Here is a 144179-nt window from a genome sequence, read left to right as displayed (position 1 = left end):
AAACACATACAGTGCTCACACAAACACATAGACAGCACTCACATGCAGTCACAGTCACAGATACGCACACACACACACACACATCTTTAATCTAAGATACCAGATGTTTTACCTGACCATTATTCAGTGTTTTTGTTGTTGTACATAATGTCTCCAACATCATTTCCTATGACTGAAAACCACTTCTGGAGATCAGAACAGCGATCACTAACCTTGATTTGGACTTCAATGAGTCTGCAGCCCTGGACATTGTGCTTACTCCGGCCCTAATGCCCAGGACTCGAAAGACTGAGTATACCAAACATTAAGAACACTTTCCTCAATTCATCAGGACATGGACTATACAAGGTGTCGAAAGAGTTCCACAGGGATGCTGGTCCATGTTGACTCCAATGTTTCCCACAGTTGTATCAAGTTGGCTGGATGTCCTTTGGGTGGTGAACCATTCATCATATGGGAAACTGTTGAGCATGAAAAACCCAGCAGCGTTGCAGTTCTTGACACAAACCGGTGCGCCTGGCACCTACTGTACTACCATACCCCGTTCAAAGGCACTAAAATCTTTTGTCTTGCCCATTCAACCTCTGAATGCCACACATACACAATCCATGTCTCAATTGTCTCAAGGCATAAAAATCCTTCTTTAACCTGTATCCTCCCCTTCATCTACACTGATTGAAGTGGATTTAACAAGTGACATCAATAAGGGATCAAATCTTTCTCCTTGATTCACCTGGTCAGTCGATGTCAAAAAATGAAGCCGGAGAGGATGGCTGCCGTTTTATTGGCTCTTAACCAACCGTGCTATTTTGTAGGTTTTTTCGCATTGTTTGTAACTCATTTTGTACATAATGTTGCTGCTACCGTCTCTTATGACTGAAAATAGCTTCTGGACATCAGAACAGCGATTACACACCTCGAATTGGACAACAAATTTTCTTGAATGAGTCGGACGGGAAGGATATACTCCAAACACCCAAACAGGCCCTCATCCCCGTCATTCACTGGAGAAAGAAACTGAGATTTTGCAGAAAGAGATCGGGGTGCCTTGTGAGGATCAGGTGATGAGTGGCTAATCTGACTTTGCCATCTGTACTGTTAGCCAACGTTCAATCGCTGGAAAATAAATGGAACGAACTGAAAGCAAGTATAGCCTACCAACAGGACATTAAAAACTGTAATGCTGGTGGGTTATACGCTCTATCGGCAGGGTAGAACAGCAGCCTCTGGTAAGAGACGGGGCAGAAGCCAATGTATAGTTGTAAACAACAGCTGGTGCATGATATCTAAGGAAGTCTCAAGGTTTTGCTCGCCTGAGGTAGAGTATCTCCTGATATGCTGTAGACCACACTATCTACCTAGAGAGTTTCCATCTGTATTTTCCGTAGCTGTCTACATACAACCACAGACCGATGCTGGCACTAAAACAGCACACAATGAGCTGTATTCCGCCATAAGCAAACAGGAAAACGCTCATCCAGAGGTGGAGCTCCAAGTGGCAGTGACTTTAATGCAGGGGAACATAAATCAGTTTTGCCTCATTTCTATCAGCATGTTAAATGTGCAAACAGAGGGGGAAAAAACTCTAGACCACCTTTACTCCACACACAGAGAACAGCGAGTATAAAGTTCTCCCTCGCCCTTCATTTGGAAAATCTTACCATAATGCTATCCTCCTGATTCCTGCTTGCAAGCCAAAATTAAAGCAAGTAGCACAAGTGACACGGTCTATAAAAAGTGGTCAGATGAAGCGGATAATAAACTACAGGATTGTTTTGCTATCACAGACTGGAACATGTTCCGGGATTCTTCCGATGGCATTGAGGAGTACACCACATCAGTCACTGGCTTTATCAATAAGTCCATTGATGACGTTGTCCCCACAGTGACTGTACGTACACACCCCAACCAGAAGCCATGGATTACAGGCAACATTTGCACAGAGCTAAAGGGTAGAGCTGCTGCTTTCAAAGAGCGGGACTCTAACCGGAAGCTTATAAGAAATCGCGCTATGCCCTCCAGTGAAACATCAAACAGGCAAAGCGTCAATACAGGACTACTTGGACGTGTACTCCGAGCATGCGCTGACCAACAGGCAAGTGTCTTAACTGACATTTTCAACCTCTCCCTGTCTGTGTCTGTAATACCAATGTGTTTCAAGCAGACCACCATGGTCCCTGTGCCCAAGAACACTAAGGTAACCTGCCTAAATAACCACCGACCTGTAGCACTCACGTCTGTAGCCAAAAAGTGCTTTGAAAGGCTGGTCATAGGTCACATCAACACCATTATCCCAGAAACCTCAGAGCCACTTCAATTTGCATACCGCCCCAACAGATCCACAGATGATGCAATCTCTATTGCACTCCACACTGCCCTTTCACACCTGGACAAAAGGAACACCTATGTGAGAATGCTATTCATTGACTACAGCTCAGCGTTCAACATCATAGTGCCCTCAAAGCTCATCACTAAGCTAAGGACCCTAGGACTAAACACCTCCCTCTGCAACTGGATCCTGGACTTCCTGACAGGCCGCCCCCAGGTGGTAAGGGTAGGTAACAACACATCCCCCATGCTGACCCTCAACACGGGGCCCCTCAGGTGTGTGTGCTTAGTCCCCTCCTGTACTCCCTTCACCCACGACTGTGTGGCAGCGCATGACTCCAACACCATCATTAAGTTTGCTAACGACACAACAGTGGTAGGCCTGACCACCGACATAGGGAGGAGGTCAGAGACCTGGCAGTGTGGTACCAGGACAACAACCTCTCCCTCAACGTGATCAAGACAAAGGAGCTGATTGTGGACTACAGGAAACGGAGGGCCGAGCATTCCCCCATCCACATCGACGGGGCTGTAGTAAAGCAGGTCGAGAGCTTCAAGATCCTTGTGTCCACATAACTAAAAAATGAACATGACTTGGACTCGAGTCAGACTTGAGTCACAAATATGATGACTTGCAACTCGAGTTTGACTTTAACACCAATGACTTATGACTTGACTTGGTCTTGAGCCTTATGACTTGACCTGACTTGATACCCTCCCCAAGCCCAAATATTGGTGCTATTAAAAAAAGTGTGCAGCGCATCAACTCTTCATATAATGGATTACAGTTTGAATCGGACAGCAGCTAATCAAATTGTGCCAGCTGAGAAAAAGTTGTGCGTTTCAGTGCAGAAGAACGTGAATTCAGGTGGAGCCCTTGGAATGATACCCAAAATTATTATTTTCGGATATAAAGACTACGCTGTATCAACAAAAAACGGATTGCAACTTGCAAAACATGTGGAAAGAAAATTACAGACGGAGGCGCAACAATTTCCAACTTTGTTTGGCATTTGAAGCTGCACAAAGAACGGTAAGTCGTGGCTAATATAGCCAAAAGCTATATATTTTATTACTTTACTAGTGTATAGTGTAGGCTAACGTAACGTTAAATCAATGAGCTTCCACACAGTCAGTCAGTGCGGGAACGTAATCATTGCACCCAAGATTGAGCTACAACTGGCTAGGCAGTCCTCTATAGTCATCACTATTGGGGGGGGGGGGGGGGGGGTGTCTTTCTCATGGCTACCCATGTATTTATTTGGAAAGTAATAAATATAGAGATATTATTAAAATCATTCATGATTTGCGTAAATGTAATATACTAACTATTAATCTTGTTAAAAATATGAAATGGAATTACATTTGGTGAAGAGCACATTATGACTTCTTTAGGACTCAAAACTCAAAGTTTAGGACTTGAGACTTGATGGTCTTGACTTGAGACTTGACTCGGACTTCAGTGCTAAGACTTGAGACTTACTTGTGACTTGTAAAACAATGACTTGGTCCCACCTCTGGTCCACACACACCAACACAGTCGTGAAGAAGGCACAACAATGCCTCTTCCCCCTCAGCTGCACCATTGAGAGCATCTTGAATGGCTGCATCACCGCTTGGTATGGCAACTGTTTGGCATCCGAACAGAAGGTGCTACAGAGGGTAGTGCGTACGGCCCAGTGCATCACTGCTCTCAATGGTGCAGCTGTAGAACTTTTGGAGGAGCTGAGGGTCCATGCAAAATCCAGTACCTCTATACCAGGTGGTGTCAGAGGAAGGCCCTAAAATTGTCAAACACTCCAGCCACCCAAGTCATCGACTGTTCTCTATGCTACCACACGCCAAATGGTACCGATACAAGTCTTGAATCAACAGGACCCTGAACAGCTTCTACCCCCAAGCCATTATACTGCTAAATAGTTAACCAAATAGCTACTATCTGCATTGATCCGTTTGGCACTAACTCTTTTGACACGTCGCATATGCTGCTGCTGCTGTTTATTGTCTATCCTGTTGCCTAGTCACTTTACCCTTACCTACAGTGCCTTCCGAAAGTATTCATACCCCTTGACTTATTCCACATTTTGTTGTTACCGACTGAATTGAAAATCATACCCCATACTGACAAAGTAAAAACATGTTTTTTGAAATGTTTGCAAATGTATTGAAAATGAAATACAGAAATATTTAATTCATTTAATTCATCTATTTAAGATTTTCACAACCCTGAGTCAATGTTAGAATCCCTTTTAGCAACGATTACAGCTGTGAGTCTCTAAGAGCTTTGCACACCTGGATTGTACAATCGTTGCACATTATTCTTTCAAAAATCCTTCAAGGTCTGTCAAGTTGGTTGTTGATCATTATTAGACAGCCATTTTCATGCCGATTTAAATCAAAACTGTAACTAGGCCACTCAGGAATGTCGTTTTGCTTGGTAAGCAACTCCAGTGTATATTTGGCCTTGTATTTTAGGTTATTGTACTGCTGAAAGGTGAATTTGTCTTCCAGTGTCTATTGGAAAGCAGACTGAACAAGGTTTCCTCTAGGATTTTGCCTGTGCTTAGCTCTAAATCATGTTAACACTATTGTTAAACTATTGTTTAACACTATTATTGAGTCCATGCAACTTATGTGACTTGTTAAGCAAAGTGTTAGTCCTGAACTTATTTAGGGTTGCCATAAAGGGGTTGAATACTTATTGACTAAAGACATTTCAGCTTTAATTTTTAAAGGGAATTTCACCCTGGCTTTGCCACGGCATATAGTCATTTCTATATTAACAACATTACATTTTTGTCACAGACATCAACATTATCCAAACCACAAGCTAAAACAAGCGCATTTTCATTTCACTGGTAGAATCAGGAAGTTTGGACTTCCTGTGTATTCGTCTGCTCATAGTGAACCACAAAGTCCAGCATTCATAGCGAATACAGATACTGCACAGCTAGGTAGATGGGGCATGCCCACAGACTTGGTTCATGGCATTGTTTACTTCAAAAGTCCAACACACAGTAATCTCAGAACTTCTCAATTCAGCTTTTTTTGAATAAGTTTGTGTTTCACTAACATTTGTCATCATGCCCATGTGGTGTTCTGTCTTGCTGTGCGAATTACAAATTACAAACAAGCCTTCCAGTTCTACCTTTCTGCCAGTGTTTTCTAGCTATCAATAGTGATGCTTACGGCGACCAAAGATGATCAGAGGGACTTTCAAGCTGAATCCATTTAGGCGACAGCTTATTTAAATTTTATTAGGATTTTATTAGGATCTCTTTTAGTCCCCATTTGGACTAATCTTCCAAGAGCCTTAAACATTAAAATACAATTTATAATACGAACACATTTTCACATATAGCACACTGTTACAAACAGACAGACCAGATACATACTCTAGCAGTCTGAAAAGATAAATTGAGTCCTTCATCTACCATAGTCCTGCACAACCTTCCAATTTATTTGTATTTATTCATTTTTATTTAAAATTTATTTTATTAAAAAAATAATAATAATGTTACCCCATTTTCTCCCCAATTTCATGGTATACAATTGTTAGTAGCTACTATCTTGATTCATCGCCCGTACGGGCTCGGGAGAGACGAAGGTTGAAAGTCATGCGTCCTCCAATACACAACCCAACCAAGCCACACTGCTTCTTAACACAGCGCGCATCCAACCCGGAAGCCATCCGCACCAATGTGTCGGAGGAAACACCCTGCACCTGGCAACCTTGGTTAGCATGCACTGCCCCCGGCCCGCCACAGGAGTCGCTGGTGCACGATGAGACAAGGATATCCCTACCGGCCAAACCTTCCCTAACCCGGATGACGCTAGGCCAATTGTGCGTCGCCCCACGGACCTCCCGGTCGCGGCCGGCTGCGACAGAGTGATGGCTACCAGATTGAGTTACTCTTAGCTAGCTTACATTAGTCAAAGAACGAATACAAAAACATGTTTACTCTGCTGAAGTAGCTACCAGTCTAGCAGTGACTACCATGGCATAAGCTAAATTGAATGACAGTGTGTAGCCAAAATATATCTATCTATATGATTTAGCTGATGGCTTTCAAAGTTCAATACAGGACTGTAACGTCAGCTAACTTAGCAAATATAGCTAGTCCAGCTAACGTTACGTTATCTCTAATCGAGAACCTTCCGTTTTGTTGTGAAGAGAGAAAACAATGGTATCACATCACTTCTCATGAGCATTAATTGATGAACAGAATTATTGAACACTACGTGTCACGAATCCCGCCGAAGATGGTGCCTCTTCCTGTTCGTGCGGCGCTCGGTGTTCGGCGTCGCCGGCCTAATAGCTGCCATCGATTCCCTTTTTTGTTTCTGTTAGTTTGGTCTGATTGGTTACACCTGTTTTGAGTTTAGTTTTGTTTGTGGGCTATTTAAGGGCACTAGGCCCGCCGGCTTTTGTGCGGGCTTGTTTTCTGTTCATGGTGTTGGATTATTTGTGGATTCTATTTTTCCAGACAGTTTAGTCCTGTTTGTTTGGACTGGGTATTTTATGCGCCCTTGTGTTTGGCATGTCCGTTTTCACTGTCTTTGAAATAAAGATCCACGTTCTGAACTAACCTGCTCCCTGCGCCTGACTCCTCCACCCACTACACCTAGAAGCCGTAACACTACGTAATTATGCAGTTAAATTAAATCGCAATAAAATAAACTTTATTTTACTAAAATGATTTATTGATTGTAAAAATGATTTAAAAAAGGTATGGAATACAGTTAAGGGCTTACTTGGTACATCTATCTCATCATGCCCATCTAGTGTGGAGGTTGACGGGAGAACAATAACAAAACCTGCAAATCATTTATAGATATTTTTTTACAAAGAAAACAAATTAATTGAGAGATAATGTAAACACTCATTCATCCCAACAAGTAATTGTCCAATGGATTGATGATCAAATTATGAGCAAAAGAAACTGCTCTTTTAGTCTACCATTGGTACGGGTGGAGAAGCTGTTAAACCTATTGAAGTCATTACCCAATAGTAAATCTGCAGGTTATGATATTATGAACTATTTTTTACTTTGCTATGGTGCTCCCCAGATTGCAACTCTACTGAAATACGTATTTAATTGGTCACTGGAAAAGGGGAAATGTATGGAAGCATGCTAAACTGTGCCCATTCCCAAAAGACAGCAAAGAACCCATTACTCTTGCCAAAAGTTGACCAATCAGTCTACTCCATTCACTCAGTAAGATATTGGAGGGTATTGGGAGTAGACAAATATGGGAATATATGGAAAAGCATGATCTGATCACAGACAATCATCATGCTTATCACAAAAACATTCCACTACCACTGCATTGGTTGACATGACAGACCAGTGGCTCAATGCTATGGATAATGGCAGGTTTGTGGGTGTAATATTTTAAAATTTTAGTGCAGCATTCGATTTAGTGGATCATGAAATAATGTTGATAAATTATTGCATTATTAAAGAGGCAAAATTGAATTTGGTACAGTCATATCTAACTAACAGGAAAAAGTCTGCCTATATCAATGGGTTTTCTTCCCCTCCCCTTAAACTGTGGAATACCCCAGGGCAGCTGCCTTGGGCCACTTCTTTACTTAATATATACCAGCGACCTTCCTTATGCCTCATCTGACACTCAAGCTACTGTATTTGCAGATGATACTACAATTTATACAGCAAGACAATCGGTTCAACAAGTACAGCAAGCTCTACAAGTAGATCTGGGAAATATCAGGGAGTGGGTTTGCCAGAACAAACTAGTTTTGAACGCCAAGAAAACCAAGGTTATCTTGGTCTGTTCCACCAGGAAAAGGCCAACACAATATGGGATGCAATTAAGTATTGAGGAAGTACAAATTGAGGAAGTGGCAGAAACCAAACTACTAAGGATGCAGCTAGACAACTGCTTGTCATAGTTGTCTCAAATAACTGATCTATGTAAATATATATATATATATATATATATAATAATAATAATAACTGCATGCATGATCAGAATATTTACAGGGAAAGATTCTTAAACAAACAACCCAAGCATTAATTGGAAGTCAGGTGAACTACTGTTCTATGGTCTGGGGAGATGCATCAGCAAGTCAAATTAGGAGGCTGCATGTGTGTAAATGTGTGTAAATTGTCTATGGTTGGTTAGTTGGTTCTCAGCTGGATAGAAATGTTGTGACGCTAATTAGCCATCAGCAAGCTGATAATATTAAAATGTCCATGTTAGGTCTGCTAAGCTAGCCAGTCTATCAGAGATCAATACAATTAGTGGGGTGGTAAAATTGTGTATTGTTGTGTGTTTTGTTATAGGTGGTACATACTCTGATTCCACTAGGTGTTTCCAACCCCAAGCTCTGCACAAAATGTGTCTGCCTTTATGGATTCACAGAATATATACAGGGCTCTGTAGCATCAAACAGATGTTAGATATTCTGATACTGTACATCCAAATAATGTTTATTTGTCTAAACATAAAATACAGTGGACTGTATAATATTTAATGCTAATTCAAAAATAACCGAATATTTAACAAGAATGTTATATGGTAAAAATACACAGTGTGTCTCAGGTGTCGTAAAGTGTGGAGAACTGTCGCTACAGATTGTTAAACAGATCATGTGATTTAAACAAAGATTTTTGGTATCCTTTACTGGAATTTACAGGATACTATTGTTTGGTGTAGCACAGAGAATTTTTGACCAACTTTAGCTCGGCGATCCTGCCTTGATTCATGGAAACGGGAGTCTCAATGTCCGTGTCCAGTTGCAGGGTGTCCGTTTACATTTCGAAAATGCTCCATTATTAAAATAAATACTTTATTTCTCCATGAAGTAATCCAACAGAGTACGCCGCCATCTTGTCTATTTAAAGTCTTCTCTCATTGATCGAGACAGGTGAGTGTCCACCCCAAAGGGCTGCATGCCATGATGACAGACACCTGTCTCGATCAACGAGAGAAGACTTGAAATAGACAAGATGGCAGCGTACACATTGGTGAATTACTTCATGGAGCAAAATAATGTGTATTTACTCAATTAAAACTGACCACCTGAAACTGTACACCAACATTTTATGAGACTCCTGTTTCCACGAATCGAGTCCAAACGCAGCATTGCCAAGGTAAGGTTGGTCAATCTTCGAATTTGCATTGATTAGAGGAATCACTTGAAGCCACTGTGGCCTGGTCAGTTCTTTCAGTTTTGCGCTAAGTGTCTGCCTCCCTTTCAAAAAAGCCTTAGGGAAAGCACGGTGCCAGAGCACAAAGCAACAGCCCAAACGAGTTGTCTTTCAGCAATGAATCCGCTGATAGGAACATCGCTGAAAGATGTCCAATGACTCTATCGAACAAGGACAACCTTTATCTACACAGACAAAAACATATAGTGCGCTCAGTATAACATAGAGCCTTTGCGAAATGTCACAAAGCAGTACTACATTTATTTTCAGCCCCCCCCCACCACCACCACCCTCCTACTGACCTTGAGATGCCTCAGACATGATGACAACAAGACCAGATTCCCCCAGGGTGAAATTCCCCTTTAATTCATTTGTAAACATTTCTCAAAACTTAATTACACTTTGACATTATGGGGTATTGTGTGTAGGCCAGTGCAACTAAATCTATTTAATCAATTTTAAATTCAGGCTGTAACAACAAAATGTGGAAAAAGTTAAGAGGTTTGAATACTTTCTGAAAGGGGAAAAGGGGATACCTAGTCAGTTGTAAAACTGAATGCCTTCAACTGAACATTTGACCCAACCCCTCTGTATCGGAGAGGTGCGGGGGGGGGGGGGTTGCCTTAATCGACATCCACATCTTCGGCGCCCGGGGAACAGTGGGTTAACTGCCTTGCTCATTGGCAGAACTACAGATGTTTACCTTGTCAGCTCAGGGATTCGATCCAGCTAACTTTCGGTTACTGGCCCAACGCTAACCACAAGGCACTCTGTATGTATATATCTACTTCAATTACTTCGGAAAGCTGTACATCGACTCGGTACTGTTACCCTGTGTATATAGCCAAGTTATCGTTAGTCATTGTGTATTTATTCAGTGTGTTATAATTTGTTTATATTATTTTTCTATTTTTCTCTCTGCGTTGTTTGGAAGGGCCCGTAACTAAGCATTTCACTGTTAGTCTACACCTGTTGTTTACAAAGCATGTGACAAATGCAACTGGATTTGATTGATTTTATAGTAGCTCCATGAACGGTGGTGCAATTAGCACAAGCTTGACTGCACAAATGTAATCAGCTGACAAGATTGTGCTAATGCAACGAGGCCAGTTAACCAGTCAAGGCATTCAAGAGAGACAAATAGTTGCATGAACATGATTCTCCAGTCCAGCCTGACCAGCTCTGGGAGGGCCATGTTGTCACAAACAGTTTGATAGTCTAGCAGTTAGGAGAAACACACCATCCTCATCACATTGCAAACATCTGGCAATGGTAAAATTGTAAAAAATCTAAACACATCCGTCTGGAACCACACCACCACCCAAAAACAAAAACAGGTCCTTGTGTTTCAAACTAAAATGTAGATTTTCCATGAGAGGACGGTTATGCAATTCTGACAACAAGCAGAAGACTACATTAATCGTGGTCTTGTCCTCGGCGAATAAAGGCACTATGTAGAGCCACATTCATATCAGTGAGCCTTGACTTGGGTTGCGTCCCAAATGGAATCTTATTACCCATATAGTGCACTACTTTCGACCAGGGCCCATGAGGCTCTGGTAAAAAGTAATGCACTATAGTGAATAGGGTGTCAATTGGGACACACCCTTGATGTACTGGGTAACCATAGGAAGCTGAAGAAATGGCACTCTAGAATAACCTGCAGATCAAGTGTTTATCTTTGTGCAACATATGCACTTTTGACATCTTCCAGGTGATCTGGCATGTGCGTGCAATTCAATAGGGTGTCCAAACAAAATCACGTAATTTGACCAATGGTTAAAACAATATGTTAATTGTGTAGATACTCCTCTAAGAAATGTACGATCATAATCTGTTCAAAAGTATCTGGAGTTTTTACCCTTGTAGGATGGTCAAAATTAGGGTGACTAAATCGATGTAGGCCAGAAAAAAAAAGTGGTCAAAAATCTGGAAAATAGCATTACGCCAGCTAGGCTGGATGCTGTGCGAGAATTAAGACGGTCATCTTTCGTCTCGATTCCTGAGGACACAAAACAATATAGAGGTAAGATAGATATTTATTTTGAGACATGGCATGTAGTATTTTCCTATTTTAGTATACGCTTTTCATTTTAATGCGAAATTCCTGTTATTTTTAGAAGATTTATCACAAAAACAAGCGTATTTCTGTGAAATTTCTCACAAAAACAAGCATATCTCTGTGAAATTTCACACAAAACCAAGCGTATCTCTGTGAAATCTCTCACAAAAACATGCAAATCTCTGTGAAATTACCTAAATTACCCTCTTTATGCCTTCTTTTGTTGTTGCCCATAACAGAAGGGACATAACCGCAAACAAGAATTACATCAGCTATTACATATGCATTATTCCAAACCACAGCTATAAGGGGAAGATAAATCATTCCACAAATGCAATAAACCACTGAGGAATTGGCACATTAACACGTATAGAATGAAGCAATGAAAGAAGGAGAAAGAGAATGACAGAATAAACAGAGTGAAAATATTAACGGAGAAAAAAATAAAAGGGGGAAAGGAGTGAGGAGGAGGAGGAGGAGGAGGACTTAATCGGCTGTGATTATTTGAAATGTCACTAAAAGGCCACCATTAATGTTACAAGGGAAATACAACCATTGGTGACCTTGTCCTATGTGTGTAAACTGTGTTATTGCCATCTATACATGTCTTTTAAACTCATTACCAAAGGGACAAGGAGGATCATTTTATTCCATTTGGACACCAAACGGAACAAGGAACATGGAATGCTTCTTTAACTTGATCTGTGTTGGAACACTCTTACTAACCGCACCAACTGTTCTACTTGTGACATGAATTGAGTATATAGTATGCTTGTTGGTCATAGTATGGATATAGTTAGTGTGACAAAGGTTCACGGGTGTCGTACTAAATTCGCCAACATACGAAGTACACACGCAGAGGACAATATTTCTGTGCTTTTAGGGCACTTAATGCAATTCTTCAAAAAATGGGAGTGGCTTCAAGGTTTTCAGATTTGAAGAAAATAGCGGAAAATAATGAGCCGAGGCCCGATGAGAGCGAATAACAAATTCATTTAACTACTGTAGCTAATGACAAATGTTAAGAAAATGTTGAGCAATGTAATAAAGTAATGACTTTTCAAATAAGTTGCGTTACACTTGATGTTGGCTGCCAATTTGTTAGCTACGCTATCCTTACGAACCGCATAGCATTACAGCAGTATGTACTGGTATGTTAGCTAGTTACCTAACTAAGATGGCTACTTATACATCGAACTTGCCAGACAGTATATTAACTATCTGCTATCTAACTAACTACCCAATGTTTATTGACTTGATTATTCACATCCTTATTAGCTAAGTGGTATAGTCATTGTGCTTTTCAATGGACATTGTTAATTCTGGCTATCTACTCCGATTTCAGAGCACTCTCGTCTGATCGAATTTACGAACACACCCGAAATTGTAAAATGTCTAGCTAGACATGTGTTATGCTAACAAGCTAGCAAGAGGTTGCATAGCAACAGCATCAACTTCCGGTAGACAGACAGGTGAAGCTCTAGTATGCTCAACTGAAATGATACCGTTTGTTTACAGTATAATACAACTAATAGAACTAATACAACTAATAGTATATAGTACGTAGTATATACTCATTAAGTATGTAGTATACAGTACGTTAGTATGGGTATTCGAACACAGCTTATGTCTTTGTATTTTTCTAATAAATTCTCTACAGACCCGAAAATCCATTGAGCAAAACACAGCTAAACTCAAGGATACTAGCTAGACTCCAGGGTGCATCCCAAATGCCACTCTATTCCCTATATAGTGCACTACTTTTGACCAGTGCCCATTGCGCTTTGGTCAAAAGTAGTGCACTATATAGGGGATAGGGTGGCATTTGGTAGGCACACTAGCTGCTAGAGCAACCTTCCCAGCCAGCCTCTGAAGAACCCAATAACACAATGTGCCCTTTTTCAGCGATCATTAGGTTGTCAAGTTTTATTACACTCAAGCACCCGAAGGCCGGTCAATTTGCTGTGACCATTACCTGTACTGGTTAAGTGTTTGTTGAATGGTACACCAGAGGACTGCATGTGACATATGAGATAGAATACAGATGGAAGGCCTGTGGTGCTTGGCAATGGTATCCTTCATTCAACACAACTCATGCGTCTCCTCAGTCCTCGCTCCGGCAGATCACATCTCCTCCGCTCTTTCTCTCTTCCGACTTCCTCTGGTTCTGTTTTGTCATAATCCCATGTCTCCTCGGGGACATCCATCCCATATTAAAAGTGGAAATGTATCCGCTTCCATTGTAATTAGAAAACCACTGGAGGCGCAGGCGCTTGATCTCGGCTGGATCTGAGCGCCTCTCGTTATTTACTTGCCTCGCTCATCCGAGGGGACAGAGAGAGAGGCAGAGGTATCGGTTCTGTTTTTCATCGACTTCAACAAAAAAAAACGTTTTTGCATGTAATTTGCTTAAAAACACAATGGCTGGGAAGGGGGGGGGGGGGGGTTAGGATATGAGTCAACGAAAGTGCATGTTTTAAATGAAAGACCATGAGAAAATACACAAACCTTGAAGGATGGACGGATGAAGGCATGCTTTGTTTGCTAGGATCTGTCTGGCATAAACAATTCTAGGCGTTGCGAAACCTCCAATGGGTCCAAAGTGGTGACTTGTCTTGTAGATGCATGGCGGGGGAGGGACAAAAAACTAACAACCAGTAAGAAAACATCCGGCCTGGTTTCCCGTAAAAACAGCCCAGTAAAAGTGTGTGTCTGCGTGGTGTGGGAGTTGGGTCGAGGACAAGCCAGCCTTTGATGTATCCAGGGCTCAGATGGAGCTGAAACAGGTTAGCGGGAGACTGAGATCCACCAGCAGGGTGTGTCCAAGCATCCTACACAAACACTGAGGTCCACATGACGACCAGATGAGTCTAGGGTGTGTCCGTTTCTTTGTGAATCAGGTCCAGAGTTGTATTTACCAGATTCAGACACAGACAGTCACCACCCCTAGCCAGGTTCCAGAACTGTTTGTCCTGTCTTGCCAACTTCTATGGTTATTGTCGACAAGACGGCACAAACAGATCTGGGACCAGGCTAAATGACCCCTGCTCTAGTCAATAGGAGACATTCCTCAGGGATATGGCTGGGGAACATGCTGTACTGTACCAACGCTGCCACTCCTCACATAAACACAACTGACATGACCACAACCATAGTCAAAACCATGTTCATTTAAAAAAAAAAAAAAAACATTTATAGACGGGCTGGCTGACAACGTCACGAAAATGATGAGCGTGCATTGATGTGGCCAGAAGCCGGGCTTTGCTATGATTTTGAACGGTCAGATAGCTAGTTGTATCTTGTTCTTGATACCATGTGTTGTTTTGAGGTGTTTCAAATTATTTCACGTCAATGCTAATATGGCTGAAATTCGCTAGCTAGCTAACCAACAACAGGAAGGATATATTTGGGAGACAGTACTACAGTCATACTGTGCAGCAGCATGTGTTGTTGTTGTTAATAACACACTGAACTAAATCTAAGGTTCATTGAGCCAGCATTTTATCAACACAGTGGTAACATCAGAGAATGGTGTGCAACATGAAACAAAATGGAGACTGATGGTTATCACCTACTACGCTACAGTATGTTCAATCAGTCCTTCACACGCAAGTACTTCAGGGGGGTCTCTCCATGTTTGTGAATACAGGGGATCTGAGAGACGCATGGAAGGTGAGGGGGGTTTCAGAATGTTTGTTCGCGTTGGTGGGATCAGCCACATGTGTTGCCCACTACACACTGTATGTCAGTGTGAGAACAGATAAACATTCATTTCCCATTGAAGGGAGAGGGGGATAGAGTAGAAAGTAAAGAGAATAAGAGTGAGAGGCAGGAGTCTGACAGAGTGGGAAAGTGGGAGAGAGTGTGGAGAGTGTGGAGAGAGGGAGACGTGAGAGGGCGATGGAGAGTGCAAAGTGAGCATAGCTGTACAGTATATGTTTGAGAGTACTCACTGCTGGCTGTCCCTGGGAGTAAGCGTAGCTGGTGTGGTGATGGAGGTGGGCCGGGTACTGCAGGCTGGAGCGGGGGTAGGAGACGGAGTGGCCACTACAGGCCCCCTGTACACTGCTGTTCCATTGGGAGCTAAAGCTTGCAGGGCTCATGGCCGTCTTACTGCTGTGGTATCCTCTCACTGCTGCACTGGGCTGAGGGAGGAGGGGGGGGGGCAAATGTTAATATAATAATAATAATATAACATAATATATTTAGCAGACGCTTCTGTCCAAAGGGAGTTACAATAGCGTGTGCATACATTTTCGTATGGGTGGCCACAGCGGGAGTTAAACCCACGATCATGGCATTGCAAGGGTCATGATCTACCAACTGAGCCTCACAGGGCCAATGCATCACTACAAGTTGCCCTCTCTCTCCATGCAAACCCTCACAACCGGGAGCCCAAACATTTACCTGAAACCATCGCAGGAGGGGGGAGGAGGGGGCTGTTGATGAAAATTCTCCATTCTGGGGATTCTGGAACGTTCTCACGTTCTATTTTCCCGCTCCCATTTGCTGCTGAGCAGCTGTTGACAAACACCCCTCCCAACCCACACCAGTCACGGTCTAGATGTGTTCTTGCTAGAAATGTGCCGATGGGTTTGATAAGATGCTTGGATTAGAGTCTGGCAACGTGCAGCCCGTTTGGCATGATGTGTGTGGGTATTAGCAGGGCACAGGAGCCACTGCGGTAAAACCTGCTGACAGGCAAAGTTCACACTGCTCTAAGAGGGATGCCTGTAGCCAACTATGACTACTGGAGCAAAGAGGACTCTGGAACTACAGAGGCTGGTCTTTGACTAACACACTGAAAGAGATGAAATGACAAAAGGAGAGATGGAAAAAGTGATACATAAAATAAAAGACTGACAGAGAGTTGTGTGAGTTAGGAAGACGCACCACAACTAATCTATCAATTTTACTACAGGCATTTTTATCCAAATTCCACTCTGCTGTAGTGTCTGCAGATTATGTTTATGACAAAGGGAATTATTATTTGTGAAATAAGAGGATCAAACATGAAGAGCCATATTTTAGTTTAGTGTATCTGTGAGGCATGCGAAGTAAAAACCCTCAGATGAACTGCAGCTACAGTATACAGTCTGTGCCTACGGAAAGTATTCAGACCCCTTGACCACATTTTGTTACCTTACGGCCTTATTCTAAAAATAGATTAAATAAAAAACAAATCCTAATCAATCTACACACAATACCCCATAATGACAATGTGAAAACAGGTTTTTAGAAACAATCAGGCCTTTACGCTAGAGTGGCAAGACGGAAGCCACTCCTCAGTAAAAGACACATGACAGCCCGCTTGGAATTTGCCAAAAGGCACCTGAAGACTCTCAAACCATGAGGAACAAGAGTCCGTGGTCTGATGAAATCAAGATTGAACTCTTTGACCTGAATGCCAAGCGTCCTATCTGGAGGAAACCTGGCACCATCACTAGGGTGAAGCATGGTGGTGGCAGCATCATGCTGTGAGGATGTTTTTCAGTAGCAGGAACTGGGAGACTAGTCAGGATCAAGGCAAAGATGAATGGAGCAAAGCACAGAGAGATCCTTGATGAAAACCTGCTCCAGAGCGCTCAGGACCTCAGACTGGGGCGATGGTTCACCTTCCAACTGGACAACAACCCATAGCACACAGCCAAGACAAGGCAGGAGTGGCCCAGCCTCTGAATGTCCTTGAGTGGCCCAGCCGGATTTAGACCCGATCAAACATCTCTAGAGACACCTGAAAATAGCTGTGCAGCAACGCTCCTCATCCAACCTGACAGGGTTTGAGAGGATCTGCAGAGAAGAATGCGAGAAACTCCCCAAATACAGCTGTGCCATGTTTGTAGCGTCACACCCAAGAAGACTCAATGCTGTAATCGCTGCCAAAGGTGTTTAAGAAAAGTACTGATTAATGGGTCTGAATACTTATGCAAATGTGATATTTCAGTTTTTAATTTGTAATAAATTAGCAAAAAATTATTTTTCATTATGAGTATTGGGTGTAGATTGATGAGGAATGAGGAAACAGGATAAATGCATTTCTACTGTGTTAGTCTATGAAGTGACCTTATTGCTTTATGAAAACACATAGAAATACTGTAGAGGGGGTTCGTCAATGAGTCAATGAGTCAATACTAGCTGTGTGGGCAAGAGATAGCATTGAACACACATTTATTGCTGCAGTGAAGTATGCATCAATGGCGAGAACTAAAGTGCAGTATCAAGAGCAGCCATGACTATTATATAGACATTCCAACAGCCATAATCAGAAGAGTAGCATTCGTACATTAATCGCAATGGCCGACACTTTAAGGGCAGTATTCACTAGTTTGTAGAGTTTATGTTCTGCCTAGAGCTAAGCAGCCATGTTCATTAGGCATGTAAATGAGGACAATTGAGGCAGAGCTCATGTTCCAATGCAGAGGTATTTGTCCAGGCCTATAACTCTCTGGGGAGAGATATGTTTATATATACTGAACAAAAATATAAACGCAACATGTAAAGTCCCATGTTTCATGAGCTGAAATAAAAGATCCCAGCAATGTTCCATACGCACAAAAAATGTATTTCTTTCAAATTTTGTTTACATCCCTGTTAGTGAGCATTTCCCCTTTGCCAAGACAATCCATCCACCTGACAGTTGTGGCAAATCAAGAAGTTGATTAAACAGCATGATCATTATACAGGTGCACCTTGTGCTGGGGACAATAAAAGACCACTCTAAAATGTGCAGTTTTGTTACATAACATAATGCCACAGATGTCTCAAGTTTCGAGGGAGAGTGCAATTGGCATGCTGACTGCAGGAATGTCCACCAGAGCTGTTGCCAGAGAATTTGAATGTTCATTTCTCTACCAATGTCCTTTTAGAGAATTTGGCAGCACGTCCAACTGGCCTCACAACCGCAGACCACCTGGGCCTCCACATCAAGCTTCTTCACCATCGTCTGAGACCAGCCACCTGGACAGCGGATGAAACTGAGGAATGCTTCTGTCTGTAATAAAGCCCTTTTGTGGGGAAATGCCCTCCCAAGCCCACCAATGCTGAGCCCTGCCCGAGCCCCTGCCGAGTCATTTGAAATCCATTCAGTATATGTTTTATTCACGCGTTATACAAGACTACAGAATCATTGACATGCGGCTAAAGCTCCTACGGGCACAGAGATATTCAGCCACATCATACGGGGAAGGGGGCTGTTTCTTAAACAAGAAGGGGAGATCTGAGGGTCTTGACACTCCGAGACTAGAATGTGTGTTTGTTCCCCAGACTCTGGCTTCGTGTCACAGGCTTTCAGCAGCTCATCAGAGCCTTACACGCTGCTCATATTTCTTCATTTTATATCAGGGCCATCGGCTCTGTTCTGTCCTGTTCTGATGGGCATGTTATACATGCGGATGAACAGATGTGCATGCACTCAGATATGTAAACGTGCACTTTAAACACAATACTTCCACTGTAATACAATAGAAGGTCTATATAAATGGAGCTTGGATTAATATTTGTTCCAGAAAGTCCCCCTTTATATCATAATGTGTTCCACAAACAGAGGTACGTGTGTTATCTTCTTGGTATAATATGTTTATTCAGTCTGAGGAAAAAGGATAATGTAATGATTCAAATTCAGCTTACAGTGTTATCTGTACCATTTGTTCCAACCAAAATACACGTCCCATAAATTAGGGGGGATAAATGCCTCACTTTCAATGATGAGGAAGTGAGTAGGAGGTTGTTACTACATGCATATGTTTAGGAGGAGTTAAGGAACCAGAACACAGTGTCTGCATCCCAAATGGCACCATATTCCCTTTAGGGCTTTAGCACCTAGGGCTCTGGTCAAAAGTAATGCATTATAGGGAAGAGGGTGCCATTTGGGACAGATCCAGTGTCTCTCAGGCTACCATTTAGTTTTTTTTCACCATCCCCATCAATGAAACTGTGTGAGGAAGGAAGGGTGCCCCAGGACAGACGTATGGAATACAGAGCTCATTTGTCCTCCCTCTCGCATGAAAAATGCCTCTTTATATAGTATGTAGTTGATAGGCCTATGGACCATAAAAATACCAAATGTCTTTTGAGAGTAGTGGGAGTCCACTGAAGACCAAATTGAAAATATGAAAAGAAACTGCAAAACTTTTGGGATAATCTCACCATGTGGTTCCCCCTCAGAAGAATACGATCTGACAAAATGATTCCTTGTGTTCGAGGAAATATATTGGAACATGAAATCCCCGACACAAACCGAAAACAGTGGTGTGAAAACCAACTACATCAAATCATAGACACGTCCGATTGCTTTTATATTGGGGTGATTTAACAGAAATACAACTCTGTGAAATCCTCAAGTTGCACGGTATCCCTGTGCAATATCGACTTTCTCGTAGGATGAGTCTAATAGGCTGAAGCTACAGCCTTTTTTCCCCACACGTTATCTAAGATCATGTTTCATTTTCTCCACAAGTTATCTAAGATCATGTTTCTTTTTTCCACAAGTTATCTAAGATCATGTTTCTTTTTTTCCACAAGTTATCTAAGATCATGTTTCTTTTTCCCCACAAGTTATCTAAGATCATGTTTATTTTTTTCCACAAGTTATCTAAGATCATGTTTCTTTTTTCCCCACAAGTTATCTAAGATCATGTTTCTTTTTCCCCCACAAGTTATCTAAGATCATGTTTCTTTTTTTCCACAAGTTATCTAAGATCATGTTTATTTTCCCCCTCAAGTAATCTAAGATCATGTTTAGGGTTTGAGTAGGGTTTGTGACTTCTAGATCGCAGACAATAATGCCCGAGCTAAGCTTCCTTTTGGTCTTGCTTTGCCCGTGCTAAGCTTCCTGTTGGCCTCGCTTTGCTCGGGCTAAGCTTCCCGTTGGCCTCGCTTTGCTCGGGCTAAGCTTCCTGTTGGCCTCGCTTTCCTCGGGCTAAGCTTCCTGTTGGTCTTGCTTTGCTCGTGCTAAGCCCTCCATCGAAGGAGCAGGGGTCCCACCTCAAAGAATTGTTCCCTCCCCTTCTCCATTGTGCTGTCTCCTGTACAGTCGAGACTCAAGACAACGGTTATCGAAAATGACAGAGAAACCACCATTACACGGATGTAAACATTACATCACTTGTGGGGTCTCATTTGAAACCCCTAAGGTGCCGATGGAAATTTGGCTCCTCATGCTGAAAGTTCCAAAACTCGATCCCCAATGAGTAAATAACAGATGCCATAGTACTTTCATTAAGGGAGAAATGAGCGGTTTCAGGGTGAAAGACCAACTGACACAAAAGTCACCCCAGATGGTATTAGCTAGGATATTGTCTTCCAGAGCGATCGCCACACCTCGTTGCCCCATTTGGCTGTGTATGAAAGAGATACAGCCTCACTGGCATCCCCCTGATAACTGGCTTCCTGAAACTTGCGTTGCGTGAAATAGGCCCCTCTGTCCCAGATGTTCTCCATCGCGTACCATCCCTACACAGTCACCTTGCAAGACGCCGCCTTGTCTTTCTTTCCATATCTCTGTCAGAACTCAGGTGGGAAGGGAAATGCTACTGGTTCCATGAGTCACTGCCCCCCCCCCCCCCCCCCCCCAACCGAGGCAGAGGATTGCATGGGTTCAAGTGTAACCAAGGCAACAGGGTTGGGAAGAGTGTGGGAAGTCTGACAGGTTCACACTTCTCTCTGGATTGTTTCTCTACGGAGGATTGAGAGTGAGAACTTAACCAATGGCTTTCTACGGTAGCTATAGCTATCGCAGGGGGCTGAAGAGGGCCAGCATTCTCTCTCTCTCTCTCTTTCCCTGCTTCGTTTCATGCTCCAAACACTTGAAGATCTGAGACGGTGGCTGGTGGAGGGGTGTAACCAAGGCAACCGGGTCAGAATGCAACATTATACATGGGGTAGCTGCCTGACAACATCTCAAACAGGCTGCATAACCTTGGACTTGGGGCAGCAGCTTTGAGTATAGAGGCAGACTGCTGCCCAACTGTTCTCAAAATCCCTACTGACCCATATTCACCACAAACATTACACAACTATAAACCTACCTGTTTTGCAGTGTGCCGCTACCTTCAAGAATTTGACAGAGACACATATTTGACAGATAGAACACCATTCATGTTTTATTTCAGTTCGAAGAGACAACAATAACGTCTTCTGCAAACAGAGCTCTGATGCTGGACAGTGGTGTGAAGCCCTCTGAGGTGTTGATAAGGGGATTTACTGGGTTGTCTCTAACCTGAGAAACTCCCTGTTGAACCAAGATGTCCATTCTACAAAGTAGCCCCTGAACCCCATGTCTGAGTCTTATCCATCCTCTCCAAATGTTATTCCTGGCCCTGACACATGTTTATGCACTGATGAACCTGGGGCCAGGGGGTTGGATACTGCTGTGAAGCCAGAGTGTTGAGTACCGCTGTGAAGCCGGAGTGTTGGGTACCGCTGTGAAGCCGGAGTGTTGAGTACCGCTGTGAAGCCGGAGTGTTGAGTACCACTGTGAAGCCGGAGTGTTGGGTACCGCTGTGAAGCCGGAGTGTTGGGTACCGCTGTGAAGCCGGAGTGTTGAGTACCGCTGTGAAGCCGGAGTGTTGAGTACCGCTGTGAAGCCGGAGTGTTGGGTACCGCTGTGAAGCCGGAGTGTTGAGTACCGCTGTGAAGCCGGAGTGTTGAGTACCGCTGTGAAGCCGGAGTGTTGAGTACCGCTGTGAAGCCGGAGTGTTGGGTTCCGCTGTGAAGCCGGAGTGTTGAGTACCGCTGTAAAGCCGGAGTGTTGAGTACCGCTGTGAAGCCGGAGTGTTGAGTACCGCTGTAAAGCCGGAGTGATGAGTACCGCTGTGAAGCCGGAGTGTTGAGTACCGCTGTGAAGCTGGAGTGTTGAGTACCGCTGTGAAGCCGGAGTGTTGAGTACCGCTGTAAAGCCGGAGTGATGAGTACCGCTGTGAAGCCGGAGTGTTGAGTACCGCTGTGAAGGCAGAGTGTTGAGTACCGCTGTGAAGCCGGAGTGTTGAGTACCGCTGCGACGTTGGATGTGAAGCCGCCTGCATACTGGAGCTCTTCTTTTCTGGGAGGTGACTGACTGACTCGTCTACAGTCGTTAACGCAGCCTCCTAGGCGGTGTCCCCAATGACACCCCATGCCCCATATAGTGCACTACTATGGGTCCTGGTCAAAAGAAAGACACTATATAGGGAATAGGGTGCCATTTGGGACACATCTCAAGTATCAAGGGCTGCTCTTGTCATGTACTGTCATGTTGTGTCTTGTCTCTGTCCTTTCCCTTCACCCTGTCTCCCTCTGCTGGTCGTTGTTAGGTTACCTTTTCTCCCCCTCTTTCCCCCAGCTGTTCCTTGTCTCCTCTAACTACCCATTCACCCCGTTTCCCACCTGTTCCCTTTTTCCCTCTGATTAGGTCCCTATATCTCTCTCTGTTTCTGTTCCTGTCCTTGTCGGATTCTTGTTTGTTGTGTTTCATGCCTGAGCCAGACTATCGTCATGTTTGCTGTAACCTTGTCCTGTCCTGTCGGAATCTGCCGGTCTATCTGAGCCTACCTATGTTTGGTTATTAAAGAAGCTCTGTTTAAGTTAGTTCGCTTTTGGGTCCTCATTCACTCACCATAACAGAAGAATCCGACCAAGAATGGACCCAGCGACTTCGGATCCTCTCCACTCAGCCGTCGGGATCCAGGGAGCGATGCTAGGCAGACACGAGCAGGAAGTGTCTGCTGCTCGACATGCCGTTGAGACCCTGGCCACCCAAGTCTCCAACCTCACAGAACAGGTTCACCATCTCCGCCTCGATCCACCGGCCACTTCCAGGGCTTTCGAATCTCCGGAGCCCAGAATCAATAACCCGCCGTGTTACTCTGGGGAGCCCACTGAATGCCGCTCGTTCCTCACCCAGTGTGATATTGTGTTTTCTCTCCAGCCCAACACTTACTCCAGGAGCACTGCTCGTGTCGCCTACGTCATATCTCTCCTTATTGGACGGGCTCGTGAGTGGGGCACGGCAATCTGGGAGGCAAGGGCTGAGTGTACTAACCAGTATCAAGACTTTAAGGAGGAGATGATACGGGTTTTTGATCGATCTGTTTTTGGGGAGGAGGCTTCCAGGGCCCTGTCTTCCCTATGTCAAGGCAATCGATCCATAACAGACTACTCTATTGAGTTTCGCACTCTTGCTGTCTCCAGTGGCTGGAACGAGCCGGCCTTGCTCGCTCGTCTTCTGGAGGGTCTCCACGCAGAGGTAAAGGATGAGATTCTCTCCCGGGAGGTTCCTTCCAGCGTGGATTCCTTGATTGAACTCGCTATTCGCATTGAGCGACGGGTTGATCTTCGTCACCGAGCTCGTGGAAAGGAGCTCGCGCTCTCCGTCGCCCCCCTCTCCGCATCACTACCATCTTCCTCTGCCGGCTCGGGTGCTGAGCCCATGCAGCTGGGAGGTATCCGCATCTCGACTAAGGAGAGGGAACGGAGAATCACCAACCGCCTCTGTCTCTATTGCGGTTCCGCTGGTCATTTTGTCACTTCATGTCCAGTAAAAGGCCAGAGCTCGTCAGTAAGCGGAGGGCTACTGGTGAGCGCTACTACTCCTGTCTCTCCTTCAAGATCCTGCACTACCTTGTCGGTCCATCTACGCTGGACCGGTTCGTCAGCTTCCTGCAGTGCCTTAATAGACTCTGGGGAAGAGGGCTGTTTTATGGACGAGACCTGGGCTCGGGAACATGACATTCCTCTCAGACAGTTAAAGGAGCCCACGGCCTTGTTCGCCCTGGATGGTAGTCCTCTCCCCAGGATTCAGCGTGAGACGCTACCTTTAACCCTCACTGTTTCTGGTAATCATAGTGAAACCATTTCTTTTTTAATTTTTCGTTCACCTTTTACACCTGTTGTTTTGGGCCATCCCTGGCTAGTTTGTCATAATCCTTCCATTAATTGGTCTAGTAATTCTATCCTCTCCTGGAACGTCTCTTGTCGTGTGAAATGTTTAATGTCTGCTATCCCTCCTGTTTCCTCTGTCTCTTCTTCACAGGAGGAGCCTGGTGATTTGACAGGGGTGCCGGAGGAATATCACGATCTGCGCACGGTGTTCAGTCGGTCCAGGGCCACCTCTCTTCCTCCACACCGGTCGTATGATTGTAGTATTGATCTCCTTCCGGGAACCACCCCCCCCCCGGGGTAGACTATACTCTCTGTCGGCTCCCGAACGTAAGGCTCTCGAAGATTATTTGTCTGTAGCTCTTGACGCCGGTACCATAGTCCCCTCCTCCTCTCCCGCCGGAGCGGGGGTTTTTTTTGTCAAGAAGAAGGACGGGTCTCTGCGCCCCTGCATAGATTATCGAGGGCTGAATGACATAACAGTGAAGAATCGTTATCCGCTTCCTCTTATGTCTTCAGCCTTCGAGATCCTGCAGGGAGCCAGGTTTTTCACTAAGTTGGACCTTCGTAACGCTTACCATCTCGTGCGCATCAGGGAGGGGGACGAGTGGAAGACGGCGTTTAACACTCCGTTAGGGCACTTTGAATACCGGGTTCTTCCTTTCGGCCTCGCTAACGCTCCAGCTGTCTTTCAGGCATTAGTCAATGATGTCCTGAGAGACATGCTGAACATCTTTGTTTTCGTTTACCTTGACGATATCCTGATTTTTTCACCGTCACTCCAGATTCATGTTCAGCACGTTCGACGTGTCCTCCAGCGCCTTTTAGAGAATTGTCTTTTTGTGAAGGCTGAGAAGTGCACTTTTCATGCCTCCTCCGTCACATTTCTCGGTTCTGTTATTTCCGCTGAAGGCATTAAGATGGATCCCGCTAAGGTCCAAGCTGTCATTGATTGGCCCGTCCCTAAGTCACGCGTCGAGCTGCAGCGCTTTCTCGGCTTCGCGAACTTCTATCGTCGTTTCATCCGTAATTTCGGTCAGGTGGCAGCTCCTCTCACAGCCCTTACTTCTGTCAAGACGTGCTTTAAGTGGTCCGTTTCCGCCCAGGGAGCTTTTGATCTCCTCAAGAATCGTTTTACATCCGCTCCTATCCTTGTTACACCTGACGTCTCTAGACAGTTCGTTGTCGAGGTTGACGCGTCAGAGGTGGGCGTGGGAGCCATCCTTTCTCAGCGCTCCCTCTCTGACGACAAGGTCCACCCATGCGCGTATTTTTCTCATCGCCTGTCGCCGTCGGAACGTAACTATGATGTGGGTAACCGCGAACTGCTCGCCATCCGGTTAGCCCTAGGCGAATGGCGACAGTGGTTGGAGGGGGCGACCGTTCCTTTTGTCGTTTGGACTGACCATAGGAACCTTGAGTACATCCGTTCTGCCAAACGACTTAATGCGCGTCAGGCGCGTTGGGCGCTGTTTTTCGCTCGTTTCGAGTTCGTGATTTCTTATCGTCCGGGCTCTAAGAACACCAAGCCTGATGCTTTGTCTCGTCTCTTCAGTTCTTCAGTAGCCTCCACTGACCCCGAGGGGATTCTCCCTGAGGGGCGTGTTGTCGGGTTGACTGTCTGGGGAATTGAGAGGCAGGTAAAACAAGCGCTCACTCACACTCCGTCGCCGCGCGCTTGTCCTAGGAACCTTCTTTTCGTTCCCGTTCCTACTCGTCTGGCCGTTCTTCAGTGGGCTCACTCTGCCAAGTTAGCCGGCCACCCTGGCGTTCGGGGTACGCTTGCTTCCATTCGCCAGCGTTTTTGGTGGCCCACCCGGGAGCATGACACGCGTCGTTTCGTGGCTGCTTGTTCGGTCTGCGCGCAGACTAAGTCCGGTAACTCTCCTCCTGCCGGCCGTCTCAGGCCGCTTCCTATTCCCTCTCGACCGTGGTCTCACATCGCCTTAGATTTTGTCACCGGACTGCCTTCGTCAGCGGGGAAGACTGTTATTCTTACGGTTGTCGATAGGTTCTCTAAGGCGGCTCATTTCATTCCCCTTGCTAAGCTTCCTTCTGCTAAAGAGACGGCACAAATCATCATCGAGAATGTTTTCAGAATTCATGGCCTTCCGTCAGACGTCGTTTGGGACAGAGGTCCGCAATTCACGTCTCAATTTTGGAGGGAGTTTTGCCGTTTGATTGGGGCTTCCGTCAGTCTCTCTTCCGGCTTTCACCCCCAGTCTAACGGTCAAGCAGAACGGGCCAATCAGACTATTGGTCGCATCTTACGCAGTCTTTCTTTTCGTAACCCTGCGTCTTGGTCAGAACAGCTCCCCTGGGCAGAATACGCCCACAACTCGCTTCCTTCGTCTGCGACCGGGCTATCTCCTTTTCAGAGTAGCCTCGGGTACCAGCCTCCGCTGTTCTCATCTCAGTTCGCCGAGTCCAGCGTCCCCTCCACTCAGGCTTTTGTCCAACGTTGCGAGCGCACCTGGAAGAGGGTCAGGTCTGCACTTTGCCGTTATAGGACGCAGACTGTGAGGGCTGCTAATAAGCGTAGAACTAAGAGTCCTAGATATTGTCGCGGTCAGAGAGTTTGGCTCTCCACTCAGAACCTTCCCCTTAAGACGGCTTCTCGCAAGTTGACCCCGCGGTTCATTGGTCCGTTCCGTATTTCTCGGGTCATTAATCCTGTCGCAGTTCGACTTCTTCTTCCGCGATACCTTCGTCGCGTCCACCCGGTCTTCCATGTCTCCTGCATCAAGCCCGTCCTTCGCGCCCCCGCTCGTCTTCCCCCCCCCCCCCCATCCTTGTCGAGGGCGCACCCATCTACAGGGTCCGTAGAATTTTGGACATGCGTCCTCGGGGCCGTGGTCACCAGTACCTCGTAGATTGGGAGGGGTACGGTCCTGAGGAGAGGAGTTGGGTTCCCTCTCGGGACGTGCTGGACCGTGCGCTGATCGAGGATTTCCTCCGTTGCCGCCAGGTTTCCTCCTCGAGTGCGCCAGGAGGCGCTCGGTGAGTGGGGGGGTACTGTCATGTACTGTCATGTTGTGTCTTGTCTCTGTCCTTTCCCTTCACCCTGTCTCCCTCTGCTGGTCGTTGTTAGGTTACCTTTTCTCCCCCTCTTTCCCCCAGCTGTTCCTTGTCTCCTCTAACTACCCATTCACCCCGTTTCCCACCTGTTCCCTTTTTCCCTCTGATTAGGTCCCTATATCTCTCTCTGTTTCTGTTCCTGTCCTTGTCGGATTCTTGTTTGTTGTGTTTCATGCCTGAGCCAGACTATCGTCATGTTTGCTGTAACCTTGTCCTGTCCTGTCGGAATCTGCCGGTCTATCTGAGCCTACCTATGTTTGGTTATTAAAGAAGCTCTGTTTAAGTTAGTTCACTTTTGGGTCCTCATTCACTCACCATAACAGCTCTGCTCCGCCTTCTGATACCTAACCCTCTCCAGAAATCCGAGAGCTCTCTTCAATGACCCATGTTTGGATACGTTGAGAAAAGAAGCAGTGGTTCGCCCCCCCAAAGGAGAAAAGACTAAAACATTTACAAGAAGGTACTTCAGCAAAAGGGTAGACTGAGGCCATGACCATATACAGTCATTGGATGAGGAACGGGAGCAGCAAAATAACTGACTGCTTTCTCACTGTACAGTATGTGAAACCAATGCAAGAACGCAAAAGTATGCAAATCTACCCAGCGACAAGGTTCATTATGACATACTGTAAGTACACCCCTCAGACACTTCACATCAGAGAACAGGAAGCCCTGTCTGAAAGCCGAAATGCCACGCACAGTAATGCACTGTGCTGTAACCTGAATGCTGTATAGAGTGCCTGCTAATGCTTACAGCAGTTATCCACAATGATTACAGCAGTTAACCACTGTTTCACCCACACGGTGTCTAAGTGACTCACACCTACACAGGAATGTTCTGTCTCTGACATCAGACCCAGCTCTCTCTCTTTCCCTCTGTGTCTCTCTCTTTCCTCTCTTTGTCTATCAATCTCTCCTTCTCTCGAGCTCCCTCTCGCTCTCTCCCTCTCTTTTTATTCTCTCTCCTTCTCCGTCTCTTACTATGTCCCCCCTCTCTCTCTCTCTTCATCTCCCTGTCTCCCTCTCCTTCCCTCCCTCCCATCCCCCTTTCTCCCCCCTTCTCTCTCTCTCTCTCTCAGTCAGGAGATGATGGATGCCTGTGAAATGCCCCTCAGTAGAGGAGAGTAAATCCCTGGTGACTCACAGAGGGGCATCCCATTAGAACAACACCTGTGCACTGGCAGGTACAGTGTCATGGGTCCACTAAGTGAGGCAGCATGCTCAGTAGTCTGTACTCATAGTGCTGGGGATGGGGACCATATAGACTGGTTTGAATTACATGGAAGGAATTACACCTGTGCCTATAACCTGTGGAAATGAACCTGTCAATCTGTAGGGTTAGCTTTGATTCCAAAAGTACCTCAATGAATGCATCATGGCCTGCTTGGTGGAAACATTAACATACAATAACTATATAGCAAATATTCCAGTAAGTCTTCTGTTTGATTACAAACAATGATCAATATATATATAACTTTTGGGTGGAATTAAAAGTCCCTGTAGTGCGGCAGTGGAATCTCGCGTCTGTTAGTACATGCGTGAAACAGCTGTCCCTCTCCCAGTGTGGTGAGGTGGCGTAGTGTGTTCCATGGCAGCGTCTGTCAGAGCCTGTTTAAATTTGAGAAGGTTGAGTCACAAATGGCCCCTTATTCTCTCTATAGTGCACTACTTTTGACTAGAGCCCTATGGGCCCTGGTCAAACGTAGGGTGTTATATAGGGAACAGGGTTTGGGATGCACTTTGAGAGAGTGAGCCGGTCGCCCTGCAGTGTCCTTGGGTCTGTTGCCTGCATTCCCTAGCTCCAGATGGGCCGGGGTGCAGCGGGTGCTGCAGCACGTCTCTGAATGACAGGCACTCGGACTCCAGATGCCTTGCTGCTCTTTCTGGGGCCAGATACCCTGCACTGTACCTTTGAAACGCACACATCTGTGTGCATCAGGGCACATACCATACTATGCATCGGGGTACAACCTATGTATGAGAAAACACACACATGGTTTCCTACAAATGTGACAGTGATGGCATTATTTTAGTATATAGGTTTTGACCATCCAAATATGTGTGCACATAAGCTCTCTCTCTCTCTCTCTCTCTCTCTCTCTCTCTCTCTCTCTCTCTCTCTCTCTCTCTCTCTCTCTCTCTCTCTCTCTCTCTCTCTCTCTCTCTCTCTCTCTCTCTCTCTCTCTCTCTCTCTCTCTCTCTCTCTCTCTCTCTCTCTCTCTCTCTCTCTCTCTCTCTCTCTCTCTCTCTCTCTCTCTCTCTCTCTCTCTCTCTCTCTCTCTCTCTCTCTCTCTCTCTCTCTCTCTCTCTCTCTCTCTCTCTCTCTCTCTCTCTCTCTCTCTCTCTCTCTCTCAAGAATGACAGAACAAAGTTTGAGAAATACCGCAGTCCTCGATAAAAGTATATTTTCTCAACACTTTGTCTCTACAGAATATGATAATTTTCCTTTCAATTCAATAATATTTTTGTCTTTCATAGACGTTAGCCTTGTCTGAATATAAGCCTTTTACGTGTTTGACCATGCTTGCATTATTTCTCATTCTACTGAAGGTGTTGTAAATTTTTTTGCTAAACAACTATTCACAATTTCACTTCACTGAATTAAGAAACAACTAAAAGAGTTGTAGAGCCCGACCGATATGGGATTTTTGGATACGATAACGATTCCGATTTTAGTGGAAATATAAAAAATATATACACCGACTTAACCATGGCAAGGTGACCATAGTTATTCCCCCGTAAGGCAATCAAACAGGCAAAATGAGCGGTACAGAGACAAAGTGGAGTCGCAATTCAACGGCTCAGAAATGAGACGTATGTGGCATGGTCTACAGACAATCATGGAATACAAAGGGAAAACCAGCCACGTCAGCCACGCCTTGCTCCCAGATAAGCTAAACACCTTCTTCGCCCACTGTGAGCATAACACAGTGCTACTGTACCAATGCGGCCCGTTCCAATGGACTCCGTGGCCCACGTGAGAAAGACAATGAAACATGTTAACCCTCGCAGGGATGACAACAGTAGTAGGCCTGGTTGCCAACAATGACAAGACAGCCTACAGGGAGGAGGTGAGGACCCTGGCAGAGTGGTGCCAGGAAAATAACCTCTCCCTCAATTGACGTCAACAAAACGAAGGAACTGATCGTGGACTTCAGGAAATAGCAGCGGGAGCACCCCCCTATCCACATCGACGAGACCGGAGAAGGTGGAACGTTTCAAGTTCCTCGGCGCACACATCACTGACAACTTGAAATGGTCCACCACACAGACTGTGTGGTGAAGAAGGCGCAACAGCACCTCTTCAACCTCAGGAGACTGAAGAAATTTGGCATGGCCCCTAAGACCCTCAGAAACTTTTTTGTACCACCTGGTACAGCAACTGCACCGCCCACAACCGCAGGGCTCTCCAGAGGGTGGTGCATCCTGCCCAACGCATCACTGGGGGTGCCCTGCCTGCCCTCCAGGACACATACAGCACCCAATGTCACAGGAAGGCCAAAAATATCATCAAGGACATCAACCACCGGAGCCACGGCCTGTTCACCCCGTTATCATCCAGAAGGCGAGTTCAGTACAGGTGCATCACAGCTGGGACCAAGAGACTGAAAAACAGCTTCTATCTCAAGGCAATCAGATGCTCTCAATCTGTAAAAGTTAGCCATCACTAGCCGGCTACCACCCGGTCACTCAACCCTACACCTTAGAGATTGCTACCCTATATACATAGACATGGAATCACTCTCCACTTTAATAATGGAACACTAGTCACTTTAATAATGTTTACATTCTGCTTTACTCATCTCATATGTATATACTGTATTCTATTCTACTGTATTTGAATCTATGCCACTCAGACATTGCTCGTCCTAATATTTAGATATTTCTTAATTCCATTCTTTTACTTTTAGATGTGTATATTGTTGTGAATTGCTAGATACTACTGCACGGTTGGATGTAGGAACACAAGCATTTCGTTACACCCGCAATAACATCTGCTAAATATGCGTATGTGACCAATTACATTTGATTTGATTAACCGATATATCGGCCAATATTTTCATTATTATAGCTGGAATTAATTAATTAATTAATTAATTTATAAAACAGCCCTACAAAGACACTCAGAAAGTTGATTTCTTCCATTTGCGGAAAGAACATTAATGTAACTGCCACAGAGACTTCAGGAGAACCAGAAAGACTAGATTTTTTTGTTTTGTTTGTCACATCGGTATGAATGATTTGGGAGACAGGCGCAGGAATACGTAATAGTTTTTTCTTTCTTACCCAAATTACGGCGTGCCATGTAAAGGCACGGGGACGATGAACAAACAAACACTATACAAAACATAGGGTAGATACCCAAAACAAAAGAGCGAGGAATACCTCGAATAAATAATACAGTGCCTTGCGAAAGTATTCGGCCCCCTTGAACTTTGCGACCTTTTGCCACATTTCAGGCTTCAAACATAAAGATATAAAACTGTATTTTTTTGTGAAGAATCAACAACAAGTGGGACAACTTTTTTAACAAATTAAAAACTGAAAAATTGGGCGTGCAAAATTATTCAGCCCCCTTAAGTTAATACTTTGTAGCGCCACCTTTTGCTGCGATTACAGCTGTAAGTCGCTTGGGGTATGTCTATCAGTTTTGCACATCGAGAGACTGAAATGTTTTCCCATTCCTCCTTGCAAAACAGCTCGAGCTCAGTGAGGTTGGATGGAGAGCATTTGTGAACAGCAGTTTTCAGTTCTTTCCACAGATTCTCGATTGGATTCAGGTCTGGACTTTGACTTAGCCATTCTAACACCTGGATATGTTTATTTTTGAACCATTCCATTGTAGATTTTGCTTTATGTTTTGGATCATTGTCTTGTTGGAAGACAAATCTCCGTCCCAGTCTCAGGTCTTTTGCAGACTTCATCAGGTTTTCTTCCAGAATGGTCCTGTATTTGGCTCCATCCATCTTCCCATCAATTTTAACCATCTTCCCTGTCCCTGCTGAAGAAAAGCAGGCCCAAACCATGATGCTGCCACGAACATGTTTGACAGTGGGGATGGTGTGTTCAGGGTGATGCGCTGTGTTGCTTTTACGCCAAACATAACGTTTTGCATTGTTGCCAAAAAGTTCAATTTTGGTTTCATCTGACCAGAGCACCTTCTTCCACATGTTTGGTGTGTCTCCCAGGTGGCTTGTGGCAAACTTTAAACAACACTTTTTATGGATATCTTTAAGAAATGGCTTTCTTCTTGCCACTCTTCCATAAAGGCCAGATTTGTGCAATATATGACTGATTGTTGTCCTATGGACACAGTCTCCCACCTCAGCTGTAGATCTCTGCAGTTCATCCAGAGTGATCATGGGCCTCTTGGCTGCATCTCTGATCAGTCTTCTCCTTGTATGAGCTGAAAGTTTAGAGGGACGGCCAGGTCTTGGTAGATTTGCAGTGGTCTGAAACTCCTTCCATTTCAATATTATCGCTTGCACAGTGCTCCTTGGGATGTTTAAAGCCTGGCAAATATTTTTGTATCCAAATCCGGCTTTAAACTTCTTCACAACAGTATCTCGGACCTGCCTGGTGTGTTCCTTGTTCTTCATGATGCTCTCTGCGCTTTTAACGGACCTCTGAGACTATCACAGTGCAGGTGCATTTATACGGAGACTTGATTACACACAGGTGGATTGTATTTATCATCATTAGTCATTTAGGTCAACATTGGATCATTCAGAGATCCTCACTGAACTTCTGGAGAGAGTTTGCTGCACTGAAAGTAAAGGGGCTGAATAATTTTGCACGCCCAATTTTTCAGTGTTTGATTTGTTAAAAAAGTTTGAAATATCCAATAAATGTCGTTCCACTTCATGATTGTGTCCCACTTGTTGTTGATTCTTCACAAAAAAAATACAGTTTTATATCTTTATGTTTGAAGCCTGAAATGTGGCAAAAGGTCGCAAAGTTCAAGGGGGCCGAATACTTTCGCAAGGCACTGTACAAGCCCCCAATGATTAACCCACGGGACGAGACCCGTAATCATCTGTGCAATCCACAATGGCATGAAAGCCAAAACACACAGCACAGGTACTCACGCGCACCAACGGACATTGTAACAATAATTGACAGCACCATGGTGAACAACAGGCACATACAGTGCCTTGCGAAAGTATTCGGCCCCCTTGAACTTTGCGACCTTTTGCCACATTTCAGGCTTCAAACATAAAGATATAAAACTGTATTTTTTTGTGAAGAATCAACAACAAGTGGGACACAATCATGAAGTGGAACGACATTTATTGGATATTTCAAACTTTTTTAACAAATCAAAAACTGAAAAATTGGGCGTGCAAAATGATTCAGCCCCCTTAAGTTAATACTTTGTAGCGCCTTTTGCTGTGATTACAGCTGTAAGTCGCTTGGGGTATGTCTCTATCAGTTTTGCACATCGAGAGACTGACATTTTTTCCCATTCCTCCTTGCAAAACAGCTCGAGCTCAGTGAGGTTGGATGGAGAGCATTTGTGAACAGCAGTTTTCTTTATGTTTGAAGCCTGAAATGTGGCAAAAGATCGCAAAGTTCAAGGGGGCCGAATACTTTCGCAAGCTACTGTATATACAAATACAATCAGTGGGAATAGAGGCCAGGTGTACGCAAGGAAAGTTCCAGAGGGATCCGTGACATTGTTACTCTAGTTAAGTAAAAGTAAACTGCTTTGCTTCCAGCCCAAAATTGGCCTAGATTCTGAAGAATGAGCTCCCTCATGCTAGACATAGGACACATTTTCAATGTATTACTATTTAGGTAAGGGCTGTAGCCACTGATTTCTGGCAGTTGTCACTTAATTTGCTGCTAGCAAAGTGCTGCTTCTCGCACCAAGCTGAAAACATTTGAATGAAAGAGTTTCAGGAATACGCATCGCAAAGAACAATAACACACCAGATTTCATTGGCTTCACTTCAAAGGGCTGTAACGTTAATGTTACCACTGAGTTGAACGTTTTTAGCAAGGCACTTACTTTACATTTGGACAAAACATTAATTGTTTGTCCTGACACCCTACCATGAAACTTCACATAACAGTATATGCCCAGTGCGCATTTTTGGCACTTCATTGAGCTGGCAAGCTTCCATCTACTCAGCACTCACCATAGAAGTAGTAAACTAAGAGTTTGTTCACAGTAGTTCACTCTCCTCTCCAACGGGTGTAGTTGCGTTGGCCCAGTGGTAGTGTCCAGTGTCTTAGTGTAGCGCCACAATGCAAGATAGGCTTATAGCCATTTTCTCTACATCTTAAATTGGTCCGTTTCAATTGATTAATCGCCAATACAAATACATCGGTCAAAGGTTAATATCGGCTGATAACATCAGTCAACCGATATATCGGTCGGGCTCTAAACAGTTGTCCTTTACTCCATGAGGATGACAAAGATGGTGCCGACGGAGAAGGGTGACATCTTACGAGTTCCAACAAAACTTTGCTGTATAGTGACTTTTATTGTGTTTATCTTTACTTTTTTGTAGAGAAAGTTCATACTATTATCGCATATGACCACCAAGCACTTCTGGACATCAGATCGACAGTAACTAACCTCGATTTCGACATCAATGCTGACTTAGCTGTTCCACTGTTCATACCGAACCCTATTCCTTTGTTCCATATGCTACCAAAATGCCGTAGAGGTAGACGAGGTGGAGTCCTGGTGAAATTGAGGCGAAGAGAAAACCGAACAGCACTTGTCCAGTCACTCGAGAATAAGATGGATGAGCTTTGTTCAAGAGTCTCCTTTCAGAGAGACTTGAAAAGCTGCACTAGTATATCTCTTACTGAAACGTGGCTGGATGATGATGCACGTAGTACTCGGTGGATTCTCCATGCAGTGGCAGGATCATACAGTGGTTTCGAGAAGTCGAAAGGATGTGGAGTGTGTTTTTTAATAAATAACAACTGGTGTGCTGCTTCAAGTCTGAAAGAAATCTTGAGCTTTTGTTCACCTGACATAGTAAGCTGCAGACCCTTTAATCTACCAAGAGAATTCTCATCCGTATTTATCACAGCTGTCTACATCCCACCCCAAGCCAACACCACTCTGGCACTCAACAAACTGTATGGGGCCATAAACAAACAAGAAACCGCTCACCCAGAGGCAGTGTTTCTGGTGGGCGGCGAATTTAACGCGGGGAGACTTAAACACTTCTACCAACACTCCTGCGCCACTGGGGGAGCTACAACTATAGACCACTTTTATTCTACCCGCAGAAACGCATACAAGTCCTCCCTTCGGCAAATCTGATCATGACTCCAATCACCTGCATGCGCAGACCAGCTGGCAATTGTCTTCACCGACATTTGGAATCTATCCATGTCCCAGTCTGTTATCCCAAAATGTTTCAATGTGACCACCATTGTCCTTATTCCCAAGAGCTCCAAGGTAATCTGCCTAAATGACTCTCGACCTGTAGCACTCACATCTATAATAATGAAGTGGTTTGAAAGGCTGTATGTCAAGACACATATCAACACCATCATCCCAGACACCCTAGACCCACTCCGATTCACATACCGCCCCAACAGATCCACAAATGACACAATCTCATTTGCACTTCTCACATCCCTCTCCCAACTGGACAAGAAGAGAAATAACTATGTGAGAATGCTGTTCATAGACTACAGCTCAGAGTTCAACAACATAGTCCACTCCAAACTCTTCACCAAGCTAGGGACCCTGGAACTGAACCCCTCCCTCTGCAGCTGGATCCTTGACTTCCTGATGTGCCGGCCCCAGGTGGTGAGGGTTGGCAACAACACCATCTCGCTGACCCTCAACACGATGGGCCCTTCAGGGGTGTGTGCTTAGTCCCCTCATGTAGTCTCTGTTCAACCCATGACTGCGTGACCATGCAAAATTCCAACACCATCATCAAGTTTTCCGACAACACGACAGTGGTTGGCCTGATAACTGATGGCGATGAGTCAGCCTATTGTACATGATTTGGAAATGCACACACCTGTCTATATAAGGTCCCACAGCTGACAGTGCATATCAGAGCAAAAACCAAGCCATGAGGTCGAAGGAATTGTCCGTAGAGCTCCGAGACAGGATTGTGCAGAGGCACAGATCTGGAGATGGGTATCAAAATAATTCAGCATTCAGCAGCATTGAAGATCTCCAAGAACACAGTAGCTTCCATCATTCTTAAATGGAAGACGTCCTAGAGCTGGCTGCACGGCCATACTGAGCAATTGGGGGAGAAGGGTCTTGGTCAGGGAGGTGACCAAGAACCTGGTGGTCACTCTGACAGAGCTCTAGAGTTTCTCTGTGGAGATGGGAGAACCATCCAGAAGGACAACCATCTCTGCAGCACTCCACCACTCAGGCCTTTATAGTAGAGTGGCCGGATGAAAGCCACTCCCCAGTAAAAGGCACAGGACAGCCCACTTGGAGTTTGCGAAAAGGCACCTTAAAGACTCTCAGACCATGAGAAGCAAGATTCTCTGGTCTGATGAAACCAAGATTGAACTCTTTGGACTAAATTCCAAGCTTCACATCTGGAGGAAACATGGCATCATCCCAACGGTGAAGCGTGGTGGTGCCAGCATTCTGTGGGGATGTTTTTCAGCGGCAGGGACTGAGACACGAGTCAGGATCGAGGAAAAGATGAACGGAGCAAAGTACAGAGAGATCCTTGATGAAAATATGCTCCAGAGCGCTCAGGACCTCAGACTGGGGCAAAGGTTCACCTTCCAACAGGACCATGACCCTAAGCACACAGCCAAGACAATGCAGGAGTGGCTTTGGGACAAGTCCCTGAATGTCCTTGAGTGGCCCTGCCAGAGCCCGGATTTGAACCCGATCAAACATCTCTGGAGAGACCTGAAAATAGCTGAGCAGCAACGCTCCCAATCCAACATGACAGAGCTTGAGAGGATCTGCACAGAAGAATGAAAGAAACTCCCCAAATACAGGTTTCCCTAGCTTGTAGAGTCAAGAAGACTCAATGCAGTAATCGCTGCCAAAGGTGCTTCAACAAAGTACTGAATAAAGGGTCTGAATACTTATGTACATTTGATATATATAAATATATTTTTTTGTAATAAATGTGCACAAATTTCAAAAAATATATTTTTGCTTTGTCATTATGGGGTATTGTGTGTAGCTTGATGAAGGGGAAAAAACAATTGAATAAATTTTATAATAAGGCTGTAACGTAACAAAATGTGGAAAAAGTCAAGGGGTCTGAATACTTTCCGAAGGCACTGTATATAGAAAGTGAATTCAAAATGGATTAAATATTTTTTTTTCTCATCCATCTACACACAGTATTCCATAATGACAAAGGGAAAATATGTTTTTAGAAATGTTTGCACATTTATTGAAAGAGAACTACAGAAATACTGTATCTCATTTACATAATTATTCACACCCGTGAGTCAACACTTTGTAGAAGCACCTTTGTAGGGCAGCCCAGACCCAGAAGTGACTCTTCTTATCAACTGTATGCAATAATTTGCAATGTGTTGTCTAGGTATTCAACATTCTCTGTGTTGGTCTCACCAACCCCCTTCGTCACACCTCTGAAAAGCAGCGGTTACATCATGTAGGTCTGATATCTGATTGGGTTAACTTTACAGTAATTCCCAGAGCCGTTTGCTGTTCTAGTTAGAGCCTAATGTTAGCTAGCTAACATTGAACATGCTTAGTTAACTCCCAGCACTGTGGCGTTGTTGGCACGGTTCATTGTTGTTCAACTAGCTAATGTTAGCTGGCTGGCTCGTTACCTAGCTAGGTACATTGTTTACCTAGCTAGCAAGCTAGATGTCTTAAGCTAAAGTGTACTGTTAGCTAGCTAGCTAAAGTTAGCTGGCTGGCTCCCTAGCTGATGTTATTGTTTCCCAGAGCTGTGTGCTGTTCTAGTTAGAACCTAATTTTAGCTAGCTAACATTGAACATGGTTGGTTAACTCCCAGTACTGTGGCATTGTTGGCACTGTTCATTGTTGTTTAACTAGCTAACGTTGGCTGGCTGGCTTGTTAGCTAACGCTACGTGACGTGTGTACAACACCCGTTGAATATGGCTGGTGTCAGTAAACGTCTGCAAAAAAAGCAGAATTAAATTGTTGCCAGCGGAGCTGGTTAGGCTGTTTTCATGTTATTCAAAGTAAACAAATCATTGGCCAGAGTGTCAAGAGTGCACTTTGAGAGCGAATTGAGATGGGTGGGGAAAAAGCTTAGGGTGAGGGTGTGAACTATGCTGAATGGGTTTAGACAAAGAGCTCTTCACTAAATAGCAAAACATTCAAAGCCGATCTTCTCAAAAGTGAGTTTAAAGCTGATCAACTTTCCCATTGTTCCTCAAATTCTCTACTTTTAAATCATGTAAAAAACACAATTAAACATTTCGCTACATAAGACCAAATCCAGGTGGTGAGTCACATTTGGCATTTGGTGTTTTAGGTTATTGTCCTGCTGAAAGGTAAATGAATCTCCCAGTGTCTGGTGGAAAGCAGACTCAAACAGGTTTTCCTCTAGGATTTTGCCTATCCTGAAAAACTCCCCAGTCATTAACGATCACAAGCATACCCATAACATGATGCAGCCACCACTATGCTTGAAAGTATGGAGAGTTGTCATGTCTACCCCTGCTCCTCCCCTCCAGGGTTCGACGTCACCGGTTTACTAACCACCGGTCCTGGGAAACATCATTACCATCATTACATTTTCTCGTGTTACTATTTTATATTCATCTTTAAACTCTGCATTGTTGGGAGGGGCTCGTAAGGAAGCATTTCACAGTAAAGTCTACACCAGTTATGTTCGGTACGTGACAAATACGATTTGATTTGAGTACCTTCAAAAGCTTTTGTAGCTTGTTGAAAGACACAGCTGACCATTAAACATCTTCTTTTTTTTTAAACATCTTTGTTTGTACTGTAGGGTTCACTCTATGGGTTCACTCACTATGTCAGGGACAGCTCATTTAGTCCTGCACTAGATTTACCATGGATCTTGATAGCTTAGAAATGTTACACAGGATTGAACCTTTAACAAATGCACCTATTATGTAAATAATTTATCACTATAGCGGAGCAAGCCACTTAAACATGCTCTTGATTGCCCCCATTGTAACGATTGTCCTCTTCTTCTGACGAGGAGTAAGAGATGTCGGACCAATGTGCAGCGTTTAATATATAAAACTGAACACTACAAAAATACAAAATAACAACGTGAATGAACAAACGAAAATCGAAACAGTCCCGTATGGTACAGACACAGGAAACAATCACCCACCACTCAAAAGTGAAACCAGGCTACCTAAGTATGGTTCTCAATCAGGGACAACGAATGACAGCTGCCTCTGATTGAGAACCTTACCAGGCCAAACACAGAAATCGCAAATCATAGAAAAAGGAACATAGACAACCCACTCAACTCACGCCCTGACCATACTAAAACAAAGACATAACAAAAGAACTAAGGTCAGAACGTGACACCCATTACATTCAGTCACTGGACTGCTTGTCCATTGTGATTGAAAATCTCTACATTCAATTCTCTGCTTATCTAATTCTTATAAGGCAGGGAGCAGCACATTCACAGAACACACTGTTCTATCCACCTCTCTCTTCCTCCCCACCTCTCTCTCTCTCTCTCTCTTACTCCCCCATTTTCTCTCCATCTCACCCTCTCTCGTTCCCCCGTTCCGTGAGAGACAGGGAGTGGGGGTTGCCAAGGGATGGGAACAGAGTGATCTTGTTTTGGCCAGTATATTTTCGACAGCCTCTCTTCACCCTAGTGGAGCAGAACAAGCCATACATGCACAGTCATGAACACATTGACAATAGTGTAAAATCTGAAAATACTGACTGATTCCCAAATGGCACCCTATTCTCTACATAGTGCCTTTGGGCCATGGTAATGCATTATGTAGGGAATTGAGTGTCATTTGGGAAGCAGTCACTGGAGAGAGACTGCAGTGGTATCGCCATCATCATCAAAGCACCACCTGAGGGTGTTGACTTGACCTGACCATGATCTCAATGGGGAACGAAACGTTGCATTTTGGTGTGTCTTCATAGATCACAGTGGGAGCATATCAGAGTTTTATGCACTCCAGATATCCTTCATTTCTTTACATTTGTTTTTCTGTCCAACAGCTGTGGGAATTGTGTCCTTACCTTTTTCATACCACAGAGTCTCTGCTGTATTTCATGAACGGTACATTGTATGTGACCTGTAAGAGCACCAGGGATATGTGAGGAATTTATATTTCATGTCAAAAGCTATGGATGGGTTTGTTTGCTTTGACGGAGAGAGACTATCAATTGATCTGATCTGGCTAATTCTGAGGAGACACTTAAAAGCCCAATGAAGTTTGAGCGTAAAATTGATATTTACCACATCTAATGTGTTGACACATTCTTCAGCATTTGTCATCTAAGAGCTTTGATTTAAGTCCCCTCTTGCCACATGCACGGCAAACTACAGATAAACGAGGACAAACTCGCATGCTTCAGATGAAAGCACACTGAGTGGATCGGAACAGTCAGAGAAGTAGAAGTCACAGGAAATGGATAAATGAGAAGCAAATGTCAAGAGACCTCACAACAATGTACAATATTTTGAGTGGAATGCAATCAGATTTCAGGTGAAGCCGCAGCACTGTTACAGCAACATTGAAGGTTTTGAATGATATTCACTATGCTCTGGTTAAAACGTTGTGTTCATAGATTTGTCAAAGTGATTTGAAACTGTGTTGAGATTACTGGTAATGCCCTAGAGTGGTTTGTGAACTACCTGTCAAATTGAACTCCATGTGTTAAGGCAATTAAGGCCGATGGTTGTCTGACATCATAAAGCTGCACTCAAGTGTGCCTCAAGGGTCCATTTTAGGTCCACTGTTGTTTATTATGTAGATCAACAACATTGGGAGACAGATTGAGAAAGCTGATGTATATTTTTGTATTTGACACTGTTCTCTATTCAAGTGGCAGCAGATTGATTTTGACCTTTGAAAAAGCTTAAATAGCTATTATTACTATTATTATTATTACATTATTCAACAGAATCTGTACTATTTGAAGCTTGTTCTGAATTCCTCCAAAACAAAATACATGGTTTTTTCCAATACTAAACTCCGAAAACCAGGCACATGCCCTTCCGGTCTCCAAAGTGCCCTTTTGGGTGGTGGTATAATTCCTCCCGCCAAAAATGTTTTTGTATACCTTTTTTGTGGTTGTTCTGAACCCACTTGCTGCAAGTCGTCATTAAATTGACATAAGATAATGAATGTAGCTGGCTACTGACATTTGTAATCCATTTGCCCATTCATAATTTGTCATCAAACCATCCATATGATGTATTCTTCACCATCATTTTTGACTTAGCCAAAATAACTTTAATATTGTGGTGAATATTTGTTGGTTCATGATGATGTCACTGAATATGCATCCAAAGTCATGGCAAAGGCATACAGTTAAGTGCGTATGAAACTGCCCTTCTATCCTGGCTTTCACAACAGATAGCAAAGGAGGAGGTCTTCTAGCATCACAAGAGGAGGACTGAGTTAGGCAAACAGCAATGACTGTAATAGAGCTGTGCTACATGACAATATAGTTATTATGAAATGTGAAATTACTTTGACATGACATAATAAAATCGTACAATGAAGTTAGAAGATGTATGGTTATTAGATTATGAAGTTATTATTTAAGAGCATTGATGCTTAATCACAATCTGTATTAAAAAAATCTAGTCACCTCTAGCTGGCTAGCCATTTTGTTAACTGTAGCATATGAGCCTATGTAGCCTAATGAGTCTGCTTGCAAACAACATTATCAATCATATAGTAAAGCAATATTTTCTCACGGGGGGGGGGTTGAGCACATGCCCCTCAAAAGGTATGGCCCTGCTGCTAGAGGCAAGCACTCAGGAACTAGAAAAGATGCGGAAAACAAAGGAGAGTTATCGTTATGCGGCGAAAATAAACAGACAAATGCATTTTAGGTCACAATCAGAGGAGAAACTAGACGGAGAGATAGATACAAGCCAAACCATTACATGGGTACCTAAAGTACTGTATGTTGAACTTTGTTTTGAACCTGTCATGCAGCGTATGAAGTGACGTGTCCACTGAGCATTCATGGTTCTCAAGACCTTCCTGATTTGCTATCAGCAGTCCAGTGGTTTGTGTGCACTGAGGATGATGGCTATGGGTCATAACAATCGCTCATCATTTGAAGGCATCTAGCCTTTGCACTGTATTTTGGGCACAGTGGTGCTTGTGCTCTGTAATCTGCCTCTGAAATCAAATGGTGCACAACAAATCGACCACGGTGTCAGAGTGTGAGCTTCGGCTGCACTCCTCCTAACATCATTTCTCATGGGGCTGATGATTTGGTGCACAACGAAGCGTTCCGGAACGTTCTGAAAATGCCCAAACTGCTTATAAATCAGAGATGAGGCCAACGCCCAAGACTACGTAGTTCAAACGCAGGGCAAGAAATTGAACAATTTACTATATTTACTATATTACACTGCCCAAAGATTTAAAAAAAAATCTCTAATCAAAAATGCTCAGACTATGTGTTCATCAAGGTAATGGGGTCCAATGAAACCATCATGTGTGATGGCTATTTTATGTTTGGTACAGTAGATATAGGTTCTACGGTGCAGTAATTTTCATTGCACAGCACAGATATTCCCATTAATTCAATGGATCGTCGTCCCTCAATGCTGCATGTCTCTCTTGGCTGATCAGCGGTAGCAGCCGACTGCGGCCTGACTGGCTGAGTTTCACAGTTTCCACACATTCCACACCCTCTTTTATACTGCCTCTCAGGCTGGGAGAGGAGGGAGCAGGGCGATGCCAGAGTCAAATTGATTACTCACAGCGCACACACCTGACAAAGCCACAGGTTGTGTGTGTGTGTGTGTATATATATATAATTTACATGAAATGTTTGTCACTTACTGGAGCAATTAGGGTTAAGTGCCTTGCTCAAGGGTTACTGGCCCAACGCTCTTAACCGATAGGCTACCTGCCACCTGCTGTGTGTGTATTAGAGAGAAAGATAAATAAAGAGTGTGTGTGTGTGTGTGTCAGGGTTTCCGCCAGGAAAATTTGGCACCGGACAACGTGACCGGACAGATTTTTAATTTACTGGACATTTGAGAAATATACTGGACATCCATATGCATTGGCTTTGTAACCCATTAGGATGTCTACCCACGGTGCTCAAAATCACATTTAGATTATTGTCATTCATTTTAACAGAATAGAAATTAGCTTGTAAAGTTGTAAACAAATAAAGTAGAATGATGTTCTTATACCAACATGACAGGTTTTATTTGATAAGCAAAGCATTGCCTGTTGCGTCTTCATCCTTGCTATAAATCACAAATGATTATCATGAAACATAATAATAACAATAATTAGCCTATAAGAACAAGTCGCCTACTTCAAAATATAGATTTTGTATAAAATTATTTGCGAACGACCTGTCCTAAAGGCTATTTGTATGCACATTTTAATGAATAAATAACAAAACAGCTGATTTCAAATACAATCTAGGCCTCTAATTTAATTTAGCCTAGGAATGAACATTTTAACTAATAAATAACAAAACATGGCTGTCTACAAACACCAGGGCTGGCCGGTCATGGCTTGAAGGGATCCAGTTTTTGTAAACATCAGATTTGACTTTTCGTAGCAGGTTAGGAGAATTTACACAGCAGGTTTAGAGAATTAATTTAGCAGGTTAATCCGGTGCCAAATTTTCCTGGCGGAAACCCTGACACACACACACATGCACACTCTTTATTTCTCTCTCTCTCTCTCACACACTCACACACACACAGCGGGCGGCAGGTAGCCTATCGGTTAAGAGCGTTGGGCCAGTAACCCTTGAGCAAGGCACTTAACCCTGATTGCTCCTGTAAGTGACAAACATTTAATGTAAATGATACACACACACACAACCTGTGGCTCTGGCAGGTGTGTGCTCTGTGAGTAATCAATTTTACTCTGATATCACCCAGCTCCCCCCTCTCCCAGCCTGAGAGGCAGTATAAAAGAGGGTGTTGAAAATTAGGTTTAGGTTAGGAAAAGAGTTAGGGTTAGCTAAAATAAATAAAAATCTATATTTGACATTAATTTGACAAAAGCTAGATCCCTTCTAGCAATGACTGGGCTGTCCCACCCTACTCCTCATTCCCATTGCGATTCAGCACCACAGCAGTGGCAAGAGGACACTCTAGGTGGCCACAAAATGAAGAAATTCCAAAACTGATGTTGAACAATCAAATTCGATATGTAAATAAAACACATTTGGCTAATCATTGAGAGAAAGCTTATTTTATTTATTAGTCTATGAAGTATATTTGCCTTTGAAGATGGAGCACATCGACTGGTATTTCCATCAATGAATAAAACGCATTATTTTGCAATGGTTTTTTATTTCTCTACAATTTGAGCGGCAATAATTTTACTTATCTGCTTTTCTTTTTTCTTTTTTTTAATCGGCCAAAGCCAGCATTTACCGGCTAATGGAAACCCTGGTGTGTGTCACATAAAAATTACATGAAGGCTTTTGACTCTGAAGTCTGAACCCTTCTGAGTTTCCATCTCTATTGTTTATTGTTTGTGTCAGAATACACTGTACACGGAGAACCTTTTTCTACATGCTGTCTTTCAGCCCAGGAAAATTTGTGGGATTTTTTTTTGACAGCCTGAGTATGAAAATAGAGGCAAAAAGCTAGTTGTAGTAGGGCTGGGCAATATATCGATTTAATTCGATGAATTCCAATTTTATGTTTTTGCACGATATTCCAAATGCCTGTATTGCAAGAATCCCGTTTTTAAGTCGTTTTTGAGTTTATGAACGTTTGTCCACTTGTTCTCATGTTTTCTCGTCTCCTTCGCTCCTGTGCTGTGTGCACCTTTCCATTTACACCAGAGATCTGTATAAAATGAGGAAATGCACGACTCCGCCCTAACAATGGGAGTCGTTGTCCCAAAGGAGGGAATGCAGGAGACAAGTTAGGTCCAAAACAAGCCCATAGCAACGCATTGGGCTTATTTGGGACGGAATTTAGTGAGAGTGAAACTTCTTACTTCTTCTCTTCCTCTGGTTTACACACACACCAAGCCCCTCTCACTAACAACAACAAAGATAAGAGATCACTTCTTCATCTCCCAGGTAGCACAAATGTCTGGCCCACATCTGGCCTGATTCTGACATGCCAGATCTAAAACTGCTGGCCTGGGTCTGGCAGCTGGATTTCGCCCGAGTCCGAAATGAATGACGGCAGACTAGGCCAGAGTAATTCGGCCCAGATCTGGCAGCCTGAACTAAGCCAAAGCTGCCATTTTTGGGACAGAATTGGCCCAGATCCACTCGATTCAACCCTCCACCCCCGCCACACACACACACTAAAAAAATAATAATGATGTTAAATTGAGGAAGTAATATTGCAGCTATCAACCGAACTATGAACAGCATAAGCATAAAAAAAGACATGACATTTTCTAATTTTACCTTTTTTATTTAAATATATGAAATTTACTTTTGTGTGCGTGTCATCCCTCAACAAGTACTACATATGTACAGTAGCATGGACATATCCAAATAAATGTCACTAGAAAACAGCTTAAAAAAAACGCAAAATGCAGCTACTTTGATGTTATTCTGTGCATAGTTGAAGCGACTGGGTTAGCCATAGTTGGCCAACTAGCAAGTAAGGGATAAGAACATTGCCAGCCTGCATAGCAATCAAATTAATAGAATGAACAACAAGTCCGCTTCTCTATCAACTGAACCGATAGCACAACTGGAAGGATGAAATAGCATGAATTTACTTATCAAAATTCTAATCTCAAAGAAAACATGTACATTTTTACCAGTAAATGTGGTCTTGTTTTCTTTGGCAACCGTGGAATAAGCGGGATAAACGCCTCTGCTCTGTACATTACTTGGAACTAATAAACTCGGGCAGTACCAAGTCGTCCATTATTTCCAGATAATGTACAAAGAGTCAGTGTTCCTCCCTTTATCCCATGTATGTCTGCGTGTATGTCAATGTATCTATTTCTCTCTGGGTCTATCTGCCCTTTCCTTGCTGTGTTCGGTCCTCTCCTTCCTGCGTCCGTCTCTGTCTGGTGCAAGCTGCAGCCACCTTATGACGAACTTCTCCCGTCTCTCCATCTGTAGCCTTGGATGTGAAACTGTTTCTCCTGACAGCCCCTTTGAATAACAGAAAAAAAATTGCAAAAGAACTATGTGTAGTTAGAACAATTTGTTGGATTTTGACACCACACAAAAATCTTAGGAATCACAATCCAGACCTCAAATGGGAAGCACATCAACTGCAGAAGTTTTCCATTTCAACAGTGAGTCAAACAGATCAAGAGATATGAATATGTGCCTGTTGTAGCCCCGTCGTGTGGTCAATCTGAATGTGGAGTCTTGACAGGGTTTGGAACAAGTTTACCAAGTTTGGTTACAATACAAATATCCGTGTCTGATTTTATGCATGTACAGTGCCTTGCGAAAGTATTCGGCCCCCTTGAACTTTGCGACCTTTTGCCACATTTCAGGCTTCAAACATAAAGATATAAAACTGTTTTTTTTTGTGAAGAATCAACAACAAGTGGGACACAATCATGAAGTGGAACGACATTTATTGGATATTTCAAACTTTTTGAACAAATCGAAAACTGAAAAATTGGGCATGCAAAATGTTTATCTTATCTTGCCCAGTATTCATGGATACAGCTCTCAGATGATAAACATATGGTCCATGCTATTCAGCATCCTTTGGATGTCGCTACCCCATTGAAGTTGACATATAAAATGGTCAAGGTTAGGTAAGGGATTTGGTTATGTGTAATGTTAGGGTAAGGTTTAAGATTAGGGTTATGGTTTAGGATTCCAAATAGCACTGACCATATAGGAGCTATGGATGCAAGGACTGGCCATCCATTATATAGAAACTATAGTTTTGAGGCTATACAGTGTTTGTTTTCAGTTAATCCTATGTTTGGTTCTGATGGGGAAGAACAGTTGACCTAAGCTCAACAAGCATTAAAATATTTTCTTCGAGAAGCAATAGGTATACAGTGACTAGTGAAAGTCGACACACCCTTGAACAGTTTTCACATTTGAGATTTACTCTTTTACTGTTCAGATTTACATTTTGAGTATTTGTTGCACGGTGGTGGAGACAGTCCATCAGAGAGGCTGAGGGTGGAGAAACAGAGTCTGCTGGTAGGGAGACAAACAAGAAGTCATGTGTTGTAGAGCACATCACTTTACATGGGGTTCAAGTGAAGAATGGGGTCCGCTGGAAATACTCATCATTCAACCTATAGAATGTTGTTTTACATTATACTTCTATTATTAGCGGAAAGTTCAAATGTATTGTAAACCAAAATGGATGTACTGTAATTGTTGTTCAACAAATAATATGTTATTGTGAGTGATAACTGTTTTGTCACACATTCGTCTCTCGCTGTGAGACGAGAGTATTTGATGCATGGAGGTGGAACGAGGAGACAGTCCGTCAGAGAGGCTGAGGGGGGAGAGACAAGAGTCTGCTGGCAGGAAGACAAACAAGAATACTATTGTCGAGCACATCCCTTTACATGGGGTTCAAGTGAGGAATGGGATCAGTTGGGAACACTAATAATTCAACCAATAGAATGTTTAAGATTATACTTAGTTTTTTTTTATAGATTTGCTTCTTAATGAAAGAAGCAGCTGATTGACCCATTGACTGTATAGGGTGTATAGGGTCAACCATGACTAGTTTCACAAAACTATTTATTGTTTTGGATCTAGCTAACGTTAGCTAGATCCAAATTATTCAAGTAGCTAACGTTAAATAGCCACTGGGACTATATAATAAATATACAGTGGGGCAAAAAAGTATTTAGTCAGCCACCAATTGTGCAAGTTTTCCCACTTAAAAAGATTAGAGAGGCCTGTCATTTTCATCATAGGTACACTGCAACTATGACAGACAAAATGAGAAGAAAAAAAAATCCAGAAAATCACATTGTAGGATTATTAATCAATATATGCTTTTTTTTAATGCTTTTCCTGGACAGTCTGTGGTGCAATGTGGCGTTGGTGGATGGAGCGAGACATGATGTCCCAGATGTGCTCAACTGGATTCAGGTCTGGAGAACGGGCGGGCCTGTCCATAGCATCAATGCCTTCCTCTTGCAGGAACTGCTGACACACTCCAGCCACATGAGGTCTAGCATTGTCTTGCATTAGGAGGAACCCAGGGCCAACCGCACCAGCATATGGTCTCACAAGGGGTCTGAGGATCTCATCTCGGTACCTATTGGCAGTCAGGCTACCTCTGGCGAGCACAGGAGGAAAGAAATGCCACCCCACACCATGACTGACCCACCGACAAACTGGTCATGCTGGAGGATGTTGCAGGCAGCAGAACGTTCTCCACGGCGTCTCCAGACTCTGTCACGTCTGTCACATGTGCTCAGTGTGAACCTGCTTTCATCTGTGAAGAGCATAGGGCGCCAATCTTGGTGTTCTCTGGCAAATGCCAAACGTCCTGCACGGTGTTGGGCTGTAAGCACAACCCCCACCTGTGGATGTCGGGCCCTCATACCACCCTCATGGAGTCTGTTTCTGACCGTTTGAGCAGACACGTGCACATTTTTGGCCTGCCGGAGGTCATTTTGCAGGGCTCTGGCAGTGCTCCTCCTGCTCCTCCTTGCACAAAGGCGGAGGTAGCGGTCCTGCTGCTGGGTTGTTGCCCTCCTACGGCCTCCTCCACATCTCCTGATGTACTGGCCTGTCTCCTGGTAGCGCCTCCATGTTCTGGACACTACACTGACAGACACAGCAAACCTTCTTGCCACAGCTCGCATTGATGTCCCATCCTGGATGAGCTGCACTACCTGAGCCACTTGTGTGGGTTGTAGACTCCGTCTCATGCTACCACTAGAGTGAAAGCACCGCCAGCATTCAAAAGTGACCAAAACATCAGCCAGGAAGCATAGGAACTGAGAAGTGGTCTGTGGTCACCACCTGCAGAACCACTCCTTTATTGGGGGTGTCTTGCTAATTGCCTATAATTTCCACCTGTTGTCTATTCCATTTGCACAACAGCATGTGACATTTATTGTCAATCAGTGTTGCTTCCTAGGTGGACAGTTTGATTTCACAGAAGTGTGATTGACTTGGAGTTACATTGTGTTGTTTAAGTGTTCCCTTTATTTTTTGAACAGTGTATTATGTATACGTGTGTTACTATAATTCAGCGTTTAGCTGCCATAGTACACATGAAGCTAAATAAACCATTATTATCATCACTATGAATCTTGGAGCGCTCTTTGCCATCTCCACTCGAGACCAGTTGGGGTTGCGCGAGTCCTTTGTGACTCACTGGACATAGCTAGCTTGCTAACTGTTAGCTACGTTAGCTATGTTAACCGGGTGCTTTCTTGCCTAGTCTTAGCTAGACTACCTCAATATCACATAGGCTAGACCCTAAACGTATTGACTAAGCTAGCTACCTCTACTCTAACAGTTAGCTAAGATAGCGAGCTAACATTAACGTTAGCTGACGTTAATGAGAAACTTTGACAAACATGACCAGTCCAAAATGAAGCTAGCCACAATGTCACAAACGACTTAGCGACTGCGACAAAATAAATGACTACAAACACAAAACCTACAATTCCCTTTTTTAAAAAACTTTTTTGTATCTTCTACTGCTGGTTTCGACTGTTAACCAACTGACTGACTCTCACAACGACCGCTAGAAAGTCAGACACCGAGGCCGGCTCTAGCTGCAAGGCAGACGGCTCAAACAGCAGAGGCCACCGCTGCTGGATCGTGTGTTTTTTGGTTCCTTTAGAGGTAATGCTAGCTCCCTATTAAGGATACTTAAGCAAGCATTGATGATACATGTATGCTGCGTTTTGCTATGTTGAACATTTGAATCACAGATTTGTAAAACAGACAGGAAATAGTTTGTTTTATTTAACTAAGCAAGTCAGTTAAGAACAAATTCTTATTTACAATGACAGCCTAGGAACAGTGCCTTGTTCAGGGGCAAAACGTCAGATTTTTACCTTGTCAGCTCAGGGATTCGATCTAGCAACCTTTCGGTTGCTGGCCCAACACTCTAACCACTAGGCTACCTGCCACCCCATTGTTGACTTAAACTTTGTCTATAGAAACACTATGGCAAAGTTACACAGTAGGTGACACAATTCATAACTTACCTGGTTAAGAAAATAGGTTTTATTTTCTTCTGGCTTTTCTTCTGGCAACCCATAGCTACTGTCAAAAATGATGTGACATTAAGCAGAAGCTTTTATCCAAAGTGACAGTATATATGCATACATTTATTTTCTGTTCGTGGCCCTGGGAATCGAACCCACAATCATGATATTTTGAGCGCCAGGATTTTTTCCATTGACTGTCATGGTCGTTATTTATTTATCTATTTTAATAGACTACATTTGGTAACAGCTATTGCAATAATTCACCATGCATGGCTGTATCAATCCTTCCAGCCTAGTCCGCCGAGTCTCAAACGGAATAGGCCCGAACTCACCGTGTTGACTGGGCTCTGACAAGCGGTTTTAATTAACTTGCTATTTGACGTTCTTGTCCAACAGACACCAAAACACATTGAGAAATTATTTTACAGTAATAGAGAAGTTCACCTTTCTAATGATGCCCTTTTTATGTCTCGACTACTCAAATAGCACGCAGAGCATACACTACTAAAACAAGAGTATCAATGAACATTGATTGTGGAAAATGAATGCTCACTTTTGTCACACGCAGCATTTCGGTAGTAAGTACCATTACAGCATTTTAGCCAAAGACTGTTATACTAGCTGTCTTGTCTGTCTTTTATAAATGTGCAATAAGCATAAGATATAAAGAACTGGAAACTCATTCTCATTCTGAGAAATAAAAGGTAGGCCATTTGATTTTAACATCTGAACAAAGTGGACAGGCTGACATGCTGTTCAAACCGTAGGAGACGGACAGAATAGTGTGTTCATAACAATTCAACTGTTCTACCTTGTCAGCCGGCAAATAGATCCAAGTTGGCTAAACTTGAAATACAAAGATTAGCTGGCTACTCACTAGTACATGGGCTTGTGCTTGAGAGATCGTTCATGAGACATGTGTTAATTGTCTATAGCATAATGCCGGCTACAAGAGGTTAGTCATTATTAGTGAATATGCATTATGCATGGTTATGGTTAAATTTGTAACAAAAAAAAGGGCATTTTCATAGACAGTCTTGTTCAGTAACTTGTTCAGCCAGTTCAGTGATTATTGCAAACTGTTTTGATAAAATAAGACAATTATTAGTGGACTTGGTTGTGGAAGGCTTATATTTTGCCTAGGTATAACTTCACAAGCCCTGAATTCATTTGATTATTGCTGACTGTTTGAACTGCAGTGTATATGACCGTTAATTGTACATTAAAGCTCATGGAGAGAAAACATTGTGATAACTGTAGATATACTGTATATCTTGAATCGCACATAAGTTTGAAAAAATGTAGGTTCGATTTTTTTTGCCATATAGCCCAGCCCTAAATTATAGTTCGCCTGATGAATCACACTAAATTCTTCCCGGTGCTCTGTTGTTCGCTACATACTTTAGTCTGAGACTGCCATCATTTAAGTAGTTTGTGGTGATGAGGGGCACCACAAAGTAATAAGACTGAGACTGCCACCACAAAGTAATAAGACCGAGACTGCCACCACAAAGAAATAAGACCGAGACTGCCACCACAAAGAAATAAGACTGAGTGCCACCACAAAGTAATAAGACTGAGACTGCCACCAAAAAGTAATAAGACGGAGAATGCCACCACAAAGTAATAGGACGGAGAATGCCACCAAAGTAATAAGACTGAGACTGCCACCACAAAGTAATAAGACTGAGACTGCCACCACACAGTAATAAGATTGAGACTGCCACCACAAAGTAATAAGCGATTGGATCGTCTCTAATCAATCAGAGTATCAAACTGCTGCTTTACCAACGTGTGTTCTGGCTCAACCCATTGGTTTCTGGACCAATCAAGCGGCCCGGAATGTTTTTGCATTTGGTGAAGGGTCGGGGATGTACTCAGATCCAGACTCATTGCAGTGAAGAAACTAAGCAGGGAGTCTGGATAGCCAGGCAAAGTTGTAGGGATATACCATTTGAAACAGACAACATACTTGAACCCAAAGTGGACAAAAAGATATTCAACATAAGAGTCATATGGGCTATGTGAATCTGTCACATGTCTGAAATGAAGAGGACACACACACTTCTGAAGTCAAAGTACTGTATGTGTCATCATATGCCCTTGATGAGGATAACTGAGGGACAGTGGAGAATGACCCTAAATACATGACACATACTTTTACTGTGAGACCATTCGTCAAACCAAAGATGTAAAAATTAGGCAACATAAGCGTTCCTTGCAGGAGATCATGCAGTATTGGACTCCTCTTGGTCTTTTCACACCAGCTAGAGATCAAAGGTCTGAGAGACCACAGGCCTGGCTGGGAGTAGGGTGCGTCCCAAATGAAACACTATTACCCATTTGGTGCACTACTTCTGACCAGAGTCCCTGGTCAAAACGAGTGGACTAAATGGAAAACAGGGTGCCATTTGGGGCGCAGGCTAGAGTGGTGTTGAGACACTATCACGGGTCACAGTGTGAGGAAATCTAACACATCCATCTCGTTTGGTATGACCCAGGCTTGGAGAGACTGCTGTGACCTCCTTATAACATATCCCTCTGAGGGGAAGGGAACAGCCAAAACATTATGAATCATTAAGAACGATTGCATTCAAAGGGTCGGGGGTGAGGAGGTGATTCAACCATCAACCGTCACCATGTTGCAAAATAATCAAACAGAAATGAGTACAATGTGTTATTCAAACAAAATGAATGAACAGTAGTCAATGTGCTGAATGCACCATTCCACAGAATTGACTGTATTTACACCGCACCACATCACAATTCCAATTCCCTTGACCAAAGGGAGTTTTATCCACAACAGATATACAGTAGCTGAGCATGAATTTTCTAAATAACAAGAGACGTTCTCCTTTTCAATACCCATATTTACTGAGAGGGAGCTGAGAGAGCAACCTCCAGCTGCCTTAGAATGGAAGAGGGGAACATCCCTGCAAGATATGGCTAAGAACATTAACCCACCCCCCAGCACAGCTATGAAAACCGCTACTGAATGGCTGAGGCTAATGTGACTTTCATTAGCGCTATGCTAGCAGCCAAAGGCTGAGGCAGGCCAAACCCAAATAGAAAAGAGCTACAGCATAACTGTGTCGGATGCCCAACCTTCTACTACCCCGAGCCCAACTGATTGAATTCCTGCCTCGCCCAATGGAATAATTCCTAAGCTCCAGTTGCTCCCATATTAAGCATTGGGTTTCGTTCGGTTGGGTTCTTAACTAACCCGACGGGTTACCAGAGCAATTGTTTGAATATCTAAAGTCAAAGGATGCCAACCCATGGGAACAAGATATGACAAAAACATTAAGATTCAACATACCCAAAAACACTAGCTGAAGCGTTTCTCGAACACTACCTATAAAAAAATCCATGAAATTACCACATGGTAAACAAACTAAAAGTTTAGGAGACATTCCTCCGTACTTTCTACTCAGCTACCTGGAGAAGTTGCCATGCCAAAGTCAATGGGGAACTTTTGTCCCCCGTTATTTTATTCTGGCAACAGTGTGGTACACCCAGCTTCTCACTCCTTTCTTTTTTTCTCTCTTTCGCCCACTCCCTTTCCTCCCATTACCTCCATCTTGCCAGATTTGCCCCATGCACCTGGGACTCTTAATGCCAGGAAAGAAAAACAAAAATCTTCCGTTTCAGGTCGGTATGGGAGCAACAAAGTTTGTGAATGGGTATTTGAGAGAAATGCTGGTATTTTTAGCAGCAGAATGCTGCACAATTACCAGTCGAGTCCCAGGTGCGGCTTGGAGGGCTGCTTTCTGCTGAGCCCTGGAGTGCCATTGAAGCCTGCTCTAGAATCATTCATTTTCATCGCCTCATCGTCGGCTCCCACAGACAGCAGATGTGCACTGCTGCGATCACCGCATGGCTGCCTGCCACGATGCAGGTCAAACATTCCAAGTAAGAAGAAGTTAGAGAGAAAAAAGTGTGGCGAAACAATGTCCAAACAGCATGAAAGAACACTGGAGTTGTGCATGATGAAATTGCATGCATGCAGAGGTGATTTTAAACATTAGGCTATAGGTGATGAACTGTGGTGCTTCCTAATTCGAGAGAGGTCCCAATGTGGGGCTCTCAGGTCTCCATTGGTGTGGCAGGCCTTGTTATACCCGAAAGACAGTCAGACCTGAGTGGTGCTGCAGTGGAGCTGTCCTCCTATCCCTGACATCGATATAGGGGCTTTGAAAGTGGGAAAACAATAGTTTTGACAAGCGCTATCGGGCCGAGCAGTGTGAAGGCAGGCCAAATGATTTCATTTCGCAGCCAAGTTCATTATCAGGACAGACAGAGTGTACTAATGCCTGAAAACCAACAATAGCAAAGCATCCTTCTAATTAAGCCCTTGAGTAGCGTTGCTTAGTGCACCAGCCTATCTGTTTTGGATGCCTGCGAAGCGCCTGATTGGATTCAAGAATGCTCCTAATAGCCTCCTTATTTTTCCCATAGGCCACAGAGGAATCTGCTGAATTCAATGAACCAACCACGGTGCTTTGTCTCAAGCTTTTAGAAACTGATTGAGGCATATGACTACCATTAATTTTTTTACATAAATTCCACATTCATTCTGTCAACATTCCATGTCAATGACAGTGAGCACGAAATAGCTACAAAGGACAAGAACAAACAAAAAAACGTAGACACTGTAATTTGTTCTTCATTTGTAGAGGACCTACGGCGAGCTGGTTCAAGCTAGGCCATACCATTCAATGCTACGTTGTTACGATTGAAATTCCTTGTAACGATCTTCTTCCTCTGATGAAGAGTAGTCAAGATCGGACCAAAACGCAGCGTGGTAAGTGTCCATGTTAATATTTATTTTAACTCAGAACACTAAGACAAAATAACAAAAAAATAGACCAACACGAAACAGTTCTGTCTGGTGCAGACTACCCACAAACACAGGTGGGAACAGGCTACCTAAGTATGGTTCTCAATCAGAGACAACGATTGTCAGCTGCCTCTGATTGGGAACCATACCAGGCCAAACACATAGAAATACACCACACAGAACAAAACATAGAATGAACAACATAGAATGCCCACCCCAACTCACGCCCTGACCAAACCAAAACAGAGACCTAAAAAAGGAACTAAGGTCAGGACGTGACATTCCTCACCAAGACAGGCCAGCACCAGGCCAAGACAACCAGAGCAGAGTATTGGCAGGCACGCATCACGGCTCCAATTTTACCATACAAAAGTACTGAACACAATAGGAGTACTTGACTCCTCTGGCACTTAACAGTCTAGCTGGCCCCATAACTTCTCCCCTTACTGCTCTCTCCTTTCAGGGGGTGGAAACAAATCAGTCTACGAGTACAAAGCCAACTGTGCGTTTTACACAACGGAGTTGTTCAGAATAAGTCTAAGTGATCTCTGTCTATAAACACACTGTTTTCACACAATGGAGAATGGAATATTTTATAGCTAGGAGAGAGGGTCTAAAAATGGACATCTCAGCTAGGAAGCGAACAAGCAGTGGACTCACTCTATCCCCCGAGGTGACGGAAATTAATTAAATCCGGCACGGCAGATGCTGCCTTTTTATGAAACGGCTCTGTTTCGAGATGGCCATCAAATTAGCCAAATTGGAGTGATGTGACAACCTAAGAACTTTGTCTGCTTTTGTTTTGAAGCTGGCTGTCCCCTCCAATGACTGTTAGCTAATGTCAGACCGAACGGAGTGAATTGTACTTTTTTATTTAACCCTTATTTTACCAGGTAGGATGACTGGGAAAACATTTCAATTTACAGCAATGACCTGGGGAACAGTTACAGGGGAGAATGAGCCAATTGGAAGCTGGGGATGATTAGGTGGTTGTGATGGAATGAGGGTCAGATTGAGAATTTAGCCAGGACACCGGGATTAACACCCCTGCAGGCACAATAAGGGGCATGGGATCTTTAGTGACCACAGAGAGTCAGGACAAACGTTTAACGTCCCATCCAAAAGAAAGCACCTTACACCGAGCAATGTTCCCAATCACTGCCCTGGGGTATTGGGATATTTTTCAGACCAGAGGAAAGAGTGCCTCCTATTGGCCCCCCAACACCACCTCCAGCAGCATCTGGTCTCCCATCCAGGGACCAACCCTGCTTCAGAGGTAAGCCAGCAGTGGGATGCAGGGTGGTATGTTAAAAGCATGCATGCGCCGATGTGCTTAAATGAACAGAATGACTTTCCACTTGAAGGGCATTATCACGGCCCCAAAACAGGTTTATCTCTGGATTAAATCATTCACAATTCACAACGTGTCCCCTTTATAGTGTGTGATCTAATGCGTTCAATAAAACCAAAAAACATTTAAGGGCTAATTCTATAGAATTAGGATAGATGGTCAAGACGGATTCTAAAATGGCTTCCTTGTCTCAAGCCGATGATACCGTAGATAGTAAGTGATGAACATTTAATAATGAGCTTAGTGTACGATATCTTTGATTCGTATTTGATAAAGGCCTCGAGATCTATGGATCTGTTTATGACAGCCAACCTAATGAAAACAGGCACACGTTGCTATGGCATCAAAGGTAGATGTCGTAAACGGGCTGCACATGTATCTTTAATCATGTCAATTTTTATACTGACCTCAATGTCTCAAGAGGGTCAATCGTTAGAAACGCATTTGTTTATAAAGTCGCGTTGACCCTGACACTGCACTGACACTGCACCAGAGTTCACAGCTTGTTCTACAGAACTGGGGGATGTAGACTTGAAAACCCCCAACACACACACTCCAAACAGTCTTGCTTTGCTCTGCAGATCAATGCCCCCCTCGTGTGCTTCTCAGCAGGGCTGACTGAGTATTAGAGCACTCGCTGCTTAGTTTGACAGTGTCCCAGATTGCACCCTATTCTCAATGTGGTGCGCTACTATGGACCAGAGCCCTGGCCTCTGGTCAAAGTAGGGCACTGCATAGAGAATAGGGTGCCATTTGGGAATTAGCCTATGACTCGCATATCTCGAATAAGACGGTTGCGGGAAATATGTTACATCCTCAACAATAGAGGCTTCTCTGATGTGAACCTGAACCTGAACCGGAACCGGAACCTGCGGCATAGAAATCTCAATCAAGCCGACACCCACACGTTGAACACAGGCAAATAAATGCAGCTGGCAACATTGTAGGAGAGTACAACTTTTTCCAGTCTTTTAAGTTAAATATACCATACAGTAAAAACAATGCAGGGCCAGCAATTAAGAGCAAAAAATCCACCACAGACAAACATCATCTGTTGCATTTGATGCCATGTTCCATACAGGCAAAACGTTCTACCCAAAAAACATGAAGTTAAGCTGGGGAAAAAAAAAATGAGACTGCAAAACCATTGCAACAGGAGTTGCTGTTAGAGAGGACGAAGGTAACCACACAAGTAGGGTCAGGGGAGCGGAAGTCTCTCCATTTACAGGAATCTAGAGGTCCTTGTCCCACTGCAGGAAATCTGTCCAAACTAAAAAAACACATAGCTTAGGCCTTTCACCCAAGAACACGTGGTCACTTTCCTGCCAAGCCTACCCTGGCCATCATGATCACGGTTCAATTAAAGTTCACTGTTCTAAGGGGCATCTGAAAAGGTCCCCGTGCGCACACTGGAATGGGAGTGAAGGCTGCCAATTTCCTTTCCCCAGAAATTGCCAAGGAAACAACAACCTTTCCAGTAATGGAGTTGCCTGCTGCTGGTCGTGATGTGATTGGATTTAACGTTGTGTTCTCTCTCGGCGAGGGAGCAGAGACTCGACGGGTACGGCATCTCAAGTGTAACGTACATATTCAATCCGGCGGCTTTAATAACTTCTATTATGTCTATTGACTCTCCCTGGGCAGAGACACAGGAAGTCCCAAATGGCACTCTATTCTCTGGGACAAATTCAATAGGGAATAGGGTGCCATGTGAGAAGCAGTACTAGACGCCTGCTGCTGGAGAAAGGGATAGGGAACTGCTTGTAATGTGCCTGATATTGGTTAGTATGATTGTGTTAAAGGTTAGAGGCTTGTTGCCCCTTGGTGTACGACCGAGGTGAGATGTGATAACAAACTCCATACCATTTACAGTTGAAGTTGGAAGTTTACATACACGTTAGCCAAATACATTTAAACTCAGTTTTTCACAATTCCTGACATTTAATCCAAGTAAAAATTCCCTGTCTTAGGTCAGTTAGGATCATCACTTTATTTTAAGAATGTGAAATGTCAGAATAATAGTAGAGAGAATTATTTATTCCAGATTTCATCACATTCCCAGTGGGTCAGAAGTTTACATACACTCAATTAGTATTTGGTAGCATTGCCTTTAAATTGTTTAACTTGGGTCTCCTTCGGGTTGCCTTCCACAAGCTTCCCCCAATAAGTTGGGTGAATTTTGGCCCATTCCTCCTGACAGAGCTGGTTAACTGAGTCAGGTTTGTAGGCCTCCTACGTACTCACATACACTTTTTCAGTTCTGCCCACAACTTTTCTATAGGGTTGAGGTCAGGGCTTTGTGATGGCCACTTCAATACCTTGACTTTGTTATCCTTAAGCCATTTGTCCACAACTTTGGAAGTATGCATGGGGTCATTGTCCATTTGGAAGACCCATTTGTGATCTAGATTTAACTTCCTTCCTTCCTTCCTGACTGATGTCTTGAGATGTTGCTTCAATATATCCACATAAGTTTCATCCCTCATGATGCCATCTATTTTGTGAAGTGCACCAGCCCCTCCTGCAGCAAAGCACCCCCACAACATGATGCTGCCACCCTTTGTGCTTCACGGTTGGGATGGTGTTCTTTTGCTTGCAAGCATCCCCCTTTTTCCTCCAAACATAACGATGGTCATTATGGCCAAACAGTTCTATTTTTGTTTCAACAGACCAGAGGACATTTCTCCAAAAAGTATCATATTTGACCCCATGTGCAGTTGCAAACCGTAGTCTGGCTTTTTTATGGCAGTTTTGGAGCAGTGGCTTCTTCCTTGCTGAGCGGACTTTCAGGTTATGTCGATATAGGACTCGTTTTGCTATGGATATAGTTACTTTTGTACCGGTTTCCTCCAGCATCTTCACAAGGTCTTTGCTGTTGTTCTGGGATTGATTTGCACTTTTCGCACCAAAGTATGTTCATCTTTAGGACACAGAACGGGTCTCCTTCCTGAGCGGTATGACGGCTGCGTGATCCCATGGTGTTTGACATCATTTTCCCATGATGTCAAGCAAAGAGGCACTGAGTTTGAAGGTAGGCCTTGAAATACATCCACAGGTACACCTCCAATTGACTTAAATGTTCAATTAGCCTATCAGAAGCTTCTGAAGCCATGACATAATTTTCTGGAATTTTCCAAGCTGTTTAAAAGCACAGTCAACTTAGTGTATGTAAACTTCTGACCCACTGGAAATGTGATACAGTGAATTATAAGTGAAATAATCTGTCTGTAAACTATTGTTGGAAAAATGACTTGTGTCATGCACAAAGTAGATGTCCTAACCGACTTGCTAAAACTATAGTTTGTGAAATTTGTGGAGTGGTTGAAAAACTACTTCAACTGTATGTGAGTAACACAATGCAATCATGTTGAAAAGGAAGATAAATTACAACGAGGAGGAAAAAGAGGAGGAGGAGGAGGAGGATAAAGAATATCCTTGTGAATGTTGTCCTTTACATTATTTATGGCTGCCAACGCTTACAAGCTGTAGGCATGTTAGAAGCATTACAAAAAGGAAAGTAAGAGATAAGACTACAAAGCACGACATACAGAAGCAGGATAATGCAGGATCCTGTAGCAAGGCCTTCCTCCTCACACAACATAGCAAGCAAAACAGGTAGCCTAGTGGTTAGAGTGTTGGACTAGTAACCGAAAGGTAGCAAGAATGAATCCGCGAGCTACAGTTCTGCCCCTGACCAAGTCAGTTAACCCGTTGTCATTGAAAATAAGAATTTGTTCTTATCTGACTTGCCTAGTTAAATAAAGGTAAAAAGAACACTCAGGCCTCCCTCTCCCTCACTTCAGCAGAGGGAGATAGTGTGGATAAAAAGAGGTGTTTAAGCTGCGGCACTTGAAGAGAGGTCTCATCTGCAGCCGCAGGTGTTGTTCCATTGCACAGCTCTGGCGGGTAGACATCACAGCCACTGCTCTAGGCCACACGTCTACAGATGCTGCAATAGTCCTCCTCACAGACACGAAGAGGAGGAGGGGTGGCCCACAGCTTTAGCTAACATTACAAGGACAACAACACTCAGGCTGTTTACTGTATACAGTGCCGTCAGAAACTAGTCACACCCCTTGATTTTTCCACATTTTGTCGTGTTACAGCCTGAATTTAAGATGGATTACATTTGTATTTTTTTGTCCCTGGCCTACACACAATGCCTCATAAGGTCAAAGTGGATTTATGTTCATTGAACATTTTACAAATGTATTTTGGAAAATTAAAAGTTGAAATGTCTTGAGTCAGTAGGTATTCAACCCCTTTGCAAGCCTAAATAAGTTCAGGAGTAAAAATGTGCTTAGCATGTCACATAATACGTCGCAATAATGGTGTTTAACATGATTTTTGAATGACTACTTCATCTCTGTACCCCACACATACAATTATCTGTAAGGTGCGTGCACTGCACCCAGCCTGCCACAGGTGTCGCTAGTGCACGATGAGACAAAGATATCCCTACCGGCCAAACCCTCCCTAACCCGGACAACGCTAGGCCAGTTGTGCATCGCCCCATGGACCTCCCGGTCGCGGCCGGCTGTGACAGAGCCTGGGCTCAAACCCAGAGTCTCTGGTGGCACAGCTAGCACTGCGATGCAGTGCCTTAGACCACTGCGCCACCCGGGAGGCCCACCAAACCCATATTTGTCCGTCGGACTGCCAGATGACGGTGCCACGGTGAATGTCACTGAACTCCTCAGAAAGGCCATTCTGCTGCCAATGTTTGTCTATGGAGATAGCATGGCGGTGTGCTCGATTTTATACACCTGTCAACAACAGGTGTGGCTGAAATAGCCAAATCCACTGACTTGAAGGGGTGTCCATATACTTTTGTATACATAGTGTAGCTCTCTCTCTCTCTCGCTTCTCCTTCATTTTTAAATAAATGAATTAGTTAACTGTTCAACTACTGTCTATCTCTCTTTGAGTCAACTACTCACCACATTTTATGCACTGCACTGCGAGCTAGCTGTAGCGTATGCTTTCAGTACTAGATTAATTCTCTGATCTTTTGATTGGGTGGACAACACGCTCTGATAGATTGTAGGACGTCCTCCGGATGTTGTTATAATTACAGTGTAAGTCTATGGAAGGGGGTGAGAACCATGAGCCTCCTAGGTTTTGTATTGAAGTTAATGTACCCGGAGGAGGACGGAAGTTAGCTGTCCTCCGGCCACACCTTGGTGCTACCCTACAGAGTGCTGTTGAGGCTACTGTAGTTTTTTTTATCAATTATTTGGTGACATGTGAATATATTTAGTGTAGTTTAAACTTTTTTAATGTTTCACTCTTTATTTTTATGAAAATCACTGAGGAGAATTATCTCCTATTCCTCCTCTGAGGAGACTCCACTGCTAAACAACAATTTTCAAGTCTTGGCATATCTTTTCAACTCAGCCACTCAGGAACATTCACTGTCTTCTTGTTAAGCAATTCCAGTGTAGATGTGTGTTTTAGGTTATTGTCCTGCTGGAAATTGAATTAATCTCCCAGTATCTGGTGGAAAGCAGACTGAACCAGGTTTTCCTCTCGGATTTTGCCTGTGCTTAGATCCATTTTGTAAATTTTTTATCCTGAAAAACTCCCCAGTCATTAACGATAACAAGCATACCCATAAAATGATGCAGTCACCAATATGCTTGAAAATATGAAGAGTGGTACTCAGTAATGTGTTATATTGGATTTACCCCAAACATACTGTAGCTAGCTATATTTCGCTATAGCTATATATTTTTTTCACTTTGACTTCGGTAGTGAATGCATCTAGCTAGTTTAGTTTACTCAAACACCCGGCTCAAACAGATAGGGATGCTATGTTAGCTGGGTGGTTATGGCTATCCAACACTTCCATGTCAAGGTAAGCTTTTGGTTTTACAAATTTATTGCCACCGGGGCCCGGCGGTGTAACTGCTAAACTGCTTGCTGACTGTACACTTCACTGTATGAACGTAGCGGGTTTACTAACGCGTTAGTTCTAGTAGCTATGTTGACTATGATGTTAGCTAATATTGTGACAACGATGTAGGCTGTGTGTAGAGATTAGCAGTTATGATATTTAGGTTTGGCTTTGGAGTTTTTTTTGCCTGGTCACAGACAGCTAATTGTGCACTGAAATCCACAAACAAAGGGAAAAGGTGAGAGGAGGAAAGCGTGTAGATGCAAGAAGCAATTATACAATGAGCAAAATGATCATGCTGTTTGTATGTGGCTGCTATGAAAATGAAAGTGTTTGCGTGTGATCAGGGGTGTATTCATTCCGCCGATTCTGTTGAAAACATTTCTTAAACGGAAGCAAATGGAACTGGGATAAACATACCTGAATTCTTCCATTAGAAATGATTGTTTACAACTATTGGACTAATGATTACACCCTAGATCAGCTAGATGCAGGCAAGAGTGGAATTTCATTTGTCATTGTCTGTCACGTTGGTATAAAGGGATCGGGAGACAGGCTCAGAAATTCGTAATAGGGGGTTTTATTGATCCAGCGTAAAAGCGCGGGGACGGAGACCAAACAAACACGTATACAAAACACAGTGTTGAAACCCAAACAAAAGAGTGAGGAGTCCATAAAATAAATAGAGCGGGGCGAGACCCGTAACATACAAGTGCACAATGATATCACACGGGACGAGGCCCGAAATCATCTATGCAATCCACAATGGCACGAAAGCCAAAACACACAGCACAGGTACTCACACGACCAACGGATATTGGAACAATAATCGACAGGACAATGGTGAACAATGGGAACACTTACACAATTACTAATCAATGGGAATAGGGACCAGGTGTGCGTAATGACACAGTTCTGGAGGGATCCGTGACATGGTCTGTCACCTCGATTCCTCTCATTTTCCCCTCGACCTGTGCACCTGCGTTGTAAACTTTCATTCCTCCTGACGGTTACAGGGAAAATGTGAGTATCATGTAGTAGCCTAAACCTATCAACGTTACATTGAGCTGGGTGAATAGAATATGAACGACAGTCATCCAATATGCTGTAATAGAAATCCGGCCATGCTCATAAAACAATTTATCATCCTCCGCCATCTCAAACGCCACTGACTGCAACTGTTGTCCAGCGATGATTTGACAGAGCTGGAAGAATTTTGAAAAGAATAATGGGGCAAATTTTGCACAATCAAGGTGTGGAAATCTCTTAAGAGACTCACCCAGAAAGACTCACAGCTGTAAACGCTGCCAAAGGTGATTCTAAACATGCATTGACTCAGGGGTGTGCACACTAATTCATGTATTTCATTTTCAATACATTTGCAAAAATGTTTTCACTTTGTTATTACAGGGTATTGTGTGAAGAAAATGTCATCCATTTTGAATTCAGGCTGTAACACAATATGAAATAAGTCAAGGGGTATGAATACTTTCTGAAGGCACTGTAAGTGCCTCACAAGGTGTCTGACGGCATGCAATGCCCCACGAGCATTGAGCAAATCCTCGACAAGAATAACATAAAACACAGAGATCTAATTCCTCCATGTAACACAAGGCTCTGATTTCCCGATGTCATTCGATTTGAACCCAAAGCCCGCAGTTGAACTCTCCCGACAAACACGTTCCAGGCTCTCTCTTCATTCACAGACTCGGCCCCCTCTGCCCTCTGCTTTGGAACAAATCCACCTGAAAAAAGTGCCAGCAGTAATTCCATCGCTCATTATTCTTCATTACAGTGGAGAAAAGCACCCAGGGCCAGATCATATTGGCTGTTAACTAAAGTTTGGGAGACAATTAGCTCAGGTTGTTAAAATTAATCATTGTTACAGCTGGGATCTCCGAGGCTAGCAGAAGCTCTGCTTTTATGTTTTGTTTATTCAAGCGCTCCATGGATATCGATTGAAGGCTCGCTGTAAACAGGGGGATAAGACATTCGACAATTGTTTGCCGGATTCACTCTCTCTGCACAGAGACGAGCAATCCAATCGTTACTGAGATTAGAGCTGATGCACAGGGAAACACGGACCATCTCTACACTTTACCCCTTGATCATGATGAACTTGATGTGGTCGAAATCATGCAATTCTGTCTGTTCACAGAATTGGGAAAATAGTTCATCATTCGGCAGTTCAAATAATTGATCACGAACACCCTTACTAGGAATCAGTGGGTTTTAAACCAAATATTTAATTTAATTAGTAGGTCTTTGAACGCCTTATATGACCGCAGTGGTCTTGGGCTGGATTGTTGTCATTCCATAGATGATTGACTGTAAACACCAGAGGCTGATTTGATCTGACAGGAAGAGCTATTATGCTAAACTAGGACAGTCTCCTTTTCTCAGTCTCTGGTTGCCTCCCAAATGGAACCTTTTCCCTATATAGTGCACTACTTTTGACCAGAGCCCTATAAAGTCGTGCACTATAAAGGGAATAGGGTGCCATTTGGGACACAACCTCTGTGAAACAGACGCTCCAGCTGAATAAAACATACTAACACTTTGAAAAGGAAATGGAGACGACTTGGCTTCCATGAATTCCCCCCCCCTCCCCCCAACATATTTTACATAGTTTGCGTTTTGGGAGCTTCCCTGACGTGCAACCGGACTCTAAATCCAGCCTCAATTAATTGTGCGAGTTTCTCCTCCCCCCTGTGGACAGCCCCTGAACAGCAGCAATGGCTTATCGCCCCAGTCACGCAGCATGAAAACCGTATAAACATATCTGCTGTCTGCCCCCACCCCAAAAGAGACAGCATTCCATCTTTTGTTTTTCTGAAGCTCTCCAGTCATGATAATGGGGCGTGCAACTCTTCCAAAGTGGAAGTAACGTAACGTTGGATCAGGATCCATATTTATAGTTTATTGCTTACGCCTGAGTGACTGTTTATGGCTTGTGATTTGCATTAATCCTCTGCAGGATTGCGTCCGAGAGGAAGGACACCTGAGAGACATATGGTGGGGAATGAAGGTATGAATATCCAAACCAGAGACACACACGTCGTCCCCGGGACCGAGGTGAGGCCGCAGAGGGGTTTGGTAATACCCTGTATAATACCTGCACAGTTACTGAGAGCATCTGCTGTAGGAAGGGAAGGGGGAGAAGGAGGGAGGCTCATTTGGATGTGGATGTGCTTCTGGCGGTTATAAGGGATTCTATTATTGCTCCCAAAAAGCAAGTATCTATATGGTAATTTCCCTGTAATGTGTGTGCTGTGGGTAGATACATGATAATCCCAGTGTAATTAATGGTTCCTCTGGTGAGCGCCTGATTAATGCATGTGCAGCCATTGAACACATGGATTTTGTCGCAAACTATTGGAATATTTAATGGACATTGAGGTAAACATGCCCTCTTACAGCCATCTAGAGACCTTCCTATTAGAAAAACTCCCATAGCCTCATCTTTCCCTGAGCTGCCTTAAAGTACCACGGTTGCATCCCAAATGGCACCCTATTGCATATTTAGTGCACTACTTTTGACCAGATCCCTATGGGTAGTGCATTACAAAAGGTAACAGGGTGCCATTTGGGATGCAGCCCACATACACAGCCCAGCCGACGTATTCACATGTTGTCCCTCGGGTTCATATGTAAGTGGGGGAAGGACCAAAAAACAAAAGACCCCGAGCAAGGTCCTTTGTCTTTCCTTAAGTGCCGCATCATTCTCAATATCCTGGCAGTTTTTGTCCCCGTGGCCACACTCCTGCCAGCGTTATTAGCTCAGCTTAATAATGAACCCACCAGGCATCATCTTCATTAGGAAGGACGGAGGAGTGGGGGCCAGGGAGCCAGGCTGACCCTGCTACAATCTCTTCACTGGGGATCTGGCACCGGAATTTTAATAGGAGAGCAAAGCAGGCAGGTGGGTCAGTCCTGGAGACATGCTGTGCATGCCAATCTGGTCCCTGCATCCATGGCTCAGGAACAAACTGAAGGAGACAGGAAAGGTGCTGGTGGCAGGGGGATCAGGACAGCGATGCAGCATCCATTCAGGTGAGAAGGAGCATCGTTCGGTGACAAACAGCCCATGAGCCATGCTGGCTTCTCCATATTAATGAGGTTGGTTGAGCTGTGAGGATTCCTGTTAATTGCTTTTGCTGGATTGTCAGCTGGACTGCTATTGGTGTGAGCGACAAAATAAATGAAAGCAGTAAAGTTAGGTCTATAGTCTCATCTGGCCGTAGGCTCTTACAGACCCGATCCCATTCACTCTCCCTACCTACTTAAATGTTCTGCATCGGAGCCACGCTTTATTCCCCCCATTTTAGAAGGTCCCTGCCCCAAACAGCGTAGGTGATTTGTTGTATATTTAAGGAAGTTTTCCGCGCCGCGGTAATTGCCACGGCGACCTTGATGCAGATAGGACAAAAGACATATCTGCTGTCAAGAATTTGCCATTAGTACCGCTAGAGAATTGCCACATTCTCTCACTGATCCCTGTAAGCATTTCTGATTCCGAGCATGTCCACTCATTCTGCAATACCCACTGCTCGTCTAAGAGAGAAAGGTTTCTTATTCCCAAATATGTGTGCAAAAACACAAAACTTCAATAAAATGTTATGATCAAAGAACATATACAATTCCTAAAGCCCACTCCAAAACTGCTTCTCATGGAAGGTTGAGAGGATAGTTGTAGATAACCTGAAATGCTCTTTGAGATCTAGAAATGAAGTCCCACACATCCGGGAGCTAGATAAAGGTGGAAATATAATGGAAATATAACTAGAGGGTGGAAGTACAATATTGGAGGGGATGCAATCTCTTTCTCACTCTGATAGAGACTGATAGGTAACCAGGTGATTTCCTGGCACTATAGGCTCTTGACAATTATGTTTCTTCATCTCATGGTTGAGAAGACATTAGACCGACCCAATTCCCTGGTAGTCCTTATGATGGACATGCTTTGAATCTGGAAAGGCGGGTAAAGGTATGAAAGAAATTGTATAGTAGAAAATAATGTACTGTAACATATATCAACTTTATTAGTCTGTGTCTTGGTCGACCAAAAACCTAATCTAGATGTTAAATTTGACATTATGTTGAGTTTGGTTTCCCGTACCAAGCCAAGACTACAGCAACAAACCACATTGGCAAGTAACTGAAACAGAGATAAATCTGCAGGCCTAACAATCCCAATGCACAAAACCAGAAACAACATAAAAAACAAATCTTCAATCTCAGGTTCAATAACAGGTCAAAAGGGTGGTATTTCACAGACCTGGGGTCGTATGCGTCAAGCATCTCAGCGTAGGAGTGCCAGTCTAGGATCAAGTCCCCCATGTCAATATAATCGTATTCATTATGATCTAAAAGGCTACACTGAACCCTAGAACAGCACTCTCTAAGAAGCTTTATGAATACGGCCCCGGATCCTATTAAAATCCATAAATACATCACTTCTAATCCTACACGCCGTGTCAGTCCAACAATCACAATCTGTTTTGTTGTGCGAGTGGAGGACAGCAAACCTAATGAAGAACCCTGCCAAGGCAGGTCTTAGCACTGCTCTCATTTCTTGCCTTGTCAGCTCTCCAAATTAAGAATGATGTTCTTCATTTTCCTTTGTGTTTATTTGCTGTACAATGGTTGAGTTAGTTTAGTACACATTGGCCTAACCTGCACCACACCCCCATAACTCCAAGGCCATAAAACAACAACAGTTAAAGCCACATAAAGTGACTGAACGTGAAAAGGAGGTTATAACCAGAAACATCTAAAGTGCAACATGTTCCAACTGAGAGGTAATGTGCCAAGACCTTGCCTGACGACTCATTCCGAATTTAATTCCGCTGCTCAATCAATCACTCCATGCATCAGTCTGAACCGGTTATCCTAGAAGTCGTTTGTGCTGACGTCAAGATGAAGTGATTCACTATTCGTATAGCCTGACTCTGGTCCAACCCATCGGTTTCTGGGACCAATCATAACAGTTCAAATGTGTTCGCATTCGAGAAGTAGTCGGGGAGGAAGCAAAATCGAGACTCATCGTGGCACTGAAAAGTAAATGACAATGGGCGTGGCGTTTGGCCGGAGCGATGTGGATGGGTAGCCAGGCCATCCAAGATCCAGAGTTAGAGAGGCCCATAGGATATAGGCCAGTGAACCACCCAACAGTGATAGGTTAAACACTCAAAAATATATGAATCATCTACAGCAGTGGTTCCCAAACGTTTTATAGTCCCGTACCCCTTCAAACATTCAACCTCCAGCTGCGTACCCCCTCTACAAGCAGGGTCAGAATGTTGTTTTTTTGCCATCATTGTAAGCCTGCCACACACATACTATACAGTACATTTATTAAACATAAGAATGAGTGTGAGTTTTTATCACAACCCAGCTCGTGGGAAGTGACAAAGAGCTCTTACAGGACCAGGGCACAAATAATAATATAATAATAATCAATAATTTTGCACTTTATTTAACCATCTTACATATAAAACCTTATTTGTTCATCAAAAATTGTGAATAACTCACCACAGGTTAATGAGAAGGGTGTGCTTGAAAGGATGCACATAACTCTGCAATGTTGGGTTGTATTGGAGAGAGTCTCAGTCTTAAATCATTTTCCACACACAGTCTGTGCCTGTATTTAGTTTTCATGCTAGTGAGGACCGAGAATCCACTCTCATATTGGTACGTAGTTGCAAAGGGCATCAGCGTCTTAACCGTGGGATTTGCCAAGGCAGGATACTCTGAGCGCAGCCCTAAATAGAAATCTGGCAGTGGCTTCTGAATAAATAACATTTTCGCTGAACCGCTTGATGCAATTTCAATGAGGCTCTCTTGTTCAGATCTTGGTTAGTGGACTGGAAGCAGAGAATGAAAGGGATAATAAATCCAGTGGCATGTGTCATTCGTTCGGGAAAGTACATGCGTAAATGCGCACCCAGATCACTCAAGTGCTTTGCTATATCACATTTGACATTGTCCGTAAGATTGAGTTCATTTGCACACAAAATATCATACAATGATGGAAAAACCTGTGTGTTGTCCTTGTTAATGCAGACAGAGAAGACCTCCAACTTCTTAATCATAGCCTCAATTTTGTTCCGCACACTAAATACAGTTGTGGAGAATCCCTGTAGTCCAAGATTCAGATCATTCAGGGGAGGAAAAACATCACCCAGATAGGCCAGTTGTGTGAGAAACTCGTCATCATGCAAGAGGTCAGACATGTGAAAATGATGGTCAGTAAAGAAAACGTTAATCTCGTCTCTCAATTAAAAAAAACTTGTCAATACTTTTCCCCTTGATAACCAGTGTATGTTGTCAAAGCGTTACATGGTCACAGCCCATATCATTGCATAATGCTGAAAATACATGAGAGTTCAGGGACATTGCTTAAACAAAGGTAACCATTTTTACTGTAGTGTTCAAAACGTATTTTAAGCTGCCAGGCATTCAATTGGGGGCGGCAGGGTAGCCTAGTGGTTAGAGCGCTTGACTAGTAACCGGAAGGTTGCAAGTTCAAACCCCCGAGCTGACAAGGTACAAATCTGTCGTTCTGCCCCTGAACAGGCAGTTAACCAACTGTTCCTAGGCCGTCTGTGAAAATAAGAAATTGTTCTTAACTGACTTGCCTAGTTAAATAAAGGTAAAATAAAAAAGAGCTTCTCGGTAGATGCTGCAGTGTACCCAAGTGGCGTCCGGAGCAACTGCTTGCACGTGTGTTATGTCTCCCTGTCATGGCTTTTGCACCATCAGTACAGTACATCTTGATGCCACAAAGCCATCCAGTACTTTAAAAATATAATATAATTTTCCAGTGGTTTGCAGAAGAGGATGTCTTCCTTAATTAACCCCCCATAAACGTAACGGACCAGGAGCTGTGCCAGGCCCACCACAGTGGTGTCTGTTGACTCATCCAGATGTAACGCATAGAATTCACTAGCTTGTAAACGAAGCAGTAATTGTTTCAAAACATCTCCTGCCTTGCCACTGATGCGTCGTGAAACAGTGTTGTTGATGAAGGCATTGTATGTATTGTTACATCTTCTCCTGCCACGCCCTCTACTTCTCATCCTGTCTCCCTAACCAGCCACCACCCCCCCAGTGCTCTCTCCCTCTCGCCGTGTGGGTGAATGTGATTGTGCGCAAGGAGACAAGTGTGCTGGAGGCAGAGCAGATCCCCACAAGCTGCAACCTGTTCCATAATCAATACCTCTACAATACCCAGCCCTGCCACTTCCACACTGCCAGATCGTAGCCTATGCTCAGTCAGTCTGTGTTTCAAGCTGTTTGTTCCTGCATAGATCGTGTTATCCTGTTGTGCCTGTTCTTCCCTAGCCTGACGCTGCTTTTCTCTCCGCTACAGTTCTGTCCACTCTGACTCTGGTCCGTCTCCAGTCCTTCGTCTCGTCAGTCATGCTTCCCTGCCCTGGACCCCCGCTATACTGCTTCCTTGGATTCCACTCCGGACCTGCTTACCTTGCCACTACTCCCATTGCCCCAGCCTCAGTTCCTGGTTCCCTGCTACCCGCCAAAGCTTCCCCTGGCCTGCACCCCATCTCCCCCCGGCTTTTCAATACAGTGCCTTGCGGAAGTATTCGGCCCCCTTGAACTTTGCGACCTTTTGCCACATTTCAGGCTTCAAACATAAAGATATCAAACTGTATTTTTTTGTGAAGAATCAACAACAAGTGGGACACAATCATGAAGTGGAACAACATTTATTGGATATTTCAAACTTTTTTAACAAATCAAACACTGAAAAATTGGGCGTGCAAAATTATTCAGCCCCTTTACTTTCAGTGCAGCAAGCTCTCTCCAGAAGTTCAGTGAGAATCTCTGAATGATCCAATGTTGACCTAAATGACTAATGATAATAAATACAATCCACCTGTGTGTAATCAAGTCTCCGTATAAATGCACCTGCACTGTGATAGTCTCAGAGGTCCGTTAAAAGCGCAGAGAGCATCATGAAGAACAAGGAACACACCAGGCAGGTCCGAGATACTGTTGTGAAGAAGTTTAAAGCCGGATTTGGATACAAAAAGATTTCCCAAGCTTTAAACATCCCAAGGAGCACTGTGCAAGCGATAATATTGAAATGGAAGGAGTATCAGACCACTGCAAATCTACCAAGACCTGGCCGTCCCTCTAAACCTTCAGCTCATACAAGGAGAAGACTGATCAGAGATGCAGCCAAGAGGCCCATGATCACTCTGGATGAACTGCAGAGATCTACAGCTGAGGTGGCAGACTCTGTCCATAGGACAACAATCAGTCGTATATTGCACAAATCTGGCCTTTATGGAAGAGTGGCAAGAAGAAAGCCATTTCTTAAAGATGTCCATAAAAAGTGTCGTTTAAAGTTTGCCACAAGCCACCTGGGAGACACACCAAACATGTGGAAGAAGGTCCTCTGGTCAGATGAAACCAAAATTTAACTTTTTGGCAACAATGCAAAACGTTATGTTTGGCGTAAAAGCAACACAGCTCATCACCCTGAACACACCATCCCCACTGTCAAACATGGTGGTGGCAGCATCATGGTTTGGGCCTGCTTTTCTTCAGCAGGGACAGGGAAGATGGTTAAAATTGATGGGAAGATGGATGGAGCCAAATACAGGACCATTCTGGAAGAAAACCTGATGGAGTCTGCAAAAGACCTGAGCCTGGGACGGAGATTTGTCTTCCAACAAGACAATGATCCAAAACATAAAGCAAAATCTACAATGGAATGGTTCAAAAATAAACATATCCAGGTGTTAGAATGGCCAAGTCAAAGTCCAGACCTGAATCCAATCGAGAATCTGTGGAAAGAACTGAAAACTGCTGTTCACAAATGCTCTCCATCCAACCTCACTGAGCTCGAAGCTGTTTTGCAAGGAGGAATGGGAAAAAATTTTAGTCTCTCGATGTGCAAAACTGATAGAGACATACCCCAAGCGACTTACAGCTGTAATCGCAGCAAAAGGTGGCGCTACAAAGTATTAACTTAAGGGGGCTGAATAATTTTGCACGCCCAATTTTTCAGTTTTTGATTTGTTAAAAAAGTTTGAAATATCCAATAAATGTCGTTCCACTTCATGATTGTGTCCCACTTGTTGTTGATTCTTCACAAAAAAATACAGTTTTATATCTTTATGTTTGAAGCCTGAAATGTGGCAAAAGGTCGCAAAGTTCAAGGGGGCCGAATACTTTCGCAAGGCACTGTAAATACCTTACATGAGGAGACAGGGAGGAGGTAACTGAGTCTGCACTTGGGTTCACAACTAACATGTATAGTTTTTGGGCCCTTCCCCCAGCATTGTCCCAGACATATCTGCGGCAGCAGGAAGAATTATGTCCTCCACAATAGTATGGGGCTTGCCTGTCCTAGCCACTCGGTAGCTCACTATATAAGACACTTCTAGCCCCTTCTTATTCATGATATTTGTTGCTTTTATACGTCTTACTACTTGAAAGTCATCTTAATTCTTGCTGAAAACTCCTGTGGTTTATTTTTCAAATTGGCATGTTTCATCGAGTTGTGAGATACAACACACAGTGGCTGAGGAAAGGCACTAGTCCCAATATAAGTGAAAACCCAAATGTTGTTCTCATATAGGGATACTCAGAGTCGTCTTATATGTTGCGGCTACTCTGTTTATAATCTATGCATAGTCACTTTAACTCTACCTACATGTACATATTACCTCAATTACCTCGACTAACCGGTGCCCCCGCACATAGACTCTGTACCGGTACCCCTCTGTATATAGTCTAGCTATTGTTATTTTACTGCTGTATGTTTTAAACTGCATTTTTGTTAGGGGCTTGTAAGTAAGCATTTCACTGTAAGTAAGCATACACCTGTTATATTCGGCGCATGTGACTAACATTTGATTTGATGCGTCTATGGATGTAAGAGGTACTTTTTTTTAACCATTTATCAATTTTCGAGCAAACTGAATGAGCAGCAGCTACATTTGGCTACATACGGACCGTTAGTGGAATTCCCTCGAGAGAGCAACGTTTAATGTGATTGGATGTTAATTATTTGACTAGGCTACCTGTATTTGACATTGTTGTTATTTCGCTGAACACTAGATGGTTTAATTTGATTTTTGGCAGTGAAACGAGACTACTCAGGTGAGAAAACCTCACCCAAATGTATAGCCCTGTTGGAAAATCGAAATGGACTGTTTGAAAACGTGAGTCACATTTTCATTTAGCGTAGCCCCGACGGCGCCTCAGTTTGGGAATAGTCGATCGACAATATCTTTATGTAATTACAGTATGGGAATGATTAATTCACATAAAGATGCTTTGAAACAACAAACAAACTTTGGAATTGTAAGTGGTCCATAGAAAATTGTAATCACATCAATATAGGATTAGCTAAGAGGAGCCTGGTTAGAACACATGCAGTGCCTTCAGAAAGAATTCAGACCCCTTGACTTTTTCCACATTTTGTTACGTTACAGCCTTATTCTAGAATTGATTCAATTGTTTTTTTCCTCATCAATCTACACCCCATAATGACAAAGCAGAAACATCTCAAGAATGATAAATGGAGACAGGATGCACCTGAGCTCAATTTCAAGTCTCATAGCAAAGGGTCTGAATACTTATGTAAATAAGATATTTCTGTGTTATTGTTTTTTGCAAAAATGGCTAAAAACCTGTTTTCGCTTTGTCATTATGAGGTACTGTGTGTAGATTGATGATTTTTTTGTTATATTATCCATTTTAATTGAGGGTGTAACATAAAAAATGTGGATAAAGTCAAGGGGTCTGAAAACTTTCCAAAGGCACAGTACATACTTAATGTTGAGGATACATCTGAGGTCAACATTACAAAACTCAGCATGTTTTTTATATATAAATAAATAATTATGTTTTTTACCAAACAGCATTAAGTAGGCCAGGGGAAGGGAGATAATTATGTCCTAATATCTAATGATATTGACCCCAGTGAGACCCGAGAAGTAAAACCTGTCATTGAATAAGCCTCAAGTCCCGGGGAAAGATGGCGGTTGAGGTGTGTGGGGCAGCTAGGGCCACCAGAGTCCCCTCAACACGGCCCATCACTCCTGGGCTGCGTCCCAAATGGCACCCTATTCCCTACATAGTGCACTACTTTTGACCAGACAATAGGGAATAGCGTGCCATTTGGGCAGTCCTGATGCAGAGAGATTACCCCGTCAGTCCGGCCTCCACGTCCTGCCGAGGCCACGACTTGGACACTAATCCCCCTTTGATGAGTCCAGCTTCAGAGGCAAAACGCTGACATTTCGCACTAAGGCCGTCTCCCTGTACTCCTGACACGCACAGAACCGGTGGGTGCTTCTTTCATCCCGACATTGGCAAGATGAGGGTCTGGACACGGATGACTGGCAAATTAGTGTGCAGCTCACAGGGGACGATCATCCTTCTGAGAGGCGGGACGAGTAGGACTCCTCATGGCCAAATGTTGTCCCACCGTCAGCCCTTTTCCAATTCCTCATCCAGTGAAAAAAAGCTAAGCATTGCTGCTACAAAGGTCAAAATCCTAATGACCTAGTTTCTAAATTGAACTTGGTGGCTAGCATCAGTCATAGGTTCTAGTTGGTCCAGCTCAATCCATTTCCATTTGCATGAAATTCAATGCATTTTCCTTTTAAGTGAAGGGTGGGAAACATGTTACTTTTATGAACTAACTAGTCTAAATGTTGCCTTTTGCTTCTCTCCCCAGTATCTCGCAGCAGCAGAGACTTGTGATCTGATTTCAGAAGTAATACAAATCCAACAGCTGGCCTACCGGACGGCTATTGATTTCCCCCAGCAGAAACGGATCTTGCATTCAGAGGAACATTTATGAATGCGCAGGGTGCAAGAAATGATACGATAGCCCCAGTAATTCCCTAAATCCACTATTGATCGGTGGGTACAGTAAGAACTGTTAAGCAGCTCTGCCCTGGACGGCTAGGGTCAGTGTTAGCTGCTCACACCACACAGACCAGGAGATTGGAGTCCACTGCAGTAATTTTCCTCCCAGCATGCAGTGGCTGCCTGCCGCTGAGAGGAAAGTAGAGAAGAGGATTGACTGCAGAAGGTGCAATCAGCAGGATTCATCATCCAACTCCGAGCATCTTAATCTGGCCATTAGAGACGGAGAGCTCATCCATCTACCAGCACCAAACTGGAGATAGCTTTATCAAAATGCCTCTTTCTGTGAAGCTGCTTGGGGGCTGAGGTTTATTTGACAAACTTGTCCCGTAGTGTGAATGTGTGAGTGAAGGGGGAAAAGGTGTTCACGCTCATCGCTGTGAAAATGGTGTACACGGAGATAGGTTGAATTTGTGTGCTGTATAAATGTATACACCATATCGATACTTTGACTCCAAGTCAAGATTTTTTATATATATATATATATATATATATATATATATATATATATATATATATATATATATATATATATATATATATATATATATATTTGCTGCAGGTAGCGCTAGTTGGCTTCTGGTATTTTTCATATAGCTTGTTCTATAGCTTGTTCTATAGCTTGTTCTTTAGCTTGTTCTTTAGCTTGTTCTATAGCTTGTTCTATAACTTGTTCTATAGCTTCTTCTATACCTTGTTTTCCATCTTCTTTTTAAATAGTGAGCCAACATGTTTTCACCACTTTTATTTCCATGACTGATCAAATCTCATTTTGTCCTGCTCTCTTTTCTCTATGCAGCAGACATGTGCACTCTTAGAAAAAAAGGTTCCTTATAGAACTAAAAAGTGTTCCATCGCTTTCTTCATATATGGAACCCCTAAAAGTTATAGAACCCTTTTATAGGTTTCTTTGATCAGAACCCTAGAGGTTTTTCTTCACTGAAACAAAATGGTTCCACACAGAACCTTGCATGGTGCCATTTATGAATGGATGTCTACTACTATTAAATAGTCATATTTTTTGCTAAGAATTTAATTTAATAAACAATTCAATCATGGACAAAAGAATACCTGCATAGTATTTAGAATTTATTGTAATTTTATGCAAACATAATTTTGAAATGTGCCAACGTCAACTCTGGCTGACATCTCTTTGTTTGAATGATGGCCCATGTCAACTCTGGCTGACTTCTTTACAATAAAATACAATACAACTTTGTCCATTAGTTACAGCGAACCAAAAAAAACATGCCTTCTGCTCTGTTTCTAAACCCCAAAACAGCAGACCTGACACATACAGTTGAGATGAGCACAGATTGAAGCTGCAGTGCAGCGACCCTGGATGCTGATGTTTTGGGGTTAAAGACCTTGCTCAACGGCCCAACGGTGGGTGAATGTTTTGAGGATATGAACCCTGTAGCCCTCCACTAAAAATGTTAGTGTGTTAAAAGTAATGTAATGATTAACTAGGCTATTGAATCACCAAGACTTACTATACATCATTCATAAGAAATAATGTATACATACCTCCTCTCAGTCAGCAACAGTCTTCTAGTGGCTTCATGAAACATAGTCCCATTAATCGACTCCACACTGAAATACTGAAAAACAAGATGCAATTACCTAATTTCCAATGTCAGGCTGGGTCTGTAGCTCTATTTGGCATATCCTATAACTAAAAAAAGTATTTTAAGGAGTCAGCTTGCTAGCTTGTAAAGTGGCAAACTAAAGTAGCCTAACCTTTTCTGTTTAGCTAGCTAAATTAGCTAGCCAGCTTACAAACATGCTCAAATTCTAATAAAGGTTCAACTTTATTTATCTAGCCTGTAGTTTATCATATGACTTTGGCTTCATATATTTGAATTCAATAATCAACTTTGCTTACCTTAAAGAGATGGAGGGAGAAATAGTGAGAAAGTAAAACATAGGGAGAATATACTATGAAATGGTTATGAGCTCTGTCTGTCATTGACAAATCCTCCATAACCTCGTGAGGCAATGTGCTTGATACTCTGCACTAACCAGACAAAGACCCATGATTTAAAAACTAATGCATAGCAGCAATCTAATAACCTGAGCTAATGAATGGGAGAATAAGTGATTGATGATTGAATATTCAAATCAACATTAGAGATACTATTTGACACTTCAGGCCATTGTAAGGTGTGGCACTGCCTCCCTCTGGCACTTTAAGGAAGTACACACCTTTGAGTTGATTATACCTATATTATATTACAGTGACCTTTACTGATGTCGTGACTTGACTTTAACATTCATCTGAAGACTGTTATTTATCTATTTAACTAATTATGTTGAATTTTTACCCGGTTAAATGAATCATGTAACAATTAATTTGTCAGGATATGGGGCACCACGAGAGCGGTTCTTTAAAGAGTTATCATCTCCTGAAATAAACTCTAAAAGGTCTTTACCAATCTCCAGTGGTGGAAAAGTACCCAACTGTCATATTTGAGTAAAAGTAAATATACCTTAATAGAAAATGACTAAAGTAAAAGTCACCCAGTAAAATTCTACTTGAGTAAAAGTCTAAAAGTATTTGGTTTAAAATATACTTAAGTATCAAAAAAATATATACACTGTATATTCAAATTCCTCATATTAAGCAAACCATTTTCTTTACGGAAAGCCAGGGGCACACTCCAACACTCAGACATCATTTACAAACAAAGCATGTGTGTTTAGTGAGTCCGCCAGATTAGAGACAGTAGGGATGACCAGGGATGTTCGGTTGATAAGTGCGTGAATTTGACTATTTTCCTGTCCTGCTAAGCATTTAAAATGTAATGAGTACTTTTGGGTGTCAAGGAAAATGTATGGAGTAAAAGTACAATATTTTCTTAAGGAATATAGTGAAGTAAAGTAAAAGTAGTCAAAAATATAAATAGTAAAGTAAAGTACAGATACCCCAAAAAACTACTTAAGTAATACTTAAGTATTTTTTCTTAAGTACTTTACACCACTGCCTATTACATCTATAAAGAGTCAACATATTAGTCATAACCTCGTATCATACCATCATTCTGAACAGTCGTAACCTTGCATCTGCAAAAACCCAAGCCTTACTTATGATTCAGTACTACACAAACTGGTTTAATTATTTATTTACTAGCTAATTAAATGGGAACACAGGATAAACATACACACTCTGCATCGGTTATTGACTGGAGACTTAATACGCTGAAAACAGGTCCCTAGCGGAATGACAACAACATGGCCGCTTGTTAACCTGTCTGGGAACGGGCGGAACCCCTCTCCAACAGCCAGTGAAATTGCAGGGTGCAAAATTCAAACAACAGAAATCTCATAAATCATTTTCTCAAACATACAAGTATTAGGCACCATTTTAAAGATACAATTCTCGTTAATCTTGATTTCAAAAAGGCTTTACAGCGAAAGCTCCACAAACGATTATGTCAGGTCACCACCAAGTCACAGAAAAACACAGCCATTTTTCCAGCCAAAGACAGGAGTCACAAAAAGCAGAAATATAGATACAATTAATCACTAACCTTTGATGATCTCCATCAGATGACACTCATATGACTTCATGTTACACAACACGTGTATGTTTTGTTTGATAAAGTGCATATTTATATCCAAAAAATCTCATTTTACATTAGCGTGTTATGTTTAGTAGTTCCACAACATGCGGTGATTTTGCAGAGAGCCACATCAATTCACAGAAATATTAATCATAAACATTGATAATAGATACAACTATTATACATGGAACTTTAAATAAACTTTTCCTTAATGCAACCGCTGTGTCAGATTTTTAAAAAAACTTTACGGAAAAAGTATTCCATGCAATAATCTGAGTACGGCGCTCAGAGCCCAAAACAGCCAATGAAATATCAGCCATGTTGTGTAGTCAACATTAGTCAGAAATAGCATTATTTTTTATTTTTTTATTTTACCTTTATTTAACTAGGCAAGTCAGTTAAGAACAAATTCTTATTTTCAATGACGGCCTAGTGGGTTAACTGCCTGTTCAGGGGCAGAACGACAGATACCTTGTCTCCTCTCGGATTTGAACTTGCAACCTTTTGGTTACTAGTCCAACACTCTAACCACTAGGCTACCCGGCTATCCTACCGCCCCATTACAAATATTCACTTACCTTTGATGATCTTCATCAGAATGCACTCCCAGGAATCCCAGTTCCACAATAAATGTTTGATTTGTTCGATAAAGTTCATCATTTATGTCCATATACCTCCTTTTGTTAGGGCGTTTGGTAATCAAATCCAAACGCGCGTGCAAATCCAGCGGAAAGGTCAGACGAAAAGTCCAAACAGTTATATTACTGGTCGTAGAAACATATCAAACGAAGTATAGAATCAATCTTTAGGATGTTTTTAACATAAATCTTCAATAATGTCCCAACCGGAGAATTCCTTTGTAGAAAAGCAAAGGTGAGCGAGGTAACTTTCACATGACCGCGCATCACGAGCTCGTGGCTACTGGCAGACCTCTGACTCATTCCCCTCTCATTCAGCCCCCCTTCACAGTAGAAGCCTGAAACAACGTTCTAAAGACTATTGACATCTAGAAGAAGCCTTAGGAAGTGCAAGATGACCAATATCCCACTGTAGCTTCAATAGAGGCTGAGTTGAAAAACAACCAACCTCAGATTTACCACTTCCTGGTGGATTTTGTTCTCGGGTTTTTGCCTGCCATATGAGTTTTGTTACACTCACAGACATCATTTAAACAGTCTTAGAAACTTCTGAGTGGTTTCTATCCAATACTACGAATAATATGCATATATTAGCATATGGGACTGAGTAGCAGGCAGTTTACTCTGGGCACACATTTAATCCAAAAGTGAAAATGCTGCCCCTTATCCCAATGAAGTTAAAGAAGAGATGGAGAGGGAGAGGGACAGAGACACTTAACATTGGTATATTCAGAAACTACTTTCACCTACAGTAACCATACATTTTGCACACAAACCGCCACACACTTTGAGTAAGAAATCATGAATGTATTTACGTGAAATGCCTGAGTTCGCTGGGGATCTCTTGGTGAACATGGCAGCCTTTGAAAGGAGGTTGGTCCTTTTTGCGGCACGCTTGTCTCTGATTGTCCGAAATGGTTCCAACAACTCTTCTACTGTTGTCCTTCTTTGTAGTTGTCTGGTATTTGGTGACTTGTCGTGTAGTCTTGAACAGAACAACATAGTTGATTTTCCTTCCATTCGCTCTTGAAGATGCTTCTTTGAAGATAGGCTAGCCAGCCGTATCGATGGTTCCCCAGTTCGGTGATGAGAGTAGCATAATAAGATGGTTTGAGTAGAGTAACAGGATGGTCCTACTAGCTTTCTAAGATACTTTAATTAGGACAGCTAATCAGCCGTACCAGTGATTGTCCACCTCGTGTTGAGATTCAAAGTTCAAACCATTTTAAAAGTGCAGCTGCTGATTCACGCATTTTCTGGTCTAATGTGTTTTTTCCTTTATACCTTTTGCCCCTCACTCTGGGGCGGTGACTACTCACTGTGCAAAGTTATATAAAACAATTATCTCTTATAGCTTATCAAATCACACCCCTCCCTTAACCTGTTGAGTGTCGGGGGCAGTACTTTGATGTTTGGATGAAAAACGTACCCAAATGAAACTGCCTATTTCTCAGGCCCAGAAGCTAGAATATGCATATAATTGCCGGATTAGGATAGAAAACACAGTAAACTTTCAAAAACCGTCAAAATATTGTCTGTGCGTATAACATAGCTGATATTGCAGGCGAAAACCTGAGGAAAATCCAACAAGGAAGTGCCTCTTGTTTTGAAAACTCCCTGTTCCATTGCATGCCTTCCCTCCATTTAAAGGGATATCAACCATATTCCTTTCCCTATGGCTTCCACATGGTGTGAACAGTCTTTAGACATAGTTTCAGCCCTTTATTCTTAAAAAATGAGTGAGAACGATCACATCGCGTCAGTGGATGGCTGGGTGCCAGCAGAGTTTTGCATGCGCCAACAGCTTGGAGCAGACATTTTCTCTCTCTCGCCTATTGAAAAAGCTACGGTCCGGTTGAAATATTATCGATTATTTATTGTAAAAACAACCTGAGGATTGATTATAAAAAACGTTTGACATGTTTCTACAAACTTTACGGATACTATTTGGAATTTTTCGTCGGCCCCATCGTGACCGCTCGAGCCTATAGATTACTGAACAAAACGCGCCAACCAAATGTAGGTTTTTGGATATAAAATAATCTTTATCGAATAAAAGGAACATTTATTGTGTAACTGGGAGTCTCGTGAGTGCAAAAATCCGAAGATCATCAAAGCGATTCATTTTATTGCTTTTCTGACTTTCGTGACCAATCTACTTTGCTGCTAGCTGTTTGTAATGTTTTGTCTGCTGAGAGAGATGTCCTCACGAACGCTTGGTTTGCTTTTGCTGTAGATCTTTTTTGAAATCCGACACGCCAGGTGGATTAATAACAAGCTAAACTGTGTTTTGCTATATTGCACTTGTGATTCCAAGAAAATTCAATATTTTTAGTAATTTAATTTGAATTTGGCGCTCTGCAATTCAGCGGATGTTGACGAAAATGATCCCGCTAACGGGATGGGTGAACCAAGAAGTCTCTTAACAAAACACTTTCATAATTTTCATATTACATGCACAACACATAGTATGGAAACTTTATATATGTAGTGGGTATGCTTTCCAAGTTACAGTATTGCATTTATAACATTTTTCTTGACATCACAAAATAACAAACCAAATTATATTAGTGCTTAATAGATCGCCTCTGACCATTCCCCACATTCTATATTGTTCCAGTAGATGCTTTTGAACGTGTTAGAGTTTCAACGGGAAAAAGGTCTGTTGAGACAAAGCACATTCCTTTAGTGCATTTGGAGATGGAGAGCCTGAATTTTCTCCCTTGATTTATAACAGGACGTGAGTTGTTAATCCCCACTAGTTCTTTCCTCCACCCTACGGGTAAGAGGGGGTCTGATTGAAGTTATTCCTTCCAAACCTGATCTGACCTATTTGGATTCTCGTGGACAGTCATGACACTGAGTGTACCAATTCATATGACACCTATGATACGCTTAGTTGGACTCGGGGGGTTGGGAAGTGAGCATTAAGACACATTTTCGTTCTCTGCAAGTTAATGGACAATAAAGTGTTCTTCTTCTTCTACTGATCTCAAAACATCACATTTACATGAGCAGCAATAGTGCATCAAGAACACAAGTAAGAGATAAACTACAGGATGGATGGTATTATTACAAGACCGAGGTGGGAGACACAATCACACATTTCTGAGAACAGTGGAAACAATTGTGCACGCTGATCTATGTGCCATTGACGTAATTGTGAGAAAAGGAAACCTCTTGACTGTTTATCAGCTTAAGATCAATAGGAGACACAGCTCCTTCACAGAACATTCATTTACTGGCTTGTAAGTCCTGTGAGTTAAGGGAGGAAATCTAATGTTACAAAAACTGGTGTTAAAGATAAACCAGTTGAGCACAATGAAATCATTCTAAAGCTGGCGTTGTTGCTGTATATCATCAGCAGTGCCTTGTCTTTCCCTATCCGCTGCCTGAATGTAATTACATAACAGCAGCTATGGTGCCCTGACAAAACGCCATTCTCTCCCTCCTTAGACAATGTAGAGGAGGCTCTTGCTTGCTACAGACACTATGGAGACTATTGATCTCTATAAGGAGACATGGCCCTGAAGCTAGCTGCTGGGGAGGGAGGTGGTTGTCATGGTTACCTGATGCAACAGCAGAGTGCCGGACCATCTGCCACGTAAAGGAGAAACCGGTGCCTCGCAGGGGCCCGTTTGCTGCAATTACAGAAAATTCCATCCAGTCAGCAAGCCTACAGAGGTGTGTGTGTGTGTGTCCACTCATCCTGCACCCTTGAGCCACCACTATGATGGGTCAGAGGTAGACACTTTTTTGCTGACCAACCAACACATCAGTGACAGGTAAACCAGCACATTCACACATCTGCACACACATGGTCAGCATTCAAGGAAAGCATACTTCTGTTGACCAAACTCTTCCTAATTCATCATCTAAACCTCTCACATTTTGACTTTACTATTTCTCTCAAGCACTGGCACACATGGACACAAATGCACTTGCAAACATGGTCCAAAATGTGGTTGAAACATCATGGTTCTCAGACCATGCAGTAATTGTGTTACATGTCAGAGCTTCCTCCAATCTTCATGAAGTCAACTTCTCAGTGTGAATGATTTACTTCCTTTGCTCCAAATCTCTGTGCACTGCTACAGGAGCACAGAGGCCAAAACGTAGCCCGTGACTTGAGGCTTCTTGGATTTCTGTTCTGTCTGCAAACGTCTTTCTTTTCTTAAAGCATCAGCACATAGTGAGACTGAGTGGACCGGACACTTGGAGACAAGAATCAGACTGGGCACATGTTCCATCCCCATGGGGACCGTTACCAGGGGCAACAAAGCAACAGCTTAGGACATGTCTGGGCATCACCAAGGGCCTGACTGTGCAGTTTGGTTTGGGATACTTCTCGAATTAGATACATCTCCCTATTTCATATGTAGTATACTACTTTTGAGCAGAGCCCTATGGGCCCTGGACATAAGTAGTGATATTACTTTTGTACTCATTTCTATGAGCTCTTGTCAAAAGTATTGAACTATAAAGGGAATAGGATGCCATTTGGGAAGCAGCCTTGGTGTGTAACTGGTCAGGCTGCCATATTGCATAGGCTAGCTACTGCTATACTTTTCTTAAAAGAGCCACAAAAAGCAATTAAGAGTCAAATGCAGTTTAAATATCTCAGTGACCCAATTAAAATTGAGGCCCTGCAGATATCTGCTGGTTTCTAACGTGCTCAAATTAAGATCGTTAGTTAGACGGTGCCACAGCCCTGCATATATCCTTGATGTCCCAAATAGCACTGTATTCCCTACATAGAGCACAACTTTTGACCAAAGTCCTATGGGCCCTGGTCAAAATTAGTGCACTATATAGGGAATAGGGTGCCATTTGGGATGTAAACCATGACTGACTGACTGACTACCAGTGAAAGCATCCACCTCTTTAGTTTATTCCTTGGGGCAGTGAGCTTCGGTTGGCCAATAGAAAATAAATGTGTATTTGGAGTTATTATCACTCTCTAATTTACCGTAATGAAACCATGAGCCAGCGCGGGCGGAATGAGCCTTTTTAATTTGTGCGTCGGACGCAGGGCTGCATATTAAGGACCTAATTTGCATAAATCATGTCACTCCACTCGGGATTCCAATTAAACCCTTGATTAATTGCTCGGCTGACCCGTTAAATTGAATCCTTTAAGTGGTTCAACAGGGGCTCTAACAGCGCTAGTGTTGACTCACACACACACACGTAAGTAAACTCACACACTCTCCCTTTTTGCTGGGTAATCGGCAATGTGATTCATCATTGGGACTTGCAGCCACTCATTTTGAAATGTATATGTCTTCCTAGACCGGATGCTGCTGTCTGGAGTGCCAGTGAACACTCACTATGTGCAAACCCAATCGATGGCATCCCTCTAAGGAATAATGACGTCTAATTAATTATGATGCCCATCAGTTCAGAAGTGGAGAACTTTTCAAATGAGTTATCCATAAAAAAAATATACATTTTTTAAAATGTATTTCCTGTTTGTTATAAGTGGCATATGATTGGCATTTGGAACATATGGAGCAAAACTAAAGAAGTAATTAAAATGTAGCAAAAGTGACACACAGTCAGACTTATAGTGGCAAGAAAAAGTATGTGAACCCTTTGGAAATACCTGGATTCCTGCATAAATTGGCCATAACATTTGATCTGATCTTCATCTAGGTCACAACAATAGACAAACACAGTCTGATTTAAACTAATAACACACAAACAATTATACGTTTTCATGTCTTTATTGAACACACCGTGTAAACATTCACAGTGCAGGGTGAAAAAAGTATTTGAACCCTTGGATTTAATAACTGGTTGACCTTCCTTTGGCAGCAATAACCTCAACCAAACGTTTTCTGTAGTTGCGGATCAGACCTGTACAATGGTCAGCAGGAATTTTGGACCTTTCCTCTTTACAAAACTGTTTCAGTTCAGCAATATCCTTGGGATGTCTGGTGTGAACTGCTCTCTTGAGGTCATGCCAAAGCATCTCAATCGGGCTGAGGTCAGGACTCTGACTGGGCCACTCCAGAAGGTGCATTATCTTCTGTTGAAGCCATTCTGTTGTTGATTTACTTCTGTGTTTTGGGTCGTTGTTCTGTTGCGTCACACAACTTCTGATGAGCTTCAATTGGCGGACAGATAGCCTAACATTCTCCTGCAAAATGTCTTGATAAATTTGGGAATTGATTTTTCTGTCGATGATAGCAAGCTGTCCAGGCCATGAGGCAGCAAAGCAGCCCCAAACCATGATGCTCCCTCCACCATACTTTACAGTTGGGATGAGGGTTTGATGTTGGTGTGCTGTGCCTTTTTTTCTCCACACATAGTGTTGTGTGTTCCTTCCAAACAACTAAACTGTAGTTTCATCTGTCCACAGAATATTTTGCCAGTAGCGCTGTGGAACATCCAGGTGCACTTTTGCGAACTTCAGACGTGCAGGAATGTTTTTTTTTTGACAGCTGTGGCTTCTTCCCTGGTGTCCTCCCATGAACACCATTCTTGATTAGTGTTTTACATATCGTAGACTCGTCAACAGAGATGTTAGCATGTTCCAGAGATTTCTGTAAGTCTTTAGCTGACACTCTAGGATTCCTCTTAACCTTATTGAGCATTCTGCGCTGTGCTCTTGCAGTCATCTTTGCAGGACAGTCACTCCTAGGGAGAGTAGCAACAGTGCTGAACTTTCTTCATTTATAGACAATTTGTCTTACCGTGGACTGATGAACATCAAGGCTTTGAGAGATACTTTTGTCATCCTTTCCAGCTTTATGTAAGTCAACAATTCTTCATCTTAGGTCTTCTGAGATCTCTTTTGTTCAAGGCATGGTTCACAACAGGCAATGCTTCTTGTGAATAGCAAACTCAAATATTGTGAGTGTTTTTTATAGGGCAAGGCAGCTCAAACCAACATCTCCAATCTCGTCTCATTGATTGGACTCCAGGTTAGCTGACTTCTGACTACAATTAGCTTTTGGAGAAGTCATTAGCCTAGGGGTTCACATACTTTTTCAAACCTACACTGTGAATGTTTAAACGATGTATTCAATATAGGCAAGAAAAATACAATAATTTGTATGTTAATTGTTTAAGCACACTATGTTTGTCTATTGTTGGGACTTCGATGAAGATCAGTTCAAATTTGATGACCAATTTATGCAGAAATCCAGGGAATTAAAAAGGGTTCACATACTTTTGCTTACCACTGTATATAATAATGCACATTGAAATATACTGCACATTGAAATAATTAGGCTAGTCAAAATCAGACCATCAAAATCCAATCATGGGTCTGCTCCAGCCAAAGAACCCCCTGCAGCCTGTGGTAGAGACGTAAATACCAATAAGAAGACTGCCTCAGTCATATAAGGCTTTCTAATGCTGGGGTAGCTAAGGACATAACCTCAGATGCAGGTGGTGTTAACTGACCAGCAGCCACTGATCTGACCCTCAGCCTTCGCTACCGTCACACACATACAGTGCATTTGGGAAAGTATTCAGACCCCTTAACTGTTGACATTTTGTTTTATTCTAAAATGGATCAAATAGTTGTTTTTCCCTCAATCTTCACACAATACCCCATGATGAAAAAGCAAAAACAGGTTTTTAGATTTTTTTTCTAATTCATAAAAACAAAAATGGAATATTACATTTACTCAGTACTTTTTTGGTGTGTGTTGAAGCACCTTTGGCAGTGATTACAGCCTCGAGTCTTCTTGGGTATGATACTACAAGCTTGGCACACCTGTATTTGGGGAGTTTCTCCCACTCATCTCTGCAGATCCTCTCAAGCTCTGTCAGTTGGACGGGTAGCGTAGTTGCACAGCTATTTTCAGTTCTCTCCAGAGATGTTTGATCGGGTTCATGTCCTGGCTCTGGCTGGGCCAATTCAGGACATTCAGAGACTTGTCCCGAAGCCACTCCTGCATTGTCTTGGCTGTGTGATTAGGGTCGTTGTTCTGTTGGAAGGTTAACCTTTGCCCCAGTCTGAGGTCCTGGGCGCTCTGGGGCAGTTTTTTTTATCAAGGATCTCTTTGTACATTGCATCGTTCATCTTTCCCTCGATCCTGACTAGTCTCCCAGTCAGACCAGAGAATCTTGTTTCTCATGGTCTGAGAGTCATTTTAAGTGCCTTTTGGCAAACTCCAAGCAGGCTGTCATGCCTTTTCCATGAGGAGTGGATCTGTCTGGCCACTCTACCATAAAGGCCTGATTGGTGGAGTGCTGCAGAGATGGTTGTCCTTCTGGAGGGTTCTCCAATCTCCACAGAGGAACTCTGGAGCTTTGTCAGAGTGAACAGTGGGTTCTTGGTCACCTCCCTGACCAAGGCCCTTCTCCCCTGATTGCTCAGTTAGGCATTGCAGCCAGCTCTAGGAAGAGTCTTGGTGGTTCCAAACTTCCTCCATTTTAGAATGATGGAGGCCATTGTGTTCTTGGTGACCATCAATGCTGCAGACATGTTTTGATACCCCCTTCCCCAGTGTGGCGCGACACAATCTTGTCTCGGAGCTCTATGGTCAATTCCTTTTACCTCATGGATTGGTTGTTGCACTAACACTTCCGAAAGGCTAAAGACATAATTTCAGTCAATTGGATGTGTACCTGTGGATGTATTTCAAGGCCTACCTTCAAACTCGCTTGACATCATGGAAAAATCAAAAGAAATCAGCCAAGACCTCAGAAAAAAAACTGTAGACCTCCACTAGTCTGGTTCATCCTTGGGAGCAATTTCCAAATGCCTGAAGGTACCACGTTCATCTGTATAAACAATAGTACACATGAATAAACACCATGGGACCACGCAGCTGTCATACTGCTCAGGAAGGAGACGTTCTGTCTCCTAGAGATGAACGTACTTTGGTGCGAAAAGTGCAAATCAATCCCAGAACAACATATGCTGGAAGAAACAGGTACAAAAGTATCTATATCCACAGTAAAATGAGTTATATATCGACATAACCTGAAAGACCGCTCAGAAAGGAAGAATCCACTGCTCCAAAACCGACATAAAAAAGCCAGACTAAGGTTTGCAACTGCACATGGGGACAAAGATTATACTTTTTGGAGAAATGTCCTCTAGTCTGATGGAACAAAAATAGAACTGTTTGGCCATAATGACCATCGTTATGTTTGGAAGAAAAAGGGGGAGGCTTGCAAGCCGAAGAACACCATCCCAACCATGAAGCATGGGGGTGGCACAATCATGTTGTGGGGGTGCATTGCTGCAGGAGGTACTGGTGCACTTCACAAAATAGATGGTATCATGAGGAGGGAAATTATGTGGATATATTGAAGCAAATGGCTTAAGGACAACAAAGTCAAGGTATTAGAGTGGCCATCACTAAGCCCTGACCTCAATCCTATAGAAAATATGTGGGCAGAACTGAAAAAACGTGTGCGAGCACGTAGGAGGCCTACAAACCTGACTCAGTTACACCAGCTCTGTCAGGAGGAATGGGCCAAAATTCACCCAACTTATTGGGGGCAGCTTGTGGAAGGCAACCCAAAACGTTTGAAAAAAGTTAAACAATTTAAAGGCAATGCTAGCAAATACTAATTGAGTGTATGTCAACTTCTGACCAACTGGGAATGTGATGAAAGAAATAAAAGCTGAAATAAATAATTTCTCTACTATTATTCTGACATTTCACATTCTTAAAATAAAGTGGTGATCCTAACTGACTTAAGACAGGGAATTTTTACTTGGATTAAATGTCAGGCATTGTGAAAAACTGAGTTTAAATGTATTTGGCTATGGTGTATGTAAACTTCCGACTTCAACTATACAGTCATGTCCAAAAGTTTTGAGAATAACACAAATGTTAATTTCCACAAAGTTTGCTGCTTCAGTGTCTTTCGATATTTGTGTCAGATGTTACTATGGAATACTGAAGTATAATTACAAGCATTTTCATAAGTGTCAAAGGCTTTTATTGACAATTACATGAAGTTGATTTAAAGAGTCAATATTTGCAGAATTTACCCTTCTTTTTAAAAACCTCTGCAATCTGCCCTGACATGCTGTCAATTAACTTCTGGGCCACATCCTGACTGATGGCAGCCCATTCTTGCATAATCAATGCTTGAAGTTTGTCAGAATGTTTGGGTTTTTGTTTGTCCACCCGCCTCTTGAGTAATTGGCCACAAGTTCTCAATGGGATTAAGGTCTGGGGAGTTTCCCGGCCATTGACCCAAAATATCGATGTTTTGTTCCCCAAGCCACTTAGTTATCACTTTTGCCTTATGGCAAGGTGCTCCATCATGCTGGAAAAGGCATTGTTCATCACCAAACTGTTCCTGGATGGTTGGGCGAAGTTGCTCTCAGGAGGATGTGTTGGTACCATTCTTTATTCATGGCTGTGTTCTTAGGCAACATTGCGATTGAGCCCACTCCCTTGGCTGAGAAGCAACCCCACACATGAATGGTCTCAGGATGCTTTACTGTTGGCATGACACAGGACTGATGGTAGTGCTCACCTTGTCTTCTCCGGACAAGCTTATTTCCGAATGCCCCAAACAATCGGAAAGGGGATTCATCAGAGAAAATGACTTTACCCCAGTCCTCAGCAGTCCAATCCCTGTACCTTTTGCAGAATATCAGTTCCTGATGTTTTTCCTGGAGAGAAGTGGCTTCTTTGCTGCCCTTCTTGACACCAGGCCATCCTCCAAAAGTCTTCGCCTCACTGTGCGTGCAAATGCACTCACACCTGCCTCCTGAGCAAGCTCTGTACTGGTGGTGCCCCAATCCCGCAACTGAATCAACTTTAGGAGACGGTCCTGGCGCTTGCTGGACTTTCTTGGGCGCCCTGAAGCCTTCTTCACAACAATTGAACCTCTGTCCTTGAAGTTCTTGATGATCCGATAAATGGTTAGGTGCAATCTTACTGGCAGCAATACCCTTGCCTGTGAAGCCCTTTTTGTGCAAAGCAATGATGACGGCACGTGATTCCTTGCAGGTAACCATGGCTGACAGAGGAAGAACAATGATTCCAAGCACCACCCTCCTTTTGAAGCTTCCAGTCTGTTATTCAAACTCAATCAGCATGACAGAGTGATCTCCAGCCTTGCCCTCGTCAACACTCACACCTGTGTTAACGAGAGAATCACTGACATGATGTCAGCTGGTCCTTTTTTGGCAGGGCTGAAATGCAGTGGAAATGTTTTTTGGGGATTCAGTTCATTTGCATGCAATTCATCTGATCACTCTTCATAACATTCTGGAGTATATGCAAATTGCCATCATACAAACTGAGGCAGAAGACTTTGTGAAAATTAATATTTGTGTCATTCTCAAAACTTTTGGCCACGACAGTATATAGACAGGTGTGTGCCTTTTCAAGTAATTTCCAATCAATTGAATTTACTATAGGTGGACTCCAATCAAGTTGTAGAAACAGCTCAAGAAGGATCAGTGGAAACAGGATGCAACTGAGTTCAATTTCGAGTCTCATAGCAAAGGGTCTGAATACTTCTGTAAATTAGGCATTTCTGTGGCTGTTAAGAGGAGAGTGAGAGGTCAGAGAGTCGCTGCTGTTGGTTCTGCCCGGGGGGCGCTCAGGCTGTGCATGAAAACCCTTCCTCAATGCAGCTGGTCACCCAGGCTGGAAACATAGGGCTCTGGTCAAAAGTAGTGCACTATATGGGTGACAGGGTGCCATTTGTGACGCAACCATAGTGGCTAGCAGGGTGTACTGTAAATACGACCCGGCCGACGATAGTAACTAAGGGATAGGCCCTAACTCAACTCTCCTGCTCGGTGAAGGTCAGCTCAGCTGTGCTCTGGATCAACTGACTGAAGCAGGTCAGCTAGACTCTGGGGTAACATTTGACTTCTGGAACACAACGCCCGTGAATATGAAATAGAACATTCATGCAAACATGTCAGTCAGCAGATATGTGCTGTGTATGCACCATGGTGTTTTAATACACCCTTCCCCATACTCTTTCGATACATACGTAGGGCGACACTACATACAAAAGCCCTTACACATGATACCACATACAGCATGTACTACATAAATCATGTGCTCTTTCATTCAGTCCTGTTTCCTTCTCTCTTATTTGCTTTCCTTCTCTTACATCAGAGTAAGACGCTACAAACATGTCTGTGCTCCGTACCTCAGACTAAGTTCAGCATCCTGCTGCACGCCACTCAACCTCGCCCACGGCTGACTGACTAGCTGGCTTACTGACAGGGGGCGTTTTACTCTGTGTGTCAAAATGGCAACCTATTACCTATATAGTGCACTATTTTTAACCAGAACCCTACGGGCCATTTAGGACGCGACCCCTGTCTTTGGCCTACCTGCTGAGCTGAGTCTTTCCTGCAGTTACCCTCTCTCACTGACTGACTGTCTGGCTGACAGACGCAGGATTAATATCTGCTGTTCTGGCCTGTGACAGGAGTGTCCCTTACATCACAGACTCACTGTCTGCGTCCCAAATGGTACCCTATTCTCAATCTCTAGACGGTCCACTACTTTTGACCAGAACCCAACCTCCTACAAGGGGGAAGACTTTGCCCACGACCTGCATCCTGGACGTCAAAGTCTTCTTTTGCCTCTGGTCAATATATAGGGAATAGGGTGCCATTTGGGACTCGCCAGGCAGGTCCGAGATACTGTTGTGAAGAAGTTTAAAGACGGATTTAGATACAAAAAGATTTCCCAAGCTTTAAACATCCCAAGGAGCACTGTGCAAGCGATAATATTGAAATGGAAGGAGTATCAGACCACTGCAAATCTACCAAGACCTGGCCGTCCCTCTAAACTTTCAGCTCATACAAGGAGAAGACTGATCAGAGATGCAGCCAAGAGGCCCATGATCACTCTGGATGAACTGCAGAGATCTACAGCTGAGGTGGGAGACTCTGTCCATAGGACAACAATCAGTCGTATATTGCACAAATCTGGCCTTTATGGAAGAGTGGCAAGAAGAAAGCCATTTCTTAAAGATATCCATAAAAAGTGTTGTTTAAAGTTTTCCACAAGCCACCTGGGAGACACACCAAACATGTGGAAGAAGGTGCTCTGGTCAGATGAAACCAAAATTTAACTTTTTGGCAACAATGCAAAACGTTATGTCTGGCGTAAAAGCAACACAGCTCATCACCCTGAACACACCATCCCCACTGTCAAACATGGTGGTGGCAGCATCATGGTTTGGGCCTGCTTTTCTTCAGCAGGGACAGGGAAGATGGTTAAAATTGATGGGAAGATGGATGGAGCCAAATACAGGACCATTCTGGAAGAAAACCTGATGGAGTCTGCAAAAGACCTGAGACTGGGACAGAGATTTGTCTTCCAACAAGACAATGATCCAAAACATAAAGCAAAATCTACAATGGAATGGTTCAAAAATAAACATATCCAGGTGTTAGAATGGCCAAGTCAAAGTCCAGACCTGAATCCAATCGAGAATCTGTGGAAAGAACTGAAAACTGCTGTTCACAAATGCTCTCCATCCAACCTCACTGAGCTCGAGCTGTTTTGCAAGGAGGAATGGGAAAAAATGTCAGTCTCTCGATGTGCAAAACTGATAGAGACATACCCCAAGCGACTTACAGCTGTAATCGCAGCAAAAGGTGGCGCTACAAAGTATTAACTTAAGGGGGCTGAATAATTTTGCACGCCCAATTTTTCAGTTTTTGATTTGTTAAAAAAGTTTGAAATATCCAATAAATGTCGTTCCACTTCATGATTGTGTCCCACTTGTTGTTGATTCTTCACAAAAAAATACAGTTTTATATCTTTATGTTTGAAGCCTGAAATGTGGCAAAAGGTCGCAAAGTTCAAGGGGGCCGAATACTTTCGCAAGGCACTGTATTGGAATTAACCCCTTGGCATTATGATGCAACGGTGAAAACATGGATAAAGGGATATTGATTGCAGATGGAAGCCTGGTTGTGCATACTAGACAGTGCATGTCTATCTTTAGTCTAATTCCTGAATTTTATTAGGGATAAGTTTGCGGTCCATTACAATTTATTGCCTCTGAGCAAGTCTCCCTTCAAAAACACATCGTATGAATTTTTTTCTTTACCACAATTCCTACCCGAAGCAACGCATACTAAACTTTGCACATAGTTGAGCTGTCCTCTACCAGGACAGGGGGCCTGAAACTCCTCACTGTTTATCTCGGTCTCTATTGCACTGTGAGTTCAGTTACACTGACATTGTATCAGTGCTGCAGAGGGTCACCATCCCTCATGCCACTCTCAGATATTGTTTAATTCTAAGTGGGTCATTGTGAATCCCATTGGATTTTTTTCTCAGAGTTCAAAACGGGCTTCTCTGAATCCTTAAAGACCCGCTTCCCATAGGGATTTCTCTCTAGATGGCCTTCCTGACATCTCCTTACTTAAAGGTTACTCTTCAGTCTTTTGTAACAAACATATACCTAATGTTTTCAGCAGGTCAAAATGGCCAGAGATTTTGGAAAATGGCCAATTTGGAAACACAATTTATAAATATGCGCTAAATATGTGTATGCAACCAATAAAATGTCATTTGATTTGATTTCCCCCTCAAACTCACAATTATCACGTCCAAAGCAAATCAAACTTTCTTGCCTAATACCATAATTATAATAATATCCCTTAAACTAACAATCAAGTCTGAGCAAAACAGAGTGAACTTTCTTGCACGTGAGGGATCCAGTAACTCAAGACCTTAGTGAGGAAGGATCACCTTGCGGTGACATAACGGTGGGATTAGCGATGCAGGGTTAGACTGAGATGTACTGAGCTCTATGGGGGTACTGGTACTGGGCAGTGCTTTCCACGTGGGTTTCTTTGAATGACTTGGCCTCGGGCCAGCAGCTCTGTTGAACGAGAAGGCTTATTTTGGCTGCTATAACAGAGGAGGACACGAGAAGAGGCAGAGAGAGAAATAGAGAGGGCGGGAGGAGAGGATGGAGAGAGAAAGAGAGAGGGGGAGAGAAAGAGGGCGGGAGGAGTAGAGAGAGAGGGAGGGATATTTCCAGGCCAATTGTAAATGTGATTTACTAACCCCGGGCAACACATCCATTTCGGGCCCTGCATACTCAACAAAACTCTATTTCTGTTCTTGTAGCGTTTACAGAGCACTACACCCTATTTCTGAAAATGCATAAACTTTCACATAATGTAACTGCCACTTGCTCATTACCACTCAATAAACCATTTGTGTCCTATCTGAAGATAACTTGTGCATTACTGAATAATGGCATAATAATGATCTCACACACTAGAAGGTAATCCACCAGATCCCATGAGAGATCCTAAGCACAGAGCTTGTTAGTATAATACCATTCTCATACATACTGTCGGATGCCGCTACAGTAACGGATCAATAGCGCAGACAATTTAAAAAAGCGCCACATCAGAAGCGTCTGTACCTTTTCAGACAGTAGAATTCTGCTCCGGCATGGAACGTTCGGTATTGTTTCCCTGACAGCAAAAAAGGTTGGTGGGGTTGGTTTTCTGCTGTTTTTATGGTATAGTAGTTAGTGTTTTCTTTCTACTGAATGTATTGGTAAGTCATTGCAGGGGCACAACTTTGGTTTTTGAAGTGGGGGGATATAACTATATATAAATACAGTGGGGAGAACAAGTATTTGATACACTGCCGATTTTGCAGGTTTTCCTACTTACAAAGCATGTAGAGGTCTGTAATTTTTTATCATAGGTACACTTCAACTGTGAGAGACAAAAATCCAGAAAATCACATTGTATGATTTTTAAGTAATTCATTTGCATTTTATTGCATGACAGAAGTATTTGATCACCTACCAACCAGTAAGAATTCCGGCTCTCACAGACCTATTAGTTTTTCTTTAAGAAGCCCTCCTGTTCTCCACTCATTACCTGTATTAACTGCACCTGTTTGAACTCGTTACCTGTATAAAAGACACCTGTCCAGACACTCAATCAAACAGACTCCAACCTCTCCACAATGGCCAAGACCAGAGAGCTGTGAAAGGACATCAGGAATAAATTGTAGACCTGCACAAGGCTGGGATTGGCTACAGGACAATAGGCAAGCAGCTTGGTGAGAAGGCATCAACTGTTGGCGCAATTATTAGAAAATGGAAGAAGTTCAAGATGCTGGGCCAATTGTGCGCTACCCTATGGGTCTCCCGGCTGGTTGTGATACAGCCTGGATTCAAACCAGGGTGTCTGAAGAGACACTGAGACACAGTGCTTTAGACCACTGCGCCACTCGGAAGCCCAAAAACATGATAATACATGATTCCATATGTGTTATTTCATAGTTTTGATGTGTTCACTATTATTCTACAATGTAGAACATTTTTTTTTAAATAAAGAAAAACCCTGGAATGAGTAGGTGTCAAAACTTTTGACTGGTACTGAATATATTTATTTTTTGGCGGATAAACATTCCAAACAGTCTACCCGACCCCTCGGAGGCGTCTGCATGGTCCTAAAGCACACCGTTGCCTCATTTTGTATCACATTCCAATGATAAAACTGGGGGGACAAAAAATGCAATTTCAGAACGTGGGCCTGTCCCCAGTGAAAGTTCTGCCCCTGAGTCATTGTATTTAACGAACTTCAAAGTACTTTTCTTGGGAGCAAGTGGTCTGTGTGCAGGCAGCAGGCAGGCTGTGCTCAGGCAGCTCAAGATCATTTGATTGACAGGTCTGGTTGCCTAGCGATGGATGTTAGTACCGCTTCAGAAGCGGCATTCCTTTACAGACAAGTCAAATGCCCGCTTCGAAACTATCTCCAGAGAAAGTTTCGTGGCGGCATTTAAAAAGATGTAGTGGATCCTTTTCAGACAAATAAACATGCCGTAGCCGAGGCACTTTTAAGGCGCCACCTTCCATATGTCTAAAAGGGATATAAGAGCCATTGAATTAATCATCCAAAAAAAAAGAGTAAGAAAAGTAGACTATCCGCCAATATCTGAAGACATGAGGAGTGGTTCCCACTTCCCATGTAGAGTATAAATCCTTCCTTGCCCACAGTTGACGGGATTTACCTGTCCTTTTCCAATGTGCCACGAGCCAAATCTCTCTCGCTGCTCCCTCTCCCTTCAAATGTTGTTTACAGCCCTCTAAATGCAGTGATTACACCATCATTAAGGGTGTTACTCAACGCACACCTGAGGGGCCAGGACTGTAAGGGGGTGGAGGGTGCCGGTGGCAGAAATGGGCGTCTATAGGCTAATCTTGATGAGGGACGTGAACTTTGGGAGAGAGGCTATGGCTGCATTCCAAGCACGTAAAAAACACACCCTCTCCCCTCAGATTAAGTGGACACTTCTGATTATGTATCATGACATATGATGAGTTGACACTTGCAGGATGAGGGAAGAATGAATACATTTTAAATGGACCGTCCTTGCCCAGAAATGTGTCACTTGTTCATCCCACAGTTGTGTTTTCAGTCATCATGGAACCACCGGTAGCTGTTGTGTGTGTTTATATCCGCTACAGTCAATTATGATCGCATTTCATATCTTGGCTAGAAGACAACGCATCCGCAGACATCGAATACTAGCCATCCGACGATATCAGGTAAATTGAAAATTGCCATGTATAAGTGTGGCGTCAAGGAAAGTTGCATGCGCTAGATGGCGTTTCCAAAAGCTAACCAAACAAAAACATCATTACTTTTACGATACGTGTTTGCGGAGTAGCACAATTTCTAACTTGTCTGGTGAGTGTAGGTGTTGAATATGCCTGTTATGTTGGAGGAGGTCAGGATTCCCAAGAATACAATAATTAGTGCTGAGCGATTGACTGAAATGTAAGTTTAGTTTCGTATTTTAAACAACTAATTGACCGATGTCGGTTCAATTACTTGAATTCCATTTTGTTCCGTTTTTTTTCTGTGAAGAATATGTAGAGTTCCTGTAGATATAAATCAGATCAAGCCTGAACTGTGCAATGTAATAGGGAGTTGTAGTTTCCAACAGGTCAATAATCGACCTAGTTTTGAGCAGAAAAAGTAGTAATTAACTACAATGACCATAATCCATTGTGGGCTCGCTTAAACTTGTCAGGTCTGTGGCCGGCAGAAAAGCAGACTGAGAGAAGACAAGGCCTGATTGATAGGAATAGAAATCAGCTGCTTTGCGACCCTGAAAATACATGATCTAAGTGATTGATAGTTGGTATTGAGCAGTCATAAAAGGTAGTTATTTACCTTGAAGACCTACTAAAATCGTGTTTTTGACAGACAGTGTCAGCAGCAGCTCTATAGAGATGAGATGACGACTTGGAATGAAATAATGAAGTCATCAAATAAAACACATTTTTGATTAAAGTAAAGTAATGTGAATAAATGATGGTTAATAAGTGATAAGCAGTAATGGGCCGTCACTGCCATCATGGGACTTTTAGAAATGGATTAATGCAGTGTTCTTACAGCATTCAACCCATAAAATGCAGAGCACATTTAATGTGGGAAAAAAAGAAAATCGAACCCGAAATCGAACCGAAAACTACCCGACCTCAAAAAGTACTAACAAGAATACCCCCCGTGTCAAATTGTGCCAAAACAGTGAAGTGAATGAGAGGATCAAGAGAGCAGGCAGGGCCTGGAATAGAGAGCAATCTGGATTAGTCAGGGATCTTCTCTCTCTCTCTCTCTCTCTTCTTCTGGAGACTGCTGGCCAACGTTAAAGGTCCAATGGGAAAGTCAGAGATACTGACCTGTGATTAGTGGTCCTCTGTAGCTCAGTTGGTGGAGCATGGTGCTTGCAATGCCAGGATAGTGGGTTTGATTCCCCGGGGCCACCCGTTTGTAAAATGTAGGCACGCGTGACTGACTGATAAGTCGCTTTGGAGAAGAGTGTCTGCTAAATTGCATGTATGATTCTACAGTCTATTATTAAGCAAGGTTTTATGGATTGAACAATTCCATTGTCAGATATAAGTAGATATCAAGATGTGAACTCCCTCGTGTAGAACAATCAGAGGAATCACTGGCACTTTAGGATAAGGTTCAATAGATCTACGTTTTAATAGCTTTCCCTGTGCTATAGCATCATATAACATCTGTCATGTTGACAGTGCTGAGGCATTGCACTTCACTGTCAGATATGAGATGGAACATCTACTATGCCTGCACATACAATTAACTCCTTTAATAAGCACAACTATTATTGCTTCAGAAGTAATAACTTAATGACCACTCTCTCTCTCTTTAGTAGTCGAATTGGTGGATTTACAGCAGAGCTCTGTAAAACACAGTGTAGTGGAATGGCAGTTTGCCTAATTAAGACCATCACTAAAAAATGTGGAGGAACACCAGAACAGTCATTTCGAAATTGTGTGATAACGACATATTCAAATATTGTTTAATTTTGCCTAACCTTTTGCAGGACACAATCTACAGAGACTAGGCAAGGCAAGTGGTCCTTCGTTCATGGCTTTGAAAATGAAATGCACATCATCATCCTCTTTTTGAACGCACAAACACAGCATCTAACACAGCATCAAACACAGCATCAAACACAGCATCTAACACAGCATCTATAACACAGCATGTGTACGTGTCTCCCTCTCCCCATCTCTCTCTTGTGGTAATGAGTGAGCATAGGCAGAAACTGCTGCACCTCGGAGCTGGTCACACAGCCTAATAGGGTGTCATTATATATTACAGACTCCTGGGGAATGGGAGGGGGGTGTTTGTGTTTGCACTTACTATGACAGAGCCTGTGAGTTACCTTACTGATGCCCAGGTGAGGCGAGGTAGTGTTCATCCTCTTGTTTTGCTAAATATCTAATGCAGATGGACTGGGTTAGCTGTGTCCTGGGTTAGCTGTGTCCTGGGTTAGCTGTGTCCTGGGTTAGCTGTGTCCTGGGTTAGCTGTGTCCTGGGTCAGCTGTGTCCTGGGTTAGCTGTGTCCTGGGTTAGCTGTGTCCTGGGTTAGCTGTGTCCTGGGTTGGCTGTGTCCTGGGTTAGCAGTGTCCTGGGTTAGCAGTGTCCTGCGTTAGCAGTGTCCTGGGTTAGCTGTGTCCTGGGTTAGCTGTGTCCTTGGTTGGCTGTGTCCTGGCTTGGCTGTGTCCTGGCTTGGCTGTGTCCTGGCTTGGCTGTGTCCTGGCTTGGCTATTCCCTATATACCACACTTATTTTTTGCCCTATGGGCACTGGTCAAAAGTAGTGCACTATAGGGTACAATTTTGGACAGACCCTGGGTTGGCTGTACATTGCACACATGTAGGGCTTAAGTGGGTTTAGAAACATGGGCTCCCTACTGTGCCAATGGTACAATGGTGCTGCTTAATGATCCTTAGAAGGTATTTAATATGTGGCCCGTAGGAAAGACGGTTTTGGGAAATCCCAAGTGCAAAAACATGCATTAAACATGAATCTAGAGACATACATGTTTCCAGTAAAAGAAGATTTGTGTGTTTAATTTATTGCTGTCGGATTTGATTGAATAGATTTGGGTTTCATCTTTCTGTTTTCTATTTGTTTGGAAATCAGTGATGCAGAGTTTGCACCAGGGCAAATGTTTAATCAATCTGTCTCCTTTTCGCTTCCTCAAGATGTTATTGAGATAGAGGGCCAAATATCAACTAAACAACAGAAAATATTGATTCAAATAGTGCTTGATTATAATTCATTGTGTGGCCCTTCCGAACGGAAACAGACCTTCCAGAGTGAAATATTTGAGGGGAGATGTCACTATTAAACACAAGCTGAAGCATCTGTTGCTGCAATATGAACTAAGGTCATCGTCCCATATGAGCGGTTTGCTCTTCTTACAACTTGAATGACCAGTCTACGCATAAAAGTAGATCTTTTTACGCCGTTTAAGCGTTGTGCGATTATCATACAACCTTGGGTTTAAAGAGCAATCATGTGTACACGGCTACACGCGTGTGCTCACACACACACACACAAACAGAACAGACAAAGACAAAAACACACACACACACACAAAACCTACACAATTTAGTATGGGATAAGAGTAAAAAAAGGGGAGACTATTATTGCTGTTCAGCCTCAGTGTGTTGTTGTGTTGAGAGCCTGCGGCTGGGGCAATGTGTAACTAATGGGGTTTAATACAAGCAGGCTGGCCAGGACGTGCACACATTAAACTCCAAGAGAGCGAGGAAAGCGGAATTAGAAAAGGAATGTAACGGTGCAAGTTTTAATGATGACCCTAGCCGCCATATGTGGGCTGCCTACTTAACAGGCATGGGGCTAGGCGATATATCGAATTAATTGGATTAATTCAAATGTATGTTTTAGCACAATGTTCCAAATGCCTGTATCGCAAGATAATTTCGTTTTTATGAATGTATTTTTGGTCTCGTCTCCTTCGGTGCTGGGGCACCCGATTTAGACTACAATCGCCCCATTAAAAGGTGGAAATCATCTCACCAATCACACCGCTCATATGGTGATATGTGGTGCCCTACCGCCACATATGTGGTACGTGATACCTTTGAATGGTGAGTCAGAATCAAATCAAACTGTATTTGTCACAATGCTTACTTACAAGCTCTTAACCAACAACGCAGTTAAGAAAAATACCTTTAGAAAAATAACAATAGCAAGGCTATATACATGTACAGGGGGTACCGGTACAGAGTCAATGTGCGAGGGCACCGGTTAGTCGAGGTAATTGAGGTAATATTCACACGTACGTAGAGTTAAAGTGACTACGCATAGATAATAAACAGAGAGTAGCAGCAGTGTAAAATGGGGGGGGGGGGGGGGGCAATGCTAATAGTCTGGGTAGCCATTTCATTAGGTGTTCAGGAGTCTTATGGCCTGGGGGTAGAAGCTGCTTAGAAGCCTCTTGGACCTAGACTTGGCACTCCGGTACCGCTTGCCGTGCAGTAGCAGAGAGAACAGTCTATGACTATGGTGGCTGGAGTCTGGCAATTTGTAGGGCCTTCCTCTACCACCGCCTGGTATAGAGGTCCTGGATGGCAGGAAGTTTGGCCCCAGTGATGTACTGGGCCGTACGCACTACCCTCTGTAGTGCCTTGCGGTCGGAAGTCGAGCAGTTGCCACACGTCGTACTGTGTGATAGGCGACCCTTTCAATGGTGATTTTGGAAGATTAACTGACACCGCGTGTGCATGTCCACTAAAAGTTTACATTTCTTTCTGCTCTGACTAGGTAGTAAGCTTTTTATTATATTTTTATGTTTTTTTGGAAACTATTGTCCAAGTCATTATTATCAGGATTTTGCTCTAAGTGTAACTGTAACTTTGTAGTCTGATGCTAGCTACATAAATCTTTCAGGTAAAGTTATTTTGCAAGCATTTTTAACCAGAGCTAGGCAAGCAGGTCAAGTCTTCTGTATGGAGCCATAGCTAGCGTAATTATTAGGAAAGGAATAATTCACCTGCTAAGGCCTCACAACTGACATAAATCCCATGATTTATTTATCACCCAGTAAGATGTGGTGTTTTAGTAGAAGCACGACCGAGGTAGAACGTTTTTTTATTTTCGCTTTTACATTGGCTGCATTATGTGAATCTGTACTGCACTTTGATGTATGTAAAGTCCTATCTAAACCATTTCCAGTTGTCTGTCCCCAGGCTGCTAGTCCCAGTTAGGCAGTGTACTTGCAGCCCTCAGTCAGCTCTCTAAAGGGCATCCATTCTGAAGGGCATCCATTCTGAAGGGCATCCATTCTGAAGGGCATCCAGAATTTTCTGGCAGACATCAGCAAGGACTGGAGGCAAAGTATGAACACCATTGAGAACTGCCTCAGCCGCGGAGAACCTGAATAATATCTGCAGGAGGGCCACCACAAGCTGATGAACCTGGACTTCATGGAATGACCTCGTGTACGAACAGTGCCGCATTGACAGCATGAACAAGCACAACGTGAACCTCAATCAAAACCACTCTGGCAAGGTACAGGGCGTGTCGGACGATAGTGCCGCGGGGCGCCATGGGTAAGGCTGGAAGCCACAGTGAGCACGGGCATCAAGGGCACCCAGTCGGTGACACGTGAGTCGGATAGGATGTGGCTGGTGACGCCGGTGCAGAGCTGCCCCACTACAACGTCTTGACAGGTTGGTCAAGCCTCAACACTGTGTCCGTGAGGGTGCAGGAGCTTGATTCAGAGGGCCTGACGGCCAACGAGATTGTGCCCCCCGTCACTTGGGATCCTCAACTAATACTTACAAAAGTAAGTCTGTAGGGCCCTTTCTGTGACTCATGCAGCATCAGTGATACCTGAGCACCAGTCCAATCACAGCTCCACGGAATATGCAGGAATGGAAATACATTATCTCCGAGTCTCTGTTCCTTTTCTATCGTCTGAGGTTGTAAACTAAATACATGGTCGCTGCTGCTGTCGTAAGTGCCAGCTCAGAAATATATTTTGTTTGTTTAGCTAGCCTGCATCAACGTTGGGAACCACTCATAGATATTCTCTCCGATTTCCTGTGATTGCTGTGTGTTTCTGTACGTAACAGTGTTGCCTCCATCGAACCAGGCACCCTCTGAACACATCGACAACTGTTACCTATCGCTCAACAAAAGCTGCGGCCAAGGGAAACGTCTACTTCTCGGTTCCAGGGAGGGGTGGGGGGGGGATCACCAGTTGAAACATATGTCTGCACTCATTAATGAGTTTATGGCTATCTGTGTGCAAAATGTTGTTGTGTGTGTGTGTGTGTGTGTGTGTGTGTGTGTGTGTGTGTGTGTGTGTGTGTGTGTGTGTGTGCGTGCGTGCTGTGCGTGTGTGCCGTGCCGTGCATGCATTGCTGTATGTGTGAATGTCCACATTACAGTACAGCATATACATGGTTCTCTCAACCATATATCCCACTGTAATTACATGTTCCAGTGTGGAGATGATGGGTGCCCCAGAGTTGTTATTATGACAAACCAGGACGAGGTGTGCAGATAGAGAGGCTTACACTCTCTCTTTCTCACCCTTCCACAGGCCAACATTACAGGCTGGCTGCACGAGGCTCTGCAGACGGACAGACTATCTAAGGCATGTACAGGGAAGGGTACATCAACAGGAACAATGGGGATCCCTAAACTAAGTGCAAATGAACGGTCAATAAAGTTCCCAGCTGCGCCTGAATCTACTAGCGCCTTATGCTGGGAATGCGGGGAAAACTCTATACACACACACACACATGTACACAACAGGGAGCTCTGGGTGAGTCGGGTGCCTACTCACCTGGGATGATCCACCTGTGCCCTGCCTGCTGCCTCGACTTCCTGGGGAACCTCTCCAGCACCGACCAGCAGTGTGTCATCTGCGGCCACATGTGGTGCAGGAAATGGCCCCCCCCTCCGGTCACCCTCAGAGCAGCACCTCCGAGCTCCATAGGTTATCCAGCCAGATGGATAAACCACCGACTGGTCGAGGTTAAGGGTGGTGTCCCTGCATGCCAGCTCCTGACCAAAGTCCTCACATAGACTGCACCTGTAATGGTTGATCAGGGCCCTTTCATTCCATCCCGCGCTGGCTGCCAGGGTCCTGAAGGCCAGTGCAAAGTCCTGTGGGCTCCTCATCCGGTCTAAGATGGAACAAACGCTCTCCCCTCAGGTGGATGATCGAAGACCGTCCAGAAGCGGCGGGTAAAATCCTCATAGTGGACCAACGCCTTGCCTTCTCTCCCCCATACGGCATTGGCCCACTCAAGTGCTCTCCCCGACAAACAGGAGATGAGGGCGGACACGTGTCTCGTGTCCCGAGGGAGCCGGGTGGACGGTCGCCAGATTGAGCTCCAACTGGAGCAGGAACCCCTGGCACCCGTCCCATCATATGCCCTCAGGAGCGAGAGCCAAATCCCACTGGGTCCAGGTGACGGAGGGGTGGACAGCGGTGTGGGTTGTGGTGAAGTTGATGGTGTTTTGGGAAAACCCCCTCTCTCCCATCGCTCCATGGTGTGCAGCACGCGATCCATGGCTGTGCCAAGATGTTGGGGCATCGTCGCGTGCTGGACGCGCTCCTCCACCGGTAATGGAGGACTGGGTGCACCTGCTGACTCCATATTTAAGTAAGTGTTTCTGTCAAGTGTCAATGTGCAGCCGGTAGGACGGAGTCAGGCGCAGGACACAGAACTGAGTCAAAAAAATTACTTTACTCGAATAAACAACAAAAATAATTCCACGCAGGGAAAAGACACCAGCTCACAGAAATAGCGAAACTTAACAACGAACAAACACGCACAAAACCATGTGGGAACCAGAGGGTTAAATAGGGAATAAATAATAATGTAATGGAATCAAGGTGTGTACAATAAAGACAAAACAAATGGACAATGAAACATAGATCGGTGGCGGCTAGAAAACCGGTGACGTCGACCGCCGAGCGCCGCCTGAACAAGGAGAGGCACCAACTTCGGCGGAAGTCGTGACATTGAGGCTGTTCTGGGGGGAAAAGGGGGTGCAACTCAATATTAACAAGATGAACGACTCTCTCCATGCGATGGGCAGTGCAAGAATTCTACTGCGAGGCTAAAACATTAACACCACCACTGTTCCTTTTGTGAAACAACTGTATGTAAAATGTAGCGAGGAGAAGTGGGGAACGGGTGGTACCCCTGGATCTAGTCCCTTAGGTTAGACGGGTCAGAGGGGGATTAGGAACGAGCCGTGATCCCATCAAAAGAGGATTGGGTCACCAGCACCATGTCTTCCCACTGAGCCGCACACTCCAGCAAGCACTGATCCCATTAACTGCCTCTCAGAGGCCAGAGTTCCTAAGGCAAGCTGACAGCAGGGCTATTTTAGGGGGAAAAAATCACTGATCTGGACAAGAGTATGGGATGGCCGGCCCATTGCCATCGCTCTCCTTTAGAGCGAATAAAAACCCTAAAAGGAGCCCACTTTGCGGCAGAGAGCAACCCCTTGCTCAACGATGCTTAGACCGAAAGATGAGAGACAAATGAGTTGTGGCAGCAGCTAATAAGGTTTGCCGAAGGTGTGTGTGTGTGTGTGTGTGTGTGTGTGTGATGAGGGGAGGATGCAGAATATTGACTTGAGATACACACACATAACTTGACTGTCAAATCTCCAATGGATGAACAACTTGCACCTTTGAGCTATTCCACAAGTATCTCCGAAGGGCCGACAGTCACAACAAGTCAATGTCAAACGAGCAATGCAGTAAAAGTGTCAAATGCAGTCAATGAAGCCGGCAAAAGGTACATAACAAACACCTGGGCTTGATACGGAGTATCCGTCACGAGGAGCACACAACGCTTTGCAGCTTCTCTCCGTTCCAGGAAGAGGTTGAAAATACCGCTATACTTCACAGCTATTCTATTTTCATAGAATAATTAGCCAGTAGCTTTAACGACAGCCACCGGTGTTAAACACTATCACTGGTTCAGCTAGGGATTTATCTAGCTGAACCATACAGCAAGAGACCATCTGTTCTGGAGCTTCAGTAAGGCTGACTGGGAATCAGGGAATCCATAGACCCAAGGCGTTAACGGGGAGATCGAAAGCACCTGGCCAACAAACCATCAAAAAATAACCCCCCCCCCCCCCCCCCCCCCCATCTCTCCCTGTAATAGTTTCGTAATAAAGCATTGAGATTAAAGCAGAGTCAAATTTCACCAGAAAACCTATTCTATCTGGCTAAAAATTGAAATTGAAATAAAGTCAATCTCATCTGCTAAACATTCATTTTGCTCACGCTATGGCTTTTGTTTTATTTTCAAACACACACACACAGTTTGCGTGGTGAGCAATTGGAATATAATTTGTAACCTCACTTTATAAATTAGCATGTTTGTCATCTTTGTAATCAAACACTCCAGACATAATTGCCAGTATAACAATTCCACAAAGCTTTCTCCCAAATGAGTCGTCCTTAATGAAAACAGACCGGAAATGACCCATCTTCTGAATTCTCACCCTCCATTATATGTTTATGACATATGTAACATTGGTTTCTGTGAGAACAGATATATACATTCACAAAAATGCAGCATAGTTAGAAAAACAGCCCAACTCCTGTGTGTGGTTTAAAGCTTTGTGCTTATTGGTGGACATTCTGCCTTCCGGTGCCGTTAATGAGTTAAAGGTAATTAGACTGTCTCTATAAAAATGACAAATCAGCAACATAGCTCAGCAGAGCATGGTGCCCAGCTAGCTTAGCATTCTGTGTGAGTTCAACAGAGACTGTCTGCTGCAATGAGACAAAACATCAAGTCCAGAAGAACACAGTGAAGGAAGTATAATGCTGAGCGCTTAACTTGTTTTTAAACAACTAACTGACTGACATCAGTTCAGTTATTTGAATTCCATTTCGGTCTGTTGTACAGTTTATCTAGAGATAAATCAGATCAAGCCCGAACTGATGTAACAGGGAGCTGTAGTTTCCAACAGGCCAATATTCTACATAACTTAGTGCAGAAAACGTGGTAATTAACTACAGTGACCATAATCCAATGCACACCTACTTGTCCGGTCTGAGATGGAGAGAAGAGACAGAAGAACGCGTGATCGAGAGGGATAGAGAGCAGTTGCTTCGCGAGGTACCTCTACCTAAAAATACATGATCTAAGATTGATAGTTGGTATTCGGCAGTCATAAAAGTGTGTCTTATTTACTTTGAAGAACTAGTAAAATAGCGATTTTGTTAGATAGCATAGGCAGCAGCTCTATAGAGATGAGATGATGACTTGGAATGAAATAATAAAAAGTTATCAAATAGACCTAAAACATATGTAATACACACAAACAAAATTGAACCGACCTCAAAAAACAAGAATCACTCGGCACTAAGGATGGTTTGATTTCTACACCTTGTATTTCCCTGTCACAGCTGTACATCTAAAGCTAAGATGTAGGACCAACGTTCCACATCCGTGTCCTGTAGGAACCACTACAGTCCAGCTAAGCTACGACAGTCGTAAACACAGCCGTAAACATAGACTGAGAGCAGAGCTATGCCATACAGCAAATAGGCTGTTCAGAATCAGTACCAAAAGCCCTGGAGGCTGTTCCCAGTGCCCACAGTTTATGATGAATCACTAATAAACATGAGGGCAGTCTAGAGGCGAGCCCAGTTTAACAGGGAACATAACATTGGTCCACTTCCACCGATGACATCTTGATGAATAAACTCTCCAAACGAATCGATGATAGCGCTGCAGCTGGTGTGAAAGGCACAGACCCCGGGGCAGCCCAAACAACATTTCAGGCAGTGGTGTCTGCACTGAATTCGACCGAAACACATACACACTTTCTTATTTTCTCTCCCTCCCTCACATACACACTTACACACACACACACACACAAATGTAAGAGAGGCAGGGTTAGGACAGACACCAAGGGCCATTGGCCAATGCACCACATTGAAGTGTTTTATCCTTAGGGCCACCCACCAAGAGGCAAGCGACAAATGTTGATGCTGCTATTGTTATAGATGTAGTATCTTGGCTCTCTCAAAGCACACAGGACGCCTCATTACCCCAGCAGAAGCAACACAAACAACAATGGAAAGAGAGAGAGAGAGGAGTCTACGATATTGCACACCATAAATACAATACTGAATCTATATGGCCAAAGCCAAGGAGAAGTAATCAGAGAACTATATCTTCATCTGGACCGTTTCCTTTCTTCACCATGACGCCAGACTTCACATGACCCTGAGCTTCAAATCAATGACTTGACATGGCAAGACTTACATCCAAATTAGCAACAGCAGGCTATAAACGAGTGTGTTTTTCTCTGTGCTGTGTTGTGTTTACTCTGGTGGTCTCCATAGGCCTGCCCTCCTATCATCCAAGGCCTACTGTCTCTCTGTGATGATTGATGGGGGAGTGGTGAGGTTCCTGCCAGGCCCGGTGATTGACATCGCATAGATGGAGGGAGGGGGAGTGGAGGCTGCTGTCATTCTGCATGTTGATGAAGGCCATAGAGAGTGGGGAGTGAATATGCTGAGCGCATTTACTCACACAGTGTTTCCCAATCCTGGACACATTTTTTGTTTTTGCCATCTAACTAACACACTTGGCTGAACTAATCAACTCATCAAGCTTTTGGTTGAATCAGACGTGTTAATGGTAGGGCAGAAACTAAAATGTGCACCGCTTTGGGTCCCCAGAACCATGATTGGGAAACACAGGCCCTAGACACACAAGCTCAGTAGCTCTGTAGCTCAGTTGGAGTTGGTATGTACGGGCAATTCCACTGTAATCGAATTACGCATTAACTCAATTATTTCTCATTTCAAAATGTATGCCAAAAGAAAACATTGATTTCAAAGTTGAACAAACCATACACATTGCACAATGACAACTTTTAAGAATTTCCACTGAAATATGTACAAAAACAAATTTGGACTGTGCAGATGCAAACTTTGGTAAAGGAAATATGTTTTTATGCCTCCATGTTTTCCAAAAATGTTTAAATAATCTCCTCCGAATGAAGATTCAAAGATGTCTGCAGAAACAATGGGGTGTCAGCTAATGACTTTGAAAACATCTATTTTGGTTACTGAACTACATACAGTAAGTGAAGTGGACTTACACGCGGTAACGGAATTATGGTAACAGAGTGACATCATGGGTCCCTGATCTGTACTACACAGAAATGCATAATTATGGATATGGATATATGCATTATTATGGATTTATGGATTTTGGATTATGGATTATTATGGATTTATGGAATTATGGATATAGGCATTATGGATATATGTCATTCTCCTTAGGTTTCAGAAGTTTGGACATCACAGCGCAGCATAGCAGAGCACAGTAAAGTACCGTGCAGTACAATACAGTACAGAAAAGCATAGCAGAGTAGGGTAGAGTAAAGTTCAGTACGGTACAGTAGATTATAGCAGTACAGTAGAATACAGTACAAAATTCATGGGTTGCATGTTTCGTCACTACTGGTTTCAAACGTTATTTTTGGACTGAGCATTCTACTCAATGCATTGCCAATGAGAGCTGATGAAGATTTCAGCAAAAGTGCATTACAGTGGCTTGGAAATACAATGACATTCAAAAGGAGGCAGATAATTAGTAGATAGCTAAGGATGAGGAGAGGCCACCAGATTTTAGCTAGCTTAGCACGTTAGCACTGCTAGGTATTTTTGACAAACTTTGCTAGCTAATGACAACATTGCTATCTGTCGAAAGTAAATTTGACGACATGATAATGCTTGCAAAGTTGTTTCCTACAAAATATTTGACTACTTTAGCAATGTCATCGCATTTTCAGGCACTATAGTGTAGTTTAGACTAAACAGTAGTTAGCCTCCGTCCAGAATGACTGGCCTTGTCACGACTTTAGGGCACGACTATGGCGCCGCCGAAGAGGGCGGCTTGAGAAAGTTCATAACAATGGCATGACGCGACCGAGTGACGGAGGTGCAACCTATGAATTCTGTACTCTACTGTACTATACTCTACTTTACTGTACTGTATTGTACTGTACTCTACTGTATTGTACTGCACCACTGTATTGTATCGGACTGTACTCTCCTGTGCTCTACTCTCTGTACTGCACTAAACAAACTCGTGAAACATATTTCCATGATAGGTTCAGATTTGGTCCAGGGTGGTCCGTCTGTGGATGTTAACATCAAGGCCCAGGAGGACATTTCTACAACTTTTCAACCTCCACGAACTTTCGGTTTCGATCGGTGCTCAGTGGGTGAAGAAGCTGGTTAAAGTAAAGGGAAAGGGAGAGGGGTAGTTCCATGTCATTTCAGCAAACCATGACAACCACTCAGATTGTTCTGAAATCGTTAGACAACAGATAAGATAAGCATTCCAGCAACATTATTTTGTTGAAATATAATTTGATCTAAGAGGACTTGATTGCACCCAAATTGGCCATTTAAATGTATCGGATTCATATAATATATAATATCCGATTTGGACCAAACTTTTATTTAACAATGAGTAAGACAAGGAATCCAAAGAAATGGTAAAAAGCCAGTCTTGGACCTCCCCCGTCCCACACCAATCCCACCCCAACAACGAGTATACAGTATCAGTTCTCTTTGTCTGAAAACGTCTGAAACCCTACCTCTTTGAAGAGTATCTTAAATAACTCTCGCGGCGCCCCAGACACCCCCCACCGCTTCCCCTTACTGTTCTGTACTTTGTCATGTGTTTGTACGTTTTATGTGGACTCCGGGAAGAGTAGCTGCTGGATGTGTTATTGTCTCACCTAGCTATCTTAAGACGAATCCATGAATTGTAAGTTGCTCTGGATAAGAGAGTCTGCTAAATATCAAAAATGTCAAATGTAAATAGATTGTAGCTGAGGCTCAGAGTATTGTATCTTCATCCTATGTAATGTATTCTCAGTGGTGATGTTTGTTTTCCACACCTGGTCAGAGAAATTAATTATTGAAGGTGTTAGGTTTATGTCCCATCATACATCCTGATATTACTAGGTTCGGACCACTAGATGGTGCTGTTCCTGCTATTAGTAGATTTTTTTTGTGTACTGATTAATTCTTAAAAATGTAGGCTGTTTGGGAGGAGGGGAGGGTTCTGAGCTGACACGTGGAATTGTTTTAAGATGGTCATATTATGGATCATTTAGCTATTTCATTTTCAATTTTAGGACCCCTTTAGGTATCAAAAATATATATAAAAAAGTGTACTACTATAGCCCAGAGAAACGCATCAAATAACACATTCATAAATGGCAAAAAAATAAATGATAAGAAACAAGGTTTTGAACTGTTTGTCCTACACTTACGAGATATAAGAAATCTCAGGAAGTAAATGTAGTTTTTTTTACACATATTTAACCTCACATATTTAACCACTACCTTCATACTTCCATATTTTTTTAAACCAGCACTGGTAGAGTACAACACGGAGAATACTATTGTGTTCGTGAGAGTCTCCCCTTTCCCATAGAGTGGTCATAATAGTTTTTTAGGTCAAATCGTTCGGACACTACAGACTAGTGGTGCGCGGGTCAGCTGTTTGTTCACTCGCCTGCAATTGCTAATAACCCATCCACAACTGCCCGACTATGTGACAAAGTCAAAATCTGAGCCCCGCACCCAACCCTAACCCGCATATATAGAACATATGCTACCTGCTCCAGTCAATGACTGCAGAACGATTTGACAGGCGTGCAGGATTTGTTGTTGCCTGTTTTAGATATGTTCCAGCTTAAATTTCCAACATTTTGGTAGGCTATTTGTTAGTCAACTTGTCTATAATTAGGTACATAGCTTCTCTTTTGTCATTATATGTTGCCCTAGAAGACTAAATAAACCCTTGCCCAACAGTATAATGTAATAGATCGATAGTATGAATGCTTCAATCTAGTTGACATCGGTAAAGTTTTCTCTGTCATCTTTCGCGGAGCAAAGGAGTTTAGGGACTGGGGAGAAAATACAATAAAAATTGAAGATTTTCTGTGCATGTCCAAATGACATCATTTTGACCGGTTGTAAGGAAAAAAGAAAGCTGTGAAAACGACCCAAAGTGTTTCTGATAAGATTTCAGTTCGGCTTCAATGCATATTTTATTTGGTTGAAATACTAATAATCTTTTATGATGAAGAAAGCACCTCTACAGATGGTATCAAACTGAGAATTGTAATCTCATAAGATGCAGAAAGATAGAAATCCTATTTCTCCAAATTTAGTCTACATTTGGTGTATCATTTTACTGCAAGAAATGCTTAATTCTGCAGGAGTTATTATTACGGCTATTTGTGAGGTTATACACCTACAGTCACTGTCCAGATTTCAGTTTCCATTTAACCCATCTAAACAGAAGGCTACATTTCCCTTGACATGCCATAGGCCTATTTGAAGTCCTGTCTTGTGACTGTCTAATTTGTTTAGCACCTCACAATCATCACAAATAACATAGCAGGCACTGCTATCATCCTCTTCTACCACTTCACCAGATCTTTTACAAACATGATTTTGCTGGCCCTCTCTTCTCTTAATTTTCAACTCTCCTTTTGCAGCTTTTGTCTTATTGAATTAAACTTTGACGATGTCCCTTTTGCCTCTGTATATTGACGTTAACTTTTTCTGCCCATTCCAAAAGCATTATTTGGCGATTGGCTGTGTAGGTATTTTTTTAATCTTTATTCAACCCTCCCACCACGTACCCACCTGCCCTTCAGCCACACAATATTTAATGACCCTAAACCCATCCTCGCGTGATATAACCACGGGGACTGCGGGTTATGAGTCATCACTACTACAGACGTTTTCATAAGAAGACCAATTTTCAGGATGTCTCATGGTCTGACAAACACTGCTCTAGCACCAGTGCGTCAATCGACTCTAGGGTTTTTAAAAGGTAAGGAAACCAATATGTAATTTTGTAATTTTTGTGAACTATCCCTTTAACAAACTTTTTTAGCTAATAATGTGAACAGCACCAACTAGTGATCAGAAACTGGTACTATCAGGATGTTTGATGTGTGAAATTATATTTCAACAAAATGTTGCAGGAATGCTAATCCTATCTGTTTCCAACAACAGAAACAATTTCAGAACAATCTGAGACGGGGCTGTAGTGGAACGGGTCGAGAGTCTCAAGTTCCTTGGCGTCCACATCACCAACAAACTATCATGGTCCAAACACACCAAGACAGTGAAGAGCGCAATGACAAAAACTTTTCCCCCTCAGGAGACTAAAAAGATTTGGCATGGGTCCCTAGATCCTCAAAAAGTTCTACAGCTGCACCATCGAGAGCATCCTGACCGGTTGCATCACCGCCTGGTATGGCAACTGTTCAGCCTCTGACCGTAAGGCGCTACAGAGGGTAGAGTGTACAGCCCAGTACATCACTGCTGAACAATTAATCAACTAGCCACCGGACTATTTACATTGACCCCCCCCCCCCCCCCCCCCCATTTGTTTTGTACGCTGCTGCTCCTCGCTGTTGATTATCTATGAATAGTCACTCACCCCTACCTACATGTACAAATTACCTCAACTAACCTGTACACCCGCACACTGTATATAGCCTCGTTATTGTTATGTTATTGTGTTACTATTTATAATTTTTTACTTTAGTTTATTTAGTAAATATTTTCTTAACTCTTCTTGAACTGCACTGTTGGTTAAGGGCTTGTAAGTAATCATTTCACGGTAAGGTCTACATTTGTTGTATTCGGCGCATGTGAAGTTTGATTTGAGATGGTGAGTGCCGATATCCACTTTCTTGTGCACCCAGGGGGCTCATGGCTATTTGTCCGTAAGAGCTGGCAGAGGTGTCATCAACTGGAGAGTGAGAGAGAAAGGCAGATAGAGAGGGAGATAGATAGGGAGGGGTTGTCCAGACTCAGAATGTTTCAACACTTGATTTGACCATCACACAACAGAAAGAGAAAGAAAAGTATGCCAGTGGAAGAGAGGACAGAACAGGTGACCCAACTGTGATTTGTGACTATTATGATTTCCCATTGTAGCCAATTCAGGTGCGGTAATTCCGTTACAGATTTTTGGGTAATTCCATTTGAAATCTGGTAACGGAATTACGAGTTTGAATCAATTAATAAACTAAATTGATATCAGTAAAATAGCAAATTCATTGGTAGGTCTACCTTTACTTGTTACTTCTGTGAACTTTCATTGTCCTCCCTCCTCATGAGGGAGAGAAATTAGAAAACATCTTTAAGATATGTGGGGTTTTGCTAAGGCAATACTTCTTAAAGTTACAGAAGGTAAACCATTTCTCCAACATAATATAAATGCTAACATTAGTTGGCAGAGGTCTTTACGTCAACATTATTGTGTTTTGATGTTTGTGTATTTCTGGTAACTTTTAAGAATGTTTCTGGTAGATGTATCCTAAGACCCTTTTTCCATCTGTTTATCCAACAATTAAAGCCTTTTACTTATTCCTCATTTTTAAGATGGAAAATGGTTGAAAATACCTTAATTTACCAAAAATATAGACTCTATATAGACTCTAGCTTTCATTTGACACCCAATTTGATATGCTCTTATGAACTTCACATGTTGGTGCTCAAGGGTATTTTTAGAGAGAAATGCCCATATTCAAGCATAACTAAATTGCTTTGGCATATATTCTATATTAAGAATAAACCGATTATTGTGGAATTTTAAAAAGATAATTCAAGGTACAAGTACAGCTACAGCTATATTATTGACCTGCTCTATCCCACAGTAGTCATAAAAATACCTTGACTCATTGCTTTTAACATGCACATCGCATACCTTTGAAACCAACAATTTAGTCCCAGTTTCATTTTATCTTTGCGTGGCATTGGATGGCATTTTGCTGTTCCACAATTATGCCAGCCAGTCGAAATTACTGGCAGCACCGTTAATGCAAAAATGTTTAGACAACCATGCCCACAGCTTATCGTAAAATGATGCATGCTAGCAGCTGTAAGATAACTAACTACTGTAGCTGAGGCCAATTAATTACTCAACACACCCAAAGAAACTAGTCAATACAAACTGGGCACACATTACCACATTAAATGTACCCTTGAATAATCAATGGATTTCCTCAGATAGCTATAACTGTAACAATACCACACACACACGCATGCACGCACACACACACACACACACACACACACATACATACATATTCACCAATGGACACATAAACACACAGGTGAGCAGTACTAAACAGCCAAGCGATCAAGTCTGTCTCTTTTATAATTAGACCTCATTAGAGGGAGCCTTTTCTGCAAACAGAAACAGTGCATTGGAGGGCCCCCCCCCCCCACCCCCATCCCCTGTATGTTAACACACAGACGTACACTCACACACACAGGTGATGTGGAAGGAGAAAGGAAAGGAGAGACTTACTTTTTTGTCGTCTCGGTGGCCGGCGGCTGGCTGGGTGTCCTTGCTGTGGTTGTCAGCGGTGGGCCTGGCGCTCCGCTCTGCCTGGCTGTCCTCCGGCTGTTGAGGGGAGGAGGGGAGAGAGGTAGGGAGGGGCTCCACTGCCTTTTGTATGCCACTCCGGATGTCCATTTTCCGCTGCACTGCCATCCAAAGGAGTTAGAGAGTGAGAAGGGAGAGGGGAGAGAAAGAACCATAGAGTCAGAGGGAAAATAAATAGGATACACAAATTCACACAGCTGACAAACTGGTAGACACATTGTCACACACCTGCAAGCGCATGTGCACATAATATACAGTACCAGTCAAAAGGTTGGACACAACTACTCATTCAAGGGTTTTTCTTTATTTTTACTATTTTCTACATTGTACAATAATAGTGAAGGCATCAAAACTTTGAAATAACATTTGGAATCATGTATTAAACAAAAAAAGTGTTAAACAAATGAAAATAGATTTTAGATTCTTCAAAGTAGCCACCCTTTGCCTTGATGACAGCATTGCACACTCTTGGCATTCTCTCAACCAGCTTCACCTGGAATGCTTTTCGAAAGGTCTTGAAGGAGTTCCTACATATGCTGAGCACTTGTTGGCTGCTTTCCTTCACTCTTCGGTCCAACTCATCCCAAACCATCTTAATTGGGGTCAAGAGGTCAAGAGAATGCCGAGTCACTCCATCACTCTCCTTCTTGGTCAAATAACCCTTACACAGCCTGGAGGTGTGTTGGGTCATTGTCCTGTTGAAAACAAATGATAGCCACATCTAAGTGCAAACCAGATGGGATGGCGTATCGCTGCAGAATGCTGTGGTAGCAGTGCTGGATAAGTGTTCCTTGAATTCTAAATAAATCACTGACAGTGTCACCAGCAAAGCACCACCACACCATCACACCTCCTCCTCCTCCATGCTTCACAGTGGGAACCACAAATGCGGAGATCATCTGTCCGCCTACACTGTGTCGCACAAAGACACGGCGGTTGGAACCAAAAATCTCAAATTTGGACTCATTAGACCAAAGGACAGATTTCCACCGGTCTAATGTCCATTGCTTGTGTTTCTTGGGCGAAGCAAGTCTCTTCTTATTATTAGTGTCCATTAGTAGCAGAAATTTGACCATGAAGACCTGATTCACGCAGTCTCCTCTGAACAGTTGATGTTGAGATGTGTCTGTTACTTGAACTCTGTGAAGCATTTATTTGGGCTGCAATTTCTGAGGCTAGTAACTCTGCTGCAGAGAATAAGTTCATTAGAGGTACCTCTGGGTCTTCATTTCCTGTGGCGGTCCTCATGAGAGCCAGCTTCATCATAGAGCTTGATAGTTTTTGCAACTGCACTTGAAGAAACTTTCAAAGTTCTTGAAATTTTCCAGACTGACCTGTATGTCTTAAAGTAACGATAGACTGTTGTTTCTCTTTGCTTATTTGAGCTGTTCTTGCCATAATATGGACTTGGTCTTTTACCAAACAGGGCTATCTTCTGTATACCACCCCTACCTTGTCACAACACAACAGATTGGCTCAAACGAATTAAGAAGGAAAGAAATTCCCAATTTAACTTTTAACTAGTTAATTGAACCTATTAATTGAAATGCATTCAAGGTGACTACCTCATGAAGCTCGTTGAGAGAATGCCAAGAGTGTGCAAAGCTGCCATCAAGGCAAAGTTTCGCTATTTGAAGAATCTCAAATATAAAATATATTTAGATTTGTTTAACACTTTTCTGGTTACTACATGACTCCATATGTATTATTTCGTTGTTATGTCTTCACTACTACTCTGTAATGTAAAAATAAAGAAAAACACGAATGAGTAGGCGTGTCCAAACTTTTGACTGGTACTGTACATGCAGGAACACGAATACACACAAAAATATATTGCCTTCCAAATGGCCTACCTCAGACGGGTTTTGGATTACTTAGTGTGAACCGTAGAAATCAGCTCAGTTTTGATGAGTGACCAAATTGTTGAAAGCTGCCTGAATATTTGGCCTCTCCAAAAAGTATCACAGCTCCATCATAGCATTAGCTCAGTGCACAGAAATACAATCATTTGTTTCCAAAAGGCCAAAGAGGGTATTATTACAACAACAAAAAAGCAACTCTCAATATCATGGTGGACAATATACTGGGCATATTGGACTTAACTGCCCTCCTATTAGTAAATCATTTCGTAGATTAATCTCCACAACAAAACAATGAATTATTTAGCTCTAGGTATGTATTACAATGTAGCCTATAAAAATACCCAAATGCGGGTGAATGTAATTGTCGTTCCATATGATGTCAATAACTTTCTGAAAGTGACTTCTTGGACCTGAATACCGAAACATTAATAAATCATTTTATTTCAATAGGCTAAATCAGGGTCACACAGAGTGGGTTGGTAGTCTTAAACACATATAATTTGAAACAAAAGTATACATGTGGTAGAAAAAAGAAGAAGACACCTGTACCATGTCAGACATAGAGTTGACATGTATTCAATTCTGTGTTTGCATCCCAATGTTACACTTCATATACAGTTGAAGTCAGAAGTTTACATCCACCTTAGCCAACTACATTTAATCTCAGTTTTTCACAATTCCTGACATTTAATACAAATACAAATTCCCTGTTTTAGGTCAGTTAGGATCACCACTTTATTTTAAGAATGTGAAATGTCAGAATAATAGTAGAGAGAATGATTTATTTCAGCTTTTATTTTTTTCATCACATTCCAAGTGGGTCAGAAGTGTACATACACTCAATAAGTATTTGGTAGCATTGCCTTTAAATTGTTTAACTTGGGTCAAATGTTTCAGGTAGCCTTCCACAAGCTTCCCACAATAAGTTGGGTGAATTTCGGCTCACTCCTCCTGACAAAGCTGGTGTAACTGAGTCAGGTTTGTAGGCCTCCTTGCTTTCACACACTTTTTCAGTTCTGCCCACAAATGTTCTATAGGATTGAGGTCAGGGTGTTCGGGCACTCCAATACCTTGACTTTGTTGTCCTTAAGCCTTTTTGCCACAACTTTGGAAGTATGCTTGGGGTTTAACAAGTCAATTTTGTGAAGTGCACCACAACATGATGCTGCCACCCCAGCATCATGGTTGGGATGGTGTTCTTCGGCTTGCAAGCCTCCCCCTTTTTCCTTCAAACATAATGATGGTCATTATGGCCAAACAGTTCTATTTTTGTTTCATCAGACCAGAGGACATTTCTCCAAAAAGTACGACCTTTGTCCCCATGTGCAGTTGCAAACCGTAGTCTGGCTTTTTTTTATGGCGGTTTTGGAGCAGTGGCTTCTTCCTTGCTGAGCGGCCTTTCAGGTTATGTCGATATAGGACTCATTTTACTGTGGATAGATACTTTTGTACCTGTTTCCACCAGCATCTTCACAAGGTCCTTTGCTGTTGTTGTTATTGATTTGCACATTCGCACCAAAGTACATTAATCTCTAGGAGACAGAACGCGTCTCCTTCCTGAGCGGTATGACGGCTGCGTGGTCCTATGGTGTTTATACTTGCGTACTATTATTTGAACAGATGAACGTGGTACCTTCAGGCATTTGGAAATTGCTCCCAAGGATGAACAAAAATACATTCTGAAGTCTTGGCTGATTTCTTTTGATTTTCCCATGATGTCAAGCAAAGAGGCACTGAGTTTGAAGGGAGGCCTTGAAATACATCCACAGGAACACCTCCAATTGACTCAAATGATGTCAATTAGACTATCAGAAGCTTCTAAAGTCATAACATAATTTTCTGGAATTTTACAAGCTGTTTAAAGGCACCGTCAACTTAGTGTATGTAAACTTTTTGACCTACTGAAATTGTGATACAGTGAATTATTAGTGAAATAATTTGTCTGTAAACAATTGTTGGAAAAATTACTTGTGTCATGCACAAAGTAGATATCCTAACGGACTTGCCAAAACTATAGTTTGTTAACAAGAAATTTGTGGAGTGGTTGAAAAACTAGTTTTAATGACTCCAACCTAAGTGTATGTTAACTTCCGACCTCAACTGTACATCACAGAAGACTGAAATATAACAAAACAGTTTGACATAAAAATACCAGATTTTCAGAGGTTTAAGAAAAATAATGTTTATTAATTATTAAATTATTACAAATATCAATAACAGTCCACCCATGAGGCCACTAGAGGGTGCTTTGGTCATTTGACTGCAGGAAAGGCTAGATGTGCTCAAAGTTGATCCATTTAGCATACCCCACCCTACCATTAGACATCGATGTCTTCAACACTGAAAAAGATAAATGGTTGAGTTTGATATCATTTAAAAGCTTACAAACAGGACTGTCAATCTGTTTTATGAACTATATATTTTAAAAAAAGAAGCTTTTAACATCAATTATCTAAAAACATGTCAACTCCTATTTTCTTCATGTTCATATATGTTGTAACTTAGACCCTATTGTACTTTACCTGAGGTGTTTGTGTTGTGCCTGCCATCAAATAAGACACAGCATACTCTTGAATAAAGGGTGGATGTCATGGTTTGGCTGATAAATGTACTAAAATGTGAATAAAGTTAACATTTCAAATAGTACCACAAAGACAGTTGAAGGTCCACACATCAGAGAATGTTGACTAGCGTGGGAATATCCAATGTTATAAATTATTTTAAAAAGGAAACCTATCAAAATCATAGAATATATAGATCATAGAATAGAGATAATTAAATTGACATTCGACGGTGGGTGGACCTGCGGCCAGATTTCTGGTAGTAATTGCAAGTTAAAGTTTCAATTAAATGTAAATATCAATAGCGTATCAGCAGGGGTCTGAAGGGATAGTTCCGTTCTATAAATTCTAGTTCTATGATTGGAATGACACCCACCCTGTATTGAAGAATATGCTGTGTCTCAACCGATGACGGGCACAACATAAACCCTTCAGATTATGTCAAATAGGGTCTAAACTAGAGGTCGACCGATTATGATTTTTCAACGCCGATACCGTTACCGATTATTGGAGGACCAAAAAAAGTTGATACTGATTAATCCGCCAATTTAAAAAAAGAAAAAAAAATGTATTTGTAATAATGACAAATTACAACAATACTGAATGCACACTTTTATTTTAACTTAATATAATGCATTAACAAAAATCCATTTAGCCTCAAATAAATAATGAAACATGTTCAATTTGGTTTAAATAATGCAAAAACAAAGTGTTGGAGAAGAAAGTAAAAGTGCAATATGTGCCATGTAAAAAAGCTAGCGTTTCAGTTCCTTGCTCAGAACATGATAACATATGAAAGCTGGTAGTTTCTTTTAACATGAGTCTTCAATATTCCCAGGTAAGACGTTTTTGGTTGTAGTTATTATAGGAATTATAGGACTATTTCTCTCTATACCATTTGTATTTCATATACCTTTGACTATTGGATGTTCTTATAGGCACTTTAGTATTGCCAGTGTAACAGTATAGCTTCTGTCCCTCTCCTCGCCCCTACCTGGGCTCGAACCAGTGACCCTCTGCACACAGACAACAGCCACCCTCGAAGCATCGTTACCCATCGCTTCACAAAAGCTGCGGCCCTTGCAGAGCAGGGGGAATAACTACTTCAAGGTCTCAGAGCGAGTTACGTCAACGATTAAAACGCTATTAGTGCGCACCCCGCACCAGTCATAAACAGCTCAATGCTTGAAGCACAGGGAAGAGCTGCTGGCAAACGCACGAAAGTGCTGTTTGAATAAATGCTTATGAGCCTGCTGCTGCCTACCACCGCTCAGTCAGACTGCTCTATCAAATCATAGACTTAATTATAACATAATAACACACAGAAATACGAGCCTTAGGTCATTAATATGGTCAAATACGGAAACTATAATTTTGAAAACAAAACGTTTATTCTTTCAGAAATACGGAACCCGTTCCGTATTTTATAAATCTAAATATCCATGAATCTAAATATTCATGTTACATTGCACAACCTTCAATGTTATGTCATAATTACGTAAAATTCTGGCAAATTATTTCGCAAGGAGCCAGGCGGCCCAAACTGTTGCACATACCCTGACTCTGCGTGCAATTAATGCAAAAGAAGTGACACAATTTCCCTAGTTTAATATTGCCTGCTAACCTGAATTTATTTTAACTAAATATGCAGGTTTACAAACATATACCTCTGAGTATTGATTTTAAGAAAGGCATTGATGTTTATGGTTAGGTACATTCATGCAACGATTGTGCATTTTGGCAAATGCGCTTTTGTTAAGTCATCCCCCGTTTGTCGAAGTTGGTCTTCACACAGTTGGCAATGAGCCAGGTGGCCCAAACTGCGTCATATAGCCTGACTCTGTTGCACAGAGCGCAAGAGAAGTGACACAATTTCCCTAGTTAAAAGAAAGTCATGTTAGCAGGCACTATTAACTAAATATGCAGGTTTAAAAATATATACTTGTGTATTGATTTTAAGAAAGGCATTGATATTTATGGTTAGGTACACATTGGTGCAACAAGAGTGTTTTTTTTGTGAATGCACTTGTTAAATAACCGTTTGGCGAAGTAGGCTATGATTCAATGATAAATTAACAGGCACCGCATCGATTATACGCAACGCAGGACTGTCACGGCAGATTTCCTCCTCTTCGTCTGAAGAGGAGTAAGGATCGGACCAAGATGCGGCAAGGTAAGTGTTCGTCATTTTAATGGAAAAACTGAACACTACAAAACAACAAAGTGACAACCGTGACGCTAATGAACCACTGTGCTAACAAGCAACATAACATAGACAATCACCCACAATGACAAAACAGGCTACCTAAATATGGTTCCCAATCAGACAATGACTAACACCTGCCTCTGATTGAGAACCATATCAGGCCAAACACAGAAATAGACAAACTAGACATTTGTGAAAATAAACATTCTGTTTACGGCATTTTTAGATAATTGACGTTAAAGCTTAAAAAAGGTAATTTTTTAATTCATTTTTTTTCTCTCCATGAAATCATTGAATAATTTCACAATCCCGTTTGTGAACTTTCAAAGAATATCAAACTCAACAATTTATATTTTTCAGTGATTAATTAAGACATGGACGTCTCATGGTAGTGTGGGGTATACAAAATCGGTCAACTTTGAGCACCTCTATCTCCTGAATGCTTTGGGATTCAGGACCAAAGGCACTTTCTGACCCCTTCCACCATCAAATCAAAAGGGGTGCAGTAAGAAATTAACTGAAATCATGTGGAAAGACCCTGCTGTCTCAAATTGGAGGACATTTTCTTTGACAAACAACCTCTTTAAAAAATTATAGGGAAAGTTGGTTTGTAAAGCCTAGATGTCAGGCCTATCAACTGCCTTTCTTGTCCCACATTGTGAGCTTTACAGGTATCTAGGCTATACATATTAATGTGATAAATCACTAATTCCATCTAAGTCAGTCTTGCGAAACCTGGTAAGCTAGAAGTTCTGAAGGAATATAACATGAACTTTCTGTTGATTTAACCTAGGGTGCAATATTTTTTAAAACTAGGCTAGAACCACAATAGCCTACCAGACCCTAGCATTTTCCCACGTTATGTTTAAATGACTGCTCCTGATGTGTGACTGAGAAAACAAGGCAAATGGACAAATGTAGGGTTATTTGTCCATTAAAAATCTAGGCTTGTTATAATGGCCAATTGACATAATGAAATAAAACAATCTTAATTGTAGGCTGTGTATGTCAGTGCTTGACTTGGGCCGGAGCTGTCCAGAGCGCCATACCGACACTTATAATTTTGGGGGAATTGCATACTATCTACAAAAACAAAGTCAAAGAAAGTACTGTATGAAGATAGGCAGAAACTACTTCTCCAATAGAAATCCTCTATTACACTTATATGCGATGTCATGGCGACGTTGGCTGGCTATGCTCATGCATAGAAACATGTCATCGGTCTAACATACCGACCAGACCAGACACATTGCTTGCGCGAGCATTGCAAAATAAATGTAGAAATCCATGTTATTCAATTATTGCACCCACACTGCTCACATGCGCCAACGAGCATCTGCGTTGCCAAGGGCTAAAATAGACGTCATTCCTATTTCTGATGCAGATCGCGCTGCAAGTCTCCCATCTCCTCATTGGTTTATAGAAGCAGGTACCCACGTGCCATCTCCTCATTGGTTAAACCCATGTGGATGATTGAAAGACAAACTGTTTTGCTGGTTGTCATGGTAATACTATGAAAGTTTAGATGCTGATCACCATATAAATTCAAAGATGAAAAAGTCTGGAAGGAGGAGAGATGACTAGAAACGATTCAGTTGACCGTTTTATGTGTGGATTAATTCTCGGAGTAGAGGACCTTGTACATTTCAGGTAAAATAACAACTCCATGTTTATATCCCAGGACAAATTAGCTTGCAAGTGCAAGCTAACTAGCTAAACTGCCATACATGTTTAATGCTTTTCGACTTGTCCCCAAATTAATGTCATTGGTTCAGAGTTTGTTTTGATATTTTAACCTGCGTGTCGAGATTGCGTTTGGTGTGGGGGGACAAAATTAATTTGTGCACTATAGTGCACGATGCCGCTCGCGCGCAGCCAGTTTGGGTTCCGTGTAACAGTCGTCTCGCGACGAACTTGCGCATTAGCTATCAAATCCACTCCTTTGATATAAAGTTGTTTTTGACAAAAATGAAAACGTGTCAGTTTTTCACTTTTACGAGGTTGGAGAAAAAACATGTTCAACTACTTAAGACATTCGGTCCAATCTAGGTTGTGCCTTTAGATTTTGAGAAAATGAACAACTAAACAATAATTTTTCACTTCTCTTATTGACTTCTCAAACCTCAAGCCCCGGCCTGCTCTGCTTGGTCTGTTTCGCAAGCCTTTCCGGAAGCCTGGCAATGGTGCGCCTCTGGGTTTAGAAACTGTGATAAAGTAGCCTATTGCCAGCCCAGATTCACACACCACGGCAAAAAAAGGTTGATTAAAAAAATAGGAATGAAGGCGGGATCTGCAATGAATAGCAATGGGGAGTGGGCATGTATTTCTTGATTCCGCATTGTTCAAATGTATTTGCTGCTCGTCTGTGAATATGTGTGACAGTAGGCTGTTCGAGATTGGGCAGATTGAAAATGAGCCTGTTTGAATGCGCATGACGCGCTGTTCCAAGTTGTCAAATGAGGGTTTGTAGGTCATACTTTTTGTTAATGTAATTCATGAAATGTGCACTTTTAAATATGATGATTCACTTAAAAATCTACATATCAGCAATTATAGGAATGACCCTTCAGTGCATGTCTGTGTGTGCTGGGTGTCTGCCATTGGGAGCGGGCCGTTGCCCAAGGAGAGAGAGCAGGACATTTAACAGCAGGTATAAAATAATGACAGGCAACCGACCAGACGGCCAATTCAAAACATAACGTAGGTAACTAGGTAACTGTAGCTAACTAAGCACTTATGTCGTTGTCGCCTTTCCACCAGCACTGTAAGCCAAAATAACTGCATAGTTGTAAAGCTGGGATTCCCCTCTACTAAACAGTAGCCATGTAACTGTGCCAACGAAAAAAAACGTTCTAAGAATAGCCTAAATGACACTTGCTGTGCATATATCTCCCATGAAAAATGTATATTATATTTGAGCCTTATAGATAAACATGTCTAGATATATATTTTGCTTTGAGGTAGCCTAGCTTATCCATTTGAACCCTGATTCATTGAATGAAAAAAAATGTATAAAGACAAAAGTATTTGCTTGTAATGGTGCAATATTTGATATCAAGGATCCTCCGTGATAGCTACTGCATGGGTTTGCAGGCTTTTGTTCAAGCCCTAGTCTAACCACATTATAGACTAATCATCAGCTGCTCAACAGCACCTTGATAAGCAGACGTGGCTTTTTCCAAGCCTGCACACCCAGGAGTTCTCCAGGTGGAGGGCTGACCACATGTAACTAACAGTACAGTTTTTACCTTGTGGGGGGTTACGTGCCTTGATCAATGTCACAAAGGCAAGATATGTTAGGTCTACATAGGATCAGACACAGCTGCCTTCCAGTGTCAATAATGCTTACTTTTTCATGTAGGCTATAATAATAGTCATGACAATTAGGTTAAAAGTAATGGAGCAGTCATGGAAAATGTGTATAAACCCTTAACCGTATATCATCAGAGGTCTCTATGGCATAATGTCATATGTACATTTCGGTGAACATAGCCTATTGGACATAGTCTACCTGTACCTAGTAGGCTAGTGAGGATAGCATTTTCAACAGTCAATGTATTCAACGTAGCTAACAGAAACACGTCGCCAGAACACCGAAATACCTCTGTCACTTCAGCGCCCCTGGTTATGTCAGTAGCTTGCATATCAAATGAAGAGGAAGATGGAGTAGTGCTGGCTAACTTGCTTTACATCTCTGTCGCTTTGACGCCGAAAACCACAACAAAATAATAAGCTCAAGGTAGGTTCATTGAGTAGAGGTGAGTATGATAAATTCTCCGTCAAAAAAACAACTGTAGAAGAGGCTGCGGTTCGGTTCGCCACACTGCCGATACGCACGGTCTACCCACACGAACTGTCGTGTAACGAGCAGCCGTGTCCTTCCTTGTGCGCTGTCACAAATCTTCCTCCTCTTTGAGGTTCAACCGAGCTCTTCGTCAAAAAGTCCCGGTTCCCATGGAGCCGGAGTTAGTGTGCGGGACCAACCCACTTATGAAGGTGATGAGAGGCCACCAACAAGGAAGAGGATGGAAGAACGTGATTCAGGGCATGTGGTGGTACTTTTTTGGTGGGTAAAATAATATTTTGCATGTGGTGGTGCGTTTTTGGTACCACCACATGCCCTGAATCAGAATTATTCCATCCTTCTTCCCTTGACCGTGGTGGCCTCATCACCTTCATAAAAGTGGTCACAAAAAAAGTCACGGTCAAGAATTCACAAGTCAGCAACAGTCTTGTAGGCTCACCTATACCACTTTGTAGACAGCAATGGGTCTTCAATGAGTTTAAATGTATTCAGATTATTGAGTTCAGAAATATTTGTTTTGCTTTTCATCAGTATAATTACATGCAATCACCTTGAATGTGTGATAGTTGAAATGCATGAGAGTACCTGTGACCATTCTATCATGTAATGACTTTATTCTGTGTTGTAATAACTGCTACCAAAATGTTATATATTTGTGGGAGGTGCAAGCTATAACCACAAGGTGGCAACACACACTTTTATAAAGGACATTAAGTAAAGCAACTACAAACTTCCATAAAGTAATTTGACAAATTGTAATTTGTTTTCTGCTTACAGTAAGCATTGCTAATTGCCCAGAGCTAGTCTTTTGAGAGCTGGCATAACTTTTAATCATTTTGCAATATCCACACATGCTGTTGCAACAACATACTTTTATTATTGGTATTAAATCAATTTAATTAGCTTGAAAGTACTTGCTTTGCAGGGAGATGACATCGAGAGGAAAAATATCTCCAAGGAGGGGAGTAACCTACATGTTTACATTTCCATGCAAAAGGACCCATGAGCACCAACGTGAAGCTCATAGGAGCATGTCAAATTGGCAGTGGCAACGGTCATTCAGGGCATGTTTAGCCAAAAATATATAATAATAATAACATTTATTCTGTTTTGCATGTTATTTTGGCATTAATACATGTCACATATCAGTTTGCAAACAATGTCAAATAAATTAATAATTGAGTTAATAAAGCAGCATACAAAAATTGTCTATTTTTTTGCTTTCTTGAGTAAAGCAGCTCCAAAATGCAGGTGTTTCAGCCTAGCTCAGTGCTTTCTGTGGTGGTGGGGCAGCCAGCGGAAATACGGAGTGTAGGGGTTGGTAATGTTCTCTAGTTGCGCCGTGATTGGCTCAGTGTTCTGTCACTCAAGGGGACACTACGTCACCGCAAATCTACGGGTAGAGCTCAAAAATTCAAGCCCCTTGGGTGCTGCCATAGACTTTCATTAGAAGTGCCCATCCATGAAGGCTCAAGGTCATTGTCCACAGATAAAATGACCTCAAATCACATTATATCTACCGTAGCTTTAATTGGACTGATCATGTCAACATGATACTTTCATAGTATTAGCTAGCAAGCTAGACCAGCAGTCATCTTCATGCATCAAGTCGGATATTTCAACCTGCGTGTCCTGATCGTGTGTGGTGTGGGTGACAAACCGCGTTTGGTAAGCATGTTATGTTTTTACTGATATCACATTTTGTTGTGAATTATTAAATGATTAAAATTCCAAATCGGTAACGGAATTACTGCAGTAGAATTGGCTACAATGGGAAATCATAGTAGTCAACAACCACAGTTGGGTCACCTGCAACTGTCTTCCCTTCCACTGACATACTGTTATGTTCAGCTCATAACTGTTGTCTTTCTCTTTCTGTTGTCTGGTGCTCAAAGCAAGACTGTGAAAACACTCTCTCTCGTTCTCTCTCTCCAGTTAATGTCACCTCTCCCGGCTCTCAATGACACCTACCCTCTTTCCATTTACTGTAACAAGCATCCTCACCCACTGATCTAAACCAATCATATGTGTCAATGTTACACAAGTTTGGACAACACAGTACAGTAGGGCACAGTAGAGAACAGTACAGCAAAGTGCAGAACAGTAAAGAAAAGTACAGTAGAGTAGAGTTCAGTACAGTACAGTACAGCACACTAGTGTAGTGTACAGTATAATGTACTGTACTCTACTGTACTGTACATATCTACTTTACTGTACTCTTCTGTACTGAAGTCTACTGTACTGTATAGCGCTAGACTGTGATGTCCAAACTTGTGAAACAAAAACATTATGATTGGTTCAGATTTGGTCTGGTCCGGACCAGCCAAATGGTGTCTTGTTTGGGGGCGGAGCTCATTAGAATAATGTGTCATGTGTAGATGTTGTGGGTCACTACTTCACAGGAGAGACGTTTGAATGTAATCTTTTTTTCAAATCATTTTTTTGGGGCAGAAATGCCTTCTCGAACATGTGAACTTTCATGTGCCTTAATAACAAACTTGAATGCCATCTGTAATTACGAATAAAAAGGTTAAATTACCAGCCTAGTTGGTTTAGCCAAAGAAAAAGTCAACAACCTTCTTGCTAGCCATGATTGGCTGAGATAATGAGTGGGCTGGACATGCCGAGAGATGAGTTTGAATTGGTCTTCCATATAGCACGCTTCTGTCTATTTGAGTTGGTCAGTATATCTAGGTAATCCTGTCTAACACGGCTTTTTTAAATGTATATTGTATTAAAACTGCATAAGTGTTGCTCTCCACTTTCTGGAAGACTGAGTTTGGAAATCAGTGGAATTTGAGTATGATAGTTAAGGAGATGGAGATAACACCTGTCTCCAGGTTACATCTTCAAACGAAGGGCAACCATGGCTCCCAACGGGAGACGCCTCCAACCATGAATGATGTATAGTCTAGCTGGCTACATTTTCAAATGTTACACGTTTCTAATTTTGACAGAAAAAGACATTCGCTTGGCTACCTATAGCCTAATGGTAGCTTATTATTCGTATCTCAGAGCCATTTGCTTAGCTAGCTATAGCCTAATGTTAGCTAGCTAACATAGAACCTGGTTGGTTAGCTACCTGCAGATTCATGCGGGGTAGTAACGTCATGAGTTGAGATTATGCTTCACTATTCACCTAGCTACATGTCTAAACAAAATACTCAAATATGCAAGTAGCAATTTCAGGTGCGTTCATAAATTCAGTCTGGCCATCTACTCTGATTTCAGAGCACTCTCGTCTGAGTATGCCAGAGAGCGCAGAATAACTGATGAATTTACGAACGCTGTCCAGTTTGAGTGTTGGTTGTAGCTCGTTCAAGTCGCTAGCTTCAGCGAACTGAAAAGACGAGCGACCCAGAGATGTGTGTGCTCTGGTGACCTTTAACAGAATGTGAATGGCAGAACGGGTGTTGTATGTTGGGGATGGCCGGTGTCAGTAAACGTTGGCAAAAAAAAGCGTAATTAAATTGTTGCCAGCAGCACAACGCTCCCGACAACATGAAAACAGCCTAACCAGCTCTGCTATGGCGAGTAAAACGGTCAGAGTGGGGTGTTCTCTCATTATGTGTCTGGAAGTAGCTAGCAAGTTAGCCAGTTAGCTTGGGTGCTTGACTGCCGTTGTGAGGTTCGGATCAACCCTAGCCAGAGCATCCAGTGTGAGCTCTGAATGCGAAAAGCTCTGAATTTATGAATGGACAATCTGACAGCACAGTTGCAGTCACCAACACTCTGGATAACATAACAGCCTGACCAGCTCTGAGAGGGCGAATAATGTTCAATGAGCTGTTCTCTCTCGCTTAGATGTCTGGAAGTAGCTAGCAAGTTAGCTTGGGTGCTTCACTGCTGTTAGTACATTCGGATCAACCCTTAAAGAGATGGGTGGGGCTAAAGCATGAAAGGGTGTGAACGATGCTGAATGGGTGTCGACAAAGGGCTCTCCAATAGTACTCCCAAAACAATCAAAGGCTATTTTCTCACAAGTGAGTTTACAAGTTTATCAACTGTCAAAGCAAAATTACTTTCCCATTGTTCCTCAACTGTACTGTATGATACACCATTTTGTAGCTACTTTTATCCAATGTAAAAAAATAACACTTCAAATTTTGCTACTTAAGATCGATTTGAGCCGGTCGGTAACAAATATGCAAAAGCTTACTGCATCTCTCTACCTATTCAGGAAGAGAATGATATTCATATCCATAATTTTACATTTCTGTATAGTACAGATTTGGGACCCATGAAGTAATTCCGTAATTCAGTTACCGGATGTAAATCCACTTCACTTACTGTAGTTCAACAACCAAAATATATTTTTTTTAAATCACGGTCTCATGTCACCCCATTCTTCTGCAGACATCATTGAATCTTAATTCGCAGAAGATATTTAACTGTGTTTTTGGAAAATGTGGTCACATAAATAGCTACGGGAGATTTTACGAAAATTATGTTACCAAACTTTGTACAGTGCCTTGCGAAAGTATTCGGCCCCCTTGAACTTTGCGACCTTTTGCCACATTTCAGGCTTCAAACATAAAGATATAAAACTGTATTTTTTTGTGAAGAATCAACAACAAGTGGGACACAATCATGAAGTGGAACAACATTTATTGGATATTTCAAACTTTTTTAACAAATCAAAAACTGAAAAATTGGGCGTGCAAAATTATTCAGCCCCCTTACTTTGTAGCGCCACCTTTTGCTGCGATTACAGCTGTAAGTCGCTTGGGGTATGTCTCTATCAGTTTTGCACATCGAGAGACTGACATTTTTTCCCATTCCTCCTTGCAAAACAGCTCGAGCTCAGTGAGGTTGGATGGAGAGCATTTGTGAACAGCAGTTTTCAGTTCTTTCCACAGATTCTCGATTGGATTCAGGTCTGGACATTGACTTGGCCAATCTAACACCTGGATATGTTTATTTTTGAACCATTCCATTGTAGATTTTGCTTTATGTTTTGGATCATTGTCTTGTTGGAAGACAAATCTCTGTCCCAGTCTCAGGTCTTTTGCAGATTCCATCAGGTTTTTTTCCAGAATGGTCCTGTATTTGGCTCCATCCATCTTCCCATCAATTTTAACCATCTTCCCTGTCCCTGCTGAAGAAAAGCAGGCCCAAACCATGATGCTGCCACCACCATGTTTGACAGTGGGGATGTTGTGTTCAGCTGTGTTGCTTTTAAAAAGTTCAATTTTGGTTTCATCTGACCAGAGCACCTTCTTCCACATGTTTGGTGTGTCTCCCAGGTGGCTTGTGGCAAACTTTAACCGACACTTTTTATGGATATCTTTAAGAAATGGCTTTCTTCTTGCCACTCTTCCATAAAGGCCAGATTTGTGCAATATACGACTGATTGTTGTCCTATGGACAGAGTCTCCCACCTCAGCTGTAGATCTCTGCAGTTCATCCAGAGTGATCATGGGCCTCTTGGCTGCATCTCTGATCAGTCTTCTCCTTGTATGAGCTGAAGGTTTAGAGGGACGGCCAGGTCTTGGTAGATTTGCAGTGGTCTGATACTCCTTCCATTTCAATATTATCGCTTGCACAGTGCTCCTTGGGATGTTTAAAGCTTGGGAAATCTTTTTGTTTCCAAATCCGGCTTTAAACTTCTTCACAACAGTATCTCGGACCTGCCTGGTGTGTTCCTTGTTCTTCATGATGCTCTCTGCGCTTTTAACGGACCTCTGAGACTATCACAGTGCAGGTGCATTTATACGGAGACTTGATTACACACAGGTGGATTGTATTTATCATCATTAGTCATTTAGGTCAACATTGGATCATTCAGAGATCCTCACTGAACTTCTGGAGAGAGTTTGCTGCACTGAAAGTAAAGGGGCTGAATAATTTTGCACGCCCAATTTTTCAGTTTATGATTTGTTAAAAAAGTTAGAAATATCCAATAAATGTCGTTCCACTTCATGATTGTGTCCCACTTGTTGTTGATTCTTCACGAAAAAATACAGTTTTATATCTTTATGTTTGAAGCCTGAAATGTGGCAAAAGGTCGCAAAGTTCAAGGGGGCCGAATACTTTCGCAAGGCACTGTATCTGCACAGTTCTTCCAGTGTACATTGTTAAAATGAGTCCTTGTGCACAACGTTGTATTGTTTGTTAAACTTTTAAATTAATAGTTTTTGTTATAGCTTATGTCAAGTATTGCTAAGAGTAAATCAACAGTATTTATTCCAGAGACCAGGATTGCATCCCAAATGGCATCCTTTCCCCCTATATAGTGCACTATTTTTGATGAGAGCCCATAGACATGGCACCCTGTACCCAATATAGTGCATTACTTTTTAATAATATTTGGGTGCCTTTTGGGACACATCCTTTGGCTCTACTCAGGGGCCATTCATACTGGTGCATCATCCAAAAAGAATGGAAACCACCCAAACGAACAACTGCTCCGACATTTGGGTCTTCGTCTGTGTTAACGGCAACCATCGCCAAAGAGACAGGCTTTGTGTGGAATCAGAGATCTGTGGCGGTCTGCTGTAGAGTAACTGTACGCATGCCCATCCGGCTGGGCTTGGTTTAAACCAGCAGATATGCAGACATGGACACCTCACCACCCTATCCATCCGGTGCAGACAGATGTTTTCTGGACATTGTTGTTCCGCCTCATTGGTAATTGTTTTCTTTCAGGAGCAGCCAAGGGCTGAGGTGCCAGGGAGTGCCTGAGGATGCAGGCAGGGATGGATATGTGGGGTTGGCAGTTCCATGCAGCTGAGCGTCCAGCATTCTCCCTTCCGTCCAGCATCTCCATGTGGTTTGAATAGACAACAGACAATGGGAAAACAATGATTCTGTAAGCAGAAGAGATGCCTACAAAAATGAGGGTAGAGCCTTCTGACTCACAACATATGCACTATTTTAAAGATAATGGTGTATTTATGTTGGTATGAACCACTGACATAATGCACTCTCCATTTATGACTGAGTTCTGGTCTTTTAAGGGATATTTTTCATCATGATGTGCATTAAGTTTAATGTGTTTGTATTTGTTTGCATGGTTATAGTAACAACTTTGCTGTATACCCAAAGACATGCTGTGCAGCAGTCTACTGCTTTAGCACACAGAGCTCTGGTTTGGTCTTAGCAGACACTTGGCCTCCAACTGGTCCTGTCATAGAGTCATCAGGAGCTGATGGGGGACTCCATGTTGAAAATGGATCCAATTAACACTTACTGAGTGACCAAGGCTCTACTATCAGGCCATTACCCAGTCTTTGGTAAGAGGACACTGTTTTACAGCCATTAGGGCCCTGAATTTAAGCCACTAGAGGGCACTTGCACACTTCTTATTGCAAGTTTGTCACCTTACAGAACACAGGCTATGGCCCTAAAGTTCTTGAAGTAATCGCTGATTAGAAATGACTAGATAGGTGAAAGCATAGTGAAAGAGCCCTCGTTTTCACCTATCCAATTATGTAAGACCTGTAATTACTTAAAGGAAGAGAGGAATGAAGAATGCCTTTGGAATGTATTCAAACTGGGCTTCAATTTATGAAACATAGACCTCGCATTGTGGGTTTCAGTAGGCCTATTTTTTTATGCAGAATGTCCTGTGTGGCTCAAGTGGTAGAGCAAGGCACTTGCAATGCCAGGGTTGTGGGTTCAATTCCCATGGGGGACCAGTATGAAAAGGTACAAAAATGTATCCACTCGCTGTAAATTGCTCTGGATTAGAGCGTCTGCTAAATTATTCAAACTTAAAAATAATGTTCATGTCATGCATATCCATCTGCTGTAGGCCTACAGAGTATAAAACAAATCAGTTTCAATAATAAATGCAGTGGCTAACCTAGTCAAAAGTTCCTGATAACCACTTTGTTTCTCTAGACAACTGTGTTGCCTCCCACAATTTTCAAATGTCCCGGCATAGCCTAAGGCAGAGGCCCCCAATTACATTCAGCCGTGGGCTGATTTCTCCTTGAGAGGATGGTTGGGGGGCCAGAACATAATTATACATATTTTGTGCACTGCAAATTGACTCTCAGAATCCCAAACAGATATAACTAGTTTTTGAGAAAAACATAATCATTTTAAACCTTGTTTACATTGGGATACAATCACATAATCCCTATTTATTTATGCTTGGGAATACTTAGGAACAGACTTCCTAAATTATAATCTATTTGAACTAATTTCCTGATGATTTTGCAGTATTTTTTGTTCTAAAACAGAAAAAGAAAAATATATACAAAAAAAAACTTGGGGGCCAAATATAATCACTAGGCTGGAGTTGATAAAAAAAGATTTTCAAATCAAATAGTTCTTTCAAAATTGTCCCTTCAACATGCTATGGTTAACATGCATTTTCAAACTTTCCAGGCAATACGAAGCTCACATACCAATCCACCACCATTCATGCCTTTCTGTGCGGGAGATTTGTTTTTCCCTTAAGCTTTTTTGTTGGTAAATAGTATTTGAAAGTTTTAATCCATTGCAGGAAAACGATTCCATCCAATGGCAATAAATCCAATCCCCTCGCGAGAGAAATACTTATTTTCTCAGTAATACGAGTTTCAATAATAATTGTAGTGAGGAAAAATTGTGTGCTCTCCATACCTGTGCATCCCACTTCCGGGTCACCTGTTTGCCCCTGGTCAGTGACCTATGACCTAACATGACTCCTCACAGTCTTGTGTACAAAATAAGTGGAATATACAAAGACAGATTTATCTATAGACAAGAAAACACAACACAACAACCACGTAAGTAGGCCAAAATAGCCCCTACAAGAATGCTTTGTTGTCATGTATAATACTACTACAATGTCTTTATAATTATTTAATTGATACAGTATACAAATAGACACAATTTAGGGTATTGATAGGGTATCTGTAAGCCCATGCTTTTAAGATGTAATTTAGTTTTAATCAGGATAAGACACTTGAGGCTAGAAACCTCTTTTGCAAGGGGGACCTGGCAGCGATCGTTCGGACAAACACAGTGGAGCGAAGGCTGAGGTACAAGCCATGTGGTTGTTCTCATTCCTCCACTAGAGAGAGTGCCAACTCAACACACAGAGCCTTGGCTGTATTCAGCTCACTGCCTGCCACACTTCTGTCAAATTACTGTTTGCCTTAAAATCCATGACGAATGACAGATGCAAGATGCAAATTATTTTTAGCTGAATTATTACTCTTCTAAAGTCATTTCAAATGCCCTTGCCAAAGAGTGTTGTAAGGTGCATGACCATACAAGATGCACAAAAAAGGCCTGGAAAATACAATCAGGCTATTCAATTGTTGTGCATTGGGTTTCAATAATCTGCACCTACAGTGCTTTGCAAAAGTATTCACCCCCCTTTGCGTTTTTGCTATTTTGTTGCATTACAACCTGTAATTTAAATAGATTTTTATTTGGATTTCATGTAATGGACATACACAAAATAGTCCAAATTGGTGAAGTGAAATTTAAAAAATAACTTATTTAAAAAAATACAAAAATACGTAAAAGGGGTGCATGCATATGTATTCACCCCCTTTGCCATTAAGCCCCTAAATAAGATCTGGTGCAACCAATTAATTACTTCAGAAGTCACATAATTACTTAAATAAAGTGCACCTGTGTGCAATCTAAGTGTCACATGATCTGTAACTTAATCTCAGTATATATACACACCTGTTCTGAAAGGCCTAAGAGTCTGCAACACCACTAAGCAAGGGGCACCACCAAGCAAGCAGCACCATGAAGACCAAGGAGCTCTCCAAACAGATCAGGGACAACTTTGTGGAGAAGTACAGATCAGGGTTGGGTTCTAAAAAAATATCTGAAACTTTGAACATCTCACAGAGCACCATTAAATCCATTATTAAAATACGGAAAGAATATGGCACCACAACAAACCTGCCAAGAGAGGGCCACCCACCAAAACTCACAGACCAGGCAAGGAGGGCATTCAGAGGCAACAAAGGGACCAAAGATAACTCTGAAGGAGCTGCAAAGCTCCACAGTGGAGATTGGAGTATCTGTCCATAGGACCACATTAAGCCATACACTCCACAGAGCTGGGCTTTAGGGAAGAGTGGTCAGAAAAAATACATTGCTTAAAGAAAAAAATAAGCACACACATTTGGTGTTCCCAAAAGGCATAAATGTCATGAATCTTTCCCTGGAGGCAGAACTGAGTGATTTCCGCTAGATGGGCCAGCTACAAAGTCAGAATTGGCTATATCGTAAACATTTATGAAAACAAAAATTAATAATTTAAGATTATGGTTAGGCATTAGGGTTATCAGTGCGGTTAAGGTTAGGGTTAAAATCAGATTTAATGACTTTGTGGCTGTGCCCCCTAATGAAAAAGTGCTACTGAATTACTACACAAAACCTATTTGTTTAGTAGTGACTATGTAGAGATTTGTAGGTATTGTGTAGTGAATGTGTAGTTTATGCACTACACAAGATACACAAGTAGAGTTTTGTAATATTCAGTAGGAAAACAGTAATGTTTCCTATAGTAATTAGGTATAGATTTTTACTACTTCATGTTTGTAGTAAATGAGTAGTCAAAACCCTACAGGTTTACTACAGTACACAAGCTAAGGAACCTGGGACTAAACACCTCCCTCTGCAACTGGATCCTGGACTTCATGACGGGCCGCCCCCAGGTGGTGAGAGTAGGTAGCAACACATCTGCCGTGCTGATCCTCAACACTGGAGCTCCCCAGGGGTGCGTGCTCAGTCCCCTCCTGTACTCCTTGTTCACCCACAACTGCACGGCCAGGCACGACTCCAACACCATCATTAAGTTTGCAGACGACACAACAGTGGTAGGCCTGATCACTGACAACGACGAGACAGCCTATAGGGAGGAGGTCAGAGACCTGGCTGGGTGGTGCCAGAATAACAACCTATCTCTCAACATAACCAAGACTAAGGAGATGATTGTGGACTACAGGAAAAGGAGCACCGAGCACGTCCCCATTCTCATCGACGGGGCTGTAGTGGAGCAGGTTGAGAGCTTCAAATTCCTTGGTGTCCACATCAACAACAAACTAGAATGGTCCAAACACACCATGACAGTCGTGAAGAGGGCACGACAAAGCCTATTCCCCCTCAGGAAACTAAAAAGATTTGGCATGGGTCCTGAGATCCTCAAAAGGTTCTACAGCTGCAACATCGAGAGCATCCTGACCGGTTGCGTCACTGCCTGGTACGGCAATTGCACGGCCTCCGACCGCAAGGCACTTCAGAGGGTAGTGCGTACGGCCCAGTACATCACTGGGGCAAAGCTGCCTGCCATCCAGGACCACTACAAAATGGAGTGTCAGAAGGAGGCCCTAAATATTGTCAAAGACTCCAGCCACCCCAGTCATAGACTGTTCTCTCTACTACCGCATGGCAAGCGGTAGTGCCAAGTCTAGGACAAAAAGGCTTCTCAACAGTTTTTACCCCCAAGCCATAAGACTCCTGAACAGGTAACCAAATGGTTACCCGGACTATTTGCATTGTGTGCCTCCCCCCAACCCCTCTTTTACGCTGCTGCTACTCTCTGTTTATCTTTTATGCATAGTCACTTTAACTATACATTCATGTACATACCACCTCAATTGTCCCGACCAACCAGTGCTCCCGCACAATGGCTAACCGGGCTATCTGCATTGTGTCCCACCACCCGCCAACCCCTCTTTTTTTACGCTACTGCTACTCTCTGTTCATCATATGCATAGTCACTTTAACCATACCTGCATGTACATACTACCTCAATAAGCCTGACTAAACGTTGTCTGTATATAGCCTTGCTACTCTTATTTTCAAATGTCTTTTATTTTTAATATGTTAGATTTCTTTACTTACCTACACACACACATACTTTTTTTTCTAACTATTGGTTGGAGCCTGTAAGTAAGCATTTCACTGTTGTATTCGGCGCACGTGACAAATACACTTTGATTTGATTTGTCAATTGTAGTCAGGTAAATATTTGTACTACTTAACGTTGGTAGTAAATAAGTAGTGAAAACACTAAAGCTTTACTACACAGGCTTTTCACTAGTAATTTTAGTTTTTACTACTTGTTGTTGGTGATAAATTGTCACAATCCTACAGACTACATCGGCCTTTTGTGACCGCAGAAGACAAAACAGGAAATGTAATGAATACTTAGGGAGAAAAAGGTGTAGATTCACGCGCAGAGTGTGGCAGAGGTTTATTACGCCTTCGCAGAAAGCAGGAATCGAGGTCACAGGCAGGTAAAGGTCAAACACAGGTAGGCAGTCAAAAACAAACAATATCTCACAACCATACAAACAGAAAGAACTGAACTAAATAGGGAGCTGATGGGACCAGGTGAGAAACGAACACAGGTGAAAGCAATGAACAAAAATTAAAGACAGGGCTACGTTCAAGAACACAAAGCAAAAGAAGGTTGACTAAGAAAAGAAAAGTAGAACCTTACAGTACCCCCCCTCCTCCCCCCAAGGGAGGCTCCTGATGACCCAATGGCACCGGAGGGTGGAGTGGGCGGCGGGGGAGCAGAGGCGGACGCATACCTCGAGGGCGAGGTCCGGCAGGCTGGTTCGACGAGGTCGTGAACTGACTTGACGTTCTGCGTTGAGGCTGATGTCCAGGGGGTCTGTTCGTGGGTCGACCCCGAGGGGAGCGGCGTGGTCTGGACTGTTAGGGTGAAATGACTGAATCATCTCTGGATCGAGGATGTCCTGGTCGGGGACCCAGGACCGGTCTTCAGGCCCATAACCTTCCCAGTCACACTAGGTAGTGGATGCAACCTCACAGGCGTTTGGAATCAAGGATGGCCTGAATGGCGTAGGCAGGCTCCCCTCCAATGTCCAATGGTGGGGGCGCACTGCGGGTAGAGACTGGAGGATGAAGAGGACTGTAGGTGACCGGTTTTAACAGAGACACATGGAAGGACGAGGAGATTTTAAACTGATGGGGTAACTGGAGGCAGTGCGTGACAGGATTGGTGCGATGGGTTATCTTGAAGGGACCAATGAAGCGAGTGCAGAACTTTTTGCGGGGGAGGCGGAGCCGGATGTCTCTGGTAGAGAGCCACACAAGCTGTCTGGGGTGAAAGAGTCGTGGAGGTCGGTGGTGTCTGTCGGCAAAGTGTTTCTGGGTATTAGAGGCTTCCTGCAGATGCCGGTGAGCGGTCTCGCGTACCCGCTCACTACGCCAAAACCAGTCATTGACAGCTGGGACAGTACCAGGCTCCACCTCCCAGGGAAACATGGGGGGTTGGTTACCAAGGACACACTGAAACGGAGTAAGGCGGAGGGATGAGTGCATGAGAGTTCTGAGCGTATTCGGCCGAGGCCATATACCGACTCCAGTCATGTGGAGAGGCAGAACATTGTTGCGGCAGGTACTTCCCTATTTCTTGGATCAGGCATTCCGTCTGTCCATTGGTCTGGGGGTGGTATCCGGAGGAGAGGATGAGGGCGACCCCCAGTCGGTCACAGAAGGTTCGCCACACCCTGGAGACAAACTGGGGCCTGTGGTCAGAGACGATATCCTCCGGAATCCCAAACAGACGGAACACCTGCTGGAACATACAGGTAAATGAGGAAGAGGAACCAGACGACACATTTTTGAAAAACGGTCTACTATGACAAGGATGGTGGTGTTACCAGAGGAATCATGAAGGTCTGTGATGAAGTCAACTGCTATGTGAGACCAGGGTCTGTGAGGGATTGGCAAAGGTTGAAGCTTCCCGGAAGGGAGATGACGAGGACTTTTGGTTTGGGCACAGACTGGACAGGAGAGTACGTCATCCCTTACGTCGGATGCCAGTGAGGACCACCAGAACTTCAGAGTTTTCGGTTCCCCACATCGTAATTCCGCTCAGCAGGGGGATAACTTCCTGGAGAAGAAGGCACAGGGATGTGATTAGGGAGGTTTTCCCATCCGCTGAGAGAGTATGGCTCCTACTTCGGAGGCATCCACCTCCAGGGTGAAAGGAAGGGTCGGATCAGGTTGGCGAAGGACAGGAGCTGAGGTGAAGAGGTGTTTCAAGTTGTTGAACGCAGTCAGGGCGGTATCAGTCCATTGAAGGGTCTGGGTCTTTTGGCTGGTAAGAGCAGTGAGGGGAGTGGCAGTAGAACTGAAGTTCGGAATGAACCTGCGATAGAAGTTGGAGAATACAATGAAACGTTGAAGTTCCTTAACGGTGGTGGGTTTGGGCCAGTTACTGACGGCGGTGACTTTGTTCTCATCCATGCTGACCCCTCCAGGTGTCAGTACGAAGCCGAGGAAGTTTACCAAGGTTACATGGAAGGCACTCTTTTCAGTCTTCACATAAAGGTTATGGTCAAGGAGCCAATGAAGAACATTTTGCACATGCTGTATGTGTTCCTTCAGGGAGTGGGAGTAAATCAGGATGTCATCAATGTAGACGATGAGAAAGCAGTTGATTATATCCTGGAAAACCTTATTCATAAAGGATTGGAAGACAGCGGGTGTGTTCGTAAGGCCGTAGGGCATGACCAGGTATTCGTAATGCCCTCGAGCGGTGATAAAGGCCGACTTCCATTTGTCACCTTCATGTTTACGGACAAGGTTATATGCACTTCGCAGGTCGAGTTTAGTATAGATGTTGGCGCGGCCCACTTGTTCAGAGGAAAAGGGAAACGGTTCTTGACAGTGACATCATTCAGGGAACGCTAATCAATACATGGATGGAGACCACCGTCCTTTTTTCCAATGAAGAAGAAGCCAGGGAAGAAGAAGGGCTAATAAAACCGTTTAAGTGATTCATCAATGTAGCTCTCCATTGCCTCATTTTCCGTGATAGATAGGGGGTAAACACGGCCCTTTGGTGGGGACACTCCAGGGAGTAAGTCAATAGCACAGTCCCCTGGGCGATGTGGTGGCAGAGTAGAGACCTTGATTTTGCTGAAGACATTGCTGTACTGGGCGTATTCAGATGGTATACTAGGTGGCACTGCCAAGGCAGAGTCCTCAATGGTGGTGGCTCTGCATGATAGGCTGAGACAACTGGAGAAGCAGGTAGAAGACAGGGACAGTAGTTCACCTTGTTGCCACAAGGTGGCAGGATCGTGACGACAAAGCCTGCGGTGTCCGAGGATGAGTGGCTGTTTGGGGGATGAGAGTTCCATGAGGTGAAGGGTTTCGGTGTGGAAGACTCCAATCTCCTGGTTCATCCTGACCCGTCCCATTAGTTTGTGATGGAGGTCGATGCTTCGGATGTCAGAGTGGGGGCTGTCCTGTCCCAGCGTTCTGCCCTGGACCTCAAGTTACATCCGTGCGCCTTCTTCTCCCATTCACCTCAATGCCACGGAGAGGAATTACGATGTGGGGAATCGTGAGCTTCTCGCGGTGAAGATGGCGTTGGAAGAGTGGAGATACTGGTTGGAGGGGGCGGAACATCCGATCATTGAGTGGACGGAGCACAAGAACCTGAAATATCTCCGCACCACCAAGCATCTCAGGCAAGCTAGGTGGGCCCTGTTTTTCACCTGGTTTAACTTCTCCCTCTCCTACCGACCAGGTTCCAAGAATATCAAGCCGGATGTGCTGTAACACCGCTATAGCCCCTCAGCTGCCCCCTCGGACCCCGAGACCATCCTTCCCACCTCGTGCCTGGCGATGGAATTCAGCTGGGGATTAAGGAAGCAGGTCCGTGTGGCGCAGCGTTCCCAGCCGAACCCTGGGGGGGGGCAGAGAACTGGATGTTTGTTCCTGATGCTGTCCTCCCCTCGAACCTGGAGTGTGTCTACTCCTCCAGGCTTACCTGCCACCAGGCTCCTGTCGAACCCTGGCCTTTGTGCAGCAATGCTTTTGGTGGCCTACCATGGTTCCGGACGTCTCAATGTTCGAAGCCGCCTGCATGATCTGTGCACAGATTAAGACTCTTTGGCAAGCTCCGGCAGGTCTCCAGCAACCACAACATGTCCCTCACCGTCCCCGGTCTCACAAATCCCTGGACTTCGTCACGGGTCTCCCCCATCTGATGGCAAAACCACCATCCTGACTGTGGTGGACCGGTTTTCCAAAGCTGCCCATTTCATTCCTCTCCCCAAGCTACCATCTGCCAAAGAGACAGCCCAGCTCATGGTGCAGCACGTCTTCGGGAGCCATGGACTCCCGATGGGCATAGTCTTCGACCGGGGTCTTCAGTTCTCGTCCGGGTTATGGAAGGCCTTCTGCACTGTCATTGGGTCGTCAGCCAGCCTGTCCTCCAGGTTCCACCCTCAGTCCAACGGCCAGTCGGAGCGAGACAATCAAGACCTTGAGACGACTCTTCGCTGCCTTGTCTCCGCCAACCCCACCACCTGGAGCCAGCAACTTCTGTGGGTTGAATACACCAGCAACACACTCCCCTGCTCTGCCACCGGGCTCTCGCCTTTCAAGTGTTCCCTGGGTTATCAGCCCCGCTCTTCCCGGAACAAGAGGAAGAGGTCGGCATTCCCTCGGCTCAGATGTTTGTCCGCTGCTGTCGCCGTACCAGGAAGAGAGCCTGGTCGGCTCTTCTCAAGACTACCTCCAGGTATCGGCAATAAGCGGATTGCCACCGGACCCTGGTTTCTAGTTTTCCCGGTTTTGACCATTCTGCCTGGCCTGACCCTGAGCCTGCCTGCCGTTATGTACCATATCACACCACCATGGATTACTGACCTCTGCCTGCCTTTGACCTGTCATTATGCCTGGCCCCCTGTTTTTGTATTCAACTTTTGTTACTTCTAAACTGTCTGGATCTGGGTTTTCTACTAATTCATGATGTGTCAAATCTTGATTTTGTGCATTATTATAAGGTAAGCATTACAATAAGACAGCTTAATATTTGTAGCCATAGATGAGGATATCTCTCCAGGAGCTGATCCGTCGTCAGTCAGTATTGTGGAATAATTCGAATGTTAAAATAAGCTTGGAAAGGGAAATTGTGGATCCAAGAGAGGGCTTCCTTTCTTTTGATCAGTGTTTACACACCTCCATCGACATACTTAGCGAACATTCTTTCTGCGTGGTGTTTTGGGAAACGCATGTTACATCTTTGGCCATTGTAGGAAATATGCAGTGTTAAAACACTCTTAAGCCTCAATTCCATAGCTATCAGGAAACCGGACCAAGGTCAGTTCTGGGCAGCACTGACTGTAGCTGTGCATCGCATGGGATGTGATGCTAAACATTGAATGCAGTCTGGCCCTGATTCCTATTCAATCTAGCATAGACATAGACCCTGTGCAACAAAGTGGGGAATAGACTTGAGTGTTTGTTGGTGCACCTTTGTGTGTGTGTGCATGACTGTGTCTGTGTGTGTGTGTGTGTGTGTGTGTGTGTGTGTGTGCCTGCGTGCGTGGAGACACCGTGCTTGAACCCCGGTAGTGAGTCATACCAGCCAGAGCCATTTTATCCACAGCCACGTTGTAGCTGTGGTGACTCAGACCCCATCAACCCCCAGATCACTGGTACTGGCAAAGTTCAGATCAAACGCTTACTAATGTTCCACGCCATCTACAAAATACAGCTGCTGTTGTATTAGAGAAACCAATCCTTCTGAGTCATATTGAATGACAGTAGGCTAAAAGTCTTAGTCACAAATCAATCTTAGTCAATAGATGATCAGGTTAATGGAAAATGGAAGGATTAGATTGGATCTCTTTTGAAATGTCCATTGATATGTTAATGTGATCAATGTAACCAGGCTCAGTTATGGAAGTGACAATACAAAAATAGCGTAGTTGCAGTCTTTAACTAATAGAGTGCATTGTAGTCATTTGCATTTCATTTCTACAAGACACTGTGCAGAAGCACAATGTGTTCCATGAGATGTGGTACTGCTCAAAATAATGAGCCAACACAACGTGTGTCAATCTGGGTTTGAGCGGTGTGTGTGTGTGTGTGTGTTAGCTGTAGAGACTGCATGGTACGAATGTGGCAAATCGTTTTTTGAAAGGCTTTGTGGGGTGTGAATTCTAGAAGAATAACTGTGTAATTAGCTTTACTGTGAATGTCTAATTTTCTCTAAAAAATCCAACATCCCATCATTGCTGCTATTAGATTTTTTATTAGATTTTTTATAATGTATTA

At 43.0% G+C, this 144179-nt stretch overlaps 1 protein-coding gene and 1 long non-coding RNA gene across 2 annotated transcripts in view; both read right to left on the bottom strand.

The window, feature by feature from the left end:
- The window catches only part of LOC110496032 (RNA binding motif, single stranded interacting protein), a 276061-nt gene extending 262171 nt beyond the window's left edge, over positions 1–13890 (bottom strand). Inside the window, exon 1 of the mRNA XM_090208428.1 lies at positions 13544–13890. The gene's annotated coding sequence lies outside the window, so the exon portion shown is untranslated. The remainder of the gene's footprint in view (positions 1–13543) is intronic.
- A 32124-nt stretch (positions 13891–46014) lies between these two features.
- LOC118941135 (uncharacterized) lies at positions 46015–126421 on the bottom strand. The gene is made up of 4 exons (XR_005037433.2): positions 125956–126421; positions 115647–115825; positions 77285–77358; positions 46015–46733 (listed from the first exon to the last, which is right to left on the bottom strand). It is a non-coding gene; the product is annotated as an uncharacterized LOC118941135 (long non-coding RNA).
- Positions 126422–144179: the final 17758 nt, after the last annotated feature.

The sequence above is a fragment of the Oncorhynchus mykiss genome, chromosome 18 (assembly GCF_057628025.1).
Source record: "Oncorhynchus mykiss isolate SJ-2025 chromosome 18, ASM5762802v1, whole genome shotgun sequence".
NCBI lineage: Eukaryota > Metazoa > Chordata > Actinopteri > Salmoniformes > Salmonidae > Oncorhynchus > Oncorhynchus mykiss.
This window is presented reverse-complemented; position numbering and strand designations above follow the sequence as displayed.